Below are 144,179 nucleotides of genomic sequence, written 5' to 3'. Positions count from 1 at the left end.
TTGTTGATTCTAATCATACTCGTTTTTACGAAGATTATAAAATAAAAATTAAATTTTACTACCAAAGCAATAAAAATTTTACTATTAAACATTTACATTGAAGGTTCTTTTGTTATTATTACAAGGGAAAATATCTACCCCCTCCCCTCTAAGTTTGCCTAATATCAATCCAGTACCCAATCTTTGAAAAATATCTATTCCCTCCCCTACTTTATAAAGATTATATCAATCGTACCCTAACTGTTAAAAATGACTATTAACTGATGATGTGGACAGATCTAATTTATCTAAAACCCCAAATTACCCTTAAATTATTTTAATTCCAATTTTACCCCTCCAATTCCAAAATCCCCCTTCTTTTTTTTTTTTATCGTTTTTCCCCCAAAAAACATTTTTTTTTTTTATCGTTTTTCTCTCAAAATCAAATCCAATTTCAACGTTTTTCCCCAAAAGCCAAAGACCTTTTCATACCTACAACTAAAAAATGAAGAAATAAACAAGGGAAAGAAGACGTTCTACCAAAAAACAAAAAAAAAACAAAGAAGACGAACAACCGAATTGGCCCCACCTTCTTCTTCTCTCTAACTGCCTGTTCCGTTTCTTCTTCTTCCTCTGCTTCTCGCGTTTCTTCTTCTCTGGCAGATCATCTTCTTCTTCGTATTATTCCTGCAGCAGCGCCAGCACAACCACCATTGCAGCAGCAGTAGCGCCAGCACCACCATCATAGCAGCAGCAGCAGCGGCAACACCACAACACATGCCGCCGATCTTCATCTTCTCTCTGCTACTTTCATCATCTAATGGTAAGCAAACCAAAGTTACTCTTATAAATAGAAGAACAGAGTTAGTTCTTCTATTTATCTATCCATTTCTTCTTATAAATAGAAGAACAGAGTTAGTTCTCCCAAATCGTTCTCTTGTTGGAATAAGAGAGAAGCCTGAATTTCGAATTCAAAATTCACAAAACAAAAAATGGGAAATAGAATAGGAGCAAGGAGAAGGTTAGCGAAGGTGATGACCGTAGATGGCGAGACGGTTAAGTTTAAAATGTCATTAAAGTAGGGGAAGTAACGAAAGACTACCCAGGCCATATCCTCATAGAATCAGAAGCTGTGAAGCACTTCGGCATCAAAGCAAAGCCTTTGGAACCACAACAAGAACTGAAGCCAAGGAAATTCTATTTCCTCTTGGAAAGAACAAAATTTCCTCAACAACAAGATAAGAATATTCTTCAGAGGAAAGTGAGGCCACGGGTTCGGATGAGTGCAAAAGAGAGAATGGAAAGCCTCATGTTAACCCGACGGTCAACTTTAGATTTGTCGTCCGTGAAGGAAAGAAGTCTCGTGACCGACGACGACATGGTGAGGGTAAAATTAAGGTTACCCAAGTCGGAGTTGTCAAAGCTGATCGATGAAGGCCAAGATTCATTTGATTTGCCTTTTAATTCTACATAAGGGTAATATAGTCTTTTCATAATCAAGGGAGAAAGACAAATGTTTTTCATAGATATTAAAAAGGATAATTTTGTCTTTACACAGATTTTTTTTAACACCGTTACATGGTTAGGGTACGATTGATATAATCTTTATAAACTAGGGGAGGGATAGATATTTTTCAAAACTTAGGTATTGAATTGATATTAGGCAAACTTACAGGGGAGGGGGTAAATATTTTCTTTTATTACAATTGTAAGGTTATTGTGACATTTATAATCCCGTACATCTTAATGTTGTTAGAAGTTATGTCAAATTTAAGACTGATGGTACTATTGGTATAAATTTTGAATGAGACAGTAGCCATTATAATGAGAATAAGTGTTTTGGCTATGTAAGTTATGTTACACTAGTTACATGCCTCATAATTAATTAATGATCATTTAATAAGTCTAAGGACAACACGTCAACCCCCCCCCTCCCCCCTAGATAAAAAAAACTGAAAAGGTTTCCTTTTATGTAATCCATTAGGTCAACCTCAAAAAACATCTTACAGTTTAAATAATTCTTTTGCAAACTACGTGATAGAGGAGTAGCTATGGTTTTTTTGCTGCTATTGTTAAGAGAAAAGTTTTCTGTGAGGGGGGAGTGTACTGAAATTTTTTTTGCTGCTACACTTATAACAAGAATGTTCCTGCTCCAAGGCTAGCAGCCAAGGAAATGGAATAATTCATTTTCCCTTTGGGTTCATAAATACTCTCCTAAGTTTTAGTATTTTCTAAATTACCCTTTAAGATCCCATTTCCTTGGCTACCTGCCTTGTAGCATTCTTGCTACAAGGCTAGCAGCCAAGAAAATGGAATAATTCACTTTCCCTTTGGGTTCATAAATACCCTCCTAGGTTTTAGTATTTTCTAAAATACCCTTTAAGATCCCATTTCCTTGGCTGTCTGCCTTGTAGCAGGAACATTCCTGCTACTACTGTAGCAGCAAAATTTCGTTCGAATGTACCTACCACACCCAGACATAGTAAGGGGTGAAATGATCGTCCTACCCCTATGAAAGGTGGAAATCCCACCCCCATGATGCTCCCACTGGCACTTTTATTGGCCTTCGTACATGCATAGAGACTACGCTCCCCCACAGTAGACATCCCCTCCTTTTGTTATTATTCAAGATTAATTATTGATATTATACCATCATGTCAACCAATTTTAAAATTACACAAGTATATCTTACAATATAGTGTTTATGATTAGGGTAAAGTACACGTGCACCCAATATTCCTTGTACCGTAAACAGTTCAATATTCCACGTACCACCCTTCAATATTCCACATATCACTCCTGTTTTACACCCCAAATGCCAGATAGGTCCAATCCGTTAAATACCACCGTTAGATGCCAAAATTTTGATCATTTTACCCTTTGCTTTGTTTTCTTAAATCTGAAAAGACTTAATTACCCTCATTTATTTGTTGCCCTAAACTAATTGAAAATGATCATTTTACCCTTTGTTTTATTTTTATAAATGAAAGATCTATTTGCCCTCATTTATGTATTACCCTAACCTAATTTGAAAAGACTATTTTACCCCTAAATACTTGTTCCTAAAAACTCCAAAATGCCCTCATCTTCCCCAAATCATCATCTTCTTTTACATACCCACCACCACCACCGCCACCGCCACCACCACCGCTACCACCCACCATTGGCTCTGGGTTCTAAGACAAATGAGAGAAACAGAGAGCAGTAGAGTGAGGGAGTAAAAGAAAAAAGGAGCACTGAGACGAGAAAGCTCGAAGCTTCCCTGAGCCGGGGTAGAAGACTCTCGTCTGACATCGTCTTCTTCTTCTCCACTCCTCCTCCTTTTATTTTGATTTCTTTTCTTACCATCTCCATTGCATTTCTGAGACCTACAAAATCCATTTGTTTTTTGTTTTCCCATCTTTAACCCCAATCTCCAATACCCTATTCTCCCTTCTCCATCTAAAAACCCATCTCCGAGAGATGAAATCCCTCTTCTAATCTCCACCAAACCCACTTCCTTATCTTCAATTCCTATTTTCTAGTTTTTATTCCAAATCAAACCACACCCATCTCTTTTCTCTCTCCACTCAACCAAACCCAAATCCAACACCGGAAACCTTTTTTATTTTCTCTTTGATTACCCCAATCCCATAACCAGAACTCCATCGTCCCATCTTCTCCCTTCTCTCATATTCTTCACCCCTTCTTTATTTTAAGTATTAATATGTCTGTAATAATCCCCAGTCGCTGTTACTTGAAATTTCTGCAATCGAACGTGGGTCTCCATTCATCTTCTCAGCAAAGGTGTTCTTCGTCTTAGTGATCGGTTGTTGCAAGTGTCGGATCGAGGAGAAGCAGGCTTGCAGGGTTCCAGATTTTATTCAAAAAAGGGCTCCCTTCAGTTCATGGCGGCAGCGGCAGCGTAGGCAGCGGCGATTATCAATTGTCTATTGTCGAGTTGGGTGGCGGTGGCGGTGGCGGTGGTGGTGGTGGGTATGTAAAAGAAGATGATGATTTGGGGAAGATGAGGGCAGTTTGGGGTTTTTAGGAACAAGTATTTAGGGGTAAAATAGTTTTTTCAAATTAGGTTAGTGTAATATATAAATGAGGGCAATTAGGTCTTTTCATTTTTAAAAATAAAACAAAGGGTAAAATGGTTATTTTCAATTAGTTTAGGGCAACAAATAAGTAAGGGTAATTAAGTCTTTTCAGATTTAAGAAAATGGAACAAAGGGTAAAATGGTCAAAATTTTGGCATCTAACGGTGGTATTTAACGAATTGGACCTATCTAGCATTTGGGGTGTAAAGTAGGGGTGGTACGCGAAATATTGAACCGCTTAGGAGGGTACGAGGAATATTGGGTGCATTATAGGGGGTACGTGTACTTTACCCTTATGAATATTGTTATTATTTTTTTGGGTAGAAATTGTGTTTATGAATAACTATAGGGGGGAGGGTCCACTACGATGCCAATGTATAGTTTTGCACCAATGTGGGAGAGGGTTACGAATCCTCCAATGATTAGCATGTTCTATTGATAAAATTGATTTGTTAAGCGTAGGAGGCCATGATGCTATTTTGTTAAATCTTCATATTGGTTTCTAAATCTATATGTACGCTATATATACAAAAGACAATCTCCGTCGCTCTTCAATGGTAAGTCATCAACATGTGTACCATTTTGCTATAGCAATTGCAGCTTGCATTTTAATAAAATATTGAATAATATGTATTAGAGCCTGCATTTTAATTAAATATTGACAAATCAACCGTTGAATCCAGATGCGCAAGAACAAATAATGACATATCTGATACATATCCAACCTAAAAGCTGGAACTATTAAGTGGAGGTGTCCAATTAATAAATGAAGATACCCATGATCTCAAACCCAACCAATGTAGGATTATTCCCGATAACAAACTTCATAATTAATTTTTGGTTTTTGTTACTTTTCTTTTCAGTTCCTCTATTTTATATCGAAACAAATAGAACCAAAGTAGAGGATAGCACATCCATTGTTCTAGCTTTGTAGAACTGCAGAAAATCCCATGTTGCATGGGGATGTGTTATGGAATACACATATATGTTATAACCTCTCTTATTTGATATGACATGTTTAAAATCGTGAGATCTACCTACCAAAGTGGATAATATTGTACCATCGGTGGGATTCGGTGTATGACACTTCACTTATATTTGTGACCTCTATTATGAGTCATATAATAGTGTATAGTAAGTAGTAACATTTTGTATAAAATGGTTTCCTCATTTAGGTCACCTCTTAATAAGTATCAATGTGGAAGGGAAACAGGATGAGGGGAGAAGGAGGGCTCTCCAGAGGAGGTACCACAGTTGCAAATCACAGTTACACTCGAACAAGCCCTTCCTCTCCTCAAAGTTATATGTGAAAGGTAACATTTCATGTGAAAGCTTAGTAAGGTTATATAAGTCATCAAGACTCATTCTGCTGTCACTGTTACTCTTGCTTTCCGAATAAACCAAGTCCAAATCCACTAATGATCGAAAGCTGAGTACGATAGAGACAATCCAACTTGTAAATGTTTTGGTTGTAAAGCCATTATTAAATCATTTATAAGTTTGAAGTTAACAAGAGACCTCTTCCTGTATTTGCTTGTTTTTTACCAGAAAAGGGAAAAGCTAGCGATGGAAATTTACCAGTTTAGAGATGAGAAGAAACGTGAGACGTGGGATAATAGATTAAGTCAATCTACACAAACCCATTAGTTTGGTGCTTATATATGTTTCTTTTCATCAAAGAAATGAGTTATGGGGAGTTGGTAGGAAAAAAAGATCTTCTGAAGTGCCTTGCAGTTCAGGCTTGAGAACTTGGCACATGGAAGCTGCGACATCCAATGGTGCCGAGCTCGAGAAGAAAGAAAAGAAAAAAAAACTGGGTCAATCGAGTTCACACTGTTGGATGCAGCATCTTCCACATGTCGAGCTCTTAGGCCCGAACTGCAAGACACTGCAAGATGAAGGAATTGCAAAGGATTCAAACCGGAGTTGGTAAGCCTACACCACTATAGCTTAGAAAGGTTCAATCAAAAGAATAAGTGCAATATGACTTTCTCTAATTTGGCAATCCTAAAGCGTCATCATGATTTCCATTTAGAAACAAAAAAATCTCATACACCAATCATTCTATTAGGTTATGTTTGGATGCCAAGAAAAGAAAAGAAAAGAAAATAAATGAAAAAATATAATGATTTAATGAAATCAAAATCATAATGATGCAATGATTGATTTATGTATCTATCTCTCTCATCGAATTCAATATTTTTTTGGATTTTTTCTTTCTTTTCTTTTGTTTTCTTGGTAGCATCCAAACATAACCTAAAGTTGCAAACTAATGCTGGTTCGGATCTAAACTAATCAATTCAAACACACTAATGATGTTGATCCTTGACCACAAATCCTTGATTGACTCATGCCATCATCTGTTTTTTACACTATGAGGGTAGATGGAATTTGATCAGGTTTTTCCATTATGTAGGTAAGAATCACTATGACCCCGCACCGAAGACCAAACAAAGCATGAAAAAGACTGAAACCTGATCAAGGTGCATTGGATTGGATTTTTCTTCCATAAACTAAAGAGCATCAATTTAGAATTGGAATTGAAAACCGGCACCAGAATTGAAAAAAAAAAAATTGGTTTGATTTTGGTTTAGAAAGTGAATTTTATTCGGATTGGTTTCAATTTTAGATCAAAGCCGTTGATTTGAATCGAACTGAATAAACTATAAACCATATAAACCAAACTCGAACTAAACCTAAATCATACTAAACCCTTCAATCATGTATCTTTGGTGAACTGCAAGACACTGCAAGATGAAGGAATTGCAAAGGAGTCAAACCGGAGTTGGTAAGCCTACACCACTATAGCTTAGAAAGGTTCAATCAAAAGAACAAGTGCAATATGACTTTCTCTAATTTGGCAATCCTAAAGCATCATCATGATTTCCATTTAGAAAAAAAAATCTCATACACCAACCATTCTATTAGGTTATGTTTGGATGCCTACAAAAGAAAAGAAAATAAATGAAAAAATATAATGATTTAATGAGATCAAAATCATAATGATGCAATGATTGATTTATGTGTCTCTCTCTCTCCTCGAATTCAATATTTTTTTGGATTTTTCTTTCTTTTCTTTTGTTTTCTTGGTAGCATCCAAACATAACCTAAAGTTGCAAACTAATGCTGGTTCGGACCTAAACTGATCAATTCAAACACACTAATGATGTTGATCCTTGACCACAAATCCTTGATTGACTCATGCCATCATCTATTTTTTACACTACGAGGGTAGATGGAATTTGATCAGGTTTTTCCATTATGTAGATAAGAATCACTATGACCCTGCACCGAAGACCAAACAAAGCATGAAAAAGACTGAAACCCGATCAGGGTGCATTGGATTGGATTTTTCTTCCATAAACTAAAGGGCATCAATTTAGAATTGAAATTGAAAACTGGCACCAGAATTGAAAAAAAAAAATTGGTTTGATTTTGGTTTAGAAAGTGAATTTTATTCGGATTGGTTTCAATTTTAGATCAAAGCCGTTGATTTGAATCGAACTGAATAAACTATAAACCATATAAACCAAACTCGAACTAAACCTAAATCATACTAAACCCTTCAATCATGTATCTTAGGTGAACTGTGTGAAATTATCTACCACGGGTTTCTTTGTTGAGTTATCTAATTAATTAGTTCCAATGGATTTATCAAGTTAATATCACAGGAACTGCATAATCTCTGATCTACTTTCTATCTTATTAGCAATAGAAATAGAACTTTTTTTTTGTTTTTTTTGGGGTAAAAGCAATAGATATAGAACCTTGATAGTTGATAGTAAATTAAAGTCTTCACCTCATCTGCCATTTGAGAGCATAAAACTCCAACCAAGGATTTAGGAATATGTATCGTCCATCCGTATTGGTATTGGTCGTGGACAATATCAATACTTGGCAGATACTAGATCAAATTATAAAAAGTAAGAAAAATTATTCTTGTGGGAGAGTTTATATATATATCTTGAGAGAAAAATAATTCGATCCAGATCAATATAATCGATCCATATCAATATTAATGATGAACAATACCAGCAATGACACAGTAAACTAAATCCGATATACGATACCAACGTACCCAAAAATTTGATTAAAACCAATAAATCTCATTCTCTATAGATTATGGCGACACATGGATAATAAATATTTTTCCTGTCAAAGCCTGTGTTAATTATCTATCCCGCTCCCCATGAGTGTGGATCATATCATCTATCCACATGAGGTGCCTCCCCGCATGGTGAGAACCATTCAAGTGGAATCTTTATCTATTTGACCCCTTTTGACCGTGTGATAAATGAGATAAAGATTCCACTTGGTTGACTATCACATGTGGTGTAGGGTTACAATCCATAGGTAAAAAAGACGTCACAAGCTCTCTTCTTTATTTTCTTTGTTTTTCCTTCCTAATTTTGTCATCTATGGATTAAAAAAATGTCACAATCTGTCTCCCTCTTCTTGCTAGGACCGTAGGTTTTATTCCCCCCTTCCTCGAAAAGGATCTTATCCCGTCGTGGAAGGGAGCTGCACCTGTGCAACACCACTAAATGATAAAAAAAAATAGGGGTAAGGTAGTCATTTCACTGGTGGTTCCTCCTGAACCCCACATATGAAATGACCACTTCCCCCTGTATTCAAGATGGATTTTGGTGCTACACAGTGCAACTCCCGCCACAACTGCACAAGATCCAAGTCCCCCCTTCCACCCCCCCCCCCCACCCCCCACCCCCCAAAACTAGACCACCAATCTCGCGTTGATTAGATGACAACAAACCTCGAGATAAAAATTCTTGATTAGATACAGTGTTGTGCTTTTGTTTTTCTTAATTTAAGAATTGAAATGGAGACATAAAGTATTTCTTTGTGGGTCCCACGAATTCCCGGGAAAGTTTGATGGCTATGGTCCCCACTCATATCGTTCAAAACGTGAAGGAGCGCGGGAGACGAGGAATCAAAGGATGAGGAGACGTTCCCCTTTGGACCTTTTTGGATCATTAAAGCTTAAAAAACTATTATTTTTTCTCTTTTCTTATCTTTTTTCTTTCCGCTTTAAAGTTTAATCTAGGGTTTACGCGGTTCTTTTCTCCAATTAATTTTTTAAATTCCACAAATCTCCCCTGAGTTTTACAATATACGACCATACCCGCGTTTCCAAAATATACATTCAACCCCTTTTTTTTTTTTGATGATACCATACAGAAAGAAACAACACAGGATCAACCATTAGGATATTTTACATCACACAAGCACATATTCCTAGCTAAGTTATTGGCTAAAGTTAGACACCACCTATTTATTACCTGACCGATTAAACTCTACACCTTGGGTCTTACTAGAAATATACAAGAAATGTTTAAAAAGAAACCATGGCTATAAGCATTTGGATGGAGATGAAAGAGTATCCGTGATTAGCTTGCGATTAACCCAAACTTCTTTAATCTGCACCTCAATACTGGCAGCACGATCACAAACTTTCTGAAGGGCAAAAAGAAGAATCTCCAACTCAGACCGATTAGGTAGAGTTCCTGTATCAAAAAACTGAAGTCTGCCATCAATCAAAAAGAAATAGGACCATCCAACTGTAGTTAGTCCAGCCCTAGAGAATCCTGCGCAGATTAAAATAGGAAAATTAAGAAGAGGAATAGTGGGAACAGAACATGAGGGCGTAAAAGTATCCAAAATATCCATTACATAGGAGGACGAAAGGGTGGGGGGGGGGGGGATAGATTCAAATCCACAATCCATTGTTGAATAAGTTTCATGAGCCCCGACGGGTCAATTTTGTTAGATCCAACTACCACCCGGTTCCTAGCAACCCAAATAAAATAGCAAGTAATAGAAAAAACACTAAAAAACCAGTTGAGAAGAAGTTTATCAGACTTGAAGTACACGAAAAGGAAAAGACAAGCTGATTTCATATCATTAAGAGCTATGAAATCAGATCTAAACCCAAGAGGCCTGCCACCCAAATGTGCTTGACCCAATCACAATCAAAGAACAAGTGCCACGATGATTCAACACCAGTTCCACAAAGAGCACATGTGGAGTCCATCTGGATCCACCTAGAGAGAATAGCCCTAGTAGGTAATCCTACATTTAACACGCCACATAAAAAGCTTAAACTTCGGGTAAATCTGTAATTTCCAAAAAAAAGGCCACCAGGCAACATCAACAGCAGAAACAACAGAAACACTAGACTGAATTTTTCGGGCAACTAACTTGGTGGTTAAGGATCCATTTTTAGAAAAAACACACCACCACTTATCATCAGAGTCAGATATAGAGTAAGTTATAGATTGAGGGACGTAGTTATTAAGAAGGCTAATGTTCCAATGATTATCAATACTATTAATGGAAAAAGCAAATTACTAATTTAACCTCCTTTTTCATCTTCTTCTTCCTCATTGGCACCTATCACTTTGCCTGCTCTTGGTTTTTGTCTTTTTTTTTTTAGTTTGGGTTTTTTCTCTTCTTCCTTTTTAAGTACCCTCTTGGGCTTGGAAGGACAGAAGCGGTTCATCAAACTCCCGCACCTTTCGGCTCTTGTAAAACTCTGATTGAATAAAAAATAAAGAACAAAACTGAATTTTTGAACAATTTACTATAAAGGTTCACAGGGAGCAGACCACTCCACCTAAAGAACTCGATTTTTTATTTCTTATACTTGAAAATACCACATAACTTTTTCTATTTCTTTCCATCTCTCTATTTCCCCTAAATTTCACAGCTTAGGAACTGGGAAAGGGAAAGAACTATGTTTCTGCTATGGGTTCTACTCTCGTCCCGGTAATCCAAGGACTTCACAAAGATAAGTAGTATAATGGAGACGATGGAAACGTATATACACTGTAACCTTGTCCAAGATGAACAACTACAATGTAAAGCATAAAGATACTGGAAACGAAATTCCTTAAGTTCACACCATTGCTAAAATTGAAGCTAAGAAAAGTAAAGATAAGTAAAAGTGCAAGTTTTTGGGTGTTTGATTGATCCCTTCTTCACATCCTTCCCTCGTTATTTATATGATAAGTCAAATAACCGATTGGACGGTTACTATGCTGGATCCATCATGGCCACCACCCCCATGCTTCCCGAGTTTGCTCTAAATGTATGCACGAAGGTAACCGCTTGACCGATTGTACCCGTTGATACTGACCGATCATAACTACAAATCCCTTTTGGCCGAGTAAATTAGACGTGCGCCTTCTGGCCGAATGTCGTTACAATTTCCTTCGGTCTCAATCCTTTTTCACTTGTGACTGAAATTCTGAGCGAAATTTGGGTGCAAACAATGCCCCTTATGAGTTTCGTGGATGAATTCATTTATAGTCCTCGAGACTTGTGCTAATTTTAAATTTCGCCAATCAAAATATCTTCTGTGGCGCCAACCGTCAGACGGTACGCTGCAAAGTGCGTTCTGTGTGACACATGGGCCAACATAAACCGGCGCTCAAGGTTGTGATTTATCTCTCACCATTTCCCTAGGAAGTAATCATTCTTCCATTTTACCTTAAGATTTGACAATCTCTCTACTTAAAAACCCTTCCTCTACTCGTCCTTCTTCACCTTCTTCTTCCTCGTCTTTCTTCATCTTCTTCTTACTCGTCTGTTCTCAAACTGAAATAAAAAATGAGTCAATCTGGATCTGGAGCGAGTGGTTCTAAATCTATTGCAGAGCGCCTTCAAGAGAGGCGGGCTGCGCTTCACCCTGCCGTGAACTTAGAGGTACTTATCCCTTGAGCCGGTCATTTTGCCTTGGGTCCCATCTTTGAGGACACTACTGCCACTGATTCCCTTCCGCAATTCCCGTCTCACCTAGAAGACCAACCTTACTTTAGGAAGGGAATACCAACCACCCTGAAGTATAAACCCACCACTGTGAACGGGCATTGGGCTTCTAGGTACACCGAGTGGAATGACTGGGTGGAACACATGTCTGTTGTGAAGAGGGAGTCCTAGCAGAAACTAGGGATCTATGAAGCCATTCATATGTCGACCATCCATTACTCATGTGATGTTGATCTCCTCAATGCCGCCCTTCACTTCTGGTCCCTCTCAACTAATTCCTTTCACTTTAGCTTTGGCATGCCGAGTCCCACTTTGTTGGATATCGGAGCCCTCCTAGGCCTTAAGGCTGAAGGGGAGGAATTCAATGGCAGCACCGATAGCTCCCGAGTTGGTTGGGACCTAAATTGCAACAAGAAATCCAGTTATACTTCGTACCTAGCCCATTATTGCAAACAGAATGGTCCGGTCAACAGATAAGAATATGTGGCCTTTCTATTATCCTAGATTTGCCGTTGTTTGATTTGCACCCAAGCCAATAAGATTACCAAGGCCTACCGCGGTCTTGCTAATGCTTTGGCAACTGACTGGCTTGTCAACCTTTCCGCCTTTGTGCTCTCTTCCCTGTACCGGGGTTGTAACGACCTCGTGGAGTCTGGGTTTGCTCATGGTGGGGGCCCCTTTTAGGTTCTTCAGTTGTGGTTGAGTGCCTACTTTACCGAGTATAGTCCTCTTCCCCAAGCCAATGAGTTTCCTACGGTCGGGTTCAAACTACTCTGCCCACCAGTAGTCCGATCTCTTGCAGGTTGCTTTAAGTTTTTCTTCTCGCTTTTAGAGGAATGTCCCTATGCTTCTTTCATCCCTTTCCATCATTCAGATAGTCAACCTCCTTGGTTACGAGATGCCATCCAAGATCCTGCCGGACATGCGGCGCTATGGGCTTCATATCTGACGTGATGGGATCTTCATTTTGGGGTTTATCTCGAGCACACCAAGAATAACATGTGTAGCTCAGAGTCCTATAACCCCCAGTTCTGGGCTCGATAGTTCGGCCTTGTTCAGGCCATACCTGTCCCCTGCTTCTTCTCGGCCTCCAAAGGTGGGCTTGAGCTGTCGCACCCCTATCCCAATAAAGGATAAAATACTATAAACGGGGTATGATAGGATGCTTACCAACATCCTAACCACTACCAGGATCTCGATGCAGTGGCTAACGCACAGCCTTACACTAATATTAAATTACATTAACATTAGAACGCGGAAAGTAAATGAATATTCCATTCCCAAAAGGATAAAAAATGAGCGGAAGCGTTACAAATACACAAGGTTCAAGTCTACGTGATAGGTAGTTTAATGTTTTACATTTCAACCCAAAATGATTAACTAGAAACTGAAACAGTAGGAATACTACTAAATATATATAATACTGATAATAAACAAAATAAAAAGATGTAATTGTGCCCCAATGGCACAGTCCATGAGTGTACGCTATCATCAAGGTCCAAAATCACGGGTTCCGATCAGTCCACATCAAAAGGATCACCATCATAGATCACCTGCATATAGCTAAAAAGGGGTTGCACAACGGGGTTAGCTACACCAGCTAGTGAGAGAGCAAAGGGGAGTGCACATACACCACATAAACAGTTTCAATATCAGAATGATGCATGCTAATGTTAGATTCATTTTCCACCTACCACACGAAATTCTATCGGTCAAGTGTATGCTACTGTGATAACTCGGGAGACGCTGAGGGTCACTTATCCTATCACCCCAGTGAAACCTCAATTATCACGAGGGGACCTACACCGGTAGAAGCCATCATGACCACCCAGTGGCAGACCCCGATAGCCATCACTACCCCTGACCTGGCCTCTCCCTTCTCCACAGCCATCAGGTGCTCAGACTATCCAACACATAAACCCCTGTTGGCAAGGGTCATAGCATAAGGGAGCATAAAACCTAGCCACAGATATACTACATGCAAATCCTATCATCCCGAGAGGTATTTCGGGTGCATCAACGTCCCATTCCATCTAGTACCCGAGTACCAGCACGATATGGCGCATACAGACCAAGATGGCAAACATGAATATAATAACAATAATAATCTTGAGGTTCCAGCACCGGCATACCCGGCACCGTAACCCAATATAACAACGTAAAACATCATATCTACATTTCATGAATTCATATCCAATATGGTTTCATATGCAAAATGCAGCATAGCAAGAATAGATGCAAGCATAAACACAATTACATTATCTATATATAACAAGCCCAACCATCACCCAAAACCCACTCACAGTTTGTTTGCTTGTCGTTCGATGTGTTCGGTAAGAAATGCCTTGGTACACGCACTCCAGTACAGATTCCAAGGTCTGAGGATGCGCGAGAACAGTGTTAGAAGTGTATAGGTGCGTCCAATGAAGGGTCCCAACAATTTATTAAAAGTTTGGGTCAAAACCGCAGGGGCGGATGAAGGAACGGAGTCAGCCAGGTGAGTCTGAGGGTTCCCCTGCCGCTATTCTTTTGAAGTCTGTGAAGATCCTCACCTCCAACCCTTCATCCATGGAACCATAGAGGTCTTAGGGTTGGGGAGGTGAGTCCAATCCTTCGTTGGAGGTCCAAAACACATAGTCCTTTAAGGAATTTAGGGGAGACAAGAGATTGGATCCATCTCTAAGGTTTTTCCCCAAGTATTACTATTATTAAGTTTGACAAAATACAACACAAACTTTCTAAATCAATCACTTTCAATCTTCACCCCTATAGGTGTTATGGCTTTTAGGACCCTAAAAGGATCACTTTGAGGTCCAAAAAGACCACCAAGGCCTAGTCTAAGCATTACTCTTGGGATTCATGGGTTTGGAATCACTTTAGGATTTTCCCAATTCTAGGGTAAGGTCACAAGTCCCTTAGGACAGCAAGAGGTTTTGAGGGCATCAAGGGTAGACCTTGGCTCCCCGATAGGTCAATTAATTAATATATTTAGGGGGGGCACTTTAGGTGGTAATTAACCCCCAATAAGATTTATTAAGTCTTACACAAGAAGCCATAATGTGGGCGAGGTCACCGGATTACAATCATGTTCCTAAGTTGCTGTCAAAATATATCAGCTGGGTTTGGGTCCACTTTTGAGGGTCTTTTATTTAGATTGGGTCCACAGTTCCTTCATAGAAAATGTATCCATTTGAGTCTATTTTACAACGAAACTTGGATCACGTCGATAAAATATGAGTAGACAAAGTTATGGTCAAAATACTGAACAACGGTCTTGCTATAAACTACGGGCGGATCTACGAACGGATTCTGTTGTGTGAGTCCGCCCGTGCATCCGGTCGAACCTTGAGACACACCCGAGACACACCTGAGGGGGCGGATCCACGGGAGGATGCACGATGGTGAGTCCGGTCCTTACTCCACTCACAGTAGGAATTGGTTTTTTAAGTCCGAACTTCATCCAAATTGATCCCCAATGCCCCCAGTGGCTTCAAGGGCTTGTAGGGATGACTTCCAAGGTTCATTAGGGTCCCAAATATCCTAATGGCACAATACATTAAGCTATCTGTGGTCTATATCAAATTCTTCAATCCAAAATTGGGTTTTTGGGTGTAATTCCTAGGTGTTCATGGCTTGGGTTGAATGTCACACCATTGGGAGGATTAAGGCTGTGCAATGGCACCCAAAGGGACTAAGAACAAGCCCCAACATAAGAGCATTGGGTCCCAAGTGGAACCCAAGCTACTCCCAATCTTCAAAATCCAAAACCTAAACTAAAATTAGAGAAATAGAGAAGAGAGATGGAAATCACTCACCTCCAATGGAGAACCAAAACCTAGGGCTGGGTGAGGCCCCTTTCACCTTCTTTTCTTCTTCTTCCTTTCCTTTTCTTTTCTTCTTCTCCTTCTTCCTTTCTTTCCTTTCCTTTTGTTTCTTTCCTTCTTCGGACAGCAAGAGGGGAAGGATGAGAGTGTGAGTGAGGGAGTTCCCTTTCGCCCTTTCTCCTTCTTCTTCTTCTTCTTCTTCTTCTTCTTTTCCTTTCTCTCTTCTACGGTTTCAACAAGTGGAGAAATGAGAAATGAGCAAAAGGATTCCTCCTTTATAATTAGAATGGACCTTAGGGTCTGTTTGCCTAAGCCCTTAAACCGCAAAATCTATTTTGACTTGAGTTGGGCCTTAGGGCCAGTTTGGGTAAGGCTCTTAGGTCCAATTAATTAGGGTGTGTTTGGCTTGGCTTAAGGCCCAAAGACCTATTAGTCCTTAGGCTTTGTTTGGTTTGGTCCAATTAAAAGAAAAACCATTATTTGTTTTAGTCAAGCCTTGTGGGCCCCACTTTCATGGCCGAATTCATGGCCGAATTAATAATTTAATGGTAAGGGTGAGGGTCCATTTAGTCCAGGGGTCTATGTATGGTATCCGGGACACGGGAATGTGGGTCCCACAGGAAAATAAACCAAACAGGCAGATGACAGCACGGGCGGATTATTGATCGGATTCACCAGCAGTGGATCCGGTCGTGACTCCGGTGCTGCTGTTAGAGCCCAAACTTCAAGGAAATCTACGGGGCTTTGACCTGTACTTCCAGGACTTTGAGGGGACACTTGTAATAAAATACTAGGTTCAAGGTCATAAATGTTGACCATTGCCACCATGGCATTACCCTTTGGGTAAGGTCTAAATTGCCCCAGGGTATTATGGTATATTTCGAGTGTGGGTGTAATATCCCCCCAACCTTATTAAAAATTTTGTCCTCAAAATTTGACGTGGCTGGGGTTCTAAATAGATGAGGGTACTCCGACCACCTCTCGTCTTCTCATCACCCAGAAGCTCCTTGATCAAATGCTTACTCCACGGTATCTTCACAATGAGCTAGTGTGGTTGTGGAGACTGAGCTTATTGCACCCCAGGTTCTCTTCAGGTCCTCACCATTGGTCAAGATGGCAACAAGTTCAGGTCATTCCCAATCAAACATTAACTGAGTCTAGGGTGTACCTCCTCAATATCAATGTATGGAATACATCATGGACTCCTGCCAATTAAAGGTAGTGCCAACCTTTACGCCTTTGGTTAGTGATCTTCTCAATTCTCATTCTTACTGAACCTCATCACCCATTTGATTGGCGATACCTGAAGTAATACGTCGTCTCCTACGGCAAACTCCAGGTCCTCCCTGCCCGTAGGGATATAACTCTTCATTGTCAAGTCAACAACGAGCTAATACGGCTCGCGAGTCAAGACAAACATCAGGCTGGGAGTGTATTCTCTCGACATCGATACATGGAACACATCATAATTACCTGTCAAGGATGGTGATAGTACTAACCCGTACACTTTGGATTCACCCCTACTATTTCTCTTCTCAAATACATCTACGACTTTAGTAACGTTGCATCAGTAGGTAAGGCTCCTCTGATCTCCTCCATCAATGTCGATTGTACCACTAGAGTTGTAAATGACCTAGCGGTACCTTCTATCAACGGTCCAAAATCCTCTCTTTAATAATATCCATCCTTACACTCTTACACCGGTGGTTAGAAATTCTCTGAGTTCGATTGATCTATGTTCAACATATCCAAGGCTCTAGGAGGATCGACTTCGAATAATCCTTGAGAATTAACAGATCTAACTATCTATATATAACACTCCCAAAGTCTATATTCCTGAGGTTTTTGGGTTGTAAGGTATAAGTCTGTACTACCCTTTTCTTATAAGGCTTTTGCTCTGAAGACTCTCACTTCTGATTTTTCAATACTTAACTCAACTTTAGAATGAATTGGAATATTGATGGATCCCATGCTGTTCGCTCCAATTAATGGAGGGGACATTCGGTGACCCATTACTCCACTCATACCTATTGTTGAGTAAAGTTTTGTCAAATCCTTCAGTTCTTGTTTCAAAGCCATTCAACCACGCAAGACTATAAGACCAACTCCCGATAGAACATTCTACACCGACTTCCATCCCAAAAGCTATTACCGACTTCTTTACCTCTGGTCTAGACTACCTCTTCTAACCATCCTTCGGTTGTGGGTGAACAGCCGTAATAACTCTCCACTACATGCCTTACAGTCTTTCACCGTCCCTCCAGAATACACACATCTAGGATCCTATAGGACAAGGTCCATGGACTAGGTCCGTATACCAAGTCATTCCCAGTAGGGTTACCGATAAGTCCTAGGAATGGCACTCCCAAGTGTCACCGGTGCCATAGGCTCACTCTAGAGCACTCAGGATCACTCCTAGTACTTCCAATACGGTTACTAATGAGTTCTAAGAATAGCACTCCCAAAGGGACGCATGGGGCCGATGCTGAAACTCGATCGACTCACCTAAGTGATGCTCAAGGTCAGGCAAGATTTAAGAATCAGCTCTCATGAGGATGCTCAGGGCCGATACCGAGATCTCCATCTGATACTCCCGAGTGGTACTCGGGCTCAGGCAAGATCTAAGCCACTCTCCTAAAGATCGCTCAGGGCTGAGACCGAAATCTCCATCAAACACTCACAAGTGATACTCAAGCTTAGCCAAGATTTAAGAATCAACTCTCATGATGTCGCTCAGGGCCGATGCCGAGATCTCCATCTGATACTCTCGAGTGGTACTCAGGCTCAGGCAAGATCCAAGCCGCTCTCCTGGGGATCGCTCAGGGTTGAGATCGAAATCTCCATCTGATACTCCTAAGTGATACTCAAGGTCGAGCAAGACCAAGGATAGGCACACCCAAGGGTATTTGGGGCCAATCTCAGCACAATAAATATCTCCCAAAGAAGCCTGGGATACTCACTAAGGCCACGAGAAATAGAAGAAAGAAAAGAACCCCCCTTCTAATCGTTATACCACACAATAAGTCCTTTGGTGAGTCTCTCACCGACAGTAGGTTACACGCTAAGGGATTTCTGTCACTGCACTCGATGGTGACTCTATCCACTCTAGAATCATGGTGAGACGTTGCCTTGGGATCCACTGTCCCGCTGTGACTCCTCGGGATACAGGATATTCAGATACAGCACGTACTCGGCCTTACGGTATGGGCAATTCCTAATCATATGCCCTCACTCGTTGCATCCGTAGCAAGTAATACTCGGATCACAAGCCTGAGGGGTATTAGTGGATCATGATGACCGGTCATGTGGATTTGCATTCCGTCTCCCAGGCTGCACAGGAGTTGAACCAGGGTAGACCCCATGTCAATAGAAGAAGAGAACAAGATGAGTGTCTTGTTGCTGAATTCAGAAAGAGGAGTCAAACTGTCAGATGTGATAATTGCAAGCAGTTGGGCCACAATAAGAGGAGATGTGAGAGAGCACCAGTAAAGGACAAGAGAGCATCTAGTAGGATAGAGGCTGTTGTGCAGGTATAATTTCTTAATGTTTTATCCTATATTTATGTTTGAGTATGCTATTCTGAGCCATGAAGTACTTATGAGGTTTAATTTCATTGTATTATAGGAAAAAGGCCAGGGAGCACCAGTTAAGGACAGTAGAGCATCTAGTAGTAGGACTAAGGCAGTTGTGCAGGTATATTTATTGGATTTTTTAATCCTATAATACACTGAGCCATGAAGTACTGATAAGGTTTAATTTCATGCTAATATAGGACAAAGTCCAGAGAGAATCAGTGAAGGAAAAGAGAGGATCTAGTACTAGAACAACTGGTGTGAAGGTATAATTTTGATTCAACAACTGTATTTGAGCATCTTTCATTACTTAAGGTTTTGACTGATGAAATTCATTCAATTTCATGTAGAGAAAAATAAGAAGTAAGACACAGACTCAAGAGGAGGTATGCAGCTCTCAGAGAGTTACTAGATCACAGGCATCTAATGTGACCACAGTTGAGTGCCCAGAAGATAAGATAAGGGACAGAATGGCTACCAAGATTGCAAGGAGGAAAGCAAAAAAATTAGAAAATAGGAACAAATGAAGAGGAGTTGTTGTTTATTTCAAACATTGGAAATGAATGTATTGTAATTGAGAAACAAGACAGATATTTGGGTTTGTTTTATGGAATGTGTGTTTAATTCTCTTTAGCAATGGAAGTTTATTTTGGGAGTTGACATTAATGTAAGATGACCTATGGATTGTGATATGGATGTTTAGTTCATGGATTCAACAGGTTGTTTTGTTCATGTATTCAATATGGATGTAATGACCTATGGATTGTGATATAGATTCGGAAGGAGATGGTTTGTTCTTCTTATTTGGATTCAACATGATGTTCAGTTCCCTTTTTGTGTTAATTGGAGTCAGTAGGATGTCTTGTTATTGGATTGGGAAATGGATGATGAATATGGAGTGCATCCATTTACTTTGTTTTGCAACCAGGTAATGAAGTATCTCTTATATGAGCATTCAAACATAATGTGTGGTTGCAATGAATATTTAGTAAGTTTGTCTAGGTAAGAGCTGTCCATTTCTTGGATATAAATGCTTTGATGGGATTACACAAACACCATAGAGAATCAGAAACAAAGTTGTGAACCAAGGAAACATTCCATTACTTCTCCAACCATTTCAATCCCATTTTAACAGTCTCAAAAACATAAGTACCAGTGCCCACAAATATTCTTCATCATACTATTACATTCACATTAATTTCACAATAACAGCTACAACGATTACAAGAAAGAAAACAAACACAAATTGACCAAAGCACTAGTGATTCATTGAACTTCTCCAACATCAGCAATCTCAGCTTCACATTTTGCATCTCCTCATTCGATTGTTGCCTTTCAGGAGGATTGGGATTGTTCATTGGTCCTTCTATGACCGGAGAATCAGTAGGGTATGGGTTAATGGGATCACACCAAGAGATAAACCCACAGTTGTTATTAGGACCTCCACATGCATAATAAAGCTTGTGCTTATTATCCACAGACTCTGATATCCTCACAACAGCTTTTACTCCACATCTGCAAACCATATTAACATATTTTGGACCTTCATACTTCTTGTCACACACACTTGAAGAAGACATTATATCTACAAAAAAAGAGTAACAGTTACAACTAAAGCAAAATTGAAGAGAAGAAATCTGATTGCTAGAGAAAAAGAGTAAAGTAAGAGTTGAGTAAATTAGCTTTGTTGGTCTTCTTGCAGGGGTAACAGTTGCATTCAAATAAGGCATGCTAAAAGGATCTACCAAAGATCCAAGAGGAGGCATGCTAACTGGTTCTTCCAAGGATATACTTGGCTTGTACTCTGCTACAACTTGGGGAATTTTTCAGTTTCATGAAATCCCATTGCTTGATATCTAAGTTGATTTGGTATAGACTGTGGACTCTTTTTGATTTTCAGTTGGTTTCATGGAGATTTTAAAAGAGGATTTTGAGGAACAATAAAGTCTATGTAAACAGACCTGCATTGTAAATAATGTCTGCGATTTTGATTTTTAAAGCTTGATCTCCAACAAAAAATCTAATGGACTAACTACTTTGTGCATCCTTGTGGGGCTAAATCAATCAAGGTACAACAATTAAGGAATTTGGAAATTGAAGCAAGATCGAAAGGAAGGATATTGAAATCTTTGTTTGGGGATGTGTGATCTCTGCTTCAGGAAGTCATTATTACAATGTTAAGTAGCTTCTTTCTCACTTTGTTGTGGATCTGCAGTTCTTGATTCAGCATCTTGTCATCGAAGGCCACCACTTTCAAGTTTGTTTAAGGTTAATGTTTCCAGTGCTATCCTTAGTTCTGTTATTGCAACCACGGTTACAGACCGTATCAGTCACCGCTGATAACGATACCGGTACCAAAAAAGTCACTTTTTGTTCAATACCCACAGTGCAACACATCACATATGTAGGGATTGAGGACCCAGCCTCTGCCTCTTACCTCTGAGTAAAGATACAACCTATCCTGGGAGGCTACAACTCAGAGGATTATTCTGCCGTGGCTTTAAAGATTGAATCAAACCACAATGTGGGCAGCAAGGGTTTCTCTCAGGGCCTGCCGTGGCTTCAAACAATGAATCAAAACTCAATGGGAGCACTAATTTTACAAAAGGAACAAAACCTTGGGGATTTGCCCTAGTTTCAAATCATCTGGAGAAGAGAGGTAAGGTAGAGCATATACAAAAACTAGAGATATTAGAAGAGAGGAAAGGAAGAGAAATACCTCTCTGAGAGTTGCAGCGGTCAATTCTTGCCGAAAATATGGGACTTTTTCACTCTATCCAGTCGTCGGCGATGGAGCACTGCCAAACTTCTTCTCCAACGGTTCCAAGATTTTGATTTCAATTTCTTAGTGTATTTTAGGGTTAAAACATGTAAAGGGTAAGTCTATAATTTACAATTCACAAGTTTTTTAGGGTAAAAACATGTAAAGGGTAAGTCTGTAATTTACGCTTTACAAGTTTCAATATAAGGGTAAAAAAGACATTTCCATTCAAGCTCTAACAGCAGACTAACATCGTTAGGTTTCGGGGGTGTCAAGTAATTGTTTCAAACGTTGGTAATCGTAAATAATTAGGCCATAGTACAGGGGGTGTCCAAGTAATTTTCTCAACGTTATATCATCTGTTAATTCAGTTACTTTTTGTTTATTAAATATAGAAAACTCGATATCGTCAACGATATTTGGATTTAATGTTGAATACGCAGGTTCGACAGATATTTAGGACACGAGAGATTATTCCATATATTAGAAAATTTCTTGATAGAAATTTCCTGGAGGTTTGTTTTTGGTCCTTGTTCTCTTTTGTGTCATATTTTTTATTGCTTTTTGGAGTTTACTATTTTTTTTTATGTTTGGAATATAATTATAATTACTCCTTACCATAGGTTGAAACCCCAATGATGAACATGATTGCCGGTGAAGCTTCTGTTCGGCCATTTGTTACCCATCACAATGATCTGAATATGAGGCTGTACAAGCACATTGCCCCTGAGCTGCATCTAAAACAACTACTTGTTGGTGGATTAGATCGTGTGTATGAGATAGGAAAGAAATTTAGAAATGAGGGGATAGATTTGACTCATAATCCTGAGTTCACTACATGTGAGTTTTATATGGGATTGAAAGATTACAATGACTTGATGGACCTTACTGAGAAAATGTTAAGAGGTAAGTGTGGCATAAGCATATGCACATTATTGATTTATAACTGTGTGGTTTATTTTTGCTGTCTACTTTTCTCCTGGGCTTTTCATGTTTCAATTTAATTTAATGGAGACAGGGATGGTGAAGGAGCAAACAGGTGGGTATAAAATTCAATATGTTATCGTGAGCTTGGTATTAGCACAGAGAGCTAATACCGAGAGAGGAGTGAGGAGGGTAGATTAGTACTTTGGATTGTTTAAGTTGTTTCTTTTATTTTTTGTTTGTTTCTTGTTTTGCCCTTTAAGTGAATATATATTTGAAGTTTAGAGTAGAGTTACATATATCGTGTAACTCCCCAATTTACATATTCTCTTCTCCTCTTCTCTCTCTCAGTTTCTCTTCTTCTTCTTCTTTTTCTTCATTAATTTACATGGTATCAGAGCTGTAAGGACTACTACAGATTTTGTAGATCACTGCTTCCCTTATCTAGAACATCCAATTGAAGATTTAAAATTTTTTTGAAGACTTGAAGACTTTACGGTTTTTTCTATTTTCTGTTTGAAGGGGTGCAGCACCCTATGCTGAATTTTGGAGTTGTTTAAAGACTAGTTCATGATATAAATTAAGAACTAGGTCTCTTTTTCTTTGTGGAATATTTGAAGGAGTTTCTCGAAGAAGTGAAGGTTGTGTCAGGGTTTTGGTTAAAGGAATCGATTGCTGCCTCTATTATCTGTATCGGCTTTTGTCAGGGTTTTATTTGAGGGAATCGATTGTTGCCGTTGCTGTCTCTATCAACTTCTATCAGGGTTTTCTTTAAGGGAATCGATTGCTGCCCTTTGCTGCCTCTATCGACTTCTATCAGTTCTTCAACCTTTGTCAATTTCCGTCCCTATTTTTCAGTATTCTTCATTCTATTTATTCTTTACTTCATCAAGTACATAATAGGTGATGAATTGAAATCTGGTGAAGGTTCAAAGTCAGTAAAAACAGAAATTTTTTCTTCCTCTTCCAATCGTATTACCGAGAAGAAGTTGGAAGGGGTTACAAATTTTTTGCAGTAAAAGAAAATTGTTAGGTTAGTGTTAACTGGCCGTGATCAACACCAACACCTCTTCAACAATAAGCCTGAGAATGACCCTTCGTGGGAGACAGTTGATGCTCGTATCTTGGGACAGATGTTGAATTCCATGGATCACCAAATTGTGGATTTGGTAACACACATTGACATAGTGAAAGAGTTGTGGGAGTATCTTAATGTTTTGTATTCTGGACAAAACAATCTTTCCCGCATTGATGACTTGTCCCAAGAGTTCTACCGGGTTGATCGGAAGGGTCATACTTTGACCCAATATTTTGCTGATTTTAAGAGAATGTGTGACGAGCTTAATTCCTTACTTCCTATTACTGCCAATGTGGAACAGATGCAAAACCAGTAGGAACAACTTGTTGTTATGGGTTTTTTGGGAGGCCTTGGGAAGGAATTTGACTCTGTTCGTTCCCAAATTCTTGGTGGTGACAAGGTAGCCACTTTGTCTGAAACCTTTTCCAGGGTTCTTCGTGTCTCTTGGGAACACACTACGGATGGTGATACTTCAGCCTTGGCTTCTTTTCCGTTCAATCGTGGGCTCAACAGTGGGGCTGGTAGTGGTGGTAATGTCAGTTCTAGTGGTGGTGGTGGTGGCCGTGGTCGTGGTGTGGGGCTGGTTCTTCTACTGAGGCACCTACCTTGAGTACTCAAGGTAACTCTGATGTTTCTAGTGGTTCAGTGTGCACTTGCCATCATTGTGGTCGTCTGGGACATATCCAACGTTTCTATTGGAAACTTTATGGCAAACCAAATTAGCAACAGTTTGCCAATTCTGCTACAGCTGATTCTTCTGTATCTCCACAGCTTGAGGGTAAGACTGTGAAGATGTTTGATGATGAATATGCCCGTTATACACAGTTCCAGATTTCTTAGTCAGCCCAGCCTCCAACTGTGACCTTTGTTCAGACAGGTAATGCCACTGCATGCCTTTCGTCTGTCTCTTCCCGTCCCTAGATCATTAATTCAGGGGCCTCCGAGCACATGACTGGCATTTTAGGTATACTTTCTTCTTTTCAGAAATCCTCTTCGAGTGTCACTTTAGCTAATGGTTCCTTGGCTAAGTTGACTGGTACTGGTACTGTCCATATTACGCCATCTCTTTCTTTGTCTTCCATTCTTTAAGTCCCTGATTTTCCATTTAACCTTATATTTGTTAGTCGGTTTATTAAAACCCATAACTGTTCTGTAACCTTTTCTTCTGACTCTTGTGTATTTCAGGATCTTTCGTCGAAGAGGATGATTGGTAGAGGTCGTGCATCGAGGGAACTTTACATACATGAGGACACTTCATCTATGGCGTGTACCAGTGTGGCGTCACCCCACCAGATTCATTGTCGTTTGGGTCATCCTTCGTTGGAGGGTTTAAAGCTTCTTAATGGTTGTTTTCGATCAATTTCTAGTTGTAATTGTGAGTCGTGTCAGTTTGGAAAACTCCACCGTGCGAGTTATCCTCCTCGAGTCAACAAACGGTCTGACCAACCACTTTCTTTAGTTCATTCAAATGTTTGGGGTCCATGTCCTGTCGTTTTCACTTTGGCTTTTCATTACTTTGTAACTTTTGTTGATGATTATTCAAGGGTTACCTAGATCTACTTAATGAAAAATTGTTCTGAGTTATTTTCTATATTCTGTGCATTTGTGAATGAAGTCAATAATCAATGTTCACATTCTTTGCGTGTTCTTCGTAGTGACAATGCTAAGGAATATTTTTCTGCTCCTTTTGCTGAATTTATGACTCCGCGTGGTATTATTCATCAGTCCTCTTGTGCTTACACCCCCCAGCAAAATGGTGTGGCTGAGAGGAAAAATAGACATTAGATGGAGGTTACTTGTTGTCTGTTGTTTGAAATGAAGGTAGCTAAATCCTTTTGGGCAAATGCTATTTTAACCTCGTGCTATCTCATTAATCGTATGCCTTCTTTGGTTTTACGTGGTGGTATTCCCTTTTCTTTATTGTTTCCTTCTGCACCACTGTTTGTTTTGCCACCCCGTGTGTTTGGTAGTGTTTGCTTTATTCATGATCATCATCTTGGTGTTTCCAAGTTGGACCCCAACGCTCTCAAGTGCATGTTTGTTGGTTATTCTCACACTCAAAAGGGTTATCGTTGTTATTTTTTTGACTTGCAAAAATATTTTGTTACAGCTGATGTCTTTTTCTTTGAGTCTACACCGTTTGTTCATTCTTCTAGTACTGTGTCTGACTTGGATGCTGATATTCCTGTTACTATTGTTTGGTCTACAGTTCACCATGCTCTAGGCTGCCTCATTATCGGCACCTCAACCCAGTGTGTTTAAACATCACCAATGGAAAGTATGTGCTTGGACCCCTGCTACATCGACTTCTACACCATCTCCTCCTTTGTCAGCAGATCCTGCAGTAGGTAATGATCCTCCTCCTTTGGGATCTTCTTCTGATCTTGATGTTCCTATTGCTCGTCGTAAGGGCGTTAGGGCTTGTACCCAACACCCCATTTCTAACTTTGTTTCCTATGATGGTTTGTCTTCTACTTTTCATTCTTTTTTACATACTATTGAGAACCATCTTGTTCCTAAGTCTGTCGCAGAGGCATTGTCTAGTCCTGGTTGGAGGGCTGCTATGGATGAGGAATTATGGCATTGGAAGAAAATCAGACTTGGGATCTTGTTCCGTTACCTTCAGGGAAGACTACTATTGGTTATCGCAGGGTATATGTCGTGAAGGTGAACCTTGTGGGTCCTTGGCTCGCTTGAAAACCCGTCTGGTTGCCAAAGGTTATGCCCAAGTGTATGGTTTGGATTACTTGGATATCTTTTCTCCTGTAGCAAAACTTACTTCTATTCGTATTTTGAGATCTCTTGCTACTACTTATCATTGGCCCCTATATCAGCTTGATGTCAAGAATGCATTCTTGCATGGTGATTTGCATGAAGAGGTTTATATGGAGCAACCTCTTGGGCTTGTTGCTCAGGGAGAGTCTGGCTTGGTGTGTAAATTGAAGAAATCTCTATATGGGCTAAAATAGTCCCCTAGCGCTTGGTTCGACAGGTTTACTGAAATTGTGTTAGAGTTTGGGCTGACACGGTGTGATAGTGATCATTCTGTATTCTTCCGCCATTCTGGAGTTGGAAAATTATTTCTTGTGGATTATGTTGATGATATAGTCATCACAGGAGATGATGTTTTTGGAATTGATGATTTGAAGACACACTTGCAGTAGAAATTTCAGACCAAGGAAACTTACAATCCAGGATGGAGAAATCACCCTAATTTCTCCTGAAATCAAGGGAACTAAGCATGCCCATCTAACTTTCACCATCAAAGCTAGCTTAGTCTCCAAAGGCCTAATTTTGCACCATAAAACCCAAGTCTGTCTCCTCATTCCCTTCCCTCTCATCTTCAATTTAAGACCTCCAATGAATTCTGCTAGGCCACCTCTCCATGCACCTTATCAGCAACCCCCTGGGTTTACCAATACTGGAGAGGCGGCAAGAATAAGTGAGCTGGAGAAAAATATGGCCCTTCTCATGACAAGCCATAATACTATGGAAATGTAACTCACCCAGCTTGTTACAATCATGCATGAGAGAGAAAAAGGGAAATTGCCTAGCCAACCTGAGCCGAATCCTAGACATCGAGCTCTAATTCAACAAGGAACCCAAGCTCCTCAGCTCAATGTTGCATAAGGTCAACAACATCTAGGGCCCTCCAGCCAGATTAATGCAGTATATGCTTTACGGAGTGGCCGTGAGTATCAACAGGATAGTACCCCTCAGTCTTTACCATCTGACACTCTTATTGACTCTCCCCTACTGATGAGGCCGTTGTAGTGCCTTTTGTTCCAGGTGTGTCTGATGAACCTGAAGAAATTCAATATGATTTTATTGAAACCAAAGATGATTCTTTTGAGAAAGTTAAAGGAACCACCCCTGAAAGAGTGTATACTCCACCTGCCCCATTACCAAATAGGTTGGTTAGCAAGAAATCTCTTTCTGTGGAGAAAATACTTGATGTCTTTAAACAGGTTTAGGTGAATATCCCTTTGTTGGATGCTATAGCTTAGGTCCCTGCTTATGCAAAAGTCCTCAAAGACTTACGTACCCAGAAGCGGACCACCAATGTGCCTAAAAAGGCATTCTTGGCTGCTCACATTAGTTCTTTCATCGCACAGCCAGTAGCAGCCAAGCATAAGGACCCAGGGAGCCCCACCATATCTTGCACTATAGGCAACACCACTATTGATCATGCCTTATTGAACCTTGGTGTAAGTGTAAACCTACTGCCTTTTCATGTCTACCAACAATTGAGATTGGGAGAGCTAAAACCCACTAGAATCACCCTTCAGCTTGTAGATAGATCGGTAAAAACTCTTAAGGGGATGGTTGAGGATGTCCTACTTAAGGTTGGGGAATTTGTATTCCCTGTGGATTTCATTGTCCTAGATACCCAACCTGTTGTAAACTTAAAGGACTAAATCCTTATCATCTTGGGTAGACCATTCCTTCCTACCAGTAATGGTTTAATCAATTGTAGGAATTGTCTCATGAAATTATCTTTTGGCAACACATCTGTAGACTTTAATGTGTTTAGGTTGGGCAAGCAACCCAATATAGATGAGGAGGTACATATGCTTCAGGGATTCCCCGATGACATTGAAACTTTCTTTGAAATTGATTTTGATTCGAAATTTCAGGAGTATATGGAGGAATCAGACGGTGTTGATGATACCATCTTGTCTGGGGTCTGGAGCATCCAACCGCCTGTGGAGCCGCTTGGACCCCTATCCACCTCCATTCCCAAACCCTCCATTATTGAGCCCCCCACATTAGAGTTGAAAGAGTTGCCCTCCAACCTAAAATATGCCTTCTTAGGACAAGATTAGACTCCCTATGTCATTATTGCCTCTGATCTGACTTCTAGTCAAGAAGAAGAGTTGATCAAGCTCCTAAAAGAACATATGGAAGCCATAGGTTGGTCCATGACGGATATCAAAGGTATTAGTCCCTCCATTGTTCAGCATCATATACATCTTATGGAGGGTTCCAAGCCCTCAAGAGAACCACAAAGGAGGGCTAATCCTATAATGAAAGAGGCAATCAAGAAAGAGGTTCTAAAGTGCTGGGACCATGGGATCATCTACCCCATTTCTGATAGCCAGTGGGTGAGTCCAGTGTAGGTAGTACGCAAGAAATCAGGTGCCACTGTAGTTGTTAATGCCGATAATGAATTGATTCCAACCCGTGTCCAAACAGGTTGGAGAGTGTGCATTGACTACAGAAAATTGATTGCGGCAACATGGAAGGACCACTTCCGTTTGCCTTTTATTGACCAGATGCTAGAGGGGTTAGCAGGACATGAGTAATATTGCTTCCTTGATGGATACTCTGGCTATAACTAGATTCCTATTTCCCTTGAAGACCAACATAAGACCACGTTCACATGCCCTTATAGAACCTTTGCTTACCAGCGTATGCCCTTTGGGCTTTGCAATGCACGTGTTACATTCCAGCAGTGCATGATGAGTATTTTCTCTGATATGGTAGAGCACTTTCTGGAAGTGTTTATAGATGATTTTTTATTCATGGCTCTACCTTTGCTGATTGTTTGCATCACCTTTATTTGGTTTTAAAAAGATGCAGAGAGAAGAATCTAGTCTTAAACTAGGAGAAATGTCATTTTATGGTAAAACAGGGCATAGTAATTGGACATGTAATATCCAAAGAAGGAATATGGGTTGATAGAGCCAAAGTGGATCTCATTGCTAATTTGTCACCACCCAAGAGTGTGAAGGATATCCGGTCATTCTTGGGGCATGCTGGCTTTTATAGAAGATTCATCAAGGATTTCAGTAAGTTAGATAGACCCCTCACTACCTTGCTTGCAAAGGACCACCCCTTTAATTTTTCACCTGAGTGTCAAGAGAGTTTTGAAAAGTCGAAGAAGGAATTGACCACAGCCCCCATCATTCAAGCTCCTATCTGGGCTGAACCATTTGAGTTTATGTGTGATGCGTCAGACTTTGCTATTGGTGCTGTCCTAGGTCAAAGACTTAATAAATTACCCATTGTGATCTACTATGCTAGTAAAACTCTAAACGATGCCCAGCTCAATTACACTACCACTAAGAAGGAATTTTTAGTTGTGGTTTTCGCTTTGGAGAAATTTCGCTCATACTTAGTTGGCTAACATGTTATTGTTTATACTGGCCATTCTGCCATTATGTATCTTCTAGGTAAGAAAGATGCCAATGCCCGACTCATCCGTTGGGTTTTGCTTCTTCAAGAGTTTGACTTAGAAATAAGGGATAAGAAAGGGACAAAAAACATCATTGCAGACCACCTATCCCGCCTACCTAATGCAAGGAAGGATGACTACCCCATTAGTGACCATTTCCCTGATGAGCAATTATTGGCTATTATGAATGAACCTTGGTATGCTGACATTGTGAATTACCTTGTGACGGGTGTGACACCTAACCATTGGTCCACCCAAGAAAAATACCGGTTCCATTCACAGGTAAAATTTTTCTTTTGGGATGACCCTTACTTATTCAAGATAGGTCCTGATCAAATCATCAGGAGATGTGTCCCTGAGCATGAGCAGATTCCTATTCTACCGTTTTGTCATGATCATGCTCGTGGGGGTCATTTTGGTCCCAAGAAAATGGCTGCTAAAGTCCTTCAGTCCGATTTTTACTGGCCTACCCTTTTTAGGGATGCTTTCCTTTATTGAAAGGCTTGTAAAGCTTGTCAATCTTTGGGCCGAGTAACTAGGAGAAACATGATGCCCCTAAATCTTATTCTTGTTGTGAAAATTTTTTATGTTTGGGGTATTGACTTTATAGGATTGAAGGACTTTAGCAGCCGTTTTCTTGGGTATACCACGTGCTTTAATTAGTGATAGGGGTAAACATTTTTGCAATAGACCCTTTAGGCCCTTATGAAGAAATATGGGATCACCCATAAATTGGCCACCCCTTATCACCCCCAAACTAGTGGCCAAGTGGAAGTGTCTAATAGGCAAATCAAGCAGATCTTAGAAAAAACCGTTAATCCCAATCGTAAGGATTGGTCTAACCGATTGGTAGATGCCTTGTGAGCTCATCGGACCGCATACAAGACTAATCTTGGTCAATCCCCCTACCGTCTGGTGTATGGGAAAGCATGTCATCTACCGGTTGAGTTAGAACACGAAGCATTTTGGGCCATCCAAAAACTGAATTTTGATCTGTTTGATGCCAGAACACATCGAAGAGTCCAACTATCTGAGTTGGAGGAACTTCGAAATGATGCCTATGACAATGCTCGAATTTACAAGGCAAAGACCAATGCCTTCCATGATAAAAATATTCTCCAGAAATCATTTCAAGTAGGCGACAAGGTCTTGCTTTATAATGATGCCTATGACAATGCTCGAATTTACAAGGCAAAGACCAAAGCCTTCCATGATAAAAATATTCTCCAGAAATCATTTCAAGTAGGCAACAAAGTCTTGCTTTATAATTCAAGATTGCATCTCTTCCCCAGTAAGTTGAGATCCCGTTGGGATGGCCCCATATATTGTTTATAAAGTGTTTTTATATGGTGCTATTTAGATTTTTAATCCAAGCAATGATGAAATTTTCAAAGTCAATGGGCAGCGCCTTAAGCCCTATTTAGAGTTGCCAAATATTTCTGAAGAGGTCATGGATCTCCATGAGCCTCTTTATACTGAGCATTCATGAACATATCAGGCATGCCCCTCTTCTTTGTCCTTGTTTTTATTTCTGCATGCATTGAGGACACTGCATAACTTAAGTATGGGGGGATTTCATCGAATTGTAGTCTTTACTTTGGTTCGAGAGCGAGTGTGTAGCATCTTTAGTTTACTTTTCTGAAGCCTCTGAGAGCATCCAAATATCCGACACTTCGAAGAATAAAAATTTCGTACTGAGGAGGGAATTGGAATATACCGATCAAAGGGATTTTAAATTCCTTTAAAGTACACTGTCTACTGAGAGAACCAATTTTGTTGATCATCCTGTTTACACGAGTTTTGGTTAGCTGCTAAGGTTGAACAATGATACACTTGCAAGATATAGTTGATTGCCAAAAAAAAAATTATTTGCTCTTTGATCCAGTCTTGGCTTGTAGCCTATTCGGTTTGAGTAAGTAAGCCCGAGGGGTGTTTTACACCTAATTCCTTAAAGTCGTCTGGTTTGAGAGTAATTGGCCTAAAGCTCCCTACAAGAGCCACCTAGAAAGCTTAAGAGATCAAGACATTGCACGGATTGGAGTAGAATAAAAGAAAAAAAAATAAATTAAAAGTTTGAACTCATACTGCATCAATGTTTAAAGCCACAATGTGGAAATCAAATGATATATGCACTGAGAATCTATTCCAACACTACTTAGTAACTTGGGTGTCTGGTGCAAGCCCTGCATGTCATTCAAGCCAATTGTAGTGGAGGGACATTTGATTTCAATACTTGAAAAAATATGGCAAATAAAATCAAAGTGAAATTGAAATTGTGCATGTGTTTAAAGGTTCTACCAAGGTTCTGACCTAAAATCTTTTGTAACCTAGATGACCTACTCGATCTAATCTCAAAGAAAAACAGTGTGACTCACCTTACCCCAAACCTCCCTAAGTTAGATGCATGACAATTTTCCAACTTAAAGTTCAAGTGTGGGGGAATATCTAAAAATCTCATAGTAAATTGTTTTCAATTTTAAGCGGCTGCACTTTTTTTCTTGGCCATGGTATGGATTTACAATTGAATTTTGGGTGTATATTTTCTGCAAACACCCACGAGACCTCACTCGTCCACTAGGGGTAACCTAGGGATTTAAAGGGCTTGTTGCACGTGCTAAATGCAACCGTGATTCCAACTAAAGTGAGTTAGGTTTTTTTTTTTTTTTGCTTTCTAGGTTAATTTTTCTTTTTGCTTTACTCGAGGAGTAGCAAAATCTAAATGTTGGGGAATCTGATGAGCACATTAATGTGTGAAATCTTAGGGTCATAAACATGCATTTTATTCACATTTTACGGAGCTACTCGGGTATTTTTCTGTGTTTTTTAGGTTTAGGTCTTTTTGGTCATTTTATGCTATCGGGAGCTGAATCTCCAAATTTACACGTAAAACTACCCAATGTTTTGCATGGCTGTGTTCAGAGCTAAAATTAAGGCTAGATGGACGTGACGGAATTCAAGTACGCATTCGTTTAGGCCATTATGCGAACAATTATTATTTTTGGGTTGTAAAAGAATAATGGACCAGAAATGAGCTGAAATGCAAGCCCGGGCCAGTTTGCATTTTTGCAGAGTTATATTTAGCATCAAGGAAGACAATTATGATCAAGGGTTGAGATTTCTCCATGCCATATCTAGCCCATTCCAGCCCAGTGTTTGACATGCTATGGACCTAGTGACGACATGTGATGCATGAATTTCATTCCTACACTTTCTCTCTCCTCTGGTTCAATTAATTAGTGCAATGGCTCAATTAATGGTCAATTGTTGAATTGGTTCAATTTATTCAAGTGGGTTCAAGTGAACCAAACCAAGATTTGGTTCTCACAAGTGATTCAACTATCAAGGATGGAATAGCCATGTTGGGACTAAGGAGGACTCACCAAAACGTGGACAGCAACCCCACCCCCCTTGTGCGTGAATGAAAAAAGAAGAAATGGAAGAGAAGAAAAATTAAAGAAAGATTGGAAGAGAGAATCAAGGAGAAGAAAGAGGGAAGAAGGAAAGAAATCGTGACTCACCTTACCCCACCTCTCCTCCTATTTTCTCTCTCTCACAATTCCATCTCTCACGGATTCTCTCTTTCTCTCTCTTACAATTCCCTCTCCACGCTCTCTCCCATCCACTTTCCATTTCATTTTTCCTTTTTTTTATTTTTTTATTTTGTTTTTCCCTATCCCATCTCATTCCACGGTTCCCATCTCTCCTCTAACTCCCCACCATATTTTCTCTCTCCCATATTTCCTAGAACCCCTCCTCTGTCCTAAAATCTCTCCTCTCACACATGCTGCCCACATCCATCTCATATCTCTCCACGGCTCTCACATCTCTCCTTAAAATCCCTCTCCCCTAATTTATCTCCCCTCTCTCCAAAAGCCCTCCACGATCCAATCTCTCTCTCTCTCTCTCAATTCTCTACATCTCTCTCTCCTCCCCTTGATCTAATCCTAGCCCTCCATCTCACCTACTTTGTTTAAACCCTAAATCCCCTTACACACCTTTATATACCCTTGTGTAAAAACGTGGAAGCATGCTTAGCTTTGATTTTTTTTATTTTTTTTTAGTCTCTCTCTCACTCTCCCATGAATTCTCTTAGGCTCTTTGTTTCCCTGCCCCCTTGCTCATGTGTTGAGCTCATCTTTTAGTCTTTTAATTTTTGTTCTTCATTGTAATAGCTCTCAAGTTTAATGCAAATTTGATTTATATGCTTTCTTAAAATTAGTTTTATTTTCAGTTTTGAATTGAAGCTTTGTAATATATATTTTTTTTTATGCAAATTTAATTTCAGCCTTTACTTGCTTTCGAGTTTAATTTTATGCTTTCTAGTTTAGATTTAGATCTAGATTTAGTTTCATTCCAGTTTCAAGTTCTCTACCTTTAGGGATTCTAGTTCTAGTGACAATGATTAGGGTTTCAAGAGAAGGAGAGTGTGTTCTTCATCGACTTTTATTCAAGATTCAAGTGTGGATTCATCATCATCATCAAGATCAAGTTTCAATTTCAGCAAAGGGAGTATTTGTTCCAATTTCTATTTCTTTCTTCTTCTTCACCTTAGCTTATGTTCTTTTAATTTGGTTTTCAGATCTACATACATGCAATGCAAATTTGTTTATGGTGATTCAAGCAATTCGATTTCAGTATAGTAGATCAAGCTTTTGCGTTTTTGTTCTCAAGAAAGGTATAATTTCATCACCTAGATTTAGGTCCTTAGAGTTTTTAAAATTCAATTGCAGCTTTAGATTAGTATTAAGTTTTCAAAATTAGGTCTTTTTATTTATGCTTGTGGGTTGTGTTATTTTATATGATTGTTGCTTAGTTTAGGTCATTTCCATTCCCTCGTTCAAATTCCATGTTAGTCTCATTTTAAGCTAGTTGTGAATGTGTTAGGACGTAGATTGTGTGGTTAGGTCGTTTATGCGGTAGATGCATGTTTAGGTTCGTAGTTGCACTATATCAGCCAATTTGTTCACTTTGCGTTGCTTGAGAAAGTTAAATAAAGTGGCTTATCTCCTCGTGTTTGACCCGTAGCTAGGATTGACCTGTACGCTTGCGGTATTTTTTTTAACTCAAACAGTATACATAGACGATGTGGTGGTTAAGTCCAAGAGCCAAACTGAGCATCTCAACCACCTCCACAGATCCTTTAAGAGAATGACGATGCATGGTTTGAAAATGAATCCCCTCAAGTGTGCTGTCGGAGTGTCCGCATGGAATTTCCTTGGTTTCCTTGTTCATCAGAAAGGGATCGAAGTAGATAAAACTAAGACGAAGGCAATCATGCAGACGCCAACCCCTAGAAATAAGAAGGAGCTCTAGATATTTTTGGGGCAAGTCAACTTTCTTAGAAGGTTCATTTTAAACTCTGCTGGCGAGTTAGGGCATTTTCCCCGCTGCTGCGCATCTGGCCAAGTGAAGAGTTTCGTTGGGAAGCCGAACATCAGTAGGCTTTTGACGAGATAAAGAGGTATCTGACCGAGCCGCCAGTTTTGATGCCACCTCGAAAAGGTGCGCCTCCCAAATTGTACATCTCAGTGGCCGTTGATTCAATTGAAAGTCTACTCATCCAAGACAACGAGGCTGGCTTCGAGCATGCAATTTATTACCTGAGCCGTACTTTGACTGATTTTGAAAGGAAGTGTTTACCCATTGAAAAGCTTTGTCTAACGCTCTATTTTACATGTACTTGGCTCCGGTATTATCTTCTACCAACGATGGTACATGTCCTGTGTCAGACCGACATTATTAAGTACATGCTCACCAGGCCAATCAAGAGGGGGCGCATAGGGAAATGGATGATGACTTTGACCGAATTCGCATTGCTATATGTGCGCAGAAGTCGGTTAAGGGGTAAATTTTGGCCGATTTCCTCGTCAGTCACCCTCCGCTGGAGTTGGACAAAGAAAATATGGTTGGGAATGTTGCTCAATCGCCTTAGAGTCTATGGTTTGATGGTTCCTTGACCAGTGCCTCGGCTGGAGTAGGGACGGTATTGGTGTCTCCGTGTGGTGTGGAGACCCATCTTACTTTCCAGCTTTGTTTCCCTTGCTCAAACAACCAAGCCGAGTATGAGGCCTTGCTGATCGGTCTAAAAACACTTAGCCCGATGGGTGCCAAGACTGTTGAAATCATTGGTAACTCTTAGTTGGTAATCAAGCAGTTAGCTAAAGAGTACCGCTGTGAGAGCGAAGCACTACTCCCCTACTTTTATATGGCCCAGCAGTATTTAGACCGATTTGACGATTCATCGGTCAAACATGTCCCATGGGTTGAGAATAGTTTGGCCAACTGTCTGGCCCAGGAAGCCTCAAGTGCTATGATACTAGAGGGAGTGATGGAAAAGATTATTACCATTCAGCTGAAAAGTTTCTCATTTATCCTAGATGGGGGATTAATGGAGAGCGCTCACGTTAATTTGAACGAAGAGGCGTTGGAGGTCAACAATTTAGACGAGGTACAACCAGATTGGAGATCCCCAGTTGTTCACTTCTTACATAATCCCAGCTATTAGTTTGATCAAAAGATAAAATTCCAATCTTTGAACTATATTTTGCTGGGAGAAGATTTGTTCAAACGCGTGCAGGATGATCTGCTACTCAAGTGATTGGGTTTGAACGAAGCGATGCTTGTCATGGCCGAAGTGCATGAAGGCATTTGCGGTGCCCATCAAGCAGGGTTAAAAATGAGGTGCCTAATGAGGCGACATGGGTATTATTGGCCTACCCTCTAGGACTGCATTAGGTATGCTAAAGGGTGTCAGGCTTGCCATAGACATGCTCCAATATAGGGAGTTCCAGCAACTCAGTTCCATCTTATAGTAAAGCCATGGCCATTCCGGGGTTGGGCCTTGGATTTGATAGGGAAAGTAACCCCTCTCTCAACCCAGGGACATGGGTTTGTGGTTGTCGCAACAGATTATTTTACAAAATGGGTGGAAGTTGCACCCACGAAGTCAGTCAGTCAGACCGATGCTACCAGGTTCCTTAAACATAAGATAATACATCGGTTTGGTCTACCTGAGACCCTTACTTGCGACAATGGAACAATGTTTTCAGGAGGGGATGTAGCTTCATTCGCTCAAGAGTACGGTATAACCATAACCTTTTCAACTCCCTATTATGCCCAAGGCAATGGTCAGGCAGGGGCTAGCAACAAAGTGATCAAAGCAAACTTATCTAAGATCATTGATGACAACCCAAGGACTTGGGCAGAGATGTTGACTGAAGTATTATGGGCGTTTAGGACCTCTAAGAAGACAGCGATAGGGACAACCCCTTATGCCTTAACTTTCGGACTTAGTTCTTCCAATGGAGGTGACCGTGAAGTCCCTGAGAATATCAAGACAATATGAGTTGACCCCCCAGGAGTATACCGAAGCCATGTTGACTGAGTTGGAGGGTTTAAATGATGACAGTTTGTTAGCTCTTGACCGAATCCAAGCCCAGAAGGTCAAAGTGGCAAAAGCATATAACAAGAAAGTGAAGCCAAAAGCATTCAAGGAATCAGACCTAGTGCTCAAGATCGTACTGCTAATCGGTCACAAGGATCCCAAGTATGGGAAATGGTTGCCAACTTGGGAAGGACCATTTATGGTTCATCAAGTGTTAAAGGAGGGGCATACCGCCTACGGACCTTAGACGGTCAGGTTCAATTGAGACCATTAAATGGGAAGTACTTAAAGCAATATTATCCCATGATGTGGGAATCCAAAATGGTCTAGCTTCAATTAAAAGCGGTTCATTAAGCCGAGCAAACGGTTGTCTATGCGGCTAAGAAAAAAAAAGAGAGAGAAAAATAAAATCATCCAAGCCGAAACACATCGGCCACAAATTACAGAAGGCCAATTCCAATAAAGGACGGCCGAAGCAAATGTTTTTAAAGTTCACCTGAGTCCCCCGTCAGATCATCCCTCACTAGGTAAAGTTCTTTTTAGACCTTACCAATCTCCATCCGAGCAACCGCAACCTGTCGTGATAGTTTCCCCTCAGTGGCCAAGACTATGCTATAAATCTCCTTCTCAGACGCTCCGAGCGTAACCGCCTTAGCACACACCTCCTTGGTCGTGGCCAGCTTTTTAGAAATGGCCATTCTCCTGGCTTCCAGCTTTACCAATTTGGCTACTAGATCTTTCTCGGCCCCCTGGAGCCCTCCTAGCTCTGTGGCCATCAACTAGAGTTTCTCTCTCATGTTGGCTTTCAGCTTTGAGTTCTCCTCTTCGTCCTAATAGCTTGAAGGGTCGGAGGGAGGCTATTGATCATAAGGCGTAGCAGGTTAATAAAGATTAGAGCGGCACTATGTTGATTAAAGCTCGTCTTGGGATAGGCCTATGATGGTTTGCAGGGCGTCAATCATGGTAGGTGCTTTATCTTTGCCAAGAATCTTTGCCATAGAGAATTTGTGAGTCTCATCAAGAGACTGCCACGCTGTGACCACATCAGGAGAGCTGGGAGGAGTTAGCACAACGTCCTCTAGGACGGGAGCGTCAAGGGCCTCTACGGCAAAGAGTTCCTTCAATGAATAGAGTAGCTCAGCCACCGGGTCATGACTTCCCTCCTATAAAAGAAAACCCCAGAGTTAGGATAACCCGATACTTTTCTAAAAAGGGGAAGATGAAAGCTACCTCTTGTTGGGGCATTTTTTAGGATTACCCCTCTTCCTGAATTGATGGTAGTCGGGAGAGTTATTCTTTCTCCAGAGATATAAGGAACTTGGAATCCAGAGAGGTAGCCATAGCAGCGATCTCCAACGTAGACGATATGAACTATAACAGTAAGGGAGTCGGTACGAACATGCTCCGCCGACTGGAGGACTTGTTCCAGGGGAGTCTCTTTTTGAAGGCTCACTAGCTTGGATGATGGAGCAGGTGAAGCAGTAATAGAACCAAATTTGATAGAGGGCGATGAAGGTGTCGCATGCCCAAAAAGACTTCTTTTGGGAGCATCAGTCTCGAGGATGGAGTAGGTGGATTTGTTGGAACTGGATCAAGAGAACTTGGAGAGAGTAGCTTTATCAGCCTCTTCGCCCTGCTTGCTCCTTATCGTGACTGATTGAGATGGACGGGCCCCAAACTTAGCAAAAGGGTACTGAAGCTTGGCAATTGGTTGGACATCCGAATCATCACTCTCAACAGCCCCCATATCAACGGCTTTCTATGAACTACTGGCTAGTCCACGTTGAAGCCGTTTCAAGGGTTGCTCTTCCTCTTATTCCTCTACCACTTTTGAGTCAATGAGGGCTTTGCTGGACTGCTTTGTTGGAGGCAACGCATCTGAAAGACAAAAGAGGAGAGTAGAGTCAAGCACCAGAAAAATCAACAAAAATAAAACTTTAGGGATACATAGACAATTGCGATATCTAAGGATTTTAACACAAAGTTTTTCTGGTCGAAATTCATTCTCTAAGGCGTAGAGACCAGAAAAAGTCACGTCTTGGGTGGCAATAAAAGACATCGGTTGAACTACGTCAGCTATGGCAAAATGGGCCTTCGGCTGGGGAGGCTACCGATCCAGTGTTTTGGCAAACTCTCTCTCGAAATGCCTCATGTTCACTCGCAAGCCTTTCAGCGTATGACTGGCATTCTCTGGTTGGGACATATAATCGCGTAATTGTCTTTCGCTCAGGTGCTGAATGACCTCACGGTACCTTTCATTCATAGTAAGCCAGTCTGGATGATACTTTATTCGAAAAAACTCTTTATAGTCTATGATGGATTGTTATAAGGGGGAGACAGCATTACCTTCGCATTTCGCCAACCGCTTCTTCGATTTCTGTGGCAATTCAGAAGATTTGTTAGAGGTATCTCGGCCAGAAGTAGAGGACTGCAATCATCAAAGGAGTCAGTAGCATCATCTTTGACTGAAAAATAGTACTTCGACCACCAGGCAAGGAAGTCCTCAGTTGTCGCAGGGAAAGGGACGAAATGGCAAGGCTTAAAAGAAGAGAGGGCTAGCTCACTCATAAGGGTAATGTCTTCAATATTGTCATAGTCTTTTAAGACCAAACGCTCATGTTACACCTGCACCCAAAATATACCATAATACCCCGGGGCAATTTAGACCTTACCCAAAGAGTAATGCCATGGTGGCAATGGTCAACACTTATGACCTTGAACCTAATATTTTATTATAAGTGTCCCCTCGAAGTTCTGGAAGTATAGGTCAAAGCCCTGTAGATTTTCTTGAAGTTTGGGCTCTAACAGCAACACTAGAGTCACGATCGGATCCACTACTGGTGAATCCAATCAATAATCCGCCCGTGCTGTCATCTGCCTGTTTGGTTTATTTTTCTGTGGGATCCACATTCTCGTGTCCCGGACACCATACTTAGACCCCTGGACTAAATGGACCATCACCCTTACCATTAAATTATTAATTGGGCCATGAAAGTGGGGCCCACAAGCCTAGACTAAAACAAATAATGGTTTTTCTTTTAATTGGACCAAACCAAACAAAGCCTAAGGACTAATAGGTCTTTGGGCCTTAAGCCAAGCCAAACACACCCTAATTAATTGGACCTAAGAGCCTTAGCCAAACTGGCCCTAAGGCCCAACTCAAGTCAAAACAGATTTTGGGGTTTAAGGGCTTAGGCAAACAGACCCTAAGGTCCATTCGAATTATAAAGGAGGAATCCTTTAGCTCATTTCTCATTTCTCCTCTTGTTGAAACCTTAGAAGAGAGAAAGGAAAAGAAGAAGAAGAAGAAGGAGAAAGGGGGAAAGGGAACTCCCTCGCTCACACTCTCATCCCTCCCCTCTTGCTATTCGGAGAAGGAAAGACAAAAAAAGGAAAGGAAAGGAAAGAAAGGAAGAAGGAGAAGAAGAAAAGAAAAGGAAAGGAAGAACAAGAAGAATGAGAAGAAGAAAAGAAGGTGAAAGGGGGCTCACCTAGCCCTAGGTTTTGGTTCTCCATTGGAGGTGAGTGATTTCCATCTCTCCCTCTTTATTTCTCTAATTTTTAGTTTAGGTTTTGGATTTTGGAGATTGGGAGTAGCTTGGGTTCCACTTGGGACCCAATGCTCTTATGTTGGGGCTTGTTCTTAGTCCCTTTGGGTGCCATTGCACACCCTTAATCCTCCCAATGGTGTGCCATTCAACCCAAGCCATGAACACCTAGGAATTACACCCAAAAACCCAAGTTTGGGTTGAAAATTTTAATATAGACTATAGATAGCTTAATGTATTGTGCCATTAGGATATTTGGGACCCTAATGAACCTTGGAAGCCATCCCTACAAGCCCTTGAAGCCATTGGGGGCATTGGGGATCAATTTGGATGAGTTCGGACTTGAAAAATCCATTCCTGCTGTGAGCGGACTAAGGACCGGACTCACCATCGTGAATCCTCCCATAGATCCGCCCCCTCGGGTGTGTCTCAGGGTTCAACCGGATGCACGGGCGGACTCACACAACAAAATCCGTTCGTGGATCCGCCCGTAGTTTACAGCATGACCACTGTTCAGTATTTTGACCATAACTTTGTCTACGCATATTATATCAATGTGATTCAAGTTGAGTTGTAAAATAGACTTGAAGGGTTACATTTACTATGAAGGAACTGTGGATCCAACACAAATAAAAGACCCTAAAAAGTGGGCCCAAACCCAGCTGATATATTTTGACAACAACTTAGGAACATGATTGTAATCCGGTGACCTCGCCCACATTGTGGCTTCTTGTGTAGGACTTAATAAACTTTATTGGGGGTTAATTACCACTTAAAGTGGCCCCCCTAAATATATTAATTAATTGACCTATCGGGGTGCCAAGGTCTACCCTTGATGCCCTCAAAACCCCTTGCTATCCTAAGGGACTTGTGACCTTACCCTAGAATTGGGAAAATCCTAAAGTGACTCCAAACCCATGAATCCCAAGACTAATGCTTAGACTAGGCCTTGGTGGTCTTGTTGGACCTCAAAGTGATCCTTTTAGGGTCCTAAAAGCCATAACACCTATAGGGGTGAAGATTGAAAGTGATTGACTTAGGAAGTTTGTGTTGTATTTTGTCAAACTTAACAATAGTAACACTTGGGGAAAAACCTTGGAGATGGATCCAATCTCTTGTCTCCCCTAAATTCTTTAAAGGACTATGTGTTTTGGACCTCCAACGAAGGATTGGACTCACCTCCCCAACCCTAAGACCTCTATGGCTCTATGGATGAAGGGTTGGACGTGAGGATCTTCACAGACTTCAAAAGAATAGCAACAGGGGAACGATCGGACTCACCTGGCTGACTTCGTTCCTTCATCTGCCCCTGCTGTTTTGACCCAAACTTTAAATAAATTTTTGCAATCCACCTATACACTTCTAACACTATTCTCGCGCATTCTCAGAACTTAGAATCTGCACGGGAGTGCGTACACCAAGGCAAATCTTACTGAACACATTGATCGACAAGCAAACAAACTGTGAGTGGGTTTTGGGTGATGTTTGGGCTTGTTATATATATATATATATAGCTAATATAATTGTGTTTATGCTTGCATCTATTCTTCCTATGCTGCATCTTCCATATGAAACCATGTTGGATATGTTGCATATGGGTTGCCATTGTTGGCAACCAAGCACAGAGCAGTGATGAGATGGGCAGCAGTTAAGAGCATGGGCAGCAGTGATACAAAGTGTTTGGAGGTGTTCGGTGGCTTATGGATTCATTCTTGTGTCCTAATTCACAGGTCACTGCGGCTGTCGTACTTTTGGCAATTTTTTCAATCAGTCCTACAGTAGAATTTGAAAGACCTTTGAACTAGAAAAAGTTAGTTCGTCGAGTCTTCTTTCCATTGGTTCAAACGGTTTGTTAATCCGATGTCAGACAAGGGAGTTATGAATTTTTCCGTATGGGTGCGCAGAATAGAAGCAAATCTGGAATATTTTGGAATTCAACTCATGCTCTCGGCCAGCAACACAGATTCAATTTTTATCTCAGGCGTTTATTTTGCAAATAAATTTAAGTTATGTCTACAATGACATAATTAGGTGAAACAAGAGGGGTTTTTCTAAAATTATCAAAAAGTTGGAGAGTTTTTCAAAAAGTGGACCATTAGCTTCCCACGTGAGGTTTGTGAGTGGTTGGATTGAAAAGCTTTTTTTAAGTTTTAGATTCCTTTTTGAAGCTTTTGATTAGTTCTCCAAAAAGGCTTCTCCTAAACCATGCAAGTCACTTTCCATCTTTTGAGAAGTTCTTTAATCAATGCTAGATTGAAGATTCCTTTTATGAAAATCCCATAGGCCCACCTAAAAAGGGCTATTTAGTCCTTTACATGATCTTTTGTTAAGAAAAAGAGAAGTGATTTTCCTTTTAAAGATGGGTAGATTTAGAGAACCGTGAGAAGAGAAGAAAAGAAAGAAAAGGGGAAAAAGGGTTTTCCATTTTCAGAAGAAACAAGCAACCAAGAATGGAATGAATCTCTCTCTCTCTCTCTCAAGCTTTGTTTTTGAAATAGAAGGCTATGCCATATGCATTAAAGCCTATTCCAAGTGGGTTGTTGAAGATTGAGCATAGTTATTGAAGATCTATTTATGGAGAAAGTGGGGTTTTGTTTGTGTCTTTGAGCAAATACAAGAAGAGGAAGAAGACAAGAAGAAAGGAGGTATTGTGGTCCCCTCATGGCAGTGCTTACTTGAAAGCTCAAATCTCTCCATAAAGGACAAAGTTGATAGTTCTAGTGGGCTCCAGTTGATCTCTGTAAAGCTCAACCCTCTTGTGTGAGGGTTGTAAGTATTCTTATCTCTCCTAATTTATTTATGCTTCATCCCTGTTAGTGAAGTATGCTAGAAGTAGGTGAATATTGTTGATAGACCTATTCTAGTTTGTGTTTATTTATGGGGCATTGTTATAAGCCCAAAACTCTATTGATTTTTACTTTGTATTTAGTGGGTACTAAATACTGGGAGTGGGTGCTCTCAGGCAGTGGGTACCTTTTGTACTGGCATTAATTGCTCTCTCAGTTCTATGCTGAGAAAATTGGGTGTGGGTGCTCCCAGCTGTAGGTGCAGCAAAAGTTGAGTATTGAGCAAATACGAAGCCCATAGTGGCATTGCTCCGTGGATGTAGGCAACTTGCCGAACCACGTATATCTTATATTGTGCGCGTGGATTTATGTGTTTGTTTATCTTGCATTTGAAGTGTGTGGGCTGCAGGATGGGTGTACACACTTGGTAGAGCCTTTGAGTCTGGCTGGGGTGTGTACACGATTTTGTGATTTGTATTCTGATCCTCTCAGTTACTACCAGTGCCAGTGGGGAAGAAATTGAAAAAATTGTATCACTGATTCACCCCCCCTCTCAGTGATAGCCATCGAACAAAAATTGGTATCAGAGCCTTGACTCAGTCACAGTCTCATCGGCATCTGAGTGATCAGGGTCAACATGGCAACAAGTGAAGGGAGTTCAAAAGACTCAGGGAGAGTTTCAGTTTTTTATGGTACTGAATATGTCTTCTAGAAGAGAAGAATGCAGATATATGTTGGGTCCCTTGGGTATGATGTATGGCAGTCTGTAGTAAATGGATATACAGAACCAACCACTCCACTTACAAATAATGAGGCCAAGAAAGCTTTTGGAAACAATCTCAGAGCATTGAATGCTATCATGGCAGGGTTGAGTAAAGATGTCATGGCTAAAGTGATGGATTGCAATACATCAAAAGAGGTCTGGGACAGGTTGAAAAACATCTATGAAGGAGATGCCAAAATCAAGAAGGCAAAATTACAGATTTTAGAGCACAATTTGAGAGTCTCAAGATGACTGAAGAAGAAGACATTGACAACTACATGGCAGAGTTAATGAAGTTGTGAACTCCATCAGGGGAGTTGGAGAAACTCTTGACAACTCTATAGTATGTCAAAAGATTCTTAGATCTGTATTGCCTAGATATGATTCCAAAGTCTCAGCTATTGAAGAAGCCAAAGACTTGGATACAATTACACTTGATGAAGTACATGGCACACTCAAGACTTATGAGATGAGAACAGAAAAAGGCAAGTCAATTGACAAATAGGCAGCATTCAAGGCAATGAAAAAATTAAAGCTAAAGGAGCAATCTGAGAATGAAGAAGAGGAAGACAGTGATGATGATGAGATCATAGCCCACTTCACCAGAAAGCTGAAAAAGGGGATAGGGAAGTACAAAAACAAACTTCCATCTAAGTGTTTCAACTGTGGTAAAGTTGGACACTTTGCATCCAAATGTCCTCACAAGGGCCAAATAAAAAATGATGATGATGAGGAAGATAAGAGGAGCAAAGCCAAAGGAAAGAAGAAATATGTTTCCCATAAAACCAAGAAATTCAAGCCCAAGAAAAGAAGCTTTATCTCCAAGAAAAGCAGTGACACATCTGAGGAAGAATCTGAGAATGATTCAGATGATGTAGATGATCATGCCATGTTCATGGTGTTTGAAGAAAAAGGGAATGATTCACTTAGAACAAGCACAACCTTAGAAGATGAAGAAGAAGGAGAGGTGGACTTTGAAGCTGAGTTGAGATCTGCTCTCTAAGAGCTCAAGAAATAAAGAAAGAAGGTTAAACAAGTTTCACAAAATCTTAAGGAATAAGAACAATTAGTTCTTCAGTTGAAAAAGCAAGCAGATGAATCAAGAAAAATTTTAGAAGATCTTGAAGAGGAGTTATCACAGAAAATTACAGAATGCACAAATCTTGAATCAGAAAATCTATCTCTGAAGGCTAAGTAGGAAGAAGAGTCCAATATCCTAGCTGAATATTCTGATTTTTAGAAGGAGATTGATGCTCTCACGGCAAAGGTAGCAGAGTTTGAGAATGACTCAAGTATACATGACATAGAAACATCTTCACAGGTGCATCCTAGTAGCAAGAAGCTTGATGAGATCCTCAGTTCTCAAAGATCAACTCACAACAAATTCGGTCTCGGATTTGTAGGAGAATCATCAAAGAGTGCCAACAGAAAAGGAAAGGCACGGCACAGAATCCCATTACTGTGATAAGAGAGTTGAGAAAAACGGAACTCCACCCTATAAGACTAACCATGCTAGACAACAACAAATGGCATGGCCAGGCAAGAAAGTAGAGAACTTTGATTTTTACTATCCTTCTCAACAGAAAGCTAGAAATGTTGTTGATCACAGGGCTCGGTACAAATGGCAAAGAGAGCCAATGAGACAAAGACAGTTCTTTCAAGGTCATTGTTTCAAGTGTAATACTTTTGGAAACAAAATTTCATATTGCAAATTCAATCGTGGTCCACCAAACTTTGTTGATAGGAATCCTTTTGCACCCTTGATGGATGTGATGATTGAGTGCTACAGATGTAGTAATTATGGACATATTACCAGGGACTGCAGAACTGTATATCCTCCACAAAGATCATATAACAGAGATAGATAGGGCAATGTTAGAAGTGTTAAAGCAACCAAGCCTAAGAAACAGATTCCTAGAGAGAAGCAACTACAGAAACCTCAATCAAGAAGCAAAGTTTGGGTTCAGAAGAGCAGTGCAGAAAAGGGCAACAGTTCTATGGTTGTACAAATAGCTTTCAGAGCTCAAGGGGACTCAATGCCATGGATTCTTGATAGTGGCTGCTCAAGTCATATGACAGGAGATAAGAAGAGGTTTGAGAAGTTAGAGACCTATGCAGGTGGGTCAGTGAAGTTTGGGAACAATGATGATGCCAAAATGGTTGGAAAGGGTACCATTAGTCTCAACAATGGGAAGGTGCAATCCCAAGATGTCTTGTATGTGGAAGGGCTTAAACACAACTTACTCAATATCAGTCAAATCTGTGATAGGGGACATGAAGTGGTGTTTAATAGCCAAGGTTGTAAAATTAGAAGAACAAGCATAGGAAAGTTGATGGCTACTGGAAAGAGAACTTCAGGGAATCTTTACACTTTGACAGAGACAGTTAAAGACACTTGTATGGTAAGCATGGAAGAAGAGACATGGTTATGGCACAGGAGGCTTGGACATATTGGGTTTAACAGTCTTAGAAAATTTTCTTCAAAGAAGGCTATAAGAGATATACCTATTTTGAAAAAGCCATTAAACCATGTTTGTGGTTCTTGTCAGAAAGGGAAACAAACTAGAACATCTTTCAAGTCAAAAGAGTACCACACCAGTCAACCATTGGAGTTGGTACACACTGATATATGTGATCCTATGAGGACATAGAGCATCACAGGAGAGAGATATTTTATCTTATTCATTAATGACCACTCAGGATGACATGGGCATATTTCTTGAAGCACAAATTAGAAGCACTAGATGTATTCAAAGTCTTCAGAAAGCATGTTGAGAAACAGACAGAAAAAGTGATTAAATGTCTGAGATCTGATAGAGGAGGTGAGTACACCTGGAAAAACTTCAAAGAATATTGTTATGAAAATGGCATCAGAAGACAGACCTCAGCTGCAAGAACACCCCAACAAAATGGTGTTGCAAAAAGGAAGAACAGGACTATTCAAGAGATGGCCAGGACCATGTTGATTGAAAATGACATGGGTAACAAGTTTTGGAGAGAAGCAGTACACACTGCAGTATATATTCACAACAAATGTATGTTGAGAGCTCATGAGAATAAAACTCTCTATGAGATTTGGTTTGGCAAGAAAGCTACAGCAAGACATTTCAAAGTCTTTGGTAGCAAGTGCTACATCAAAATACAAATCAAGATTTAGGGAAGTTTGATGATAAAGCTGATGAGGGCATCTTTCTAGGCTACTCCACCACAAGTAAAGCCTATAGATGCTACAATAAAAGACTTGGCAAAATTGTGGAAAGTGCAGATGTCAAGCTTGATGAGAAAATAAATTTCTCTACTAGCCCAGGAGTTGATCCTATTGAAGTTGAAGACCTCACTGAGGTGAGTGAAGCAGGTGAGGATAGGCAAGAAGGAAGAGATGAACATGGACATAAACATGACAAGTCTGACACTGAGGTAGATGAGCAGGAAAGGCAAAGCAGGACTGTTAAGAATCATCCAGAAAATCAAATTATAGGTGATCCTAGTGCAGGGATGAGAACTAGGAGTGCAGGTAAGCAAACTAGAAGAGTATACTCCAACACCTACTCTCTTCTCTCACAAGTTGAGCCAAAAACTGTTGAGGAGGCAAGTAGAGATAAGAGCTGGATGAAAGCCATGAATGAAGAGCTTGACAATATTGAAAGAAATCACACATGGGACTTAGTTCCTAGGCCAGTTGGCAAAAATGTAATTGGCACAAAATGGGTCTTCAGAAACAAACTCAATGAAGATGGTCAAGTTGTAAGAAATAAGGCTAGACTTGTATGCAAGAGATATGCTCAAGTAGAAGGTATTGATTTTGAGGAGACTTTTGCTCCAGTGGCAAGACTTGAGGCAATCAGACTGTTTCTAGCACTAGCAGTTCACAAAGGCTTCAAGGTTTATCAAATGGATGTTAAGTCTGCTTTCTTGAATGGCACATTGGATGAAGAAGTTTACACAGAGCAACTGGATGGATTCCAACTCAGTGAAGATTCTACACTTGTCTGCAGGTTGAGGAAGGCTTTATATGGGCTGAAACAAGCTCCCAGAGCTTGGTATGCTATATTGGACACCTATTTATGTCATTTGGGTTTCAAAAAGGGCATGGTGGACAGTAATTTGTATGTGAAATCAACTGTAGATAGTCAGCTTGTGGTAGTTGTGTATGTAGATGACATCATTTTTTGTGGCCACAAGGATGAGATGTGTAGAGATTTTGCAGAGAAGATGCAGGCATAATTTGAAATGTCTATGTTGGGTGAACTCTCATTCTTTTTGGGGTTGTAGATCAGTCAGCTAAAAGAAGGAATTTTTATCTGTCAATCCAAGTATGTTAGAGAAATGTTGAAAAGGTTCACCATGGAAGACTGCAAACCTGTTAGTACACCCATGATGACTGGATGCAAGTTGACTAAAGATGATGCATCCCCATCAGTTGATCACACCACTTATAGGTCAATGATTGGAAGTCTCTTGTAGTTGATAGCTAGTAGACCCGATATCTTGCAGGCTGTGTGTATGATTGTAAGATTTCAAGCTGGGCCCAAAGAAACTCATGTAGCAGCTGTGAAGAGAATTTTTAGGTACTTGAAAGGTACCATTGACTATGGCTTGTGGTACCCCAGAACCAAGGACTTCACATTATCATCTTATTCAGATGCAGACTGGGCAGGTGATGTGGATGACAGGAAAAACACTAGTGGTAGTGCATTTTATTTGGGTGGCAGTTTAGTGGCTTGGCATAGCAAGAAGCAAGATTCAGTCTCCCTTTCTACTGCAGAGGTTGAGTATATAGCAGCCACATCATGTTGTACACAGGTGTTGTGGATGAAACAGATGATGAAGGATTTGAGTGTTGAGGTTGATAGGCCTGTGGTGATTTATTGTGATAATACAAGTGCTATCAACATCTCAAAGAATCCAGTCATGCACTCCAGGACAAAGCACATTGCAATAAGATATCACTTTTTGAGAGAGAAGGTCACAGAAGGAGTAGTGAGATTGGAGTTTATCCCCACAGCAGAACAGTTAGCAGATATCTTCACAAAACCATTACCCAAGGAGCAGTTTGAGTTCCTCAGACAGAAGTGGGGAGTGGTTCTTATTCCCAAGCATTGAGGTGCAGAGGGGCAGGGGGTGCATGCTTATTGTAGATGATTTTCTCCCATTATGGGCTCAGGGGGAGTCCTTGTATATCCCTTTGTACTTGTTGTCAAAAGGGGAGAGAGAGTCCTCATCACTGTACGGGGCGAATTCCTGTCCTTAGTAGGGGGAGAAAATGCAGGTTTTGCAAGCAAGGAGAGTTTGAGTATATGTTGTGTATGATTGTAGATGCCGGCACACAGTTGATGAGAAGGTTGCCAACAACTCCAAAGGGGGAGATTGTTGCATATGGGTTGTCATTGTTGGCAACCAAGAACAGAGCAGTGATGAGATGGACAGCAGTTCAGAGCATTGCAAGCATGGGCAGCAGTGATACAAAGTGTTTGGAGGTGTTTGGTGGCTTATAGATTCATTCTTATGTCCTAATTCACAGGTCACTGCGGTTGTGGTACTTTTGGTGATTTTTTTAGTGGGTCCTGCAGCAGAATTTGAAAGAGCTTTGAACTAGAAAAGTTTGTCAAGTCCTCTTTCCATCGGTTCAAACGGTTCATTAATCCGATGTCAGAAGAGGGAGTTATGAATTTTTTCATATGGGTGCGCAGAATAGAAGCAAATCTGAAATATTGTGGAATTCAACTCATGCTCTTGGCCAGCAACACAGATTCAATTTTTATCTCAGGGGTTTATTTTGCAAATAAATTTAAGTTATATCTACAATGACATAATTAGGTGAAACAAGAGGAGTTTTTCTAAAATTATCAAAAAGTTGGAGAGTTTTTCAAAAAGTGGACCATGAGCTTCCCACGTGAAGTTTGTGAGTGGATGGATTAAAAAGCTTTTTTAAAGTTTTAGATTCTTTTTTGGAGCTTTTGATTAGCTCTCCAAAAAGGCTTCTCGTAAACCGTGCAAGTCACTTTCCATCTTTTGAGAAGTTCTTTAATCAATGCTAGATTGAAGATTCCTTTTATGGAAATCCCATTAGCCCATCTAAAAAGGGCTATTTAGTCCTTTACATGATCTTTTGTTAAGAAAAAGAGAAGTGGTTTTCCTTTTAAAGATGGGTAGATCTAGAGAACCGTGAGAAGAGAAGAAAAGAAAGAAAAGGGGAAAAAGGGTTTTCCATTTTTAGAAGAAACAAGCAACCAAGAATGGAATGAATCTCTCTCTCTCTCTCTCTCAAGCTTTGTTTTTGAAATAGAAGGCTATGCCATATGCATTAAAGCTTATTCCAAGTGGGTTGTTGAAGATTGAGCATAGTTATTGAAGATCTATTTATGAAGAAAGTGGGGTTTTGTTTGTGTCTTTGAGCAAATACAAGAAGAGGAAGAAGACAAGAAGAAAGGAGGTAATGTGGTCCCCTCATGGCAGTGCTTACTTAAAAGCTCAAATCTCTCCATAAAGGACAGAGTTGATAGTTCCAGTGGGCTCCAGTTGATCTCTGTAAAGCTCAAACCTCTTGTGTGAGGGTTGTAAGCATTCTTATCTCTCCTAATTTATTTATGCTTCATCCCTGTTAGTGAAGTATGCTAGAAGTAGGTGAATATTGTTGATAGACCTATTCTAGTTTGTGTTTATTTGTAGGGCATTGTTATAAGCCCAAAACTCTATTAATTTTTGCTTTGTATTTAATGGGTGCTAAATACTGGGAGTGGGTACTCTCAGGCAATGGGTACTTTTTGTACTGGCATTTATTGACCTCTCAGTTCTATGCTGAGAAAATTGGGTGTGGGTGCTTCCAGCTGTAGGTGCAGCAAAAGTTGAGTATTGAGAAAATACGAAGCCCATAGTGGCATTGCTCCATGGATGTAGGCAACTTGCCGAACCACGTATATCTTGTGTTGTGCGGGTGGATTTGTGTGTTTGTTTATTTCGCATTTGAAGTGTTTGGGCTACAGGATGGGAGTACACACTTGGTAGAGCCTTTGAGTCTGGCTGGGGTGTGTATACGATTTTTTGATTTGTATTCTAATCCTCTCAGTTACTACCAGTGCCAGTGGGGAAGAAGTTGAAAAAATTGTATCACCGATTCACCCCCCCTCTCAGTGATAGCCATCGAACAACAGGATATGAATTGATGAAATGTGGATATGATGCTTTACATTGTTATATTGGGTTACGGTGCCGGGTATGCCGGTTTTGGAACCCCGAGATTATTATTGTTATTACATTAATGCTTGCCATCTTGGTCTGTATGCGCCGTGCCGTGCTACTACCCTGGTACTAGATGGAATGGGACGTTAATGCACCCGGAATATCTCTCGAGACGATAGGATTTGCATGTAGTATATCTATGGTAGGGGTGTCAATTCCAGGCCCGGCCCGGCAGCCCCGATTGAGCCCTCCCGGTTAAAACCAGACCCGATCCGGGCCGATTACTAAACGTGTCGGGCCTAAGCCCGAGACGTTTAATAATCGGGCAGTTCCGGTGTGAGGTCCTAGCCCGTTGGGTACCCAACCAGACCAACCGATTCCAGGCCCGACCTAGACCGACTGGTTATAGCCCGACCCTTTAACTTATAAACTTCCCCTCCCCTTCCCTCCAAATTTCCTATTTTTGTTTGTTTCTTTGTTGGTCTTTGACATTTATTGGTTAGATACACTAACATAGGTTAAATGAGGCTTAATTTGTAGTTTTTAGATCTTACTTTGTGAGATGTGCTTCTATTTGGTGTTGTGCTGCAATTTTTTTTCCCTCTACTTACTTTGTTAGATGTGCCTTCGATTCAGTGTTGCGCTGCTATTTTTTTCCCCTCTACTTACTTTGTTAGATGTGCTTCTATTCGGTTGTGTTCTACTATTTTAATTGGGATAAGCTTTATTTGACTTTGAGTTTAGGTGTACCGTGACTGCCCAACGGTGTGATGGTTTGAACTTAAAATTCTGGTTGCACATCAATTAGTAAAACCACACCGTTTAGAGACTGTTTAGAGTTAAATGGCTCATTAGCCCGTTTTGAGCCCGGTTTAGGCCCGTTTAGCCCAAATAACACAGCCCCGATTAAAGACCGAACACCGATCGACCGAAATGAAATAGTACCATGTCCTCACAAGGCAAGCCTGAATGCCTAAACGGTCGGACACAGTGCAACCTATAAAATTGGTGAGGCCCGGCTAGGCCCGACCAAGATCGATCGAGCCCGACCGATTGACACCCTTAATCTGTGGCTAGGTTTTATGCTCCCTTATGCTACGACCCTTGCCAACAGGGGTTTATGTGTTGGATAGTTTGAGCACCTGATGGCTGTGGAGGAGGGAGAGGCTAAGTCAGGGGTAGTGATGGCTATCGGGGTCTGCCACTGGGTGGTCATGATGGCTTCTATCGGCGTAGGTCCCCTCGTGATAATTGAGGTTTCACTGGGGTGATAGGATAAGTGACCCTCAGCGTCTCCTGAGTTATCACAGTAGCATACACTTGACCTATAGAATTTGTGTGCTAGGTGAAAAATGAATCTAACATTAGCATGCATCATTCTGATATTGAAACTGTTTGTGTGGTGTATGTGCACTCCCCTTTGCTCTCTCACTAGCTGGTGTAGCTAACCCCATTACGCAACCCCTTTTTAGCTATCTGCAGGTGATCTATGATGGTGATCCTTTTGATGTGGACTGATCAGAACCCGTGATTTTGGACCTTGATGATAGCGTTCACTCATGGTTTGTACCATTGGGGCACAATTACATCTTTTTATTTTGTTTATTATCAGTATTGTATATATTTAGTAGTATTCCTACTATTTCAGTTTCTAGTTAATCATTTTGGGTTGAAATGTAAAACAATAAACTACCTATCACGTAGACTTGAACCTTATGTATTTGTAACGCTTCCGCTCATTTCTGATCCTTTTGGGAATGGAATATTCTTTTACTTTCCGCGTCCTAATGTTAATGTAATTTAATCTTAGTGTAAGGCTGTGCGTTGGCCACTGCATCGAGATCCTAGTAGTGGTTAGGAATTAGGATGTTGGTAAGCATCCTATCATACCCCGTTTATAATATTTTATCCTTTATTGGGATAGGGGTGTGACAGAGTGGTATCAGAGCCATGATGCTCTGCACCAATCACAGTCTAGCGGAGACCCTTGATTTACTCTACACAATTAGGTTCCGAACTTAAAAGCTTGCATGACAATAAGTTGATGAGTACACATCCTAGGTAGAAGACTAGTTAGGAGTGAAAGCCGATAACATCAATAATGAACAAAATAACAAGGCACAATAATGAAGAAACAGCTATTCAGTCATAATTTCACCTGAATTTCTTATTCTCTTACATAAATGGGAAAAGAAATAAACTACAACTACTTGAACAAAAATAATGTAAAAGCATAAAACATAAGAAAACATAAAAGAACTATAGACCCTATGCTTAGGATTCCATGTCACTGTCAGTCTCTGTGTTTGGATGTAGATTTTTCTGGATGGTTGATCAGGTGATTGTATGATCTATTTGCAACTTGCGTTTCAACCGTCCAAGTCAACTGTGGAATTTTCGACTAGCTTTCTTTAGCCAGTCCAATTCTAACTCATATTATGTTTTCCCATCACTTGCGACTTGTTATGCATGCATATGTGTGTGGGAACTCCATGACTTAAACTCTTCTTTTATACCTTAATGTTTTAGTATATTTATGTTGAGAGTGGCAAATGAGCAGGTACTTGAAATGGTCCGTACCCGTTCTAGTGGGAATCGCTCCCCTCCCCATGATGAGGCCGCGGACTCCTCAGGTGCGATTCTGTTAAAGACGCCTCCAGTTCAAAATTATGCGGAGGTTACCGCAATGCTGGGGAACACATTGCAAGCTATGCTACAGGAGCAGCGGGCTATGCGACAAGAACACGCTTATTCATGCAAACCCTGAATGCCCAGCTGCAAGCAATAGCAAGGGAAAGGCAGCCAGTGCCCCCATCACAGGTACCACCACCTGTACCTCCTTCGGAACCTGCTACAACTGGTGCGCAGGGCAACCCACCCCCTGCACCTACTGCACAACCCTTCCTAATTGCTCATGATGTCACCATTATGGTGAATGATATGATGAGAAGTTTCCTACGACGCCAAGAGGAATTTTTGAAGGACAAGTTTATGGATATGCTAAAAGACCTTCAGCAACGTCAAGAACTATTCATAAGTGAGGTAACTACTGCAATGCAACATCAGCAGCAACAGTTCATGGCTAGTCTGAATGCACAGTTTCACACTGCACAGCGGGCACAGGCTGTACTAGGTACTCATCCAGTGCCGGATACGGACCTTGTACCTGACAAGTCTGGGACGGACGTATAAGAGGAGGAATACGTAACTCAACCCAGATCCGAAAAGAGACCTACAAGTCCACAGGAACCCATGGGACCCAACAAGAATTTAAAGCATCCTTTTCAAAGGAGAAAGTTGCACTACACAGTTCATAACATCTTCTCTCAACCCATCCAGAGCAGGAAGTGGGGCAATGAACCCAGAGTATGCTGCCATATACTTCTGCATATTGTAATATGCATCACAATATGTCTCAAGCAACTCCCTTTTGTGTAAGATAGCTGCTGCTGCATGTTTGCATGGCATACTAGTAGACTCCTATACTTTGCAACAACATGTACGATCTTTCAAATTGACCACACATCTACTTGCAAAGTTGCCTGTCACCTCATACTGAAAGTCATCTGCCAGTAGGACCCGAAAGACCCTAGACTTTTCTTGGGCCTTGTTTAACTTGCTTTTAGCTTTTGGTGTTAATGTATCATGATAGGTGCACCCCCTTGAATACATTTTGTAAAATCTGTCCATCAGTTTGCTCCTTAATGCATCAACCAATATGAGAATTGGTTTGTTCCTCAGATTTGTAATCCAATTGTTGAAGGACTCACTCATATTATTTGTAATATGATCATTTCTTGCTCTATTGTCAAAAGTATGTCTAGCCCATATGTCTGGCTTATTTCTCATCAACCACAAGTAGGCATCATTATCAATCTCCTTGACTGCATTCATTTTCCTTTCAAACACAATTGGAGTGTAGGATCTCGAGGCTGCCCAAAAATGATTCTTCAATAACAACCCAGGAAATTTTTTTTTTGAAATTTTGGTGCAAATGCCTACTGCAACACCTTTGATGTGCATGTGAAAAGGTTGTAGTAATGGCATCTGCCAATCCCTACAACATAAAAAAACAGAGAGTCAAAGTCAATAATTTATGGGTAATGATTTGACCTCAAAAAATTGAAATAATTCATAACTATGAACTTAGATTTTTTACCTTTTGTCTATGTGACATAAAGATCAAATCATTTGTACCATCGTGGAGAGCCTCTGCTAACATCTGTAGGAAAACAACCAGCTACTGTGAGGATATCAGAGTCTGTGGATAATAAGCACAAGCTTTATTATGCATGTGGAGGTCCTAATAACAAATGTGGGTTTATCTCTTGGTGTGATCCCATTAACCCATACCCTACTGATTCTCCGGTCATAGAAGGACCAATGAACAATCCCAATCCTCCTGAAAGGCAACAATCGAATGAGGAGATGCAAAATGTGAAGCTGAGATTGCTGATGTTGGAGAAGTTCAATGAATCACTTAAGTGCTTTGGTCAATTTGTGTTTGTTTTCTTTCTTGTAATCGTTGTAGCTGTTATTGTGAAATTAATGTGAATGTAATAGTATGATGAAGAATATTTGTGGGCACTGGTACTTATGTTTTTGAGACTGTTAAAATGGGATTGAAATGGTTGGAGAAGTAATGGAATGTTTCCTTGGTTCACAACTTTGTTTCTGATTCTCTATGGTGTTTGTGTAATCCCATCAAAGCATTTATATCCTAGAAATGGACAGCTCTTACCTAGACAAACTTACTAAATATTCATTGCAACCACACATTATGTTTGAATGCTCATATAAGCGATACTTCATTACCTGGTTGCAAAACAAAGTAAATGGATTGAAAAATGGATGCACTCCATATTCATCATCCATTTCCCAATCCAATAACAAGACATCCTACTGACTCCAATTAACACAAAAAGGGAACTGAACATCATGTTGAATCCAAATAAGAAGAACAAACCATCTCCTTCCGAATCTATATCACAATCCATAGGTCATTACATCCATATTGAATACATGAACAAAACAACCTGTTGAATCCATGAACTAAACATCCATATCACAATCCATAGGTCATCTTACATTAATGTCAACTCCCAAAATAAACTTCCATTGCTAAAGAGAATTAAACACACATTCCATAAAACAAACCCAAATATCTGTCTTGTTTCTCAAATACAATACATTCATTTCCAATGTTTGAAATAAACAACAACTCCTCTTCATTTGTTCCTATTTTCTAATTTTTTTGCTTTCCTCCTTGCAATCTTGGCAGCCATTCTGTCCCTTATCTTATCTTCTAGGCACTCAACTGTGGTCACATTAGATGCCTGTGATCTAGTAACTCTCTGAGAGCTGCATACCTCCTCTTGAGTCTGTGTCTTACTTCTTATTTTTCTCTACATGAAATTGAATGAATTTCATCAGTCAAAACCTTAAGTAATGAAAGATGCTCAAATACAGTTGTTGAATCAAAATTATACCTTCACACCAGTTGTTCTAGTACTAGATCCTCTCTTTTCCTTCACTGATTCTCTCTGGACTTTGTCCTATATTAGCATGAAATTAAACCTTATCAGTACTTCATGGCTCAGTGTATTATAGGATTAAAAAATCCAATAAATATACCTGCACAATTGCCTTAGTCCTACTACTAGATGCTCTACTGTCCTTAACTGGTGCTCCCTGGCCTTTTTCCTATAATACAATGAAATTAAACCTCATAAGTACTTCATGGCTCAGAATAGCATACTCAAACATAAATATATGATAAAACATTAAGAAATTATACCTGCACAACAACCTCAATCCTACTAGATGCTCTCTTGTCCTTTACTGGTGCTCTCTCACATCTCCTCTTATTGTGGCCCAACTGCTTGCAATTATCACATTTGACAGTTTGACTCCTCTTTCTGAATTCAGCAACAAGACACTCATCTTGTTCTCTTCTTCTATTGACATGGGGTCTACCAGGCATCCTTTTCAAAGGAGAAAGTTGCACTACACAGTTCATAACATCTTCTCTCAACCCATCCAGAGCAGGAAGTGGGGCAATGAACCCAGAGTATGCTGTCATATACTTCTGCATATTGTAATATGCATCACAATATGTCTCAAGCAACTCCCTTTTGTGTAAGATAGCTGCTGCTGCATGTTTGCATGGCATACTAGTAGACTCCCATACTTTGCAATAACATGTACGATCTTTCAAATTGACCACACATCTACTTGCAAAGTTGCCTGTCACCTCATACTGAAAGTCATCTGCCAGTAGGACCCGAAAGACCCTAGACTTTTCTTGGGCCTTGTTTAACTTGCTTTTAGCTTTTGGTGTTAATGTATCATGATAGGTGCACCCCCTTGAATACATTTTGTAAAATCTGTCCATCAGTTTGCTCCTTAATGCATCAACCAATATGAGAATTGGTTTGTTCCTCAGATTTGTAATCCAATTGTTGAAGGACTCACTCATATTATTTGTAATATGATCATTTCTTGCTCTATTGTCAAAAGTATGTCTAGCCCATATGTCTGGCTTATTTCTCATCAACCACAAGTAGGCATCATTATCAATCTCCTTGACTGCATTCATTTTCCTTTCAAACACAATTGGAGTGTAGGATCTCGAGGCTGCCCAAAAATGATTCTTCAATAACAACCCAGGAAATTTTTTCTTGAAATTTTGGTGCAAATGCCTACTGCAACACCTTTGATGTGCATGTGAAAAGGTTGTAGTAATGGCATCTGCCAGTCCCTACAACATAAAAAAACAGAGAGTCAAAGTCAATAATTTATGGGTAATGATTTGACCTCAAAAAATTGAAATAATTCATAACTATGAACTTAGATTTTTTACCTTTTGTCTATGTGACATAAAGATCAAATCATTTGTACCATCGTGGAGAGCCTCTGCTGACATCTGTAGGAAAGCAACCAGCTACTTTTGCATTCAACCTCTACTATTCCATATGCAACAGGATATAATGAGTTGTTCCCATCAACAGAAATAGCTGATAACAAAACCCCTCCATATTTTCCCTTCGGATGGTTGCCATCAAGTCCTATAAAGGGTCTACATCCCCTAAAAAACCCTTCACTGCATGCTTTGAAGCAAACAAAAAGCCTCTTAAATCTTGGATTTTCAGACATGTCTTGTCTGTCATCATATCTGAGAATGAACATGCTCCCAAGATTCTTTTCTAACACCAAATTAGCATAATGTGGTAACAATGCATAAGAATGAGCATGGTTACCTTCATTGATTTCTTCAGCAATTCTTTTTGGCCTCCACAACTTCATGTAAGTAATTGTCAGACCATATTCCCTAATAAAAAAATTCATTAAAAATTTCATTTTCATTTTCGGGTCATTCTTGAGTATAAGAGCAATGGTCTCACCTATCCATTTACAAGTGGCATCCTTATTTGTACTCAACTTTGCACATGTATGTAAACCATTATATGACTTCACCATAAATGTTTGACCATCTTCAGCAAGGGAGACATATATTCTCCAAGGACACCGAGAACTTTTACACAAGGCAAACACTTTATGTTTCTCATTCTTCCTTCTCAAAAGCTCAATACCCTTTTGTATTGTATACTTTTTGAGGGCCTTCCTAAATGCATATATATAAGCAAACACATGACCAACATCAAAATTTATCTTACCTTCAACAGCAATACCTTGTGCAGGGCCCAAAAACTCTTCAGAGTCATAGTCAGATAACTCACATGGAGGAACAACCTCTGTGCTAGAATCAGCCATCAAACCATCAATCTCAGTCGGAACATCATTACCATCCTTACCCTCGTCACTCCCATCATCACTCACCTCATTACTGAGTTGTGTCCAATCTAAGTCATCACTTGAAGAGTTAGCAGATTGCAAAGAATCACTCCTGGTAGCACTCCTGGTCAGAGTCCTAGTAGCACTCCTTGTAGGAGTCTTATTAGCACTCCTAGTCAAACTCCTTGTAGGAGTCTTAATAGCACTCCTGGTCACCCTCCTTGTAGGAGTCTTACTAGCACTCCTAGTCACCCTCCTGGTAGGAGTCTCACCAACATCTATAGTTTTTTTTAATCCACTACTAGTTGCAAAGCTTGTACTAGTAGCTTTTTTCACTTGGTTCAGTAATACTCTTGGTCTTTGGAATTGCTTTTCTATGATCAGGATACTTGGCATCGGCAGTACCTCTGGCAATAACACTACCATTACCATCACCACTACCACTGTTGCTGGCATTTGAAACAACCTTGCATACACCACCACCCCTTCTAACACTATGCTTTGCCCTATTACACCAAACATTATCTTGTAGCAAACGAGTTTGACCATAATCATCAACTCTGGAATCAAATTCCACTTCCATATCTCTTTGCCTTTTCTTTTCTCTTTGACTTTCTCTGTACACTATACTGTTGGGAAACCCATTTACTGTATAAGTCTCACTGTCAGAAGGACTTGCTTCAACATCATAAACATAGAAATTAATGTCATCCAAACCATGAGAAGTAAAATACTGATACAGAGTGTAATCATTTGTCACTTCTACTTCACCGTGTCTCGACTGTGTAGTTCTGACCTTGAACTTCACATTATGTCCTACAGGGACATGGTCAATGACTGAATTATAGATGTCAAAGACCATGTCCACATACCCATATCTATCTGGGTCAAACCATTTTCTTTTCACTATACCATTCCAATGGAAATAAATTGGATACTCCATACTCAGTGCTGGACAATTGAGGAAAACAAACATAATACATTAGAGGGACACCCATCAAGAACATCATATTCAACCTGTAATGAAACCCTTTAGCCTTTATGATCCCACCCTTTATGACCCCAATCCAAGAACAAAGAAATGTACCTCCTCAAATGGCCAAAATAGAATATCATCTGTGTCTATCCCCAAAAGTACATAACATACAGACTATCCATAAAATGGTCAATTTTTAACATAAAGAAGTCAAAGAAAAGGTAAAGCAACAATTGAATATAGTCAAGAAAGCAAAACAATAACATATTAAGATACAACAGGATAATAAAAGAAACAAAAAACTGAGATGCCCCTGGGTTAAAAAATCTAGAACAGTAATTGATTCCACCAAGCCCTGTCGGAACCAACCTATGGGACAAAAGGGAATCCGTAAAAGGAGCAATCAAACAAAAAGAAATCATTTTCTTTTCATTTTAGTGGGGATCAAATGGAAGCCTTTCATTTTTTGTCAATTGAGTCATCATAACTGGCAAGATTTTGAATTCGAGCTACAGGAAGTTAACTACACATTTCAAGTGCTCTTTGAAGATAAACTTTCTGACACCAAGAACAAAGAAGTTCCTGGCTCTCAGCCTTTCTTCAGGAATATAAATAAACCAAAAATAATTACTTACAGAAAGGTTTGGGAAACTTCAAGAGCTAAACAACAGAAAATTTTTTAAATCCAAAATTTCCAATTGGGCACCTATTAAGAACCTACCTTGCTCCGTGTTTCTCATATTTAGCCCACTCTGGTGAGATCTAGACCATTCAACGAGTAGGAAGCAATAGCAGCAAGCCAGACTTCATTGAATACAAAAAAGGATTTGAGTTTATTTACCTCCCCAGACTGATCGAAGCAGGAAGCAATAGCAGCAAGCCTTGCGGAACAAGCACAACAGAAAGCAAAGGTTGCAGGTATTCTGTGGAGACCTTTTTGAAAACGGCAAAGCTGAGTTCCAAAGCCTGATGAGGATGAAATTGGGCAGAAGCCGAAAGTGAAAATCACCATTAGAATGAAATTAGAGTATGAAATTACTGATTTGTCTAGGTTAGGGTAAGAAGAGATAGAGGTTCAGTAAGGTTAGGGTAAGAAGAGATAGGGATTCAGCAAGGTTAGGGTTTTCTTACCTGACCTGCGGTATGCTCACAAGGCAGCACGGTTTACTTCATCAACTCCAACGACTGCAACTCTGGCGACTGCAACTCCGACTACTGCAACTCGTGCGACTGCAACTCCGGCTACTGCAACTCTCCTAAGGACGGACTTGTGGAGATTGGAGAGTGGAGAGTTAACGACGAACGATAGATAACATTAGTCTTTAGCTTTACATTTTGGATAGTAAAGGGTACATTGGTCATTTCACTATACCTAAAGGTTACTTTAGGTATTTAGAAAATATTTAATCCAAGCTAACGTTGACTGACTAATGGATAGGGCTACTTGAAAGATATGTTAAACTGCAGGGGGTGTTCAAGTAATTGTTTCAAACGTTGGGGAGACTAAGTAATTAGGCCATAGTTCAGGGGGTATCCAAGTAATTTTATCTATGAAGTTTTGATTAGATTTTCACATCATCCAAAACAGAAATCAATTGGCATACACATGCAAAAGAAAATATATTCTTTAATGGAGTTAAATAGCATACTCACCCATGCAGGGGAAACTAACTGGTATCAAGAGGCTGACATCATATCGGTTTTTTTTAACTTCCATTCGTCTCGTCTTTCTACTTAGAATTGGATATGTAAATGTTCTAAAATATCTGGCCTCGGCATAAATGTCTTTTCAGCCTTAGTTAGAGAGTATAGATCACTGGGTTGGTCCAAAGTTTTTGTTTTCCGATTCTAGGCAACCCCATGGCTATCTTTTGCTGGGGTTGGAAATTATTAAGTCTTAATAGTAAAAAATGATGTTGATAAGTTGAGGTTAGAATCAGAGTTTTCATATGAATCTTATTGCGCAACAAAAAAAGGTTTATCTATGTGTTGGTGATAAATCCCAAACACTCACACGTGGGGATACGCACGTGGTGTGAATAGTACGGGCGTGCCAGAACCTTTGCGCAGGTTCAAACGAGGCCGAGAACAGCCTAATCTGACTCCTTACCAGGCTAGTAGATTTCCCTCCTGCCTGAGTAGCTCTAAGGTCTCTTGGGTTAAGCCAACAACTACGAACTACAGCCCGAACTGCTATTGCTCAATGAAAAGAGAGAGAGACTTGAGACACAAACGACAATGAACTGAAATAATAAATGTATTAATCAATCATACCAGATACAAATGCGAGTACTATGTGTATACTCCTGTTGCCCTTAGTATGTGACCGTACATCCTTCCAGTCTCAAATGATGACAAGAACAGTAATAAAGAATGCAAAAATGAAACAAGGAAAAGTAAAATACAGAGCAAGTAAAATAAGTGCTGGTTGTTAGGTGTGTTTGTGTATGTCCCCTGTCAAATCCACAGTCTTCCTTATATAAGATAAGTACCAACGGTTATCAGTCTGTGCAACTACTCCTGCCAGGGCCATTCTTCTCGGTCCATGATTCCTCACTTCCAATCAAGTTCTACCACGCATGCCACCAACCTGTCCTACCTTCCATTGCCAAGGCAGTGGCAGGCCCACCAGCGTCGCCCTCATTCACGTTCCTCGAGAGACGTAATTCTACGTTCAGCGCTACCTGTGCCTCTGACACGTGGGCCAGCCCCTAACCGTCAGGGTACAGCCACGTTCCAGCATCTCCCTTCAATCTCGGCCCAACGTCGAGCGCTCAGCCCTGGCTCCTCCCTGGCCCAACCTGACCAGGACCAGGTGGTTTGGGCCGCAAACAATGCCCCTCACAACCTCCCTGAGCAGTGCCATGTGGCCCAAGCTCAATGGGGGTTGTGTTGGAAAGGCCAAAACAGTAGCTGCCATTGGCTGATCCTTCGCGTAAAACTCCTTCGCCGCTTCATCTTCTCGGGCCGTTAGGGTTTTGAATTTCAAACCCTGCCGCCATATTGACGGCACAAGTTCCAACCCATCATTTAAGCCCTTACTCCTTACCGAGGGTCTTTCAACGAACAAGCCTTTCACCCTCTCACTTTTTGCTCTCTCCTTCTCGTCTTCTCCCTCATTCTCTCCTCGATGCCATGGCCAAGAGACCTGTAGAACCCACAGCAGCGGAGGAAGTAGAAGAATTGCTAGCGCAGAAATGCTCACTCCTGCCCTCCGCAGTCCTGATCGAGGTACAGATTCCTTGCTCTGAGCCCTCTGTCTACAGACTAGGTCCGGCCTTTGCATCCCCTCCCCATCGCTTGTCCAACTTCCCAAAATACGAGCGGGAACAGCTACTCTTCCAATAGGGTTTAGGGTTTAGGGTTTTGGCCAACGGCCCCATCAATCATACCAGATACAAATGCGAGTACTGTGCGTATACTCCTGTTGCCCTTAGTATGTGACCGTACATCCTTCCAGTCTCAAATGATGACAAGAACAGCAATAAAGAATGCAAAAATGAAACAAGGAAAAGTAAAATGCAGAGCAAGTAAAATAAGTGCTGGTTGTCACATGTGTTTGTGTATGTCCCCTGTCAAATCCGCAGTCTTCCTTATATAAGATAAGTACCAACGGTTATCAGTCTGTGCAACTACTCCCGCCAGGGCCATTCTTCTCGGTCCATGATTCCTCACTTCCAATCAAGTGTTGCCACGCATGCCACCAACCTGTCCTGCCTTCCATTGCCAAGGCAGTGGCAGGCCCACCAGCGTCACCCTTAATCACGTTCCTCAAGAGACGCAGTTCTGCGTTCAGCGCTACCTGTGCCTCTGACACGTGGGCCAGCCCCTAACCGTCAGGGTGCAGCCACGTTCCAGCATCTCCCTTCGATCTCGACCCAACGTCGAGCGCTCAGCCCTGGCTCCTCCTTGGCCTAGCCTGACCAGGACCAGGTGGTTTGGGCCACAAACAATGCCCCTCACAACCTCCCTGAGCGGTGCCTCGTGGCCCAAGCTCAATGGGGGTTGTGTTGGAAAGGCCAAAATGGTAGCTGCCTTTGGCTGATCCTTCGCGCAAAACTCCTTCGCCGCTTCATCTTCTCTGGCCGTTAGGGTTTTGAATTTCAAACCCTGCCACCATAATGACGGCACAAGTTCCAACCCATCATTTAAGCCCTTGCTCCTTACCTAGGGTCTTTTAACGGACAAGCCTTTCGCCCTCTCACTTTTCGCTCTCTCCTTCTCGTCTTCTCCCTCATTCTCTCCTCGATGCCATGGCCAAGAGACCTGTAGAACCCACAACGGCGAAGGAAGCGGAAGAATTGCTAGCGCAGAAATGCTCGCTCCTGCCCTCCGTAGTCCTGATCGAGGTACAGATTCCCTGCTCTGAGCCCTCTGTCTACAGACTAGATCTGGGCTTTACATCCCCTCCCCATCGCTTGTCCAACTTCCCGAATACGAGCGGGAACAACTGCTCTTCCAGTTCCTCCCCATCGACCCCCCTGCAACTCAAGGATAGGGCCTTTGGGCGTCTATGGGCCCACTACCTTCCGGATTGGAAAACCTGGGTTGATAGAGTGGTCTACGACCGCTCTGAACTGCTGATCAAACTCGGCGTCCTTCATGCTATCCAACTCTCAACAACCTCTGTTCCTCTCGACCGACCCTTGCTCTAGGCTACGCTCCAGTTCTGGTCATGGTCCACAAACACCTTCCATTTCCGCTTTGGGATGGCAGCCCCAACCCTTCTGGACGTCGGAGCCCTCACCGGCCTGAAAGCCGAAGGAGAAGAGTTCAATGGCTCCTCCCCTGGCCTGACCAATGACCTCAAGGTTAAGATACACCACGGTCTTGAATTTACCAAGTTTGCCAGTTACAGTTTCTATCTATGGGCCTACCAGGAGACCCATGGCTCCGTTTCCCCCTGAGAGCTTATGGCATTCTTTCTATTTTGGATCTGCCGTTATGTCGCCTGTGTTCGGTCCAACAAGATTTCAAAGACCTATCTACACTTGGCCAACGCCCTGGGGTAAGGCCGTGTAGTCGATCTAGCTTCTTTTGCTCTGGCCGCCCTCTTTCGGGGTTGCAATGACGTTGTTGAGTCCAACTTCAATTACGGTGGTGGCCCATTCTGGCTCCTCCAGATGTGGCTTTGTGCTTACTTTACTGAGTTGTATGTTGTGCCCTCGCCACTCCCGGTCCTTTCTGTGGCTGGTTATCTGTTTACATCGTCTCCCCACCATGATCTGAAGACCCTACAAGAGTACTACCAGTTTTTCTCCACCTTCGATCCTGGCTCAAATGGCAATTTCTTCCTCCCTTTCCAGACGCAGGAGGCCATTCCTGAGTGGCTCTCTCTGGCCATTGATTGTCCCACATCCGCCCCAGCCTTGTGGGGTAAGTTTTTAGTCTGCTGAGATCTTCACATCGGAGTCACCCTAGAGCCGTCAGGGAACAACACCTGTGGCTTCGAGATATACAATCCCCATTTCTGCGCATACCAATTCAGCCACCGCCAGGCGATCCCCTCCCCCAACTACTATTCCATTATGGACTGTGAGCTGGATAGGATGGTCTACTCGAACGTGGCTGACATACTTCACGCCTCGGCCATGAATGCCTTGGTCCTTTCACTGTTCGAGTTGCAATTCTTTGTCAGGGAGCATACAGCGACCAAAGACTTTACGACCTGGTGGGATGCATACTTTACTTCTCTCCTCCCACTTGAGCCCTACCCCAAAAGCAGCAAGCGTCCTCCCTCATCCTAAGGTACTACCAGTCATCAGACCGCTGCCCCAAAATGGAAGAAAGCATCAGTCTCCAAGCAGGTCGTCGGTAAGCCTTGTCCTCCCTTTCTCGTTCTGCTACCCCATCTGTCTTTTGCTGACCGACCTTCTTGTGATCGCAGCCAAATTCTCAGTGCGGCCCACGTCCTCGGTCTAGTCAGCCCGAAGTGATCACGGGTCAACCCCAGAAGATGATGAGGACTCTGAGGATGAGCCCCCTCCAGTGAGCAAGAGGCTGAAGAGCATCAGCCCATCAAAGACCACCCAACGCTAGGCCCTCCTTCCCAGTGTGTTCCAAGAAGGCCAGACCGTAAGCACCAAGCCTCGTGCCCCCACGGCAACATCTCCCTCGGTCACCTCTCACTCAATGAAAGACTGCACTTGGTCCAGTGCACACCTGAAACAGGCCGTTACTACAAAGTCCCCTCAGGTTATTCTCACCAGCTCCTCGGAATCTGAATCCTCCTCCCTCTCAAACGGCGCCTCCGAAAGTGGCACTGAAGAAGAAGAGACCGGCGCCGATGTGCCTAGTAATTATGATGTGGCCGAACCCAGTGGGTCCCAGACCCCAGTACATGAACCAGTGCCTCCTCCCCCTCCAAGCCATGTTGTTCCTGTAGTGACTCCTACGGTACGTGTGCCCTAGCCCTGATATCAGCTCCCACATCTGGCCAGTGCTGACATGTCCTTTTTTTAGGTTATGAGTCTGGAATCCCTTCTGGCTAAGGCAAAAACACTCCTATAGTGCTGACAGCCTCAGGCTCTGGATCTGTTCCTGCCCAGGTGACTGAGGCAAAAACACTCCTATAGTCCTTCCTGCAATCTCCCTTCCGTGAGGCTGTGAGTGCAGGTAATCTGACATCTATCGCCGAGGCACTTCGCACACTGCTGTCACTACCCTACCTTCCTGCCCCAGTCAAAGAATGGCTAGATGGGGCCGTTGCCTTCATGTTCGGCGTGACCACCGCGGCCCCCCTCGCCCTCAAGAATGTTCAGACCTATAAAGCCCTTCTCAAAGAGAGCGATGCTCTAGACGAGAAACTGCAAAAACTATGGGACGGCCTTAAGACGATCCTGGATGGAGTACAAGTAGGGCAAGACCGGCTGGCTCAAATGGATCAGGACATCCAGAGGTTGGAAACCCAGCTCGCCACTCTTCGATCTGAGAGGACTGAATTGGATCAGGAAGTTAGGAAGAAACTTCTCGGTTCCGAGGCCGTGTCCGCAGAGGCAACCTCGGCCAAAGCCCAAGCCAAGTAGGAGAAAGCACTAAGACCAAGCCTCCAAGCCAATTTGGCCGTAGCCAATGAACGCTTAGCAGTGATGGAGAAGAAATGGAATGAAATCCAAGAGTCCACCACCCAAGACTTTTTTATGTAGGCCTATGTGCCTTCCCCCCTGCTAAAAGAACAGTGATACTTTGTTTGTTTTCTGCTTTTGTTGTATTCGACCTACCTAGGTCGTGTTTGCATTCCCTTAGGAGTAAAACCTGCTTTTCCTTTAATTCGTAGCGTTGCTCCTACGGTGTGATACCCTTGTCTCACCCCAAGTCCTAGATTATGGGATGAAAAGTCGTAAGGAACTTGCCATTGATAGGCCTGATCTGGATGCATCCCTCTAAGTCACGCAGCCTGTAAGCCCCACCCCGGAGCACCTGACAGACCATAAATGGTCCTTCCCATGTTGGGGACCATTTGCCCAGTCTGGGGTCCTTTGCACCAACCAGGAGTATGGCCTTCAGGACGACGTCCCCTTCCTGGAAGTGCTTTGGGCATATCCTTTTGTTGTAGATGGCTGCAACCTTCCTCTTCTGAACTTGCATCCTATCTAACGCGGCCAAGCGCTCTTCTTCTAGGTCATCGAGCTCAGCCATCATGGCCTCGCTGTAGGCTGTTGGCGTGAGGCCCTGCTGGAATGCCACCCGTGCTGATCTTATGCTAACTTCAATGGGTAACACTGCATCGTGGTCGTACTTTAACGCAAAGGGCGTAGTAGCCGTGCTGGTCCGTTGTGATGTCCTGAATGCCCACAATACCTCAGAAAGCATGTCTGCCCATCTTTGTGGGTTGTCATCCACAACCTTCGCTAAACACCCCTTGAGAATCTTGTTACTTGCCTCGGCATGTCTGTTGCCTTGTGCGTAGTACGGGGTGGAATGGGTGAATGTTATTCCTAACTCAGTCGCAAACGCCACCACCTCATCCCCAACGAAAACGCTCCCGTTGTCGCACGTGATAGTCTCTAGAAGCCCAAACCTGTGAATGATGTGACTCTTGAGGAACTAGATGACCTCGGCCTGATTGACTCCCTTCATTGGCAAGGCCTCAACCCACTTGGTAAAATAATCCGTGGCCACGATAATAAAGCAATGCCCCCGTATAGCTGGTGGGGTAATCTTCCCTATGAGATCCATAGCCCACCCCCTGAATGGCCATGGCTTGACCACCGGATTAAACTTCGTCGTTGGTAACCGCTGCACCGGTCCATGGGTCTGACATGTCCAACATCCCTTGGCGTACTTGACATAGTCTGCCATCATAGTTGGCCAGTAGTACCCATGGCCCCGAATCAACCATCTCATCTTAGGACCAGCCTGGTGCGCTCCACAGATGCCTTCGTGGACTTCGGCCATGACCATCGTTGCCTCATTCAAGCTGACACATTTGGGCAGCAGGTCATCCTTCCCCTTCTTATAAAGGTCGTTCCCAATCAACACGTATCTCGTGGCCCTGTCCCTAATCCTTCTGTCAAACCTTGGCCCAGGGCTACTCAAGTACTGGACGATCGGCGTTCGCCAATCAGGCTATGTGTCTTCGATGTGGTTGACCTCCAAGCAGCTGCCTTCATAGACCGCGGACCGTGCTTGCCTTTTGATGATGATGGTTTTTTCTACACTACCCTCTGGTAGACTGATGCCATACGCTGCCTGTGTTAACCCGTTCGTGGCCTGATTCCTTGATCGTGGGACATGGTGAACCACCACGTCCTGGAACCCCTCGATTAGCTTCTTGGTCTGCGCAAGATAGCCCACCAAGTCTTCGCTCTCACACCGATATTCCCAGGCCAGCAGCTTGATCACCAACTGTGAGTCTCCGATGACTTCTACGGTGTCAGCCTTAAGGTCGAGAAGCAAGCTCAACCCTAATATGAGAGCCTCGTACTCGGCCTAGTTGTTCGAAGAAGGGAAATTGAGCCGAAAGGCTACTTGAGTCTCTGTCCCTTCTGGTGATAGTAAGACAACCCTTGCCCCAGCGGCCTGCTCGATCTTGGACCCATCGAAGAAAAGCTTCCATGGCGTTAGGCCAACAAGAGGGACCTCCATCATCTCCCTGGCGGTCTCCATGGGAGGATGATCCGCAAGAAAGTCTGCCAACGCCTGTCCCTTGATTGTCTTTTGGGGCACATACTGGAGGGCGAACTCAGTAAGAGCGAGAGTCCATTTTCCAACCCTTCCCCTAGAAATTGGACGCGTAAGCATGTACTTAATGACGTCGGTCTGACAAACCACGTCCACCGTTGCTGGCAAGAGATAGTACCTAAGTTTGCTGCAAGAGAAAAACAGTGCCAAACATAGCTTCTCGATCGCAGGATACTTCCATTCCACTTTCGTCAAGGCCCGGCTTAGGTAGAACACAGCCTGTTCTTTCCCGGCCTCGTTGTCCTGTGCAAGTAGGCTCCCTATTGAACCTTCCGCTGCGGATACGTACAATTTTAGAGGTAACCCTTTTCTTGGAGGCATTAGAACCGGAGGCCTTGTTAAGTAAGCCTTTATCTGGTCGAACGCCTCCTGGTGGGTATCGTCCCATCTGAAGTCCTCGTCGGCCTTCAATTTTAATAGTGAGGAGAAAACCTTTGTCCGCCCTGCGGAATTGGAAATGAAGCGCCTGAGGAAGTTCACCTGCCCCAGAAACTTCTGTAGCTCCTTTTTGTTTGAAGGCGGCCTCGCCTCCTGCATGGCCTTGGCCTTGGCCTTGTTCTTGTCTACCTCAATTCCTTTCTGATGAACCAAGAATCCGAGGAAATTGCCAGCCGCCACTCCGAAAGCACACTTCAGTGGATTCATCTTCAGTCCATGAGTCCTCATTCTGGAGAACACCCTTCTCAAGTGCTCAAGGTGTTCGTGCTCATGTTTTGACTGCACCACAACGTCGTCAATGTAGACCTTAACAAAGGTGCCGATCATATCGTGGAAAATTGTGTTCATTCCCCGTTGGTAAGTGGCACCGGCGTTCTTTAGCCCGAACGGCATGACTAACCATTCATACGTCCCTAGAGCGCCTGGGCAACGGAAGGCTGTTTTTAGGACATCCTCTTCCGCGATGAAGATCTGATTATAACCAGCGTGGCCATCCATAAAAGACATGATGCGATTCTTTGCGGCCGCGTCAACCAGCATGTCGGCCACTGGCATCGGGTACTCGTCCTTGGGGGTGGCCTTGTTTAGGTCTCTAAAGTCGATGTACACTCTTAGCTTCCCGTTCTTCTTTATGACCGACACTATGTTCGACACCCATTCCACATACCTGGCGGTCCTGATGAAACCTGCCTTAAGCAACCGTTCGATTTCGTCCTTGATTTTCAGGATGACATCCGGTGACATTCGTCTGGGCAGTTGCTTTACCGGTCTGTAGTTATCTTTGATGGGCAACCGATGTTCAACCAACTTTCGATCTAGACTAGGCATCTCAGAATAGTCCCAAGCAAAACAATCTTTAAATTCCTTTAATAAACTTACAATATCTTCCCTTAACTCGGGTGGGAGTAGACCACTAACATAAATAGGCCGGTGGTCCTCGGCCTCTCCTAAGTCTACCTCTATCAATGGATCTTGAACCTCTGCCAGTGTTTCTTCCATCTTCGACGGTGCAGGTGGAACTTCAGGGCCAGCTGTCGTCTGTTCCTTCGCCGAGACCTCAGCCACCACTCCTGTTTCGTGAGACATTTTCTGCTCCAGGCTTGCAACGGTCAACCGACGCATTATGTCTGCTACAGCCTTCTGTCTTGTCTTTATAAGTAATCTTGGTCAGTCTTCCTCCGCTGTTCTTCGAGATTCTGCAGGGCTTCTGTCTGCGGTCCCTTCAGATGGAACACCTCTTCCAGGATCGTAGACGAGGTAACCAAGGACGTAGGCCTCCCATGCTCATCTGCTCCAGTGAACTGGCTAGGGCCTATGCACCCGTCGTACAAAGTGGCCTCTGCGTAGCTGGCGTCGGCCATGAACGGCCGGTTATCAGCCATCACCAACTCAATCTTCCCCCCTTTTTGCCATAAAACCAGGAACTGGTGCAAAGACGACGAGACGCATGAGTTCGCATGGATCCATTCTTGTCCTAACAGGGCATTGTAATTGGCCATGGCGTCCATGACAAAGAAGGCCGTCAAGGACGTATGATCTCCCACCTTCAGGTTGATTAGGAGTACTCCTCTCGGCCTGGTGGAGCCACCCAGGAAGTTTGTGACCGATACATCCGCCGACAGCAGATCGGTCTCGTCCCTGCTGAGACGTCTCATCATTCTTGAGGGTAAGATATTCACCGCTGCTCCATTGTCAACCAAAACCCTGGATACGGGTTTGCCTTCCATGTGAGACTGAGTATACAACGGCTTCAGATGCCGCGTCATCTCGCGAGTTGGCTCCTCAAATACGTTGACCACCTTCCCCCGTGGTACTGGATTATCAAAGGTGTACTCTATTTCTCTGGTGATAACCGTCCTGACATTGTCCTTGGGGCCCTGCTGGTCTAGCTCGCCGCAGTCCACCTTCTTCTCGGCCTGTTCCTGAGTGGGCACCAGTTCTATCCCCAGTATTTCTGGATGCGAACCTCCCTCCAGATGCGTCGCCTGGCCGAGCTGATAATGGAATGTCTTCGGTAGGACGTACACCATTGAGATCTGTACCTGGGTTGGGACCGTGTCGAACATCATCTCGACCAGCCCGTCGAAGTTGATATCCGGTGAGTGGATAGGGCCGATGTTGTCTGTGTTGTCTACCCTCGGGCTGGCGCTCGTCACTATGCCTCCGAAGACATCTGGGTCGCTATCCTCGGTCTTGTAGTCTGACATGTCTGGTTCCAGAGCCCCTTCTCCCCTAACAGCAGTGCTTGGGTCTTTTGCCCCTGATGGGCCTCTGATCACCCGTCTCTGTTCTCCGGAGCTTACGCCTTCCTCTACTCGGACCTGGGGGAGCGTATTGATGCGGTCCTCATTGACCTGTGCCTGCTGGTTCCTTCTTTGGGCCGCTCTCTTCCTCTGTCGCCTCCTTTTCTGAGCCCTAGACACGCAAGCTGGATCAGGGCTGGCCGGGAACTTCGGGTGCCTTGCAACCTTCCACTCTTCCCCATCGGTCTTAGGAACAACCATCCTGGGCCTATGGCCCTCCTGGTGTTGAGGAGCCTCCCCTCCGGAGTGCTCTGAGCGCGAGTAGTCTAGCCCATACTGTTCATACGTCAGGCGTCTCCTTACTGAAACCCTCCTAAGCCGGTCCTTGGCAGACGGCCTAGAAGTGTGGGTTGCTTGATGAGAAACTGGCCTCCTGTCTTGGGCGAGTGCTGGATTAAACTCCTCTTTGGCTTGTGGGGAAGGCCGTGTGCACTGATTAAACGGCGCCCGGCCTGACCCAGCTACGGTTCTGTTCCATTGCCCCTTGATTGGTTGACTACAACTGGGACAGACTTCCTGATGCAGCCTTGGTGCTTCACTCAACCTGGGTGTGCCAGTCCCGTGCTCTTCTAGTCCCCTTACTCCCCCTTGCGGATTAAACTCATAGCGGGAATTCACTATGGGCCCCTTGCCCCTCCTTCGCCGTCTCTGAACCCTGACCTGTTCCTCAGCTTGAGTCGGCACATTACTGGACCGGCCCATGACAAGTGCCCTGGGCCGCTCGGGTGGGGCCAAGCATTCCTGCGCCGTTTTGCCTATTACAACCTCCAGACTGTTAACTGCCCGGCCACTATTGGCCTGGGTATGGAAAGGAGTAGCCCATGGGTTCAAACGGGATCCTAATGACCGCGTCGGTGGGCTCGGCCTGGGCAGATTGCTCCCTTGTCTGAAGCTTAGGGCCGGCACTGTACTCCCTCTTAGCCCGACCATCTTCGAAAAGTCGACGCTGACCATGTTAACTGGGAAAGGGTCTTCATCAACCATCATGACCCCCTTTTCCTTCCCTGGGAACTGTAGGTGTTCGGCCGTGATTGCTTTCTGCAAGGCATTCCGTAAAACAACACAGTTAGTAGCAGTATGGGTGCGAGTGTTGTGCCACTTACAGTACTTTTGGTCTTTTAGCTCGTGACTAGGTGGTATCTGGTGCCCTGGCGGCAGCTTAATCTGCTTATCCTTGAGCAGCTGATCAAAAATCAACTCGGCCTTCGAAATATCGAAGGAGTATGTCACCTTCGAGTCAAAGGTCCTCTGAGGTGCTGTCTTGGGTTGTTCGGCCTGCTTGGCCTAATCATTCAGCCTGGCCAAGGCCTTACACACGTAGGGCTTTCCTTCTGTAATTTCTGCCGCATCCACCTCAAATTCTACATAATCAACCTATTTTTTATCACTATTCCCCAGCAACGGGTAAACATGACCAGCAGCGTCCTTGTAATACGTTCCAATAGAGGCCGCTTTCCGCTGGCCCTCCTCTTTCAGGAGCTGCTCATAGGGCGCGGCCTGCAGCACCAGCTGCCGAGGTCAGCGAAGTATTGGCCAGCAAACCTCTTTTGAAGCTCGAAACTGAGTCCCCCCAAGGCCATCTTTGCGTATTCAGCCTCAGGTAAAGTGGTTAGGCCTTTGTACTTGGCCGACTTAAAACGGGTAATGAACCCCTCAACGGCCTCACCCGGTTCTTGGGTCATTTTGGCCAGGTCTCCTATGGTGATCTCAGGTTCAATACGATAGAACTGAGTGTGAAAGAGCTCCTCCATTTCCTGCCAACTCTGGACCGAGTTGGCGGGTAGATTAAAGTACCAGGTGAAGGCCAATCCCGTTAGGGAATTGGGGAACAGCCTAAGCTTGGCCGCTTCCAACCCGCCCCAATTACCACACTGCACGGTGAAGTGGGCTATATGTTCAATAGTGGACACCTTGTCCTCGCCTGAGAACTTGGTGAATTCCGGGATCTTAGGGTTCCTCTTGAGGTCCACTGCATCAAAATACTCGGGGTAAGGCTTCCGGCATGCAGGACGTGGGGTCGTCCTGTAGAAAGGGTTAATGTTGTCCTGGATGATCCTAGTCAGCTCTCCCCGATCAATGACCAATGGTGCCCCCTAGGCAGCAGGATACCCCGCCGCATCGGGTGGCCATGGGTTACCATGATAGGCCAGGCCGGGGTGAGTGTTTGAAAACGCCTCCGACCTTGGTTCAAATCCGAGCTCGCTGTCCCTGATGCTCGCCCCTACAGGCCTGTATCCAGATGCGCCGGTGATCGTAGTGCCTCGCCCCGGAGGGGGGTATCCCCCTAAGGGTATGGTGTTTGCCCCTGTGGCAGCCGAGTTATTGGGTCCCGGGATGGGCCTGATGCCCCCTATTTGGGCAGTGCTCACGGCGGCTGGCCACTGCAGTGCAACGAGAATGGCGGTTGTGGACATATGGCCTACCCCTAGGGCGGCTGCCTGACTAGTACCCCCGGGGACGCCTGTGGGAGGGCTGTTAACCACGTAACTCTCAACGGCGTTGACGGCACTGGGTGAGGCAGCCTGATACAAGGGATTAATGAAAGTCATCGCTGGCAGACTGACTCTAGGTTGGTCCCCAACAATGGGATTTTGGCTCGAGCTGCCGCCATATGCGGTCTGAGCTGGCAAGCCTATTCGGCCTACCTCGAGTCCTCTACCTTCGGTCGCCGCGGCAGTCCCATCAGGCGGCATGACCGTGGTGTTCGCTCTTGTCCCTGACATGGCATGCTGCCTTAAGGCAACGAGGGTTTCACGGAACTCTTCAAACTGATTTTGCTGACTGGCCACGGAGTTATCGACCGCAGCCATCATGTGCCACAAATCATCGGAAATGGGTCTAAAGACGTCCACAAGCTACTGTATGCTGCCCGCAAGGGGGTCTACAGCATCATGCACCATAACCGCCAGCTGATGCTCTGAGTCATGGCTGGCATTACTATCGTGCGAACCACATGGTTCATCCTCGGCTTGGTCCGCAAATTCGACCACCGTGGGATTCTCCATTTCTTCATCCACCATAGCTTCCTTCTGAATACGAGGACGTCTTGATCCTTTCTTTTGCTTGACCATAGCAGTCGTTGGCTTATGAGGGTCCCACCGGGCGTGCCAAAATGTGTCGATGACAGAAATCCAAAACACTCACACGCGGGGATACGCACGTGGTGCGAATAGTGCGGGCGTGCGAGAACCTTTGCGCAGGTTCAAACGAGGCTGAGAACAGCCTAATCTGACTCCTTACCAGGCTAGTAGGTTTCCTTCCTGCCTGAGTAGCTCTAAGGTCTTTAGGGTTAAGCCAACAACTACGGACTACAGCCCGAACTGCTATTGCCCAATGAAAAGAGAGAGAGACTTGAGACACAAACGACGATGAACTGAAATAATAAATGTATTAATCAATCATACCAGATACAAGTGCGAGTCCTGTGCGTATACTCCTGTTGCCCTTAGTATGTGACCGTACATCCTTCCAGTCTCAAATGATGACAAGAACAGCAATAAAGAATGCAAAAACGAAACAAGGAAAAGTAAAATGCAGAGCAAGTAAAATAAGTGTTGGTTGTCAGGTGTGTTTGTGTATGTCCCCTGTCAAATCCGCAGTCTTCCTTATATAAGATAAGTACCAACGATTATCAGTCTGTGCAACTGCTCCCGCCAGGGCCATTCTTCTCGGTCCATGATTCCTCACTTCCAATCAAGTGCTGCCACGCATGCCACCAACCTGTCCTACCTCCCATTGCCAAGGCAGTGGTGGGCCCACCAGCGTCACCCTCATACACATTCCTCGCGAGACGCGATTCTGCATTCAGCGCTGCCTGTGCCTCTGCCACGTGGGCCAGCCCCTAACCGTCAGGACGCAGCCACGTTCCAACGTCTCCCTTCGATCTCAGTGCAACGTCGAGCGCTCAGCCCTGGCTCCTCCCTGGCCCAGCCTGACCAGGACCAGGTGGTTTGGGCCGCAAACACATGTTGGATTAGTAATCAAGATTTCTTTGCTAATAAAGATTAGTAATCAAGTTGGGTCGATGGCTAGTGATTTTGGTTCGTTTCCCCTTTCTGAAAAGCATGATAATAAGTTTATTAAAATGTAATAAACAAGACTGGATAGTGTTGTATCCCCCAAAATTAAGTGAAGATCATCACCAGAGCTATCATTTCACCAAAACTCTCTCCAGACCAAGAGTCTCTCCAGACCAAGAGCACAAGGGAGCTGTCATGTTGAAATTATATTCATTGGTCTCTTCTTCCATTTGAAGATATATTATAAAAAAAAAAGGGTGTAAACTTCTTTCCATAATCTCCAACAAGCCACCAAAGATAGAATCAACCACATAATCTTCAATTTCTTACCAATGGGAACACGGAGACTAATGAAAATGTCTTTTAATGTCTCTCACAAATAACTATACAAGGAATAGAATCAATTCAAAGGTTAAACTAAGGCACCGTTTGACAATGTTACTAGTGTTTCTGTGCCGTTTTTGATAAACAACGTATTTTGGTGTTACTGTTACCAGAATAACATTACTGGCTTCCTGAAAGGTGTATGATAAACCTGTTCTAGAAACGGTTCCAGAACGCTATTAATACTGAAAGGTGTTATATATAACCTGTTTCTGTAGCAGTTTTGTATTGATTAATATAAATCACAAAATTGCCATTAATAATATAATACATATAAAGTCAATGAAGTTAGGACATTAAAATTTATTAAAAATCCAAATAAAATGTATATTAAAAGAAAAAGACATAAATGCACTAATAGGTTACTATAAATTACAAAAATTCCATTAATACTACAAATTACAAAAATTTATGGATCGATTAGACATACAAAAGCTTTAAAGAATACAAATAGGAAATGTCTCATTCGTTTTTGCATCTTCAAAACCAGAGAAGCAACAAAATTCATTCAAACTATCAACAAAAAAAGAAAAGAAAAAAAAACCACAGAGAAGCAGACATTGTAGGATGCTCATGATTGTCATTTATGAACACTTGAATAAAAAAGGTCATGGTGGATTCAAACCACCATCCCCTTGGAACATGCTTGACGCATCCTCATGTTCCAAGTGCTCTACCAATTTGAGCTAAAGACCCAACAAGTAAAGTTTGAAATTTACAAGTAACCATAAGACCATCCCACAAACCATGCTTCAATGATAATACCCAATTGAGAGGGATATAAATACATTATACTATGAAAACACACATACACAGTTTTGGTGCAATGAGAAAGAGAAGAAGAAGAAGAAGAACATTACATAAGCTGTGCTGCTGTGTAACCAGTATGCAATTTAAGCATTTCACTCCACACAGAGGTTTTGCTGATGGGACCCAATCACATTTGCTATGTGGTTGGTTCCATTTCCAACTCAGATTTTTCAACAGTCACTAATAACACCTTCAAGCTACAAACAAGAGAAAGGTCCTCCAACAGCAAAGCTGCCTTGCAATAAATTGCAAACTCTCCTTACCTTCTCCCTTTGTAATTCCATCCACAATCTTCACTATGAGACTCCCTATCAAGTATCAAGTTACCTGCAGCCATACCCAATGTGAAAAGAGCCATTGCCATGCTAGCCATGTTCTTAGAGAAATGAGAGTAATAAAACTCTATTTGTGCCACAGCACTTATTGCCTCAGCTAAGCCATTCAAACATTGCTGTGGAACCAACCACATAGCCGATGGTCAAATTGATTGGGTCAAATTCCTAGGAGCTGATGGGACCCAATCACATTTGCTATTTTGCTTTGGAATGGACTTTTGATCAACTCGATTCATTACTTTGATGGAAGCTATAGGTGGTGTTGCTTGTAATGGAGTTTGGTATAGCCTCTAAATCCTAATTCTAAGGACTTGCATCATATTTGATTTCTTAATGATCTTTGGGCCATGTTTGGTGTAGTTAGAAAGATACTCTCAGCAGCTATCTCTTCCATTCCTTTTCGATTTTTCAAGAAATTGTTACCCAAAAATAAGTTACCATACTTTCTCCACCCAGTCTGCCTTAATGTATATACAACCCATTCATTAATCAAGTAGAAAGCCTGCGCAAAATAGAGAGTTTAAGGTTCTTTATGGAACTTCACTGCATTTCAAAGGAATCAGATTAAGGTAGATCCCCCAATTTTTTAGAAGAGCCTCTTTTATAGCTGTGGATCTTACGTCAAAACTTAGGCGGTATGTGGCAAAAATGTTGAAATACTTGAAAAGGAAAACAAAAACAAAACTGATATATTTATAGTGGAAGAAGGATTCATCAAAAGGTTCATGGTGGATTCAAATCCTCCAAAAAATGGGTCTTTTGGCTTCAAACCCACTGAATTTAGACTTTCAAGAAGAAAGTAGGCAGGGATTCTCAATTCTCCTCAAAGTTACTGTTCAACAACAAGATCCCAGTGACTATTACTAGGTTGTTGATCATAAATGGTAGGTTAGGTTTCTAAAAAATGAGGCAAACCCCAAGAATTATATTAATAGATTAAACACCAATCACTTATCTTGACCCCATCTGTTATTTATACTTTAAACACCAATCACTTTTCTTGAGCCCATTTGTTCCTACAGTACTGTGCTTAGGTTTTGCTCCAAAAATTAGAAACCCAGAATCTCAAATAACCCCAAAACTCCATTAACATTTGCAACTCACTTCAACAGCTCCCACAAAAAACCAGAACATCCAAACCGAAAAAACCAACAGAATCTGATACTATTTTTAAAGAAACTCATACATGTATCGATGGGCACTGAATCAAGCTCTAAAAACAGAGCAGCCGCAGGGTTTAATAGGCTTTCATAGATATGAATCAATATTAACAGAGAACAATGAATAACACTAAAATCAAAAGGAAAGAATCCATACCTTGGGTGGATTTCTTCAAGCTAGAACTCAAAGGCCCAGCAGAGAAAAGAAGTCAGAGAGGTTACCTGAGAATTAACACTTCACATTAGATGTAATAATGTAATAGTAATGAATTGGGTCAAAGATGTAAATGATTTCTTGATAAGTGAAGATATCAGGAAAAGCTTCATTCCTCATACCGTTCTTGTAGAGCCCATAAATGATTTCTTGAGAAGTGAAGATATCAGGAAGCCGATCCTTCGCTATCATTAAATGGAGAAGCTCTGAGACCTTAACGTAATACCCATCTCTGCAAAATCCAGAAATCAATTTGGTGAAAGCAATATTATCAGGGGTATGCGTAGCTTCAATCACTTGCCGAAGAAGCTCATAAGCTTTGGAGAGCTTGTTATCCTTACAGAAGGCTCGGATTAGATACCCAACAGTGTCAACATCGCCCACGAGGCCAGATTCCATCATCTTAGCATACAAACCCCAAACCAGATCAGTTCTCCCAATACGTAGAGAACCCAAAAGAGCTGAATTCCAAACTGATAGAGAAGGCACAAAGTTGAAAACTTTTGAGCCACGAAAACACATCATGAGCATCGTAGATTGCTCCATTATCGCAGAGACATCGAATGAAGGATTCCAAAGAAGGTGGTTGGGGTTGAAATTCTGGGAAACTTGGAAGAAATGATTTTGCAGCTTTTGCTGCTTTGGCTTCGACGAGAGTATTGAAGAGAACAGAGCAGAATTGAGGGACAGGAGAGAAACCAGGCTGAGAGGAGACCCATTGAAAGAAACGGAAAGACAGGAAAGCATTGTTTTGACGCTTAATGATCTCTCCAACGCAGTTAGGATCGAACATACTGTGACTGAGAGAGGGGAAATCAGAGAGGAGTGTCTGTTCCCATCTCGGTCGTGTTCATATGGTCTTGCAGACCTCAATCGCCATTTGTTCGTATGGTCTTGCAGACCTCCTCCGCAACACTCGACATTCCACTCTCCGTGGCAGCATTAAGAACAAGTTTCCGCAAATTAGGGCATCCCTGTGCAACAACTCGTAGCCTTCCATCAATCGAAGCCGGTGGCAGCAAATTCTTTTCAGGGACAAACTCACAAGGCGAGATATCAGAATCAAGGTGAACCTATAAGAATTTATGGGTCAACAAAACTCCAGAACTCCTGGGAGAGTCAATACAGGCGGCAACGAGATCAACATCGGTGAGGTTCGGGAAACGTAAAAGAAGCCGATTGAGATGAGGAAATCCCAGTCGAGCAGCTTGACAGAGTGAACCAGGCGGCCTTGGAGATTCAGCCATTGCTTGCAAACACGTGAATTAGGGCTGCGTTGTGAATCAGGAAGCTTGGAGAATACCCGGAGAAGAAGCTCGTCGGATAAGAGAGCAGTAAGGTCTGTCTTGGAAGATACTAAAGCAGCTTTCTTCTCCTACTCTGCTGAGACTTTGTGGTCTGGTGGCAGTGGTGATGGCGTTTTGCTGAGAGTTGAGAGAGCTTTCAGGGAAGGTCGAGCGAGAGTTGAGAGAGGAGACCTTTCTTCAATGGCTCTCTTTCTTTAAAACACGGGTAACACTTTTGGATTTTGGACCACAAAGTGGTAATAACAACAAATAGTTGTTATGTCAAAAACCTTTTTTTGGGCATAAATTGTTAAAAATTTTGATTTTTGTTATCAAAAACACTTTAAACAAAACGGATTTATCAAACGGTTTTTCTGTGTCAATTGTGTGCTGGGAACATTATTGGCACAGAAACAACAGAAACAAAACGTTGTCAAACGGTGCCTAAATGGTCAAACTACTGATGTAGGTGTAGATATTTTTAAAATTCTCATCAGATAATAGCCGAAAATCTTTCTGGTCAAGTGGTGACAAGTCATTGGTTCCCACAATTAGTTGGCATTCCATCTGTCGCACTAAAAAGTCGGGTGGTCTAAATTTGAGGCTATCCACCAACATGAAACTCTCTGCTTGCTAAAAAAGTGTGGGAACTCCTGTCATAAACTGATTTTGTTTAAAAAGAGAAGTCAATTAACTTTTCAGAATATTGTGTCATACCCTAAGAACTGTGATGCGGAACTTATGTTCCAAATCATCAAAAGTTCCATCGATCTACTATTAAGATACTGTCCACGGATTTTCTTACTCATTCTGATTTTGGTTTTCGTATCACAGATGTTGATTTGCACTCTATGACGCGAAATTTGGATTTGTGATACACGAGCGCCTGGCGCAGTGGCCCGAGGGGCTCTACGCAGACAGGCCGCCACCCCCGCACTTCCGGACCCGGAGGACGAGGAAAAAAAGAATGTGCTCAGGCCGGTTGAAAACTGGGCTCTGCGCAAACTCCTCTGGCGCAAAATTCTCATTTGATAGGTTTACTAAATCCCCTTACAATGTTTCACCAGAGACGAGGAGCTCCTACTGCAATAATGTAAATTATTTTAATGCATAAACAAGATTGACATGGAAATACATAGAAAGATCCATGCAGAGTGAATAGCATTATATAGATAGGAAAATATTATTTTTTTTGGGGGGGGGGGGGTTGGGGTTGGAAATATTATGATTCAAGAAATTCAAGGCAACCATTGAAAAAAGACAATCTGATTCGATGAGTAGCAGCAAATAGCTAGAGGGCATTTCTGGAAGAGGTTAGATATACTAGATACCTGATCCCGTAAAATATATGTTTCAGGATTTCTGATATGTCCTGGAATCCAAACACCAGTTTTCTGCAGACAATTGAAGAAACAATCAATATCAACAACATCAACCTGTACCCAACTACTTGCAAACACAGAATCAGCATATAAACATGTTGAAATAATTCTCTTTGAAGATTTGTTCACCTTCACATCATCATTATCTGCACCAACACCTGCTTTTTGCATCGGCAACATATGAAGACAATAGGATAGGACAGTAAACAATCTAGGGAAAATACTCAACTCTCCCCTTTTACTCTTTCCTGTGGGAAATTAGCCAAAATAAATAATTAAATGTGAGAACTTTCAAAGAGCATAAATATGTCTTCAGTCTGCAGAGACAAAGAACCACCACTAAAAATCAGGTCGTTATTGCAAGATACAACCAAAGAATATAAAATCAATGAACCACTAGAAGGAAATAGAAGGCCAATCTCAGTTAAAGGTTAAGAGTATAGGAGGGAACACCCAAACAGGGGGACAAGGAAGAGAGAAGGAAAGTGCCAAGTCATTTAGACCACTTGATGATGCAAGCAAATCAGAGGAGGAATATTGGGCTGGGTTTATACATAAATAGGGCCCTTGGCCAATGGGTTTTCGGTGTAATGGGCTTCTCTAATGGGTCAATATTATGGCTCGGAAATAGGAATATGAAATGTGTTTTATTTAGGCTCCAGCTAGTTGAAAGCATTGTTTAAAATCTCGCGAAATCTCGATCGAGATTTCGGAAATTTCGAGAATTTCGACCTGCTCGAAACGAAATGCTAGTTCGAGTAAAAAAAATACAATATCTCGATCGAAATTCTCGAAATTTCGTGATATCTCGAGATTTTTTCAATATCTCGCGAGATTTCGAATTTTTCGTCAAATCACTTTATATAAAAGACCCCATTTCGTTAGTCTAAACAGCTCTGGTTTTTGGTTTTTGCTTGGTTTTTGCTCATTTTTTCTACATTCTTTCACTTCTCATTTGAATCCTTGCCGCATCTACGCCGGAACCACTTGGAGAATATAAGATTCAAACTTCTTAGCACATCTGTGAAGCCTTTCCACTATGACGTGGCATTCATTTGTCCTACAGTTGAAGAGCAATACACGTCGGCTCCAGCGGACCATGAATGGGGTTGATCCTAGACGGCTAGACGGCGGAGTAGTTATTATTAGCAAATTTGTAAACATTTAAGTCACTTGATGAATAATGAGTTGATGACTACTTGACTTGTAGGGGACAATTGGGGATATTGTGATTTTGAATTTTTGATATCATCTTCTTAACTCTTAAGTTGTTATTTGTTAACTTGTTGTTGACTTAATGTCTTATGTACTTAACATTATGATTTATGACTTAACTTATGAGTCGTTATGTTTCCAACTTAAATCCAAGTCAATTTACTTAATTACTTGTTTAATGTATAATGTGTATATTAACTAAGTTATACATTAGGGTTTGACCGTACACTACCAGTCAATGGTGCAAATCCAAAATACCTTTTTGGGTGACTATTTTTGCAATTTGAACATTTAAATGTGTTTATATAGCCTAAAATAGGGTTTCCATTAAGTTTCAGGCCTTAATTTGGCCTAAAACCCACTAAAATGACCTACCGAAACATACCCAAAAAATACAATATTTCAACCGAAATATTCGCTCCGAAATTTCGAATATTTCGGATATTTCGGTCAGTCCGAAATACTGAAACGAAACGAGTTCTCGAACTATGGTTGAAAGTGAAGCAACGTGAAGGGAAACAAAATTAAATAAAAACAAAATGAAAACTTCTACAATCAATACCAAAACTGATTCAAAAACTTTCTAAATCTAGAGACTAAATTTTACTCCAGTTTTCAACCAAATTCCATGGATTTGAATAATAAAATAAATTTTTTCATTCTAAAAGTTCAAGTTAGTTACACAGTCACTATTGCAAAAGTTCCAATATTTTCATAAAAAAATTCACTTCCCTTCATTCCTTCTGCTTACAACAAGATGGAGCCTTAGATGTTCTAGAGTGCAGATTCTATTCTCTTTGAACTTCTATTATGTTTCTTCATAATGGTCGGATATCCTAATGTTTTCCCTTGTTGAAGACTGGATTCTCTTTAAGGTAGGGTGGATATTCAACTCCGCTGAGGTGGATTAGGATAGGTGGATTCCAATCACATCAAAAATATTTCTTCTTCAACTTCTTCCTTTTTACTCTGCAACTAATTTTAAATGAGACTTTTTCAGAAAGATCACAATCTAATTTTCCCTTCGAATTTGATTCTATCACCCTGTTTCTAGTTCCTGCTGTTAATGTGAACTCAAACTTGGGTTCCGAAATCTTATGGGTCTATTGTCTACAAAGTCTAAGAACTTATTCTCATCAAGGTATAATATCTCGCGATATATCGGTATCTCGGGCCTACCAAGATACCCGAAATATCCGAAATTTCACAAAATATTGCATTTTTTCTGCAGTATTTCGGGGGTCCATTTCGGTGGGTATTTGGCCATATCTAGGCCTGATACTTCAAGGACACCCTTATTTAAGCTAAATAAACACATTTAAACAATAAAATTGCAAAAAAATGAATTCAAAATGGTGTTTTGGGCTTGCACCCTTGATTGACAGTATACGGTCGCTGATCCTAATGTATAAATAGTTAAATACACATTGATTAGGCAGTTAAAGACATAAAAGAAATTTAAACAAACTAATTAAAACTCATAAAACATAATTCATAAATCATATCTCATAAACTCCATAATAGTCAATAACTCAATAGTCAATACTCAATAGATCAAATGCCCCCAGGCAATACACAAACTGTCAAAGTCACAAACTCACAACAGATTTAGTTCACAAATCAGTGAAATCACAACTTACAACTTACAACTTACAAGTGCTAATAATGGTTGTTGTGCCTCCTTGGATCAACCCCACTCATGGCCCGCTGCAGTCGACGTCCATTGTTCTCTATTTGAAGGACATATGTGGACCACGGTATAGAATCGGAGAAGAAACAAGTGTAGTCATCCACAAGTGTCATGTAAATAGAGTCATCAACATACTATAGGTAACCTATCCTAGGATATATGCTAGGGTTACCAATCGATCCAGTCTGTGAAGAAGATGATCCAATGTAATATGATGTCGGCGCTGGCGGAAGAGGCGTTAGCACTGGCTGCATGTATGGTTGGTGAGGTGGTAGCTAGGCCCGCTAGGGTATGCAAAGATGTCATCTACAAAAGATGATTTAGTACGTCCCTGGGACTGGGATTGGTAGTCATAGTCCCCTACCCCACCAAATTGCCCATATGATCCATATCCATAACCACCGTAAGGTTGTGATGCACTATAATCCGATGACAATGGAGTGGTATGTGCGTCAAAAGATGGGGCATGCCAATGCCCAGTCGGTCCTCCCTCCCTATCACCCATACTCAAACCGCCAACAGAACTAGATAGGTCATCAATGTCCATATAATCAAGTCGCAACTGTGTTTGTCGACCCCTACGCTTCTTGCTGTATGGTTGTAGGGGGGTCTTGAGGGTGGGGATGCGGAGGCACGTGCTCCATGGTCCGTATCCTGTGTGGCATGATCAAACTGTGTCTCTCCAGTCAATCGGAGTGGCTCTACAAGCGCCGTATCCTCACCTACCACATAACGCTCTCGCATGCAGTCAAAATCTTCACCACCACTACTACTACCACCACCACCACCATCCCCATCACCACCATCATCATCATCTGAGGACCGAGACCAGTCAGCATCATCAGCAACGTTGCAACCAATAAGCTGGAATGGTATGGGTGAGGCTTCCCGTGCATGTATCTAGCCCTCGTCAGCTATATAATCATCCACATCAGCACCAATCTCGGAAGCTATCACGGGGTCGGGCCTACCTCCCTCCTGATCCAACACTGGCTCACCACTATCCCTCAACCAATCCACAATAGGGTCCTCATCGTCTGAGTCACCTTGAAAGATGTCGGAGAGGTCAATAGTGCCCCTCTGTCCCTCATGTCCCATGCATATGTGTTGCAGTTTCAGCCTCAAGTTGTAGTGCACATACACCAAGTCAGATAGACGTTCAGACCCCAATCTGTTACGCCTCTTGGAGTGAATGAGTGCAAAGGTACTCTAGTTCCTCTCACAGCCAGATGCGGAACATGTTTGGGCAAGGAATTTCATTGTTATTCTTCTTAAATTCTCAGTCGATTCCCCATACAACACCCACCATTCAGCTGCATTACAAGTTTACAACAAAAAAAGATATGTGTCACATATTGTTTCAATTTTCAAGTTTTAACTTTCAAATTTTAATACATATGTAATTTAAAACTTAAAAGAATTACCAGCATCATCGCGTGCTTTGCCTTGTATCGCAGCATCAGTTCCAAAACTTCCCAATGCATCCCTAAATATCTTGATCTACACCCATGTGAAAAATTAGTGAGTACTTCTTCACTAGTTTGAAAGCATCAATAAGTTGAGTTTCCAAATGAATTGTAAGACTCACCTCATTGTTGCAAATTGCTTGTAGTGCACCATCTGGCTCCAACTTCTTCACTACTTGTTTCACAGCATCAATAAGTTGAGTTTCCAACCCAAGCCTATTGTTATATTGATACTTGGGGTTCAAGTAGTATGCTGAAATTTGACGTATGAAAATGAGATATTGTCAAATGCATAGGTAATTAGTAAATAGTAATACTATGAATTAGTTACATAAAACAAATTTACTCACCAGCCTTATGCAGTGGATGCATAAGTTGATTCTCCCAGCGAGCATTGATGATATCCAAGAGGTGTTTGCTACTGCGAGGAGCCACATTGTAGACACTATTTTTCATGAAGTCCATTGCAGCATATAGGACTGGCATGGTAGGGCCCTTGAGAGCGGAGTCAGCAATATGTAGAACGTTGACTACTGGCTCCAAAACTTTCACCACTTTGCTTAGTTTTGTCCAGAAGTCCTCAGATGACATGGTTGTTTGTGCTTCCCTCCCACTTGCAGTATTGGAACCCTTCCACCCAAACCACTCCTAAGAAGCAAACATACTTCTCAGCCCAGCCTTCTTTGTCTCAATGTTTTTTAGGGCAATGTAGTTGGTGGCAAATCTTGTGATGCCAGGTCTAACCAAGTCACCCCCACATTTTTCCCTCAGCAGATTGAGTGCATAGGAGTGGTTGTATACAAAATTGGTGACTTGTCTTGCACTTTCAACCACAGTCTTCACCAACTTTAACTTTCTCATATCCTTTAGTATTAAATCAATGCAATGGGCTGCATAAGGAGTCCAGAAGAGCCGGTACTTACTGTTGTTCATCATCTTCTCACCAGCCAGCTTGAAGTTGCTTCCATTGTCCATTACAATCTGGACAACATTCTCAATGCCCACATCTTTTTCAACTACTTCCTTTAACAATCTGTAAATGTATTTCGCATCCTTTATCTCTTTGGATGCATCCACAGATTTGAGGAAAACTGTCCTCCCATCACAATAAACCATGAAATTGATGATGGACTTTCTTGTAGGCCCAATCCATCCATCTGCCATTATATTCACCCCATATGTCTCCCACATACTCCTCATCTCCCTAATATACTCATCAATCTCAGATTTTTGTTGAGGTAGATAAACATTCATTACCTCATATGGGGTGGGGCCCTTAAATCCTGGGCCAGCCTCTGCAATGGTATCTATCATGGTATCATAATGGGGGCCTTGTGCAGTGTTTGCTGGGATGGTATGGTATAGCATCCACTTAGCTATTGATTCTTTAACCAACGCCTTCATCTCCTTCCATGCTCCTTTGATTGCTTCCTTTCTTCTTATGCAATTTAGGATCTGATGCTGATGGTGGTACTGATACTGATAGAGGTGTTGGGGCTGCCCTCATATTTTGTGATCTTCTAAAAGGATTCAAAGATCTAGAACCTCCAGATGTGCCAGCTCCTCCACTACCCCCTACTCTCTGTCTCTGCTGATCATCTTGAAAACTAACTCTACTCCTTGAAACAGTCCGTCGGAAATCCCTAGCCCCCTCTGTTGTTTGTATATCATCAGGTACTGCAATGTCCTCATCATCATCATCAAAGGAATCATCATCATCATCATGGTATTGTCTTCCTCCTCCCATTGAACTCCTCACTGTATCCTCAAGTTGTTCTCTTATCCTCTGTTTGTCAGCCTTCCTCTTCTTCTTCCCCCTCAAACTGTCACCAATTTCTCTAGCTACTTGAGTAGGGACTATATGACAACCTACAACATCTTTAAATCCTCCAGTCAAATGTTGTTTAAGTCTACTGAACCCACCTCCCATAAACTGCAGGTGACAATAGTTACATTGGGATTTTCTCTTATCCCTATCAATTGGAGTGTCATGTAACCATGCAATGTCACCCCTATGCTGGCTGGCTGGTCTCTCTTGTTCTCTTTGCTCCCTCTGCCCCCTCTGTTGACTACTTTCCCCCACCTTTTGCTTGCCCTTCGCACGTTGTCTTTTACGATCCGCCATAATAATACTTGTTTACTGCAATGTAAGTAAAACAAATAATTAAAAGCTTAATGTAGAAGCACTTCAATTGACAATTTTAGAATACTAAAACATTTGTATAGCTATTTAATATTTTTCCCCTAACCCTTATATTTTTCGCATAATTAAAACCAATTTTTTATATATAATTTTAATATAAATATTGATCTATCACAACAAAATCGAAAATTATTAAACATAATATATATCTAATGCATTTCAAAACATGTAGAAATTACTTTCATATTTTTTAATTATTTTTCAAACTTAAAACTCATATTTTTCCTTATTTATTTATTTTTTTCTTAATTTCCAAAAATTAAAATAATTATTTATGGGTAGAAAAATAAATTCGACACCGTGAAGCCGTAGATCGGTCATTGGTGTTTAACATATATTTAATTCATTCTCATTTAAGTCATATTACCCCTAATTATTTCCTATTTTAGTTGTAGGAAAATCAATTTTTAAAACCAGAAAATTTAAAAAAAAAATACATATAGAAAAAAAATTTCGACGCCGTGAGGCTGTAGATCGGCCTCCGATGTCTAACATATATAAATTTCATCATCATCCAACAACATTTGTACATATTATTTTCAAAAAAATAGTTTTAGAGAAATAGGATTTACCTTAAATAGTGAAAAAAGGCTTGGAGGATGAGCTTAGATGAGCCTCCGACGTGTTTCCGGCGATAATGCGTCGAAAACTATGAAGATCAATGCTTGGAGAGTGGAAGAAAATCAAGGAGAAGAGAAGAAATGAGAGGAGTAAAAAACAGTTTTGTAGAGGTCTTCGGTCGAAATATCGACCGAGACCATCGATATTTGGTCTTTATGTAAGAGGTCACGTGACCTCCTAAGTGAAAAACATGTTTTTTAACATATTTCGCCGATATATCGGTTTTAGACCGAAATGTGCCGATATTTCACGAAATTTCGACCGAAATATTGTACTTTTTCATTTCGTTTGGGCATTTCATCTCGGCCAGGTCGAAATTACCGAAATATGGCAAAATTTCGCCGATATATCGCGAGATTTGGTACCATGGTCAAGAGGTCCTTGGTTTCTACTTAATCAGAAAAAAACAAAAAGATATCTCTGCAACTATTGAGGGTGCAGTTGGACTCTTAGTGACTGAATCATTCTCATAGGGCTGGTGCTTCCACTCTAAATCCTCAAATTCACGCTCTCAAAGTGAGCGCATGCTCAATTATTAGATTCAAATGTTTGAGTGCAGTCTGAAGAAAAATACTCCTTGAGTTAAGAGTATGCTTGGAGTAAAATGAAATTTTGACTTAGTTGGACAATTCTAAACTCAGAAATCTTATTGGATTAGACACGAGGGTCCTTACATTGTACATCCACGTATACATTTTTTTTTTAGGTAGATAACGAAGGGAACTTTATTAAGAAAAGGAGCAGAATATGATGCATCAACTACAGATTAGGGCTCCCAAACAGACATAAGGGAGGCCTTAGCAGGAAAAGAGAAAATAAAAAAGCAGATTACATAATGGCTTGTAAACCCACAAATAGACTATCCTTTCCTTTGCTAACTGGTCGGCCAAGAGTTAGATCTAAGTCTCCAAGAAAGGGAAAACCTTCCTCATGTACATACTTCCAAGGGGCACCAGAAGGATTATGATGCCTACATCCATGTATACATAGAGACATGCTCTAATGCCACTCTTGAATCTAGATTGTATTTTTAGTTTGACATTCTCGTGCTTTCGCTCTGGGTTTCTTGCATTTAGGTTGGTCCAGTTGTATCTCTGTTCAGGAATTCTTGAAATCGGTTGCACACATAATCAATATATGTGAAAGAAGTTGGATATGAGAATCATGGTACCAAATCTCGCGAAATATCGGCGAAATTTCGCCATATTTCGGTAATTTCGACCTAGCCGAGACAAAATACCCAAACGAAATGAAAAAGTACAATATTTCGGTCGAAATTTCATGAAATATCGGCACATTTCGGTCTAAAGCCGACATATCGGCGAAATATGTAAAAAAACATGTTTTTCACTTAGGAGGTCACGTGACCTCTTACATAAAGACCAAATATCGATGGTCTCGGTCGATATTTCGACTGAGACCTCTACAAAACTGTTTTTTCCTCCTCTCCTCATTTCTTCTCTTCTCCTTGATTTTCTTTCACTCTCCACGCATTGATCTTCATAGTTTTAGACGCATTATCGCCGGAAACACGTCGGAGGCTCATCTAAGCTCATCCTCCAAGCATTTTTTCATTATTTAAGATAAATCCTATTTCTCTAAAACTATTTTTTTGAAAATACTATGTACAAATGTTGTTGGATGATGATGAAATTTATATATGTTAGATACCGGAGGCCGATCTACAGCATCACGGTGTCGAAAATTTTTTTCCATATGTATTTGTTTTTTTAATTTTCTGGTTTTAAAAACTGATTTTCCTACAACTAAAATAGGAAATAATTAGGGGTAATATGGCTTAGATGGGAATGAATTAACTATATGTTAAACACCAATGGCCGATCTACGACTTCATGGTGTCAAATTTATTTTTCTGCCCATAAATAGTTATTTTAATTTTCGAAAATTAAGAAAAATACATAAAAAATTTAAAAAAAAAAGAAATAATTAAGGAAAAATATGAGTTTTAAGTTTGAAAAATAATGAAAAAATATGAAAGTAATTTCTATATTTTTTGAAATGTATTAGATATATATTATGTTTAATAATTTTCGATTTTGTTGTGTTAGGTCAATATTTATATTAAAATTATAGATAAAAAAATTGGTTTTAATTATGCGAAAAATATAAGGGTTAGGGGAAAAATATTAAATAGCTATACAAGTGTTTTAATATTCTAAAAGTGTCAATTGAAGTGCTTCTACATTAAGCTTTTAATTATTTGTTTTACTTACATTGCAGTAAACAAGTATTATTATAGCGGATAGTAAAAGCCAACGTGCGAAGGGCAAGCAAAAGTTGGGGGAAAGTAGTCAACAGAGGGAGCAGAGGGAGCAAAGAGAACAGAGAGAACAAGAGAGGCCAGCCAGCCAGCATAGGGGTGACATTGCATGGTTACATGGCACTCCAATTGATGGGGATAAGAGAAAATCCCAATGTAACTATTGTCACATGCAGTTTGTAGGAGGTAGGTCCAGTAGACTTAAACAACATCTGACTGGAGGATCTAAAGATGTTGTAGGTCGTCATATGGTCCCTACTCAAGTAGCTAGAGAAATTGGTGACAGTTTGAGGGGAAAGAAGAAGAGGAAGGCTGACAAGCAGAGGATAAGAGAACAACTTAAGGATACAGTGAGGAGTTCAATGGGAGGAGGAAGACAATACCATGATGATGATGATGACTCCTCTGATGATGATGAGGACATTGCAGTACCTGATGAAATACAAACAATAGAGGAGGCTAGGGATTTTCAACGGACTGTTTCAATGAGTAGAGTTAGTTTTCAAGATGATCAGCAGAGACAGAGAGTAGGGGTTAGTGGAGGAACTGGCACATTTAGAGGTTTTAGATCTTTCAATCCTTTTAGAAGATCGCAAAGTGTGAGGGCAGCCCCAACACCTCTACCAGTACCAGTACCAGTACCACCATCAGCATCAGATCCTAAATTGCATAAGAAGAAAGGAAGCAGTCAACCAAGAACCAAAGGAGCATGGAAAGGGATGAAGGGGTTGGTTAAAGAATCAATAGCTAAGTGGATGCTATACCATACCATCCCAGCAAACACTGCACAAGGCCCACATTATGATACCATGATAGATACCATTGCAGAGGCTGGCCCAGAATTCAAGGGCCCCACCCCATATGAGGTAATGAATGTTTATCTACCTCAACAAAAGTCTAAGATTGATGAGTATATTAGGGAGTTGAGGAGTATATAGGAGACATATGGAGTGAATATAATGACAGATGGATGGACTGGGCCTACAAGAAAGTTCATCATCAATTTCATGGTTTATTGTGATGGGAGGACAGTTTTCCTCAAATCTGTGGGTGCATCCAAAGAGATAAAGGATGCGAAATACATTTACAGATTGTTAAAGGAAGTAGTTGAAAAAGATGTGGGCATTGAGAATGTTGTCCAGATTGTAATGGACAATGGAAGCAACTTCAAGCTGGCCGGTGAGAAGATGATGAACAGCAGAAAGTACCGACTCTTCTAAACTCCTTGTGCAGCCCATTGCATTGATTAAATGCAAAAGGATATGGGAAAGTTAAAGTTGGTGAAGACTGGTTGAAAGTGCAAGACAAGTCACCAACTTTGTTTACAACTACTCCTATGCACTCAATCTGCTGAGGGAAAAATGTGGGGGTGACTTGGTTAGGCCTGGCATCACAAGATTTGCCACCAACTACATTGCCCTAAAAAGCATTGAGACAAAGAAGGCTGGGCTGAGAAGTATGTTCGCTTCTGAGGAGTGGTTTGGATGTAAGGGTTCCAATACTGCAAGTGGGAGGGAAGCACAAGCAACCATGTCATCTGAGAACTTCTGGACAAAACTAAACAAAGTGGTGAAAGTTTTGGAGCCAGTAGTCAAAGTTCTACATATTGCTGACTCCGCTCTCAAGGGCCCTACCATGCCAGTCCTATATGCTGCAATGGACTTCATGAAAAATAGTGTCTACAATGTGGCTCCTCGCAGTAGCAAACACCTCTTGGATATCATCAATGCTCGCTGGGAGAATCAACTTATGCATCCACTGCATAAGGCTGGTGAGTAAATTTGTTTTATGTAACTAATTTATAGTATTACTATTTACTAATTACCTATGCATTTGACAATATCTCATTTCCATACGTCAAATTTCAGCATACTACTTGAACCCCAAGTATCAATATAACAATAGGCTTGGGTTGGAAACTCAACTTATTGATGCTGTGAAACAAGTAGTGAAGAAGTTGGAGCCAGATGGTACACTACAAGCAATTTGCAACAATGAGGTGAGTCTTACAATTCATTTGGAAACTCAACTTATTGATGCTTTCAAACAAGTAGTGAAGAAGTACTTACTAATTTTCCACATGGGTGTAGATCAAGATATTTAGGGATGCATTGGGAAGTTTTGGAACCGATCTTTGCGATACAAGGCAAGAGCACGCGGTGATGCTTGGTAATTCTTTTAAGTTTTAAATTACATATGTATTGAAATTTGAAAGTTAAAACTTGAAAGTTGAAACAACATTTGACACATGTTTTTTTTGTTGTAAACTTGTAATGCAGCTGAATGGTGGGTGTTGTATGGGGAATCGGCTGAGAATTTAAGAAGAATAGCAATCAAACTCCTTGCCCAAACATGTTCCGCATCTGGCTGTGAGAGGAACTAGAGTACCTTTGCACTCATCCACTCCAAGAGGCGCAACAGATTGGGGTCTGAACGTTTATCTGACATGGTGTATGTGCACTACAACTTGAGGCTGAAACTGCAACACATACGCATGGGACATGAGGGACAGAGGGGCACTATTGACCTCTCCGACATCTTTCAAGTTGACTCAGACGATGAGGACCCTATTGTGGATTGGGTGAGGGATAGAGGTGAGCCAGTGTTGGATCAGGAGGGAGGTAGGCCCGACCCCGTGATAGCTTCCGAGATTGGTGCTGATGTGGATGATTATATAGCTGACGAGGGTCAGATACATGCACGGGAAGCCTCACGCATACCATTCCAGCCCACTGGTGGTAATGTTGCTGATGATGCTGACTGGTCTCGGTCCTCAGATGATGATGATGGTGGTGTTGGTGCGGGTGCTGGTGCTGGTGATGGTAGTGGTGGTGGTGGTGAAGATTTTGACGGCATACGAGAGCGTTATGTGGTAGGCGAGGATACGGCGCCTGTAGAGCCACTTCGATTCACTGGAGAGAGTTTGATCATGCCACATAGGATACGGACCACGGAGCACGTGCCCCCACACCCCCACCCTCAAGACCCCCTACAACCATACAGCAGGAAGCGTAGGGGTCGACAAACACAGTTGCAACCTGATTATATGGACATTGATGACCTATCTAGCTCTGTTGACGGTTTGAGTATGGGTGATAGGAAGGGAAGACCGACTGGGCATTGGCGTGCCCCATCTTTTGACGCACATACCACTCCATTGTCATCAGATTATAGTGCATCACAACCTTACGGTGGCTATGGATATGGATCATATGGGCAGTTTAGTGGGGTAGGGGACTATGACTACCAGTCCCAGTCCTAGGGACACTGGATCAACGCCTCTTCCGCCGGCGCCGACATCATATCACACTGGATCATCTTCTTCACAGACTGGATCGATTGGTAACCCTAGCATATATCCTAGGATAGGTTACCTACAGTATGTTGATGACTCGATTTACATGACACTTGTGGATGACTACACTCATTTCTTCTCCGATTCTATACCGTGGTCCACATATGTCCTTCAAACAGAGAACAATGGACGTCGACTGCAGCGGGTCATGAGTGAGGTTGATCCAGGGGGGCACAACAACTATTATTAGCACTTGTAAGTTGTAAGTTGTGATTTCACTGATTTGTGAACTAAATCTGTTGTGAGTTTGTGACTTTGACACTCTGTGTATTGCCTGGGGGCATTTGATCTATTAAGTATTGACTATTGAGTTATTGACTATTATGGAGTTTATGAGATATGATTTATGAATTATGTCTTATGAGTTTTAATCAAGGTTCTAAAACTCGGGTCTCGGTGGCATCTCGGCCCAGCCAGAAACCAAGTCGAACCAAGATCTCGGCGAGTTGCTGCATTTTTTTTTTTTTTTACTCGGACCCCTAACTCGGTGGGTTTTACACATATTTTGGGTCTGAAACTTGGTATTCAGCCTATTTCAGGCCATTTAAACACAATGGCATGCCCAGATTTCCCAAAAAACAAGTCCAAATATGAGTTTCACTTTGGACCATAGGTTGGTAGGCGACGAGTCGTACTAAAACAACCTCCTCTACACATAATTTAGTAAAACATAGCAAATTAGCAATCAAAACATTCTAATTAGTACATATCAATCAAAACATTCAAATAAAAAGTACATTACATCAATGTTCACTGAATTTGTTACATAAAATGTGATTGAACAATAAATTCATCCCCATATTGATGCACAAAGAATTCCCATGTCATGGAATTACTTTGGTAGCCCATTCTACAAATAGGTGATGATTCTTGGACTGTTGGAGTTGAATCTTCAATTTAGCACTTGAATCTCACTTGAAACCATGCAATCCACCCAAGATTTGAAGGAAATAGGAAGAAATTTGAGGGAGAGGGCTGTTTTCCCCTTTCTTTAGAGCTATGGACAGAACTCAGCAAGATTTTCGAGTTCTGTCCATAGCTTAGTTTAAGTGGTTTTGTTAGATGGGTCAACTGGGCACAAAAAATGGGTCAACACACATATCCATAACCCATACCGAGATCTCGCCGAGAACTCGGTGAGATATTGCATTTTTATAACTACAAAAATCAGGAAAAAAATAAGGAAATTGGACCTATTTGGCTGGGCCGAGACGATACCGAGATCTCGCCTAGATCTCGCCGAAAAAAATGCACATTTAGAATGCGTATGTGATCTCGACTCGAGATTTTGAAAAACCGAGAAACTCGGCGAGATCTCGCGTGTTCTCGAACCATGGTTTTAATTAGTTTGATTAAATTTCTTGTCATTAACTACCTAATCAATGTGTATTTAACTATTTATACATTAGGGTCAGCGATCGTATACTGTCAATCAAGGGTGCAAGCCCAAAACACCATTTTGAATTCATTTTTTTTGCAATTTTATTGTTTAAATGTGTTTATTTAGCTTAAATAAGGGTGTCCATGAAGTATCAGGCCTAGATATGGCCAAATACCCACCGAAATGGACCCCTGAAATATTGCAGAAAAAATGCAATATTTCGGCCATATTTCGCGAAATTTCGGATATTTCAGGTATCTCAGTAGGCCCGAGATACTGATATATCGCGAGATATTATACCTTGCTCTTGACTTAAGTATCAGCCCAGCTAGGTTTCTAATTTGAAAATTTCAAATCCTCCCCAAACTCTAAGTTGCATAATTGAAATTCCTGGGTTATCTGATAAATGACCTTGCAGTTCTGTAATTCCCTTCATTGTTCTTAATCTAATAATGTAAGTCTACTAATTTCAAGTCTGAATTCTATCTTAAACCTAGTAGAGATAATATTCACTAATTCAAATTAGGGTAAGGGTTTCAGTTTTTGCATGAGCCTCTGTGGATGGTGTCTCTATTGTTGCTTTTGGTGTTTCTAGGTTTCATAGTGAATCTCACAAACCAACCATAGGTGTGGTTTGGGAGTTTAGAAAATGGTTAAAGCATAAAAGAATGAATTTATTCTTAAAATAAGCTTATTTGATTTGATAGCATTTCCACTGTATGGTATATGGAGGCAAACATGAATAGGGTAAATCAGATAATTAATTGAACAAGGTAATATGTTTTTGGGCATCACTTTTTCCAAAATGAAACTTGGATTTGTGAGATCATGCCCTTCTTTGGAAAGGTTAAAAAATAACCTCTCAACAGAAAAAGGTAATGTAGAGCTAGGTCTCTGGTAGCCTAACCTCAGGTAGGATCAAAGCACTGCCAACAGTAGGCTTAACACACAACCCCAGCAACAAGGTAACAGGGAATGCTCTAACCGCAGGTCAGCAATAATGTCTGAACACAGCCTATTCTCAGGTCTGGTACAGTGTTGATATGGGTACCCAATCACAAAAAAGAACAGTATAATAATAGTCTCAGAAAATTCCAGGTTCTCAAATAGTAAGGTAACCAACTTGGATGGGAATATCCTTCCAGTTGAAGGGTGGACACCTTGGGTAGATGAACACTTCAAATTTCCAGCCAAGGTTGATGGCTAGATGATGAGTTATGACAGGAATTTCAGAAATAGTAACTACGGGTCAGAAATAGAAACATAGTTCCACAGAAAGATCCAGCCATTGGATGACAAAGAAACTGCAGCCGAAGGTAGCTTATACCCAGGGAAACAACATAATAAACTGGGATTCGATCTAATGGTTGGATATGAGAAAAAACAACTTGGAAGTTGCTGCCAGAAATACCCAGGACAGAGAAAGTGCCACAGGGTATATTAATCTTCTATTCTTCAGTCCAGCACAGGATATTTATGGTTCATCTAACAGTAAGAAAACATCATCTCAATAATTTCATACTGTCAAATATCACTCAGTTGCAGAGAATACAACATAGAAACTAAAAGGATTTAATGGAGGGGAAAAAGAAGGGAAGAAGGGACAGGGAAGGGATAGATGGCTCAAGCCTCTGAGTCTCAGCTAGGCATCTCACCTCACATGGTACTCTCTCCTACACTGCTTCACACAGCCATTAGCAAAAGCTATTAACTTCATCTTCATTAAATCGTGGAGAGGACTCAATAAGTCCATCACATATATAGTGCAAGTTGCCAAAACCAAAAAGGAAACAAAGCACACTAAAAAGACTCTTACAAAGCAATATTGAGACTTGTACAAAAAGCTAACTAAGATCTTAGCTATTAACCAAAATAGAAAGTACTAAAGACAAATAAAATGTAAGCTAACAGAAAAATAGAAACTACTAAACATAGAAATAAAAACTAACTAAAAAACAAACTTTAAAAGATCTTCGCAGCATCTTTCTTCCAACCAACGCAAGCTGGCATTGGAGCTCACACCACTGTTCACATAAACAGTACATATTGTTCACATGAACAGTGTTTTGGCCTTTTTCTTCTTCATGCTTTGATCTACATTGAAAGGAACATGCAAAATAGACAAACTCTGGTGATGTCCGATGCAGAAGCATCATCCAAGGTGGCACATTATGTTCCTCCACATATGCAGGACATGGTCCAACTGTCTAATAAAGAACTTGGTCTCTCTATCCAGTGAAGAAGAATGAAGATGTACCCATTTTTGGGTCATTATTAGCTATTAGCATTTCCTGGGTTTTTGGGATTATACAGTAATTGTACTTCTCTGCAAACAGCCTCTCTACAAAAGCAGGAGTAAGGCTGCATAAATTATGACCCTGACAGTAGTTGTACTTCATTACCACAATCCTATCTAAAATAGCTGCATCTGTGGTTTAAGCCTTCTTGATGGACAAGCTATGTGTGAAATTTAAACCAACCCGATCTGCCCCCAAATCTGGGATCAATTGATCAAATGGGAGGGCACAATTTTAGATATGTTTTTAAGCTGTGGAGGTACTTCTGTAATTTTCTTTCTAATTATAGCGTTATGTCATTTTTAGATTTATAGGATTTAAAAAGAGTCTCTCCTTATCAAGAAAATAGGTCCCATAAGTATTTTAAGTAATTTAGTCAATAACAAATTTTTTTAGGCTATATTGATCTTATATATTCAAATTAAAAAATCGGATTGGTGCATAAGAATATCATTTTCGTAGTTATAAGGAAGGTTATATATAAGAACAAAATTTGACTCAATTCTTGAATCCTAACACTGACTCTTAACAACCTAAACCAATATTATCCCCTACTACTTAAAAAGACACACCAGACCAGCTTTCTTTAGAAGGAATAACTCGGGTAAAGCCTATAATCCTAACAATCTAAAATTAAAAAAGATTTCAAAAATATTTCCATAACTTGAAAATTATTTAAAATATGTCTCCTTTTTGACCCCACATCTGGGCCTTATAACTAAGCCCATTACAATTAACACCGACTAAAAACCCAGCCCCCAACTTATTTAGGCTTAATAAAGCCTCTTTTGCACATGGGCCACCAAATCGGTTTGGTTTTCTCCAACAAACAGATAGCTGCTGCATTTCTTGTACACAAACCTTCTGACACCCCTTCACAAACCTCACTAAAACTCCAGTTCTCTTCAATCCTAACTTTTCCACACCAACCCTCAACCTTCCTTATTCAAATTCTAACGCCATTAGTAACCTACAAAATTGACACATTCTAAACTTAGTTTCTACGATGCACACCCTTCAGTCCTATATATTTTCATTTAACGTTTGCTAGGCCTAGTATACATGGAAAAATATTATCCAAATCATAGTTAGTAAAAAGTCTTACAGGATTTTAAATGGTAAGAATTGCAAACGGACGGTCAAATAAAATGGTCAAAAAAATAGAGAACGATAAAAGACCGAAAGCGGATGGTACGGGTTTTAAATGTTTATATTTCAAAAAAACGGAACCAAAAAAACTACACTATTCTCATATAAATTGAGGAATTTTTATTTGAAATACATGCTTCTAATTTCGGTGTCCATGCATTGACCATGAGTTGAAGGTGATATCATGAAAAATGTAGTCTTTCGAGTCATCTTTACGTCGGTGAAAGACTCTGGCCGATTAGAGTTCAGGAGAGAGAGATATGGTCAGTTAAGTAAGCCATTGTTCAACAAGTCCAAGGTCTCAAAAAAGCCAAAAAAAAACAGAAACGTGTTTTAAACACATTTAAAACGGAAATGCATGCCGTGTTCCAAATCATGCATTAGACAACTTCGAAACTTCTAATGCAACTTCAAGTTTTATAACTTGAAAGATCTAAAAAATGGATCTACCACTGATCAGCCCATGGCAACCCCTTTTTGCTAAAACGTAACACGTCAACCCAAATAGTGATCGTATTAGTAAACTCATCTGCAAATGGGAGAAAGTGTTTATCAATCACCTCCTCTCTAGTATAAACCAAGCAATTGAACGTCTTTTATGAAACAGGGAACCAGATCAGCTCTCGTTGATCTAGTGTTTTGGCATATACATGAGATATAACTTGAGTTTTCAAGATTCAGCAGGATCCAGGGAACTGCTGCACTTCTATTCTCTTTTCTATTATAAATGTCAGTGAAAGGTAAACATCTAAAATTATCATGAAGAAGCTGTATAAGAGAATTAGAGGATAACAATGACGAGCCACTACATGCAAGGATGACAACTGTAACCTACTGACCTGGAAATCCCGAGACACCAACAATGTCACCATGCTTGACACCAGAATGAAATCTAGAAAATTCCGCTTCATCCATATCTGAGTTCCTGTGCAAGAGTAAACAAACCAGTTCAGAGATAATTACTTATTTGTAATCGAAGTAACAATTTGAGAACCAAGTCAACAACTCTCTTTTTTTTTTTTTTAAACCCGAACTTAACTGGGACCCGGGGCAGCCCCTAGAGCTTTATTAGAATCATCAAAAGAATAAAGAATACACAGGCCCGGGGGGGGGGGGGCATTCCACCTTACCCCAAACCCAAAGTGCAGCCGCACTCAAGAAATCTCAAAACAAAACCTCGTACCCAAACGGGCTTAAGCTCTGAAAACGGGCAGTCCTGCCCTGTCCTCACGAAGAATAGTCTGGATCTCACCCTCCGGGATGCAGTCCTGCTGAAAAATGGCAGATTCCCCTACATCACAGGCCAGATTTGCAAACCAGTCTACCGCTCAATTACTTTCCCTGAAAGCAAACGCCACAGAAGCCCGCAGAGATGAAATCAATGCTACAATCTCATTGAACCAATACCAACCTTGCCATAAGGTATACTTCCTCTGATTAACCATCCTGACCCTGGCAACAGAATCTGAGTTGACTACAACATCAAGAACACCCAACCCCTGACACAGGAGCAAGCCATCCCTTAGTGCCCGGAGCTCAGCAACCGAATCGGTGCAACCACCATAAAAGTTAGCAAAGGCCGCTAGCACCTCACCATTCCGGTTTCTAATGACTCCCCCACCCCCTCCAACCCCTGGATATCCCCTACATGTACCATCTACATTCAGTTTAACAGAGACAAACGGAGGGCACCAGTATATAGGAAGAGGACGCCTCTGAGGGGGTGCCGACGGAATTATGCCCAAGCACTGCAAAATAAGGCTGTCTCTCAAGGACCCGCGCCCTAACTTAGTGGGAATAGGACTTTCCCTTACCCAAGCTTTTATTTTCTCCACTATTAACCATGCAGTGCGCCTATTCTCCCCATGCCTTCTATTATTTCTCTCTTTCCAGAGCTCCCAAACAATCAGAGAAGGAAGGATACCTGTGATGAAAGCACTCAGGCTTTTATTGCTTACCAAGTTCTGCCACATGAGGATTCGACTCCTGACATTCTGGTAGCGAAAACAATTGATGTCAAAGAGCCTGGAGAAGTAATCCCATACTTTAGATGTCGTACCGCCAAATAACAAGCAATGGTTCGTCGTCTCCAGCTGAGGCCTCCCACAACAGATGCATTTAGACACCAGGGGTATGCCAATCGACATCAAGGCCTCATCCGTGGGAATCTTTCCATTTAGAAGCTGCCAAGAAAAGAAAACCACCTTCAATGGAACAGATTGATTCCAAATCCACTTCTCGTAAAAGACCACAGGAGAAGAGTTCCGAATCTCCTTCCAGGCTGATTTGGTGGAGAAACACCCATCACTAGAGGGTGTCCACACCAAGACATCCTCACTCCCCGACAGAGCAAAATCTCCCAAAGTAATGTGGTCTCGGACTACATCCGAATCGATGTGCCTTAGAATGTCCTGCCGCCAAACACAATTCTCCCCCAACACATCCTTAACGCACAACTCCGTGTCCACGTTAAGGCCGTTGTCAACATAATCAATTAGAGGGCCAGACCCCGTCCAGTTGTCAAGCCAGAAAGAGATCCTGTCCGAGCCAATCAGCCACCGAGATCTCTCCAGCAAGAATCCCTTGAAAGCAAGAGTTTTACGCCTAGACTTAGAGCCCACACCATGCCGTTCAACCAAAGAAACATGGAGATTCTTGAAGAATTTGGCCCTGAAAAAATCACTCCAAAGGGACCGATCAGAGAGAACCCTCCAAAGCCCCTTGATCCTGAGAGAGAGACCCATATCTTCAAGCAGCCTGATTCCCAGCCCCCCCTTCAGCCTACGGCCTGCAGACTTTCTCCAAGCTCACTCAATGCCTCCGGTTGCCCCACTCCGAGCTACCCCACAAAAAATCAGCAAAGATCCTGTAAATCCTTAGAACAATTGCCTTTGGCAGGTCCAGCGTTGCAAGGACATATATGGGAATAGAGGAAAGGACATGTTTTAGGAGAGTTGCACGTCCCCCAGATGATAATAGTCTTCCCTTCCAGCTTGCCACTTTGTTCCTTATTTTTTCCACAAGCCCATCAAAGAAACAAATTTTAAGTCTTCCAGAGTAAAGGGGAGCCCAAGTGATTGGGAGTGATTTCCTGGCAAACCCAGTCACAGTCCTAACCATTTGGGCCCTAGCCATGGAGACCCTGTCCCCCAAAATAAAGCAGTTCTTCTGCTTATTGACCAGCTGCCCCAAGAAGTCTTACCTGCCAATAAATCCCATTACTTGCTTAAGTGATCCCTTCAGGCCCCTTGTAAAAATAAGTGTCGTCCGCGAAAAGACAATGAGATATTCCCGGGCACCCCCTTGGGAGCCTAAAGTAGGAAGCATGCCTCTTCTGGAAGAGATTCTTTATACCCCTGCTCATTACCTCCTCCGCCAAGATGAAAAGGGCAGGAGATAAAGGGTCTCCCTGCCTGACCCCTCTGGTAAAGTTGAAGAAACCGGACAAGCTGCCTCCCATCACTATAGAGAACCAGCAGTTTTCCACTGTTTTCCGGACTAAGGCGATCCAGGCTTCATAAAAGCCACAACTGGAGAGGACTAACCAAAGGAACTTCCACTCCAGTTGGTCATAAGCTTTAGCCATATCCAGCTTGAGAATCACATGACCCCCACGGGCTTTCCTGTTCAAGTCCTGCGCGACCTCCTGGACAATGGAGATACTATCATGTATACATCTGCCCTGCACAAAAGCGCCCTGCTCTTCTGACACCAAGGAAGGAAGGAGAACTGCCAGCCTGAAAACAACAATCTTAGCAATCACCTTGTAAGAGAAATTGCAAAGACTAATGGGGCGGAAATCAGCCATTACCTCAGGGTTGTCCTTTTTGGGGATGAGCATCAGGTTGGCCGAGGTGAAGCTTCTCGGTAGATCCCCGCCTTCAAAAAAATCCACAACCGCAGCCCAAACATCCTTATCAACCACCTCCCAGCAGGCCGTGAAGAAATAGCCCGAGAAACCATCAGGGCCCGGAGCATTATCGCTCGACAAGTCGAAAACAGCCCCCTTCACCTCTTCCAGGGAGGAAGGTAAAATAAGAGCTGAATTCTCAGCGTCCGAGACCACCTTGGGAATAACTGCCAGCAGTTCCTCATCAACCGAACATCCCTGGGAAGTAAAAATACTGGAGAAGTGACATTCTGCCTCAGCCTGCACTCCCTCCGGATCAGAAATCCACGTACCGACCCCCCCCCCTTTAATTCTGTTGACACACATCCGCCTCCTCTTGATATTAATCATAGAGTGAAAAAACTTCATGTTACGGTCCCCCTCCTTTAACCACTTCACCCTGGATTTTTGTCTCCAGAATATCTCCTCCTGAAGCAGCACCCCCTCCAGGGTGCTTTTGGCCTCCATGAGGGCATCCCTGGCCTCCGCACTGCCCCACAGGTCAGCCTCAGCCTCCGCCCTACTGACAGAATCCTCAGCATCCTTGACCCTCTGATGCACATTGCCAAAGACCTCTCTGTTCCATTTGCACAGTGCACTGCGAACAAACTTGAGCTTCAAGAAAAGGACACTAAGGGGCGGGCCCACCACTGGCTTTGCCCATTGTTCCTTAACAAAGTCCTGGAACCCTGGGTGTAGCAACCACATCTGCTGGAATTTGAAAGCGGAGAAACCCCTGCTGCAGACCACAGAAAAAGAGAGCCAGATGGGTGCATGATCGGAGCAGGTCCGATTAAGGTGAGTGACCTCGCACCTAGGAAACGCCCCCACCCACGTTGCATTCACAAGGAAACGATCTAGCCTAGCGAGAACCTTCCCTGCCCATGTTTGGTTGTTCGACCAAGTATACATATTGCCACAATATCCCGCATTAAACAAACCAGCACTACTCACAAAACCGCCAAACTCGTCCAAAGACAAAGTGCAAGCTGGTCTTCCTCCTACCTTTTCGAGCGGAGCCACCACAGCATTAAAATCCCCACCCACCGCCCAAGGCAATGAGTTAGATCTGGAGAAAAATTCAAACCTCTCCCATACCTCCCTCCTCTCTGCCGTCGAGCACAACCCATGAACAAAAGTAATAGCAAAAGGAACTGCACTTGTGTCCATACACTCCAGAGTAACAAACTGGAGATGTTCCTCCACCACCCTAACTTGCATCGAATCCTTCCAGAACACCCAGATTCTGTCCACCACATGAACTGAATCCATCCCAATCCGTCTCATAATCTTGTGTGCCTTGGAAACAGGTTCAGCAATAGTAACCACGTCCACCTTGTGCAAGCTAATTAAAGTTTTTAAGCGCCTAGAAGTAGGCTTGCTCCCGATACCCCGAGCATTCCAAAATAAGCAACTCATTCGGTACTGGTTGGGGCTGTTTCCAAGGATCTCATCAATCTTGTGACACGACGAAGGGTTACCTCTCTGGCAGGCCTCCCCCTCTTAGACTTCCGAAATTTCGTCCTGTTGTACACCTTGGCAGCAGTAAGGGAGCTAGACCGAGTAGGAGTCCTCCTCCTTTCCTGACCACCTGCTAGCATAGGTGCTGCCGTGACCCCTCCTTCCTTGTAAAAGGTTCTTCGAATGCGCTCGGCAATGGAAGCATTGAACTCTTTCAAACTTTCCAACAGGGCCACACTGCTAGCCGCAGCTGTTTCTCCTTGGGCTGTCACCTGTAAATCATCTGATGCACTCAATGGCCCATCACGGTTCTCAAAAAAAGGATGGACTTCATCCTCAACAGACTGCGAACAGTCCACCAAGACATTTGCAGCAGCGCCCAAAGCGGCAGATGCCACTCACCTCCAAGCTTGAGGCCTCAAGTGCCATCATCGCAGCTGCCGTGGCGACTTCAGGATCCTTTAACGGCACTGAACCCCCTCCCGTCTCCACGCACGGAATCTCTCCTTCCTCCAACGAGTGATTGGCATTACCCTCCCCTGTCCCCACCAGCGCAGCGGCTGCGGGAATAAGAGGTGCAGTTTCCTCGACCTGATAACCAGTGACAAACCCATTGCGTGGCCTCGCCGAAAGCTGCTCCGCAGACCTCCATCGACCCCCCTTCTAGCAAAGCCATGACGCCCTGTTGGTCCACGCTGCTGTTGCGACCAACCATTAGCACTCCTTGAAGAACCCTCGCCTCTGGGAATGAAAACCCCTTCTCGATTCCTGCTACCATCATTGCCGTCTTGCCCCGAGACACCCAAGCCAACGCCAGGCGGACCATCAATCCCTGTCCCTGCCCCTGGAGGCGCAAACGGCCTTTTCTGCAACTTCCTACAAGTCTCTCGCGTGTGCCCCAGCTTCGAGCAACCATCACAATAAGAGGGGAGCCCTTCGTCGACCACCTTTCGAAAAAAACCTTCGGATCCCCAACCAATCCACACCTTCGATGGCAGCACAGATCGAAGATCCACCTCCACACAGAATCGAGCCTCAACAGTCCGAGTACAGTTTGCCGTAGCTCCATCCACTTTTAGGAACTTCCCTATCGTCCCTGCGATCGAAACCAGAAAGTTACCCTGGTAGAAATTGACTGGCAGCCCTGGTAGTGCGACCCACACCGGAGCAAAGGGGGATTCCCACCCTGAGACAAAGCCCGAGGTCCACTTCATGAATCTCAGAAGACAACCCAAAATATAAATCTGCCCCTTCATCCAGACCTTGACATAGTTCTCTGCTGCAGTGAAACGAAGGAGGATGTGCTTGCGATCCAAAGTGGAGACGATAACATCCGCCTGCAGAAAATAGTTTTTCCGAAGGTGCTCCTTGATCTCATACAGAGAAGGCGGGCCATGGCTGCACTTTGCGATCAGTGCGGTCGAAAACACAGACTCCGATAATGAGACCTCCTCCTTGGAGAAGAAGACTGCAGGTTCACCACAAAACGACGAATTCTTGACATCTATCGCGACTGGAGCAGCGGACATGGACTTGGCCACGACAAAAGCAAAGGAGGCCCTACCAACACCAACCCCACAAGGATTAGGGAGGGGCGCTCCTCCCGAGAAGGAGGAGCAGCCATGACCTAATTCCCACGTGAATCGCAGGTCCTATCGTGCGCCACACTCCTGCCTAACAACTTTCTTTTTATTTTGACCAAGTCAACAACTCTAGTCATAGAAATTCGTCTAATAAACATATTTAAGGGACTAAGCATTCTAGATGTCCTTAAAAGGGTCATGATCACATGACTTACAACTATCGTATTTAAATATCTGTTTCCAAAGGTACAATGTATCTTTTTATATTGCCAATGATATGTGTAAATTATTAAATTATTGAGTCCTTAGGCTCTCTTTGGTATGATTTCTTGAAATAAGTAAACAAATAGGTTTTTGGTCAAGAAATTGAAATTGTTTGGTTGCATCCATTCAAACAATTTCATGAACAAGAAATTCATTTGGCAACTTTAATTTTGATAATTGATTCATTTGGTGTTCATCTACAAAACCAATAGAAAGGCAGGTTGTGCTAAGAGTCATGGAGTTAAATCTCCGTTTCGCAAGAAACTGAGATGAGATGGTCATCGACTTTAAAAAGTTCCATGCTTCGACCAAATTTTGCTAGTTTCGACATGAATACCTATATAAGTGTTACTTATCCCCATCAAAACTTGAGGAAACCAAGCTGGAAACAAGGACAGACACTTATTTATTTAAGTAAATGATTTTATATTTACTTAAGATATTATTCATAAATAAACAAATACCCTCTTATTTGAATCTAATAAAAATAGTTAAAAAATCAAATTCCAAAAGGATAAAAAGTCACTCCCCCAGTTCAAGTACAAAAACTGAATTTTTGGCAGTAGGTGAAACTTTCAACTTTCTAATGCTAGAGTTTTCCTCAAATCTAAAATTTCATAAGTCTTAATATAGTAAAACATTGCAAAAAAAAAAAATAATAAAAGTGCGATAAAATATTCATTTGTTTTGATGTCTAAAAAAATATTTTCATTCAAAGCGATTTTAAACAGCATTCGCGCACCCCAAAGTAAGTTTGGCCGGAACACAACTCCTTTAATATAAATCAGATTTAAGTAATTTTGGATTTGTTGGAAAGCTAAACATTGCAAAAAAACCAAAAGTGCAGTACAATATTCATTTGTTTTGATGTCTAAAGAAATATTTTCATTCAGAGCGATTTTAAACAGCATTCGCGCACCCCAAATTAAGTTTGAACGGAACATAACTCCTTTAATATAAATCAGATTTAAGCAATCTTGAATTTGTTAGAAAGCTTTCCAACAAATCAAAGATTGCCTAAATCTGATTTATATTGAAGATGTTAAGTTCCGGTCAAACCTAATTAGAAAATTGAAAATTACACCTACAGACCTACAGCCGAAAATCCAGTTTTTCTCCTTGAATTGGGAGTTTGACTTTTTATCCTTTTAAATTTGATTTTTTAACTCTTTTTTTTTTGTTAAAGTTTTTTAACTATTTTTATTAGATTCAAATAGAAAGGATATTTGCTTAATATCTTAAGCAAATGAAATAACAAATATTTCATTTACTTAAATGATATTTGGCATAAATAAGTGTATGTCTTGGTTTCAAGCCAATGACCAAGAACAAGTACCATTTTGAGTTTTTTTTTTTTTGTGAAAATAGTTCATGCATTGTGTTTAGATTGTCAAAAATAGGTTGTATAAAAAAAAGCAGATAAAAAAATTATTTCTGAGCCTCGAAACAACTAACTCGAGTTGGGTGGGAAAAAATCACAGGTTTCAACCAGTTTCGACCATATCTCGGTTTATGGCTAGTCGAAACCCGAGTTTTAGAACCTTGGCTGGGACGTCTTCTCAGGTTCTCTATATTCCCCTGTTTCTGCTACAACATTGAAGCCTTTGATACCTCAACAACACAAACTGAATTAAATGATGCAAAATCATAAATTTCGACCAGTTTTGACTCGCAAAGCTGTTTCTCACTGGCAAGGTAAACACGCATAAAGATCTTCACTGCTCAAATCCATTTCTTGATCACGCAATTTAAGCTACTCCACTCCATCCTTGGCACATCTTCGATACTTAGTTTCTCCACTTCAAGAATGAATAGACACTCATCCAAGGCTGCTTTTCGAATGCTAATGTGAGCCTGTAAATACTCTTGATCGTATTTTGATGCGATCATCGAACTTGCAATGCATTTGAGGTCAGGAACTACATTTGGATGGACCAAATCTATGCTGAATTCCTCCAAGACTTTGGAAGTACTATCTCTTCAAAGCGAGTCATTGAACGAGTCGAGTCATCTTCAACTAAGATGGTCGATTCCACATCCACAAAATCTGCTCACAGCAACAAAAGGCTTATAGTCAGACTCAAAGGGTTACTATTCTGCACAAGAATGTGACTGAGCTCTTCCTCATGCTTACCCGTTCCCATTTGAAGAACACTGTGAGCCCTGTTAAGAAGCTTCATTCCTTCATCTTCGTTCAAAGATATAGCTCCCATGCTTTCCCTCAACCCCCAATCTTCGGACTTCCTCCACAACTTGAATATACTCAGAAGCTTCCCCTAGGCAGGAGTTCCATATCGACTGATCAAACTCCCAAGTCCCAACTAGCAATCTTTTCCTAAACAGAGTCAAGTCGTTTTTCAATCTCATTTATCTCCCCTCTTGTTTGCTGACAGCAGTGTCAAGGTGGACAATCAAGAGAAGCTCTTCCAAAATTTTCTTCACATTATCAGTTAGGTTCCTATTTATCCCTAATTCCCTTACAATATGTTGTGCCATTGAAATGACATGATCTTCATCTTTACAATCTGCCATAGCATATAAACGAGAGCAGCAAGAATCACGTGGTCCAACTGAAGCCTTGAATACCTGAAACCAAAGTTATCTCCTAGAATGGAAACTCAAGTGCTTCTTACCAAATCCAAACTCAACCTTGCATGTGATGTAAAGGAAGAATAGTGATAGGAATTTGGGAACTTCCCAACAAAGAAAAGATCCACCATTCAAAAGGCATGATGAAGAAAAAAAAAAGAGCATCCCATTGCACGAGGCTCATGCTACTACAGGGTCTAGGAGGGGCAAATGTATGCAGCCTTACCTCAGAGGCAGTTTCCAAGTTTTAAACCCACAACCAATAGGTTGCAATAGCACAACTTAACCATTGCGCCAAGGCTTGCCCACTATATTGAGAGTGTTAAAAAGGGTAGATTGGGTATTCCCCCATCATCCTCTATTGTCAACAAAGGAAGGCAGTCTTAATCAGGAGGCTGCCTACATTGTCAAATGCAGGTGGGTGTTGGGAGCCTCCTCCATTGTCAACAAAGGTAGGCAGCCTTAATTGGGAGGCTGCTTCCATTGTCAAATGTAGGTGGGTGTTGGGTGACTTTGCTTATAGATGGTTATGATGGACCATCTATAAATAGGTGTATTTCCTTCAAAGAAAGAACATAAAAAAAATATCTGTTCCTCTTCTCTTCTTCTCCTCTTCTTCTATAGACTTGTTTATCCAGATTCTGGTTTCTAACATGGTATCAGAGTTATAAGAGCGATCTGATCAAGAAGAACACGCATCCATTCCTTTCTCTCAGTCCTTTTATTGCTTATTTAATCGACAAAAGAAGGTGGGATAGACTCAATCAAGTTTTGAAGACTTTTGGTTTCTTACCCCAGTTTTGAAGTTTTGAAGGCTGCCATGATGATTTAAAGACATCGATCATTACTCAAACTCAGGTTCGATGCCTTTTACATTATTTTATGGTTGATTGGATTTGGACTATTTTGAAGTCTATTACTTTGATATCGATTTTATGAATCGATTTTTGGGATTGTTATGCTGCTGGTTTGCTTCCAATATTGTTGAGATATATGTTTAAATCGATTTTATCGATTTTTTTTATGGACTGTGTAATGTTCGATTGTGTGATGGGTTGTGTGCTGTTCGGTATACTTGCTCTATGTAATTCTGGTGATTGTTTGAAGGTTGTTGCTGTTTGTTTGGTGTTTTCTTGGTGTTCCTTTTTGTTTGAAGGCATTCATGGGTGAGACATCGAAGGATACAAAGATGGTGACTGAGGTGGTATCCTCTTCATCAAATTTCCTGACTTCCAAGAAGTTGGAAGGCAGTCAAAATTTTCAGCAATGACCCAAGATTGTGTCCTTGGTTCTCACAGGTAGAGGTGTGAAAATCATTTGACTGGGAAGAAACCTGCTAGCATGGATACAACTACTTGGGAGATTACTGCTGCCCATATCTTAGGACAGATGTTGAACTCTATGGATAGTAATATCCTAGATCTTGTGACTCACATTGATACTATTCAAGAACTATGGGATTATCTAGCTGTTTTATATTCTGGACACAACAATCTCTCCAGGATTTATGAGCTGTCTCAAGAGTTTTATCGGGTTGATCGGAAGGGTCGTCCTGTTACACAACATTTTGCAAACTTTAAAAGAATGTACAAAGAACTGAATGCCTTGCTGGCCATTACATCTGATGTGACACAAATGCAACAACAATGTGAGCAGTTGGCGGTTATGGGTTTCTTGGGCAGCTTGAGCCCAGAATTTGAATCTGTTCGATCTCAGATTCTTGGAGGTGTTATAGTTCCATCTCTTGCAGATACCTTTTCTCAAGTTCTACGGGTGTCTCATGACCCAACTCGAGCTTCTTCTGATGATGATAGCACTGCCCTTATTAGTAGTGGTCATGGTGGGGGTTGTCAGCCTGCTAAAAATCCTCCCACCGCAATACCTATTGGTATTCACGATTCATCTGATAAGTCTGGTAAATCTGGTCCTACAAGGACTTGTCATCATTGTGACAAACCTGGCCATATTCAATGTTTTTGTCAAAAATTACATGGCAAACCCCTACAGTCCAAGATAGCTAACACTGCTAGTACTGAACCAGCATCCCCATTTGAGCCTATGGAAGACTGTCGTGTGACTTTGACCATGACAGAGGAGGAATATGCCCACTACGACCAAGGAAAGGCCTCTCAGGACATTTCTTTCACTGCTACTTTTGTTCAGACAGGTAATGCCACTGCATGTCTCTCCACCTCTAGGCCCTGGATTATCGATTCAGGGGCCTCAGACCATATGTCTGGAACCTTAGGTCTCTTTTCCTCCTTACAGACCTCTAATTCTAGTGTTACTCTTGCTGACAGTTCCTTTGCTACAGTCAAAGGCACTGGTACTGTTCAACCCACTTCTTCTTTGTCATTATCTTCTGTATTGTATTTACCCAAATTTCCTTTTAATCTCTTATCTGTTAGTCAACTCACCAATGCCTACAACTGTTCTATGACCTTTTTCCCTGATTCTTGTGTTTTTCAGGATTTGCAGACGAAGAAGACGATTGGTAGAGACAGGGCATCCAGGGGGCTATATCTTCTTGAGGACGCACCTTCGGTTGCCTGTTCGAGTACATCCTTCCCTCATTAGATCCATTGTCGGCTTGATCATCCTTCCTTATAGAGTTTGCAGAAACTCTTTACTAGTTTTCATTCCCTTTCAGTTTTAAATTGTGAGTCGTGTCAGTTTGGAAAGCTCCACAGTGTGAGTTATCCCCCTTGTGTCAATAAACGGGCCACACATCCTTTTTCTTTAGTTCATTCTGATGTGTGGGGTCCTTGTCGTGTAACGTCCACACTGATCTTTAAATATTTTGTTACTTTTGTTGATGACCATTCTCGTGTTACTTAGTTATATTTAATGAAATGTCGGTCTGAATTATTTTTCATCTTTTCCTCATTTATTGATGAAATTAAGAATCAATTTGGATGTTATGTTAAAATTTAGCGTAGTGATAATGCACGCGAATATTTTTCTATTCCTTTTTCTGATTTTATGACCACTCATGGAATCATTCATCAGTCTTCTTGTTTTGACACACCCCAACAAAATGGTGTGACCGAAAGGAAGAACCGCCACTTGATGAAAGTTACTCAGTCCCTTCTCTTTGAAATGAAAGTGAACAAGTCTTTTTAGGTTGATGCAGTATTAACTGCTCGTCATCTTATTAACCGTATGCCCTCTTCTCTTTTGGGTGGTGGCATTCCTCATGCTTTGCTTTTTTCCTTCTGAATCTCTGTTTCCATTGCCACCATGTATCTTTGGGTGTGCCTGCTATATTCGACACCATACTCCGGGATTATCCAAGTTAGATCCCAAAGCTATTAAATGTATTTTTGTGAGTTATTCTCGTGTTCAGAAGGGGTATCGGTGTTATTCTCCTGTTCTTCGTAAGTATTTTCTTACTGCTGATGTTTCTTTCTTTGAGTCTCAGTCATATGTGGATGGGCCTCTTGTGGATCCTTCCTTAGATAAGGATATTCCTCTTCATGTTATTCAATCTCCTTTGCAGCCTCCTGTTATCAATGTTTACCATTGTCATCTAAGGGAAGAAGTTGCTGCCCCCATTGATCCTCCACCTGATGTCGCGTCTTTGCCGTCTGCTGATCCTACCCCCACCCCTATTCTTTCTGACTTGGACCAGCCCATTGCTCATCGATAAGGTACACGTCTGTGTGTTCAACACTCTCTATCTTCTCATGTTTCTTATTCTGGTTTATCTTCTACCTTTCAAACTTGTCTTTCCACTGTTGCATCTCATCCTGTTCCTAAGACAATTACAGAGGCATTATCTATTTCTGGTTAGAGGACAGCTATGGAAGAAGAATTACAGGCTTTGGAATACAAACACACTTGGGATCTTGTTCCATTGCCCACTAGGAAGTCTGCAATTGGTTGTCATTGGGTCTATGACTCTATGTAGTCAAGGTTAATGCTGATGGCTCTCTTGCTAGCCTGAAAGCTCACTTGGTGGCTAAAGGCCATGCACTGATGTATGGTGTAGATTACTTGGATACATTTTCTCCGGTTGCCAAGCTATCCTCCATTCGTATCCTGATCTCTCTTGCCGCCTCTCATCGGTGGCCCATGCATCAATTGGATGTCAAGAATGCTTTCCTCCATGGTGATCTACAGGAGGAGGTGTATATGGAGCAACCTCTTGGGTTTGTTGCTCAGGGGGAGTCTGGGTTGGTTTGTAAATTGAAGAAATCATTGTATGGACTGAAACAGTCTTCGAGGGCCTGGTTTGGCCGCTTTACAGAGGTAGTACTTGAGTTTGGTTTGTCACGGTGCAATAGCGACTACTCTCTTTTCTCTTGTCAAAGTAGTACCGACAGGATTTTCTAATTGTATGCGTTGATGACATCGTGATTACTAGCGATGATTCTACAGGAATTGATAGTTTGAAAACTCATCTACAACAGAGATTTCAGACTAAGGATTTGGGAAAATTGAATTATTTCCTAGGAGTTGAAGTGGCTCAATCTAGGAAGGGAATATCTCTCTCACAGCGGAAGTATACTCTTGATTTGCTTACAGGAACTGGGATGCTAGGGTGTAAACCTCTTGATAATCCAATGGATCCCAATGTCAAACTTGCTGCAGATGAGGGAGATGCTCTTGATGATCTAGAAAGGCACAGAAGGTTGGTTGGAAAACTAAATTACTTGACATTCACTCGGCCTGACATCTCATTTTCGGTTAATGTTGTGAGTCAGTTCATGTCATCTCCTAGGGCTCCTCATTGGGATGCTATCATTCAAATTTTGAGATATCTCAAGAAGGCTCCAGGACGCGGGTTAGTGTATACTAATCATGGACATACACGAGTTGAGGGATTTTCTGATGCAGATTGGGACAGATCACCGATTGATCGGAGATCAACTACAGGTTACTGTATATTTGTTGGAGGTAACTTTGTCTCATGGAAGAGCAAGAAACAAAGTGTAGTGGCTAGATCAAGTGTAGAGTCAGAATATCAAACCATGGCACATGCTACTTGTGAGCTGGTCTGGTTGAAGATGTTGTTGACTAAACTTGGGTTTGAGAATTCTCCACCGATGCAGTTGTGGTGTGACAACCAGGCAGCAATACATATTGCCTCAAACCCTGTATTCCATGAGAGAACTAAACATATTGAAGTGGATTGTTACTGTGTAAGAGAAAAACTCCAACAGGGCATAATCTCTACAAAGTATGTCAAGACTAGAGAATAACTTGCTGATATTTTTACTAAGTCTCTGGGGAGTGGGAGGGTTGGCTACATTTGTAACAAACTAGGCATGATTGATATATATGCTCCAGCTTGAGGGAGAGTGTTAGAAATGGTAGATTGGGTATTCCCCCATCATCCTCTATTGTCAACAAAGGAAGGCAGCCTTAATTGGGAGGCTGCCTCCATTGTCAAAAGAAAGTGGGAGTTGGGTGACTTTGCTTGTAGATGGTTATGATGGACCATCTATAAATAGGTGTATTTCGTTCAAAGAAAGAACATAAAAAACTATCTGTTCCTCTTCTCTCTTCTTCTCTTCTTTTCTTCTTCTCCTCTTCTCCTCTTCTTCTATAGACTTCTTTATCCAGATTCTAATTTCTAATAGAGAGGATGTTTCAGTAGGCATGATGAAGAAATGGAAATAAAATTGAAACAATCAAAATAGATGCCCTCACAAGTAGCATGTAAATTGAGAGGAACCTCAGAGAAGGTGTTTAGGATCTATTTCACAATATTTAATCAGAGAACGACAAAGAGTCACAAGAAAGAATTTCATGGACCTCTCTTGTCTAATCCCAAATCAATGAAATAATAGAATAAGGAAAAGGACCAAGAAGCAAGAGAGAGTGCAGAAACAAAAATCAATTGCCTAGAAAAGATTTAGTGTCAAAAAAGGAGTAAACAAAGACAAAGACTAAAGAATGAAATAGAAAGAAAGAAGGGAAGCTGAACCTGATACCCTCTTCCATAATTGTACTCCCTCGTCGTCTATGGCTTTCTGCAGATAGTCTGGTGAACAAGAGGGGAGGGTGGGGCACAGGTTGTAGAAAACGGTGGAGCGGGAAAGGGGGTGAGGCAGAGGTTGCGGACTTCGTCTTCTTCCTCCTTTGCAATGCTTTGTTCGAATGGGGAGTGCTTCCCTTGTTAGGGCTTTTTTAAGGGAAATTACTAGGGTACCCATATTGGAGCCATTGTACACAACGTGCTCATTAAAGTGGAGCACGAAATAGATTGAAACAAATTTCAATTTCAAAATTGAAACAGCTCCTCAGCTATTTCACTATTTCTGGTTAAATCGATTTCAATTTCATTGAAATGTGTAAAAATCATTCCAAACACCGTAATTTCAATTTATGACCCCATAAAATATTTCTCAAGATCAAACCAAAGAGAGCCTTAGTCATCTAATTCTAACCTACCTGCTTCAATACTATAACAACAACTGAGCCTTATCCCAACTAAATGGGGTTGGCTACATGGATCCTTACCCTCCAATCAGAGCTATTGGCCATACTTGATACAAGGGCCTAAGCCATGCACATCTTTCTTCACCACTTCTCCTAGGGTCATTTTAGGCCTATCCCTGGCTTTTTTAGTTCCTTCAATCTGAATAAAATCACTCCCCCCATAATGGCACATATCCATCGGCTTCCATTGAACATGGCCATGCTACCTCAAATGACTTTCTCATAGCTTATCATCTATCGGAGCCACTCCCAAATCAGCTCTAATATGAATCATTTTTAAGCCTTCAAGCTTAAAGAGTTATAAAACTATGTCGAAATTAGATGGGTCACCATTATGATGGACAACCAACCATGGTTCGAGAACTCGCGAGATCTCGCCGAGTTTCTCGGTTTCGTGAGAAAGCGAGTCGAGATGGGAGTCGTTTCCTAAAATGATTGTCATTTCTCTATTTTTTTTAGTTATAAAATTTCAATCTCGTCGAGATCTCGGTATTGAGTTATATGGTTTTTTACCCAGTTTTCATGACCCATATGCCCATATGCCCATTTTTTTAAAAGAGAGCAATGTACAGAACTCAAAAATCTTGAGTTCTGTCCAAAGCTCTCTAAAGTTTAGAGAAAAACACTCCAAGAGCTCTCTCTCTCAAATTTCTTCCTATTTCTCTCAAATCTTTGGTGGATTATGATGTTTGAAGTGAGATTCAAGTGGTAAAGTGAAGATTCAACTCCAAATCATCACCTATTTGTAGGATTTCAAAGGTATTTTCTAATTTTTCCCAAATCTATTTTTTTCAAAAAAAATTGTGTAATACTTGTTAGATTCATGTGGTTTTGATATATGTTAAACATCTTTGCCCGATCTATCACTTGATGGAGTCGGATTTATTTTTCAATTATTAAATTTTTTATTATAATTTCTGGAAAAATAAATGATTTATTTGAAAAAAGAAAATGAAAAAAATAGGATGAATAGTGATGGTTTGAAAATGAATTTGATATATGTTAAACAACTTGGGATGCTCTACAGCCCCATGGATTAATTTTTTATTTTCACCCATTAAAAAAATTATTTTATTTTTCAGATTTAATAAATATATTATAAAAACTTGTTCATCCTCCGGATGTGAGCGCAACTAGAGTACATTCTCATTGATACATTCAAAGAGGCGGAACAGGTTGGGTAGCGAACGACTGGAGCAGCATGTGTATGTGCACTACAATATGAGATTAAGGATGAGGCACATACGTGAAGAAATTGAGGCCAATGATAAAGAACCCATTGAACTATCCAACATTTTCCAAGAGGACTCTCATGACGATGAGGATCCCCTATTCCAGTGGATGAGGGATCGTGGTACACCTGATATGGATCAGCCTGGGGGTAGGCCCGACCCCACCATTGCATCTGTAACCGGTACTGATGTTGAGGATTATATGTCATCGCAAGAGGGACGTGCACATGCAGAGTCACCGAAACCTTTTGAGCCTGCTGTAGGAAGTCCTGCTGCTGATGATGATGGTAGTGGTGATGGTGATGATGGTGATGGTGGTGGTGGTGGTGGTCGTGGCATGCCGAATGGCGGTTGTTATGATGATCGTCATGAGGGGATGCGCGAGCAGTACCAGTATGAGGTGGGAATGTAGCGGGACCCTGTGCCTTTTACCGATGAGTCTCAGTTTACGCATGCCACTCAAGATCAAGACCATGGTGGCCACCCTAAAACATACAAAAGAAAGAAGGGTCGCCAACACTCACATCAGTCAGATGCTTAAGATGATGACAACAGTATGAACACCATGCTTGCAAGTTTCGGAAGCATGAGTATAGATACTACTAGTGAGCATCAGTCATGGCAATCATCTCAGCATCATCATGGCTATGACTATGGCCAGGAGAGCACCGGTTCTGATTATAGTGCCTATGGTCAGTATGGGCAGTCAGCAGCTGAGTATGACAGACAAAGCTCTGGATTAGGTTTTGGGTACATATTCCCAGTCCCAAACCAGCCATACATGCCTCAAACTCAATATGACAGTAGTAGTGGATCTTATATTTCATACCAACAGCCTCCCATGTACCCTAAGATAGGGAGATTGGTATATGTTGATGAGAAGACTTATATGGCAGCTATGTCACACTATGTGCAACACTATAGCAATTCCATGACATGGGAATTCTTTGTGGATCAATTTGGGGATGAATTTATTACTCAATCATATTTTATGTAACAAATTCAGTGAACATTGATGTAATGAACTTTTTATTTGAATGCTTTTATTGATAATTTGATATGTACTAATTAGAATGTTTTGATTGCTAAATTTGCTAAGTTTTACTAAATTATATGTAGAGTAGGTTGTTTTAGACTTTTAGTACGACTCGTTGCCTACCAAGCTATGGTCCAAAGTAAAACTCATATTTAGACTTGTTTTTTGGCAAATCTGGGCATACCATTGTGTTTAAATGGCCTGAAATAGGCTGGATACCAAGTTTCAGACCCAAAATGTGTAAAACCCACCGAGTTGGGGGTCCAAGTCAAAAAAAAAAAAATGGCACCAACTCGCCGAGATCTCGACTCGACTCGGTTTCTAGCTTGGCCGAGATGCCACCGAGACCCGAGTCTTAGAACCTTGCAACCAACTACAATATGCTATCTTCGAAAAGTAGCACATAGGGTTTCATCCAGTCAAACCAATATACTCACGTTTCCCATTGCAAACTAACCCGATTACTGGATTGACCAAGAGGGAGAAAAAAAACCTAGCATAATATATAACATACAAAATGTTAATGGTAAAAATTGGCAGTTAATCCATCTCTAGATTTATAATAGATGCACTCCCACCACAACATTTGTATTATAAGTAAATTTACGTGGCATTGATATACAAGATATTACTCATATGATAAACGCATTAGAGCCAAGCCTGTTTCAACCCACCCAACCCACAGGTTAAAACGTGACCACTAACCCTACCTCATTCAGTTTGATAGAAAGGATCAGCTGATTGCATTTCAGAAAATCGGATACCCTGGCAGTGTGTGGTGTGAAATTATTCCAGTAGACAGCAGGATAATTCTTTTGGAAAGCTTTAACCACACACAAGATGCAGGAGAGAGGTAAGCCACAAAAACATAAATAAACTTCCTGGAGAACTCGATAGAACAGACCAAGAAAGATAAAACCCTCTTTGCCTAAAATCAAATGAATTCCAATCAATCTCAAAATGTGTATAAAGAAGGTAGACTTTAATAAAAACCAGTCTGGCAAAGTAGCCTATAATTGAGCATAGTTCAAAAGACCCAGATTCAGAACAAGACACAATATGTCATTATTGTCAAATACGACCACTAATCAAATCCTTAAAATTACAACTTGGGATTGCAGACTTGGATCAATTCCTCTATTGTTATTAAATGAATCGATTCATCATCCGCAGGTACTAGGGGAGCAGTCTATGACATCAAGTACGCCATAATGAATAAGTAACTAACTTTTAGGAGGGATTTCAAGTTCCGCCCAGATCTGCCAACTACATTGTTGAGCTCCAGGCCAGAATTCATGTTGACGGGTTTTTATCATGGGGATTCTAATAAGCTTTTTTTTTTTTTTTTTTTTTTTTTTGGGGGGGGGGGGGGTTTGCATATTTTAACTTTCCCTCTTTTCTCTATTCTACCAACTTCTTTTAATCTAATAAATTCATATTGCAAAAAGGGAAAGAGAACGCTACCTAGGTGCGTGAGGTACACGGCTCCTGCGCCTAGACACAGGACTGCGCGAACTGACAGTTGCGCCCTCAAGGATTTTCGCTTTTGCATGAGGGCACGGTGGTGATTTCATGCGGCCCTGGGTCTAGGCATAGGAGCCGCGTGCTGCATGCGACCAGGTAACGTTCTTTTCCCGTTGCAAAAATTACAAGCACAATTACATACCTTGCATCCATCATGACTTGGACTTTAGCACCATCTTCGTGCAGGTCGTAAAAGAACAGCTTTGAAGAGGAAGTTCGCTTGTTCATAATTCTTCCTGATACCAGAGATACAATTAACACTACAGACCACAGGGAAAATTACTCAAAAGATGTAAACAGCTTGCAGCATTGAATACCAACCAAAGAGACTTGGACATCCTCAATGTGGTCTCCATTGTTTAATCCTTTATATTTCTCAATATATTATGGGATAGACATAATGACAAAGAACTTGTGGGGATATGGGTTCTTCCCTGCTGCCTTCTGGGTGGCAAGCACCCTCAGCCTATTTTCAAAGTATTGCTACAAGAAAACTATTGCACATACTTCATTCACAGGAGCTCCATCACTACAAAGCTTCCAAAATCTTACTTATAAATAAAAGGAGTAACAAAAGCAAGACAAACAAAAACATACAGTTGGGTCCATGTCTTCATCATCTACCACTTGAGGGTTCTGAACCTGTGAGCTAGCATTGGCGGCTGCCTACAAAGGAATGCAATTTGACAGTTAAGAACTTCAACAATATCATACGATAAAGCCACCAAACAGGGAAGCAATAAAACAAGAAGACTTTGTTCATCCAATCAAAGTCACCGATGAACCAACAAATCCAAATGCACTAGTAATCACTATAATATCAGCTTTAACCAAAAGATGGTTAATGCTACCCACGGATTTCACAAACAGACCAAGCAATAACACAAATAAGGGCATGTTCATCTAACTAAATTAACTAATATGCCAAAAAATCAAAATGTAATAATCCTCTGAATAAAGTGAGCACCTTCTTCTTCTTCTCCTCTTCTTTGAGACGCTTTTCCTCTTCCTTCTATTTCATCTTTGCTTCTCTCTTGAGAGCACTATGTGAGATTAATGGAATGGTTTAAGATGCAAGGAAAGAAAGATCCAAAATCAAATGAGAGAGGATCGACAGAAAAAGAACACAAAAATTAACAGTGAAAGAACAATTTTATAATTTAATTCTTACTTTTTGCTAATCGACGTAGCTGCTAATGCTTCCATTGAAGGAGAGGCCTCCACTGATAGTTCTGAGACTGCTTTGGTTGTTTCTTCGATATCCCCTGCCATTAACCGATTGAGATGAAAGGGTTCTTGCCAATTGCTAAGGGAAATGAAAGGACAGCAGCCGCCGTAGACGAGAAAGAAAAAAGGGAAATGGAAGGAAAGCCGATAGAGAGAGAGTGCGTAGTAACATGAGAGGAGGACTGAACATATTAGTCGGTCTGAAGGAGTCCTTCTTGCGCCCCAAGTCTTCCGGTCTCAATGGAAGACTACTATTCCACCAAAAAACAAAAATGGAAGACTACTGCTTACGCGCCAAGTCTTCCAGTCGGTCTCAAATTCTCGACGGAAGGCACGCCAAGTCTTCGATAGTCACTCAATATCGTCTGTGATCTTTTTCTCTTCCTACCTTCTTCGTTCTATTTTTATTTCTCTGTTCGGGAGTGTGGCCTATGCCAGCACTCCCATGAGTCTATCTCTCTCTTCCCCATGTGAAAAGACACATGGGAGTGCAGGCATAGGCCACACTCCCGTACAGAAAACTGCTTCCCTTTTATTTTATTCTTTCAATTCCTCTTGTATTATATATAGGGAAAATTACAGTGCCACCCCCTGAGGTTTGTATAAATTACAATGCGACCCCCTGTGTTTCCAAATTATACAGCTACACCCCCTTAGTTTTGATGATTTGTTACAGTCAGCCCCATTCCATTATATCATTCCCGTTATGTTGTACGGAGATGGTAATTCATGACCTAAAATGACTAATTTACCCCTAATAGTCATTTGAGCTTCCCACACCCTTCCCTGCTCTGTTACTCGAACTGAGGAGCTTCCCTCCCCGTTCTGGTTCTCTGCAACTTCAGAAGAGGGCGATGTATACAGGGAGGGTTCATTGCCATCCCATCCCTGCTACACGATTTGAGAAGTGTGCGACCACCGTAGCGACGTGAATCCATCTCTAAGAACTGCGACGTTGGAAAGCCATCATCGAGATCTGCAACCTGCGACCACAACCTGCGACGAAGGTCACTCTAGTAGGTAGGAGTAACTCCACACACTCTGATCAAGTTCTAATGGTCAGATCTGGAGTTTTAATATTTAGGTTCCCGCAATATTAATAGGAGGGATTAATAATTGGTTTCATCGAACTCAGTTTTATATACCAATCTGCATATCCTGATGACCACCACCACCACCCTTCACTTCATTGGTTTCATCGAACTCAGCTTCATATACCTCTTGGGCTCTCTTTTCTTGCTGTAATGGTTGCATCTCTTCCTGCCTTGGAGGCTCAAAGGGTTCAACACCACAAGCACCGCACATGAGATTCTCATCTGAAAACCCAAACCTAGATGGAATTATTGAAGATGAGGAGATGGGTATGCTCTGATCAATAGAAGATCGACTAGCAAAATCAAAAGAAACCTGCAAATTTTGGCCTTTAACATTCCAAGCAAGATTGGGATTTTGGTATTCATAGGAGGGATTAATAATTGTCATCGTTTCATGAAATGGAGTATGAATTTGTGTAGAAGCAGTATATGCAAAAGATGGATGAGGAGGAGGAGGTGGAGGTGGTGGCAATGTGATAAAAAGTGAACTTGTGTTCATGTCCATCTCTCATCTGTGAATTTACTAAGAAAATTGAAGTGGGTTCTTGGTAGATATGAAGATTATTGCATGCATTGTTATTTTTATTGCTGGTAAACTGATGAGAAGGGAGGAGATTGTGAGTTTTTGGATCCATTCCTTGTGCAATCAGCTTTTTCTTAATGCACGAGTTCCAGAAATTCTTCACCTCATTATCTGTTCTTCCTGGTAGATGCTTAGCTATCTGGGCCCATCTATGAAAAATAAATAAATTAAGGCACTTCATCTGATAAGAAATCGGAAATGCTGAGAAATTTGATGGGTTGGGATTTTAAAGAATTTGATCACACAAACAAACCTGTTGCCTAGAATTCTATGAACATCAGTGATGGTTCTTTCTTCTTGTTCAGAAAAAGAACCCCTTTTCAGCTCTAGTCTTAGGTAGTTAATCCATCTCAGTCTGCAACTCTTTCCACACCTTGCAGCCCTGCAACCTCAAATCAATTAAACCCCTTAATTTATTAGAGCTGGCTACAAGAAAATTATTAACTAACTAGATAGCTAGAGATGATCGAGAGAAGTTTATTTCTCTAGTTCTGAGTTCTGACCTGCTTGTTTTGGAACAAATTTTTTTAGGGTTAATAGCAAATGACTGAGAGAAACGAAAAAAAATCGGAGAGAGCAAGCATAGAGGGAGAATAGATGAGAGAGAGAAATAGATGTATACCTGTACGATGGAGTTGTAGTTCACCAATGGGGATGGAGGCAACTTCACATTTGGATTTGTAGGTCAGCGATGGAGTTGCGATTGCAGGTCGCGATGGATTTGCAGGCCAGCGATGGAGGCAACTTCACATTTGGGGAAGAAAACGGTAAAAGGGTTTGGGTTATAATCTTACATCAGGGCAAAGATGGAATTTCCACTAAGTTTAAACAGCATATTAGACGAGGGCAAAATTGGTATATAAAATGTATAAGTTAACACCATCCACTTACCGTCAGCTGAGGGGGTGTAGCTGTATAATTTGGAAACACAGGGGGTCACATAATAATTTATACAAAGCTCAGGGGGTGGCATTGTAATTTACCCTTATATATATTGTCTGGAAATCAATAAAAATTACGCTGAGGATTCGAGCAAAGTCGATCTTTTATCAGAACAAGGTTAAAAATCTAGGTATTCACAAAAAAAAAAAAAAAAAAAAAGGGAAAAAGTTCTCCATCTGGGAGTGTGGCCTACCCCAGCACTCCCATGAGTCTATCTCTCTCCTCCCCATGTGAAAAGACACCTTTGCTGGCATAGGCCACACTCCCGTACAGAAAACTGCTTCCCAAAGGTTAATACTGATCCGGATCAGTCAAAATCGTCATACATCGGCCAAAAATGACCAAAATTCAGGCTTTATGGGATCGGTTATTGTATCGGTCAAAACAAAATATTAAAAAATTAAGATAATTAAAAAAAATTAAAAGAGCAAATTACATGCACCCTGGTGTTTGAGACAATAACAATACACCCCCTAGTTTCACCTTTTACGTATAACCCCCTGATGGCTCATGGGTAAAAAGACCGTTGTACCCTTTTAATTTAGTGACTTATTTTAAGTACCATTTTACCCTTATTCTCATTCTTCTCCTCCAAACATGAAAACCCCTAAATCGAGTTAGGATTTTGTTACACAACAGTTCCGATGAAGTTGTAGAAGACCAAACCTTCTCCGGTAGAGTTCCCCTGGCCCAGCCACCCTCCGGCGAGGGTAAGTTTAACGATTTATTTGCATTTTATTACTCTCTCTCTCTCTCTCTCTCTCTCTCTCTCTCCTATTGTTGATTCAAGTCACCGATGGAACCAGATCTGGAATGATGTGCTGCGGTCTAAGAAACTATAGATGTGTTGATCTGTTCTTAGAGAGGACGGTGGCCGGAGCAGTGGAACTTCTCTATTCCAGAAAAGTTTTGGTCTTAGAGGACAATGGAGCAGGGGAAGAATTGGCCTAAAAAATGTGTTGCGGTCTGAGAAACTAAAGCAGCTCATATACCATGACACTGTTCGTAACTCTATGGCAAACTTCTACTGGGGTCAAAAGGAAGAGGAAAGTAAGCTTCACTAGATATCTTGGATGAGGTTGTGTAAGTCTAAGGAAAGAGGTGGTCTTGGATTTCGTGATCCTATTTTGCAGAGCAAGGCCCTTCTTGCAAAGGTGGCATGGCGTCTCTTTGCTTATCCTGATTCCCTATGGCTCGATTTGTCAAGGCAATTTACTTCCCAAATTCGAACTTCCTTCAGGCTAAGATTGGCCATCAACCATCCTGGGCGTGGCAAAGTATTATAGAAGGAAGGAAGGTGATTGAGAAAGGTCTTCTATGGAGCATCAGTGATGACACTAGTATTGATATCTGGGGAGGCAATTGGCTTCCTTCTTCTCCAAACTTCCAGATTCAAACCCCTCAACCTCAAGGTTGCACCCTCCACAAGGTACATGAGTTAATTGATCATGCAAACCACAGGTGGAACAATGATTTACTCCTACAGTGGTTTCAGCCAATTGATATTAAGCACATCAAGAAGATCACTCTTAGCACCCAAGGCCTAATTCTCAGATTTGGGGGGGGGGGGGGGGGGAGCAAGGAATGGTATTTTCACTTGCAAATCAACTTACCATCTCTTGTCTAATGTTAGAGACTCTCAAGCTCACTCTCAGCCTTCCTCATCTCGCAAACATAAATGGAATGACATCCCCCCAACGGTTTGGAAGAGAATCTAGAGTTGCAAGACCCTTTCCAAGATTCGCGTGTGCGCAAGGTCTAGCAACTAGAAGTGGCCTCGCCAAGTGGAGAATTCTAGTGGACTCATGCTGCAGGAGATGTGAAAAGGAATCCAAGTCAATCGACCACATCCTTCTTGAATGCCCTTTTGCCCAGGTAGCATGGTTTGGGAGCTCTCTTTCCTTTTCAGTTCCTCAAGAAGGTGATCCAAAGTTGTCTAGATGGCTTCAAACTGGGACAAATTTCATTTCTCATCCAAGCATTGTGGAGCGTAAACTTTGAGTAGGGTATCTTTCATGTGCTGGTACCTCTGGCTAGCGAGAAATGACTTAATTTTTAATCAAAAGGAATGGTCTCCATTAGATGTTTTCAGCAAAGCTCAAAAGGCTTTTGAAGAGTATTGGGCAATCAACGGCAATACTAATCCCCAGCACAAGATAGCCGCGGTCTGAACTCCAGTTGTTGAGAGGATTCGGCCAGAAGATTGCTGTAAGGTGAGTTGTGATGCGGCTTTATGGAGTGAAATGGATTCAAGTGGGATTGGTATTATTATTAGGGATCACATAGGGAATATTCTTGGAGCAATTTTAGATCCAGCTTCGTTTGATGATGTCCTTGTCGGAGAAGCATTGGCGGTCCGTGAGAGTTTGATCAAAGCATTTGCGCTTGGTCTGTAGCATGTTTATATTGAGTCCGATAACTTGGAGGTGGTCAACACCCTCATGAATAGCTCAATTCCCTTTCCCACTTTGATATCGAACATCATTTGGGACATCCGCCAGCTCTCTTCTCAACTGGCTTCTTTCTCTTGTTTTCATGTATCTAGGGATGCTAACACTGTTGCGCACTCCCTAGCCCGGAAGGCCCTGTCTTTGGCTAGTAAGATGGATTGGCTGATTTCCACTCCTTGGCTGATAGATGCTAGTAATCTTGACTCCTTCTGTTCTTCTAGCCCCCCTTTGCAATAGAACTACTTTTTACCCCAAAAAAAATTATTGTTAAGGAGCTTCATGGTCATGGGGGACCACAGATGTTTGTGGCTGCTTGTCAAATGCAGAATAGAGTAGCACCATTTAATGGGCTCCACTTCTAATACATGGATAAGTCTTTTTGTAAAGTAGAATGCCTGCTTGTAATTGAACCATGCCATTGAATGGGGGATCTTTATCCTCTCAATTACACTGCTTATACTTGACGTCAAGTACATCTAACAGAGGAGGTAGAAATGACTATCCTACCCCCTGCCCGAACACATTGCCCAAGGTGGGATCCATATGGAGTCCACCTCCCTCTATTAGATGTACTTGACCTCAAATGCGGGCAATGCAATTGAGAGGATAAAAATTCTTGAAGGGGCCTCACTTTAAATCACAAATGGATGTGTTGGCAGAAGCAGAGATTTGACACCATGCCCTGAACTTGGACGAGACAAATGCTAAATTCCAATTACCCGAATCAAAACTTCACCCACAAAAGCCTCTAATTGAGTTAAACCATATATCAAGCTAACAAAAACTGCGTCGGAAAATATTTTTCCATGCAGGTAGTCCGGTGTCAGACCCAACCTCAAGAACAAAATTCCAGGGAGATAGAGGGTGCCTCTCGTAATTTCAGCTCAAATTTGTGATTGAACCACAAAACCAAATGAGCTATGAAAACAAACTTAACAGAGATTCCTCCCAATCAACGACCCAAAACCCTAAGCAGCAATCGTCGCGGTGCATAGAAATGTGGTCCGATGAAAGAAAAGACAAATTCGGGTTTTTGCAATGATAATTGTGTACTTACAAGGTAGATGAACGACCTCTCTAATGGCGAACGACTTCAGATCTATATAATGTCGTCTCTGTTTTCAACTTTAGCTAGGGTTTTCATCTACAAAGAAACGATACACCTCCTCTTGAAGCTCTGATAGGACGAGTTTTTCAGGCACACAGGCGATGATTTATAGCAGTAGAAGCAGCACCGACGATGATAAAGATACTTCGCAGTTTGCCGGAGAAGAAAGGGAAAGGGAGAGATGGGTTTGCGCTATGGTTATGTTCTATAAGGGTAAAACTGTCCATGGCAAATATTAAAAGGTAATATAACCATTTTCAAATGTTTAACTATGCGTAACGGTTTAAACTTAATGGTAAGGACTTATTTGTAAGCCTTCCAATCATCCAAGGGGTGTAAAAGGTGAAACTAGGGGGTGTTTTGTTATCGTTTCCAACACCAGGGGATGTATTTAATTTGCTCAAATTAAAAAAATAGTAATCATTGTTCGGAGGATCGGTTATTTTGTTGTCGTTTCAAACACCAGGGATGTATTTAATTTGCTCAAATTAAAAAAATAGTAATCATTGTTTGGGGGATCGGTTATTTTCTATTAAGCTTATCTAATCCCTAATTCTACCAAAAAAAAAATCTAATCCCTATTTTCTACCCAAAAAAAAATCTAATCCCTATTTTTGTGTTTCACCCACCATCGCCATTACCAGGAAAAACTCCACATTTTTAATTCCTAATAAAAAATTGGTAAGATCACTCTCTTTTCTCTTGCGGATTGGAGTCTCCCACATTAAATCACAGGAGTCTCCCAAATTAAATCACAGCGTGATAGGCTACAACAAAGAAAAATTGCATAATCTGGGTTTTAAAACTACCTTAAGTAGATCAATGTTTACATGGATGAAATATTCCCTTAATCAATTCCCCGTTCAAAAACGGTAAGACCCCCCCTTTTTCTCGCAGATTTGAGGCTCCCAAATCTATAATCACAACTTGAAATGTTCAGCATCGGATCGCCAGATTTTATCGGGTTATCCGATCCAGTTTCAATTCACAAGACCTGGACAAGATCGGTCTAATCTTGGGATCAGCCTCGGGCTATACCGATCCGATTTGATCCGAGATTACGAACCATGGGAGGGAATAAAAGGGAATAGGGGTGTCAACGGGTCGATCATATCCTAAACCCTAGTTCAACCTTAAGGGTCTTAAACTAAGCCCAAGCCCAAGCCCAAGCCCAAGCCCAGCCCAGCCCTACCAGGACGATTCCTCAACCCAGGCCCAAACCTGCTAGGGTATACCCTAACCCGGCCCGGCCCTGATTGAGCTAGGTTGGGTCATGGTGGGCCTAACTGACCCGGATTGGGCTAGGTTAGAATTGTCGGGCATACCCTAGCCCGACCCTGATTGGGCTGGGTTGGTCTGATTGACTTGTTCGGTTTGGACTGGTTTAGATACTTTAGATGGTTGCTCCATAGTCAAATCATTGATCATTCCTAATCTACCAAATCAATACCAATAACTCTTCTCAAGCTATTTGAACTCAAAGATCAAATTAAAATTACTTGAGAAGCATTTTTCAGTTGATGAGTTGGAGATCTATGCCACTTACTTTCATACTAGAATAAAGATAAGGGTCATTTACATGTACCTCTCCTGAGGTATCGTGTAATTACAAAACCACCCATGAATTTTGGATATTTATGTATATCACCCTCACTTTCTAAAATAATTAATAAGTAAACCCACTCCGTTAACTTAGGACTAAAAATGTTAGAATATATCATATATTGGCCAAATTGTCATCCTGCTAAACTAGACCTCTTCTTCCATTATTTCTCTTATTTATACTCTCAAAGAAACCTAACGGCAGAGAACATCCATGGCCATACCGTCCCTCCCATCTCCCTTCACTGCCTCTTCTCCTTCTCTTCTTCTTCTTTTAAAACCTCATTGAATCATGCAACATCCCTTTCTCTTGTGTTCTTATTCTTCACAAAATTGAACTGACATCTCTGCTACGCTCTCCTATTCAACTGAAACCCTTAGGCACAATTTCTTTTAGGGAAATTTACAAAACACCCCCTGAAAATGGGCCGATACTCAAATCACCCCCTCATATTTGAAAATACTCAGATCACCCCCTCTACACTGACGGTGTTAGTTTAAGTCAAACCAAAAAACTGAAAAGACACATTTAGCCTTCTAGGTTTAAACCTTTAAAACTAAATGAATGAAAGGTAAAGATTAATTTTACCGTTGGAGAGCTTTAAGCGCAGGACCTCTTCTCCTCTTCGTCTCTGCTAGAGCAGCCTGGGTTCCTCTGCTAGGGTAAGTCCCCTATTTTCCATCTTCTTCTTCTTCTATTAATGTCTGCTATGGCATTCTACTAGGGATCTCTGCTACGGTAAACCCTTTGATAACCCTCTCTCATTCCATCTTCTTCTCTGCTAGGGCATCTTCAGATGCAATCTCTTCTTCTTCATCACTTATTTTTAGATTCAATCTCTTCTTCTCTACTGAAATACCCTTTATCAAATGCAGTAATACTGTGTAATAGACGCAGGATTTTAGAATCCCTTTAAAATCTGAGGAGCAAAAACTTAGCTAAACGTTTCGGTAGCATATTAAAATAGGTTGTGAAAGGGGCATGAATTTTCCTAGCTTTTTTTATTGTTCACTGAAGTGCTTGAAATCTACTTGAGAATAAGCAACCCAGGCTGCTTGAATTTTCCTTCACTTTCTAATTCTGTTGTGCTTAACTTACTTTTCTTGATCCATGGTAAGTATACATTATTGAGTTTCAGTAGGGAATGTATGAACTTTTCTCTAATTCAATTGCATCACATCCCTGTTCATTGTTGAGCACGCACCATGTTTAAAACGTACAGAAGGAAAGCATTAGAACTACACAATTCTGGGTTTCATGTAAGACTGTCTTCTTGTTCCCTGGATCAGTTAATATCATGTGATTTCAGCATGGAATGCATGCCTATTGTTCTGGGTTTTCATGAACAGAGTATCCTCTGTTCTTTGGTGAATGGATCAATTAATATCATGTGATTTTCAGTAGAAAATATAGGAACCTTTCCATAGTCGAGTGGCATCACATCTCCACATGTGAGGAAAACTTAATAGGACAAAAACTCATCTCCCTCATGTCCAAAAAATACTTTGCTGTATTTTTTACTTCCCTATGGCTGCAGCATAATAATTAAAGGCCCTAGAGTAATGGGACAGCAACACACCACATTTGGCCATTTGGATAGCACTCACTCAGTCTCTCTCTCTCTCTCACAAACACACACACACACACATGTTACTTGATTTTCGTATATTTGTCCATGAAATTTATACCATATTTACAGATGTCCATGTTTCTTTTGTAGATAAACAATGTCACAAACAAGTGTGAATGAAAGCTACAACCAAGGTGATTTGAAGTATCTAAATCGACTCTGTAATTGTAACAAAACAGCAGCAGTGAGAATATCAGAGTCGCAACAGAATAAGCACAAACTATACTACTGCTGTCAAGATGCACCATCAAATGAATGTGGATACTTCTCATGGTGTGACCCTGTTAGTTCTCCTAGAGGATTGTCGTTGACTAGAGAGAATTCCCAAACAGTTGTAGCTGAACCTAACAGAGAATTGCAGCAGATGAATGAAGAAATTCGAAGTTTGAAGAATATTATGGTTAATAGGATGGAGAAGTCAGATTCAAGAATAGAACTTTTGGGTTATTTTGTACTAGCTTTGTTTGTTTTGGTGGTAGCAGTGTTGATTGTAACAAAATGACTATTGGGTTGACTTTGTACTTGGGTTGATTGTTTTGGTATTAACAATGTTTAATGTAAGGGAATGACAATGTTTTATATTTCAATGAAAATTCAAAGTCTTGGTTTTTCATGTATGAACTTGCTCAACTTGTTGTAACTTAATTCCATGAAATGGCTGGTGTGCTTATAATTGAGAGAAAAGGAGGGGGAGAGGCCTAAGAAGATGCTTGTAAGTAAAAGAACTTGAATTGTGTAGCAGGGTACATACACCCTTCATGGAATAGCCACAACAGAACACAACAAAGAATGCTTAATGAAGTAACTGTATTTAAGGAGATTAAAAAGTAGCTCACTTGTTAGGTTTCAATGACTCCTACAAGAATAAATTCCTAAGAAGGCTTGAATGAATCATACAGTCAATAACAAAGTAAATTCTAAACCCTGCCAATCATAACTGAACTTGTAATAGAACTATCAGATCACCAAATATAATCCATGGTTCCTATAAACTTGGAGTGATAATGATATTTCCAAGGTTCTCCATAATCATCTCGTGTGATAGACTCCCTGTCCAAAGAATATATGTAGGATGAACTCATAAGTGTAGGCAGGACAAAAATGGAACTGGGATAGATTCTATAAGCTAAGATGCAGTTAGATCCCAGAATCAAGTTTATGGGAGTGCCATCTTGTGGTTTGTGAACAGAGGCAGATAAAGGAACATGCTGTATATAGATTCTTACAGAAATCTCACACAAATTCCTGTATATGCACTGCTAAGTTTTAAATGGTGCTGAAGTTGAGTAACTCCATCACAGCCAACAACAATCCTTATTCATCTTCACTCCATTGACCCATTTAATTAGAAGACATATGGGCTGGAACAGTGAAAGAAAACAAATATGAAGACCTGAATACATCCCCAAGATGAACTGTAGAGAATTTAAATCTTATATCCTTTTCAATCTGGCCAAATTTTTTTTGCGGTCATGTAGTTGGATATCCAACAACAATATATAATAGCAATATATGCACATCATCACATTGAACACAGTTACACAATTACACAGTTACAAAGTAAGGTTTTGAACTTAAAACTCCATTGATCATTACACACTTACACAGTTACACAGACACTAAGGTTTTGAACTTAATACTCCATTGATCATTAGTTAAAATCAAGGCAGTAAGGTTTTGAACTTAAAACCCAATATTTATTACATTTTCTTCAAACCATCTATTTAATTCGCATCCTCAAAAAAAAAAGGGAGAAACATTCATGCTGCTCCTCTGTTTCATGATGCACCTCTCCCACCCCTTGTTGCTGCTACTGATGCACCTCTCCTACCCCTTCTTGCTGGTACTGATGTACCTTTGCCACCAACAGCTCCAGCTCCTCTGCCACTTGCTGCTCCTCTGCTCCTTGCTACTTCAGCTCCTTTGCCAGTTGTTGCTCCTCTACCAATTGCTGCTCCTACACCTCTCCTTTCCATTCTCCTTGATTGTTTGGCAACTCTATGTGCTCTTTTCAGTTCCTGTGCGGTAAGTTGGCTTTGGGAGCCACTTGCATCATCATTTCTCTTTCTCTACACAATATAAGTTCATTAGTAAAAAATGAAACAAATATAACATAATGCAATTAAAATAAGTGCCCGCTTGATAACCTTACGGGTGTTTCTGTTTTGGTTATGTGCTGAGAAACAGCAAACAGTTTTTTCATTTTTTGTGCTGAGAAACCATTTTTGACCCACTTGGTAAACCTGTTATTGGAAACAAGCAAAACCCTTAAAAAAATTAACAAAAGCATATGTTTGGCATACTTTTCCAATTTTACAAAAGAGCATAGTGAGCGAATATAGGAATTTTTACCGGGCACACTTTTCCAATTTTCAGCCAAGAAACGATAGAACATGTCCAACATGTTCTGTCAAAAGTCTTCCAGGGAGCATAAATTTTGATTTATGTTTCCAAAAACAGTCACGTATCAAGCGATTTTTAGGTGTTTTTCCATTTCTCAGAACGAAAAAACACCAGAAACTGTTTCTCGTAAGGTTATCAAACGGGCTCTAAGTTATTTAAAAGTTGTGTTGAAACTAATACCTTGACTGCTCCACCTTGACATGTCCTACTATTATGCCCAATTTGTTTGCATACATCGTACCTAACAGTATTAGTTTTCCTTCTAAAATCTGAAGGGTCTGGTTCACCTGGTTCCCTCCTCCTATTTTTCTTTGGTCTTCCTGGTGTCTCTTCAAGGGTGGAGGTTGCACCACATCATTACTAGGGACAACTTCCAGTTCATCCAGACTAGTTAGTGGGTGAATAACTTTCCTGTGTGCCAATCTATATCTCTCAACAGAATAAAAGGGGTCACAATAGGTGTCAATGTCATCCCTATTATACATGACACATGCTGTTACATGTCTTCCCTTCTAGGACTTCAAATTTATCAGTGGATGCTGGAATAGGCTTACAGTCTCTTGCTTCTTCATTAACTAAATGGATTATCTTCTTAACAGAAGGTGTCACCATCCCCTCTAGTGTGAGTGCTTGTGAATACCTCTTGTAAAACCTTCTCATTAATTTGACCCTAATCTCATCAATTAAAGATAGAATTGGCTTACTCCTCACATCTCCTATCCAATTGTTGAAGGACTCTGTCATGTTATTGGTTATGTGATCACTCTTACAAGAGAAATCAAATGCATGCCTGCTTCAAGTGGAAGGGTGACTCCTCATCAGCCAATCATGTGCTTCCTTATCACATAGCAATATTTTCTTCATTGCCTTCTGAAAGAGAAACTCATTTGGTGCTTTGGCTACAGCCCAGAATTGTGTCTTCAACCATAGACCAAGAAATTTTTCCTTGAAATTACTGTAGATATGTCTACAGCAATTCCTATGGTTGGCATGAGGAAAAACTTCAGTTAGTGCTTCTTGAAGGCCCTACAACACAATTTAGAAATTATATTAGGATGATATCATAATAACAGATATTGTAACTACACGTATACACAACACAATTTAGAAATCATACCTCTGGCTTATCTGACATAAATGTCAGGCCAACTGGTAGGTTGTCCAAGCCAAGTGCTTCTTCTAGGTTGTACATGAACTACCTCCAACTGTCTTTGTTCTCAACTTCAACCACACTGTATGCAATAGGAAACAACCCATTGTTCCCATCCGTTGAAATTGCACATAATAGTATTCCTCCATATTTGCCCTTCAAATGACAACCATCTAGACCTATAAAAGGTCTGCATCCATTAATAAAGCCTTTCTTGCATGCATCAAGACAGATAAACACTCTTTTAAATTTTGAAGCCTCTGCAAAGTCATGCCTTTCATAACAGTTGATTATAAACATTGTAACAGGGTTTCTATGTATCAAAAGTTTCCCATACATGGGTAATTTTGCATATTCTTGCTAATGCATTACCTCATTCTCTCCTTTCACAATCAACCTTGCCCTGTAACATTGCATCTGACCTACTTTTATGCCATACAACTCTCTAATCAAGTCCACCATACACTTAGCCTTCATATCAAGCTCTGTCCTCAACCTGGATGCAAGTTTCTGAGCAATCCATTTCTCAGTGACATTACTATTTTTTCCTTGTAACAATGCATCCAACTTACTTTTATGTGTGAATGATAGTCGAAGGTTTGCACCCGCCATGGCTAAAACCATGGTTTGCACCTGTTCATCACCGAGTGCTTGCTGGATCCAAATAACCTCTACCGCAATTGTTATTGGATATAAAACCTCTGATTATTAATTTTGTAATTTTTATTATTATTGTTTGGTCACCCCAACCAAGGATCCAGCTGCAAGTCACCACCTTGGGCAGATTCGGATTGCAGAACCAGAACAAGGTTTTGGGGCAGGTGGGGGTTTTAAATTTTGGGTGATTTTATTCATTTGTTTTTTGTCACTGGAACCCTGCCGTTTTGATCGCCGGACATCGGTAGTTGTTCGTCGGGACATTTTAAGGTAGGCAATTGCCTGTGTTGGCTACCATCAGATGCGGCAATTTGTTTTTGAAACCCTAATAGTTTTTTTTTTCCCTTTTCTCTTCGATCTCTTTAGCCATTAGGTTTTACCAGCCATTGAGGCCCTGGTTTTGGTCGCCGGAGTTGGATCCTTGTTCGTCGGTGACATTGTGGCCTCCGCTAAGGGCGGTGGTGGGTTTTTCTAAAAACTCTAAAATCCTGTTTTTGTTTCTGGTTTTGTTTTGGGGAAAAAGATGGGGGAATATTCTCCATATGATTCCCCCATTTTAAAAAAAAGGGTCAAAAGTCAAAAAGTACAGGGATACGCTATCGTGCGTCGGGGTGGATATGTTAACGGGCGCCCGGGTCGAGCCGACCCGATAACCCGGTTGGGTGACCCAAAAATTTGACCCGGCCGACTCGGTTGACCGTTGCCCGGTCAAAGGTTTGATTGGTTTAGGCTTGGTTCACCCGGTTTGGTTCAGGTTCATCAGTTTGGTTTTAATTCGTCGATTTGGTTCTGGTTCATCAAAAACATATTTAAAAAAAAAAAATAGAAACATAAATAGAAATTGATTTGGTTTGTCTTTTGTTTTTAGAGTTTTCTTTTGGTTTATTTTTAGTTTTTATAAACAGAAATAGATAACAAATGTTGGATTTAATTCTATTTATACCTTGTGCTATTGTAATCTGTCACGATAGGAAACATATAATTTCTAACACTTGCAAAATTTTGATGTGTTTCTAATTTTCACATAATGTAACTCTGTGATTGTCATTATGATAGAATATATTATCTACTTGGTGGAATTAGTAATGGCATGAAAGGAACACCTTGGAAATAAATAAATAAAAAATTATTTCATACTCTTGTGTTCCATATTACAGTACGAATCTTTGATGGTATACATTGTAACAATAGGGCATATGTGATGTATATATCGTGACTGTTTGTTATTGCCACCATGAGGCAATACCTTTACATTATGGTGTTCCAACAGGAACACTTTAAGTGTTTGAATTATACCTCGTTATGTTTCAAATTGACACTATAGGGAACTCTTATCTATGATAATACTTCGAATTTTTTCTATTGTACTTGTTACATGCTTAAGGAAGACTTTTAATAGAAATAAAATAAGCCCATTCGGTTTTTGGTAGCTTATCATTATAAATTTCATTGAATTTTAAAAATATGTAATATGGATATAAGCCTGTATTAATTTTCTTTGTTAAAAGCTTATCATCGTTTTATGCCATGTGTATCATATTGTCATATTGACTGGTCAAACTGGTGGGAGGCTAGAATTATGTACTCCGAGCTGATTATATGGTTCGACCAGTGAGACAATGTAATTATAAACTTTGTTCAGATTTTGGCTCACTTTTGTCTGTTTTGGTTCAATTCAGGCTATGGATTATTCGTAGAAAATGATTTGGTTCATTCTATTCACAGAAGTAATTTTTTGTTGATATAATTCATGGAAACATTTCAGAGAAATGTTTTTGCTTCAGAATACTTTTTATGTTCCATAGAAGCACTTCTATATCAGGAAAACAATTCTATTTTAGAAACAGTTTTAGTAAAAGTAATTTTCTAAATTATTTTAAGGCTATTTTTAAGCCAATTTTTAAACTATTTTGATCATGAATTTAAAGAGTACCTTGAGCCGGTAGGAGTATAAAATTTAAGTCAAGGATAATTTAATGTTCCATACAGTGTCAGGAACGTATTAAAGTATACTCTCAATTTAAGAGATGCATAAGAGTCTTTTTGGCTGTATATTAGTTGTTTAATTGTTTAATTATTTAATATGATTATTATACTTGTTTTTCCTCATGCTATGTCACGTACATGTACTTTTGTAACATCATATTTTGGATTATTCTAAGTGTGAATTCAGTGCCACTAAGGTTGTGACATCTAATTATGTCACAAGGCGATAAATAAAACCACATGTATATTATAATATATTAAGAAATTCGTGATATTTTGTATTGTCATGAGGTATTATATTTAAATCAGTGATATACACTTTTGGTTATTTGTGACATTTAGAAAAACACAATCTTATAATGTCTGGCATTTACAAGTTTGCCATTGAGGGGATATTGTTACCACATGTTCCAGCATTTTTATATCTCATAAAATTATTTTAGGCAATCTAATAAATATGTGAATGCATTGAAATTTTATTTTTTTAATTCCTGTATAAGATGAACATGATGATGTCCATGTATAATTGAGGTTTTGGATCATTAAAGTATTAAGCTTGGACTTATAAAGTTACGGATCAAATACTTCCATCATAGTTTTAATGAAACCTACTTGAAATATAAATGGATTGACCATAAATTATTTATGGAAGTGAATTAAAAATCATACGGTTTAAGTTTGATCTATTGAAATAATTTCTGAATTCTAAATATGACCTTATGATTATCCTGTTTAGCTTCATTTCTAGAAATCGCTTCTGTAGATTAGTTTCATATATCATTTTTTGTCTTAAAAAATTATTTATCAATAAACATTTATGGATTACCTTCTGTGCTTATAGTTATTATTTTGGAACCTATACAATGTTATAATAATGAATCTATTGACTTGTTAGTCCTACTATTGTGCACTGATTTTTTTGTCATCGTATTCCATTAGGTTGGGTCGACTCAATAATCTGGCCCATCGACTTATTTTTTGGGCCAGTAGATCTGTTGTCAGTATGGTCTTTTGATTTTGATCGATTTTGAATTTTTGGTTTAAGACGGAGATTCGAACAAGGTTGATTAGTTCAAAAAGTGAATAAATTTTAGATCTTATATGAAATTTTCTTATGGTGTCACCATGGGAAGATAGAATTCTATCCTACTATGGGTGATGAACGCATTACACATTGGCTTATATGCAATACACTTGCCTTTTCATGAATCTTAGTAAATTTTGATGTATTTTTACTTGCTCATTGGTGTTATATATAGTTTTGTAACATTCGGGTTCGTAATGAGGAATTGCATGTAGCCTATTCATGATATTGACATTCTGTGATAATTCAAAATGTCATAAAAAGATTAATTTAGATGATATTTCTTTAAATATATATTGGCTATGTGTGTTTTATGATAAAAGTAATATTGATGAAAATTATTGAAATAAAATGGGCATTCAGCAGCAATCAAAGTCTATGGGGTTCATGATTTAAGTGATTATGGTTTCACTTAGTGGGCTAGTTACTTGGATTGTGAGATCATCATTGACTATTTGGATAGATTGCTGTTCGGGAAACCATATGGCGAACGATGTGCTCTTGCCACCACAGGTGAGCCATCATTTGGTCAGTTTCGCTTGACGATGTAAGGGTGATGTTTTGGGCTTCACAAGTTTAGAGGTTCTTGTCTTACTACCATAGGTGATGGAATCTTCAGAGTGGTGTTGTTTTCAGGCGTTTTGCCTTGCATGTGAGAGATTCCACTGCGTGTTGGGCGATCTTGCCACCACAGGTGTGACCCCCATGACGTCAGTTATTTCTCCAATTGTTATTTTCCTACGTTTATTGAAATAAACACTTGGATAAATCTGATTAATAAGCCCTAATTAATCAGTTTTAGTCATATTATTGGGATATTGATATGCCGTCAATTCTTGTATGTTTTGATAAGTTTTGTGTGATCATGTTTATCAGCTTTAACTTCCCAATTATCTTCCATCAAAATCTTGAATGGTTCCAATTTAGGGAATGGAACGAATTCTTTAATATTTTCTATAGTTATAATGAGAATGGATTTTGCCATTTTAGAGTTGACAAACCTCCCAAGCCATTGGCTGACAATTCCATTGAAGATAAAGGTCTTTATGAAAAGTGGGAGGAGTCAAATCGATTATGTTTGACAGTCATAATATGCATTATGAACATGACCATAAAGAAAAATATCATTTTGATTGAGAGTGATAAGGAACAGAAACTCATTACACCTATAAACAGAAGATTCTTTATCATGATGAGCTTTAAAGAACACTTACATGGATTTTGTGTTGTTTACACCCAGTCCTTATAATAGTGTGAGTGTGTTTGTGAATATTATAAATTACTAATTATGTCATACAAGTTGAGTCAAATAAAGATAAAATACTTAATACGTTTCTTGTATGGTATATTATTCAGTTATTCTTGTCTTAGTTTGACAATATTTATTTGAAGATCAGTGGGAGTTAGATAATTTTTTCTTGTATTTTATAATGATGATATTTTTGTTTTAAATAATAATGTTGCCTTTTTACTTGAGACAAAACAGTAGTAACCATTTTGATAAAAAGATCTTGGTGAAGCCTCTTATGTTTAGGCAGTAAGATTCACTACAATAGAACTATATGTATTCTTGGTTTGTCTCAAAAGATCTCTTATGAAAGAAAATAGATTTACCAAACTCAATGAACTTAGGTGAATAATACTCTTTGTGCATCTAATGTTGGTAGTTTAATGTAACCACATGAATACATATGGATTGATATTGCTTATTTTATATTTGAATAATCTTAGAGTAGTACATTAGGTAACTGCCAAGATGACCTAAAAGACCATATGTGGATATATGTTTTGTGATTACAGATGGTGCTATATGTTAGAAAAGTGTCTAACTAACACTGACTGCTTTTCATATATACAAGCAAGGGATTTGTGGTTTATTATGATGTCACTGTTTAGACTCTATGGTTGAAGAATTTTTTAACTCATGGCTTTTGATATTTATGCTTCCTTGTTAGAGAAAAAGTATGTGAGTCATAAACTCAGTAGGGTACATCACTACAGATAGCATGATTGTTGATCCTCTCACTAAGGACTTGACTCCAAAAGTTTTTAGGAGCATGTCAGTAATATGGAACTTGTTAGTTCTTTTGATGTATTTTATTAGTGGGAGTTTTGCTTATGTATACAGTTGCAACTGATTTCACGTTCTTATCTTTTTATGATATTTTATTCTTGAGAATATACATGCATCTTTATCATGACCATTTGTTTATGTGTATACACTTGATTAATTGTTTCATAGAGAATTAGTTGAGGTCATATGTGGTGTATTTACCTCATTCAGTATACGAGATTCCAGTCAATACACGCACATCCAGTTATTAAGTAAAGACATGCAGATTCTATTATGTACATTCGATTATTTGCCTCCTTCAGATATTTGAGGCTATGTGGTGTATTTGTCTCCTATGGTATCTGAGGCCTTTAGTAAATACACGCACATTTTGTTCACTAGAAGAGCCTTATTCGGTTTCGAGGACGTGTACTAGCATGTTGGGACATTTGGACCTAGTCCCAATGAGCTTCCTTATGTGAAGTGTTTGCGTTTAGGCGATGCTTATGGTAAATGAGACCTCCAGTATTTGTCTCATGCGGCTCATTCGGTTTTTGAGCCTGGACCAATTTAGAAATTGGTATGTTGATTATCGTATCATGCATTTTCCATACCACGCTCTCATACTGTACAACCCAAGTCAATGAGGCCATAAGCACTTTGATGTGTCAGGTCTCATATCTCTTTAGATGTGATGATCTGCACTGTTGGGTGTTTGTAGTTTCATTCGGACCAAGGCATCAGTTTTAAGGTGTATTCCATTCAACACTATCTTTTGTGGCCACAATCAGTTTGTCCGAACCGGAGAGTCATTTTAAAAGGTTTTCAAAATCAAAACTTATGACATATGCAGCCCAAGTGGGAGATTGTAAGATTTTCATAAGGTGGGCTGACATAGTCCCACTTTATTTTAACAAAATCGATTTAGTTGTGTTAACGGGAGCTACCTTAATGGTATGAGTCCAATTATTATGTGTGGACCTAAGGTATTATTTCCTTAATGGAAAAAAAACCCTAGTTTCTTTGCAGGGTTGGTCCCTACCCTCACCACTATAAATAGTTGTCACTGGCCTATTAAGTAAATAACCAAAAAGAAAAACTTAAAGTTGAGTGGAAGAGGATAGACCAGACCAACATATTTCGTGTGTGACAGAGATCGTTAAGAATTCGGCTTCCACAACCATGGATCCAGGTACGCCAATCACACTTCCGTAGTTTACTTGTATGCTCATTGATCTCCATGAATATTCCGCGTGATTTATTCTATCAATAGTAACCAACTAAAAATGAGCATGGCTGAATGCATTGTTCATGTAGTGAATCACAGGTCCAAAAACTGGTTTGACTGTCTGACCATCAAATTTAGAGAAAATTACTCCCCCCCCCTCCCCTTGATTAGACCTTAAGGATAGTCCCTTCCCATGCATATTGAGTAATTGCTCTCCTCTCCCCTAAGATCAAAGGATTCTATCAACCGTACCTATTCCATGAAAAATTGTTGTTAAGTGTTAGAAAAACAATGAAAGAGACTATGTCACCCTCTGAGAATTTCTCATAAAGCATTCAAAAGGGAAGATCATCTCTCTCCTCATCTATTGTCTCCACTCCATTGGAAAATAGAAACTGAAACTCGGCCTTGAGGAGCTAAAACTGCCATTACTGCTTCAACAAGTACCTGTAACTCATCTCTCTCTAATTTTTATTCTTTAGGTTAGGGTTATTCTCTCACTCCCATCTCTCTCCGATTTTTATTCTTTAGATTAGGGTTATTCTCTCACCCCCATCTCTCTCTTATTTCTATTATTTAGGTTAGTATATGAGATTACTCATCTTTCGGTTTTTTTTTTTGTGTGTATATTTGACAGGTAAATATTTACCTCAAGTGTTAATTGCAGCAATCCTAATACACTCAAGTACAGATCCATAAGGTGTAAATGTAATCGAAAAGCGGTGATTAGGTTCTCAGAGATTGATACAATTCTCCGCTAGTCAAGATTATTGCCGGAGAGTGTTTGAATGAGGACCTGCTACCAAGCTCTCGTTACCACCGGAGTGTTCGAACGAAGGAAGAAGAAGGATCTTTTCATTTACTCTCTTGTTATTAGGGGGTATTATTGGAATATCACAAACATAAGGGCATCTCGGGGTTTAATTGAATATATTAAACCCCTTATGGACAACACAATGGGATAGAAATTTCCATGGTTAGGGGGTATATCAGCAGTGTTGCATACAGGTATTATCTTCAAGAGAAGTAGCTCATTCAAGTCAATAATATCAAATCAGAGAAGAAAGGGGTTGGAGGCCAGGGTTGAGATAATGGGAGATGGAGGTGAGGTCTCGGTGATCATGGGATGAGAGTGGGTTTACATATTAATTATTTTGGGAAGCAAAGGTGGTATGTGTAAATATCTAAAATTCATGGATGGATTTATAATTATACGATACCTCAGGGGAGATACATGTAAACCCTAAAGATAATTAGAACAATATCCCGTACAATATAAGCTTGTAGAAAAGAGTTATACATGCTAACAATTCTAAGGATTGGAAAAATAGTATTAATGAGTCTACAATCTGGAGAACTCATAATAACCGACTAAAAATGAGCATGGCTGAATGCATTGTTCATATAGTGAAGCATAGGTCCAAAAACTGGTCTGAGTGTCTGACCATCAAATTTAAAGAAAATTACTCCCCCCCTCCCCTTGATTATATTTTAAGGACAGTCCCTTCCCATGCATATTGAGTAATTGCTCTCCTCTCCCCTAAGATCAAAGGATTCTATCAACCGTACCTATTCCATGAAAAATCGTTGTTAAGTGTTAGAAAAATAATGAAAAAGACCATATTACCCTCTAAGAATATCTCTTAAAACATTCAAGAGGGAAGATCATCTCTCTCCTCATCTATTGTCTCCACTCCATTGGAAAATAGAAACCGAAACTCGGCCTTGAGGAGCTAAAACAGCCATTGCTGCTTCAACAAGTACCTGTAACTTATCTCTCTCTAATTTTTATTCTTTAGGTTAGGGTTATTCTCTTACTCCCATCTCTCTTCGATTTTTATTCTTTAGATTAGGGTTATTCTATCACTCCCATCTCTCTCTGATTTCTATTATTTAGGTTAGTATATGAGATTACTCATCTTCGATTTTTTTTTTTGTGTATATTTGACCGGTAAATATTTACCTCAAGTGTTAATTGTAGCAATCCTAATACACTCAAGTACAGATCCATAAGGTGTAAATGTAATTGAAAAGCGGTGATTAGGATCTCAGAGACTGATACAAATCTCCGCTAGTCAAGATTACTGTCGGGGAGTGCTTGAATGAGGAAGAATAACGCCGGAGATACCTGCTACCAAGCTCTCGTTACCACCGGAGTGTTTGAACGAAGGAAGAAGGAGGATCTTTTCATTTACTCTCTTGTTATTAGGGGGTATTATTGGAATATCACAAACATAAGGGCATCTTGGGGTTTGATTGAATATATTAAACCCCTTATGGACAACATAAGGGGATAGAAATTTCCATGGTTAGGGGGTATATCAGTAGTGTTGCATACAGGTATCATCTTCATGAGAAGTAGCTCATTCGAGTCAATAATATCAAATCGGAGAAGAAAGGGGTTGGAGGCCAGGGTTGAGATAATGGGAGATGGAGGTGAAGTCTCGGTGATCATGGGATAAGAGTGGGCTTACATATTAATTATTTTGGAAAGCAAGGGTGGTATGCATAAATATCTAAAATTCACGGATAGATTTGTAATTATATGATACCTCAGGGGAGGTACATGTAAATCACCCTAAAGATAATCATAACAATATCCCGTACAATATAAACCCGAATATAAGCCCGTAGAAATGAGTTATACATGCTAACAACTCTAAGGATTGGAAAAATAGTATTAATTAGACTGCAATCTAGAGAACTCATAGTAACCGACTAAAAATGAGCATGGCTGAACGCATTGTTCATGTAGTGAAGCACATGCCCCAAAACTGGTTTGAGTGTCTGACCATCAAATTTAAAGAAAATTACTCCCCCGCCCTCCTAATTATACCTTAAGGGCAGTCTCTTCCCCTGCATATTGAGTAATTGCTCTCCTCTCCCCTAAGATCAAAGAATTTTATCAACCGTACCTATTTCATGAAAAATCGTTGTTAAGTGTTAGAAAAGCAATGAAAAAGACTATATTACCCTTTGAGAATTTCTCTTAAAACATTCAAGAGGGAAGATCATCTCTCTCCTCATCTATTGTCTCCACTCCATTGGAAAACAGAAACTGAAACTCGGCCTTGAGGAGCTAAAACCGCCATTGCTGCTTCAACAAGGTATAAGTATCTGTAACTCATCTCTCTCTAATTTTTATTCTTTAGGTTAGGGTTATTCTCTTAC

General features: G+C 41.0%; 3 protein-coding genes across 4 annotated transcripts; all 3 read right to left on the bottom strand.

Annotated features, from left to right (window-relative positions):
• Positions 1 to 67,930: 67,930 nt before the first annotated feature.
• Positions 67,931 to 69,016, bottom strand: LOC122665583. Its single transcript, XM_043861737.1, has 2 exons — positions 68,898 to 69,016; positions 67,931 to 68,633 (listed from the first exon to the last, which is right to left on the bottom strand). Exons 1-2 carry the CDS (start codon positions 69,014 to 69,016, stop codon positions 67,931 to 67,933), a joined length of 822 nt encoding a protein of 273 aa, XP_043717672.1.
• A 10,458-nt stretch (positions 69,017 to 79,474) lies between these two features.
• Positions 79,475 to 80,706, bottom strand: LOC122665582 (pentatricopeptide repeat-containing protein At5g18950-like). Its single transcript, XM_043861736.1, has 4 exons — positions 80,596 to 80,706; positions 80,362 to 80,532; positions 79,899 to 80,309; positions 79,475 to 79,861 (listed from the first exon to the last, which is right to left on the bottom strand). The coding sequence occupies exons 1-4, from the start codon at positions 80,704 to 80,706 to the stop codon at positions 79,475 to 79,477; spliced, it is 1,080 nt and encodes a 359-aa protein (XP_043717671.1).
• A 1,057-nt stretch (positions 80,707 to 81,763) lies between these two features.
• LOC122663958 (lysine--tRNA ligase, cytoplasmic-like) lies at positions 81,764 to 121,131 on the bottom strand. 2 transcript variants are annotated; one of them, XM_043859628.1, is made up of 7 exons: positions 120,408 to 120,476; positions 120,128 to 120,293; positions 119,953 to 120,046; positions 100,625 to 100,710; positions 82,257 to 82,375; positions 81,963 to 82,139; positions 81,764 to 81,910 (listed from the first exon to the last, which is right to left on the bottom strand). In XM_043859628.1, exons 3-6 carry the CDS (start codon positions 120,036 to 120,038, stop codon positions 81,984 to 81,986), a joined length of 447 nt encoding a protein of 148 aa, XP_043715563.1. In that variant the 5' UTR covers positions 120,039 to 120,046; positions 120,128 to 120,293; positions 120,408 to 120,476; the 3' UTR covers positions 81,764 to 81,910; positions 81,963 to 81,983. The 2 variants fall into 2 exon arrangements, 1 of the variants encoding a protein (XP_043715563.1); XR_006333251.1 differs by lacking the exons at positions 81,764 to 81,910; positions 81,963 to 82,139; positions 82,257 to 82,375 and adding exons at positions 120,778 to 120,853; positions 120,982 to 121,131 and having other exon boundaries at positions 100,624 to 100,710.
• Between the last annotated feature and the right edge of the window lie 23,048 nt (positions 121,132 to 144,179).

This window comes from Telopea speciosissima, chromosome 6 (assembly GCF_018873765.1).
Source record: "Telopea speciosissima isolate NSW1024214 ecotype Mountain lineage chromosome 6, Tspe_v1, whole genome shotgun sequence".
NCBI lineage: Eukaryota > Viridiplantae > Streptophyta > Magnoliopsida > Proteales > Proteaceae > Telopea > Telopea speciosissima.
Note: the sequence above shows the minus strand (reverse complement) of the source record. Positions and strands in the feature narration are given on the sequence as shown.

What these genes read in the sequence shown, in the direction of transcription:
- LOC122665583 (XM_043861737.1), bottom strand. Translation starts at nt 69,016, where the DNA reads ATGGTCATGGCCGAAGTCCACGAAGGCATCTGTGGAGCGCACCAGGCT. An exon ending in ATGATGGCAGACTATGTCAA is followed by an intron (nt 68,634 to 68,897) that starts GTACGCCAAGGG and finishes CATCATTCACAG; the next exon opens with GTTTGGGCTTCTAGAGACTA.
- LOC122665582 (XM_043861736.1), bottom strand. Translation starts at nt 80,706, where the DNA reads ATGGCTGAATCTCCAAGGCCGCCTGGTTCACTCTGTCAAGCTGCTCGA. An exon ending in ACCTCACCGATGTTGATCTC is followed by an intron (nt 80,533 to 80,595) that starts GTTGCCGCCTGT and finishes AAATTCTTATAG; the next exon opens with GTTCACCTTGATTCTGATAT. An exon ending in TGTCGAGTGTTGCGGAGGAG is followed by an intron (nt 80,310 to 80,361) that starts GTCTGCAAGACC and finishes AAGACCATATGA; the next exon opens with ACACGACCGAGATGGGAACA.
- LOC122663958 (XM_043859628.1), bottom strand. Translation starts at nt 120,038, where the DNA reads ATGAACAAGCGAACTTCCTCTTCAAAGCTGTTCTTTTACGACCTGCAC. An exon ending in CAAGTCATGATGGATGCAAG is followed by an intron (nt 100,711 to 119,952) that starts GTATGTAATTGT and finishes ACTCTTGCACAG; the next exon opens with GAACTCAGATATGGATGAAG. An exon ending in TGGTGTCTCGGGATTTCCAG is followed by an intron (nt 82,376 to 100,624) that starts GTCAGTAGGTTA and finishes AATTTCCCACAG; the next exon opens with GAAAGAGTAAAAGGGGAGAG.